The sequence below is a fragment of the Chaetodon auriga genome, chromosome 10 (assembly GCF_051107435.1).
Source record: "Chaetodon auriga isolate fChaAug3 chromosome 10, fChaAug3.hap1, whole genome shotgun sequence".
Taxonomy (NCBI): domain Eukaryota; kingdom Metazoa; phylum Chordata; class Actinopteri; order Chaetodontiformes; family Chaetodontidae; genus Chaetodon; species Chaetodon auriga.
Genome location: NC_135083.1, coordinates 19,261,798 through 19,383,693, shown reverse-complemented (window position 1 = coordinate 19,383,693; position 121,896 = coordinate 19,261,798). Strand labels below are relative to the sequence as shown.

The following is a 121,896-nucleotide window of genomic DNA, read 5'->3' as shown; positions in this document are numbered from 1 at the left end:
GAGAAAAGGTCCTGGTTCTTTAGATGGTGAGCCCTCAGTCTTCTGAGAGTAAATAACAATATCTACTGAAACTGTAAGGACTGAGTCCTTTAACAACATCCTGCATTATTACCTTATCTTGAGAAACTGTCTCCACGAATGGTCCTGAGTTATACTGTCTATGGTTGAAAACACGTTAAACCTGTATTATTTCACTTTACATTACGCTCACAGAGTTCATATTCACATTTAAATATGATTATTTGATGACATGTATTGCTAACTTTTATCCTCTCTCCTACCTCAACACTTTCTGAACCCAAACTTGTCTTCAGTTTCTGCTTCCTCATCCCACTCAAATCCTATCGAGGACTCCAAAAGGACCTGACTCGGCACCTCTACCTTTGAAAGCTCTGTCTTCATTTTTCCACATTAGGCCTGACCCTGCTACCCCATTCCTCTCAGCCACCAGGGAAACCGCTCAATTGGAGCATATAATGATATCACTAAGAACCTCTTACAATGTCAAACGTAAAGCTGCCTAAGGTGCACTCATTGCTCATGTTTGCTACAGATATGCAGCAGTGCCTCCAAGGCTTTCATGGACGTTAAAGAGGAAACGTTATTCACAACCCTTTGCTAAAGGATGCTAGTCCTCCTCTTTCCCTCCGGGCTGCTTCCTCCTGACATCTCCCTCTCTTCTCTGTTTCCGCACCCCCTGCCAATCACCACAGGTAGATCAAAACTGACCACCTGTCTGAGCCAATCAAACAACAGAGCAGCACTCCACTTAACTTCTAAGTTATGGCCTTAACACTACAGTATTCCATATTTTTTATTCTCTTAATTTTGTCACCGGGGCTACAAATTACTCCTGAATTAATGTGCATGTTGCATTACTGGTGGTATCTGAGATCATCATTTATATGTAGCATCGCTGTCCAGTGAGAACCATTTATCTCTATAGTCGACGATTCATGAGCTCAGAAACACAGCTCTGTTTTTAGTTTTGTCACAACACATTTTCCTGCTAATCCAAGAAGGTTTTAAAATAGTTGATTTATCTTAAGGAGGACAATTTTCTCAATCCATGACAGAACACTTAATCCTTCAGTTCACATACAAAATCAAGCAATTAGGGGAAACATGGTTTTCACTGGACAAGAAGGACAGTAACTAGCAATTGAGGCTGTGGGATAAATGTAGTGGAGTAAAATGTACAGTATTTGCCTCTGAGATGTAGTGGAGTAGAAGTATGAAGTTGCATAAAATGGAAACGCTCAAGTAAAGTACAAGTACCTCAAATTTGTACATTAGTGCAGGATTAGAGTAAATTTAAATAATTTCTAAAAAGTAAATAACTTGGTTACATGTCACTCTTGAGAATCTGTCTATTATGTGCGGTTGAAACCATTGTGTCCGAACTGAACTATCTGAAGTATATATACATATGTACAGAAATAAAATAGAGTAAAATTAAGTATCAGTTACAGTACATCTCGGCTTGGACAGTACTTTATTGATTATTTCGCTGTAACATATTGCACAATAACATCTGCATTTAGTGCAGCATTTTCACATATTGAGACTACAACAGTTCAAATTAGTGAGTTGTGATTTGCTGTTTTAAGTCTCGCCAGCCACCAGATGTCACTGCGTTTCAAGCTGAACTGAAACATAATGTGGCCTGATCATGTAAAATGCTATGCTCCTTGGTCTTTAAGTCTCTGAACATTGTTCTCTTCCTGTTCAGCCTCACCCCCTTACAATCATTGTCCAATCACAGTAAAGCAACTGTCACAAGGCACCTGATGTGTATGGGCTGTAGTAAGAGAGATGCTCAGCACCTGGTGTCAGTTTTTTACTTTTTTTAACTTTTTTTTTTACAAACAAGAAATTCCCTGGCTGTCCGAGTACATATATATAGTTGCAAAAAGGACCACGATGGTGAGAGGATGAGGATTGTGAGTTTGTTTTACCTAACACACATATTTTGTCTGTGTTGCAGTATTTATTGAATGCCAGCAACAGTAGTTTAACTTAGTTTATGCATTAGATGGAAGGTCAAATTGTATGTTATAAGGGGAAGTCTATGGAATGGTTGATTGTTAGCTTCCAGTGTAAGCACCTGTGGCAGAGTATTGGTTCCTTTTTCATGTATGCTTTTCTATCTTAAACATCTGAACATCTTATGTTAGAAAGAATCAAGCATCAAAAGCACAATGCATCTTTATTTCCACGTCTTCTACATGTTTCATCAACTGTGGGTGGATTTGCCATCTCCATCTCCCTTGATTCCCTATACTCACTGACCCCTCTTTATTGAATCTATCAATACAGCCTTTACGTCTCCCATGTGATGGTTTAATTATCTGAGAGATAAGGAGCAGGGACATGCAGTGGAGCTGGGAAAGGTCACATAGGACTGGAAGCAAATGCCTTCTTGCTGTTGCTATTGGATGTGTTTTCCTTATAGCTGCAGAAATCCATGATTACTTGATCTGCCTTCTGCTATTAGGTCTGGTGTTTGTGCTTTTATTTGAGGTAATAGTGCCTTGATAAGGTTCAAGCGGTATTCTGTGAAAGGAAAGTCACTCCCTTCCATGAATGTATGTTGTGTGCAGTTTGTCTCAAGTAAAGAGCTTGAGTTCCTCTCTTGGCTTTCAGTTTTAATTACTGGAGCCTCATTGACTGCATCCTGTGTTTGTACCTGTGTTCCTGTGTGTGTGTGTGTGTGTGTGTGTGTGTGTGTGTGTGTGTGTTTGGATGTATGATGTAAACAGAAAGGACCAAACCGTAACTTCCAATCACTTTCAGCCCCCATAGCTGCAATTCACAGTGAAAGACTGCAGGTTCCGTATGTGAGGAGTAAATAGAGCATTTGTGGGAGGCCGTTCAGCCGGGGATTCATGCACATTTGGTGCTTTAGTGAGTATTTACAGCAGCAGGGTGGTCTCTGTGAGACTGATTCAAAATGTGTTTATCATCTCAGTGTTTATCATAATGAACATCACCCAGTGATGTGACCCCATCAGCTCAATGTGTTTTTAAAAGTGTTTACTCTGTCACTTTCAAGTAAAAGTCAGGATCCATACAGAGTTTTTTAAAAGGCAAAAGCTTTTTTAAAGCATTAGCATCAAAATATACTTTAAAAAAAAAACAAACAAAAATAAAAGTTCTTATTTTGCAGAATGGCATGTTTCAGAATAATGTGTGTTATATTATTTGATTGTAATTATTGATGCATCACTTGTGAATTTCATCTTGGGAATCAATAAAGTTTTATTTTAATGTATAATATAACATCACACTTTATTTATTGATTACATATTGTATTATCAGACTGAATCTGCAAAGTACACCACTGATCAAGGCTGACTGGAAACAGCAGCAGGGTTTTAAGTTTCTAAATTTAGAATAAACCTTAAATCATATATAAGTCTTATATATGATTTACGATACATTTAAAGGTTTATTCTAGTCCTATGTCTGTTAGTTTTGTGTAATATTTCATTCAATACTTAAGCATTATTTTAGGTTTGTAAGACAGATAAAAAGTCTCTAGCCATGCTGGCAGAGACGTGAGGATGAATTGATCATTACACACAAAAGGTATTTGAAAGATGGAGAGAAAACATTGACATTCTGGGATACCACTGAGTACAAAAACATAAAAATTGTTGAAGTTTGGCCTGCAGGTAGCGCCAGAGGTAAGGCAATGTTACAACAACCAAAACAGACTATCCTCTTTATCCTCAAGCTCATGTCTTGAGAGACCGCTCCCAGTATTCACCTGGCTAGTCTCAGTTTGCCAGAATTTCAAATGGACATTACAATTTGCATTTTAATGGAGCGGGATGTTTACGTTTGTCCTGCTAGTCCAGAGTCTCTCCAACACTCAGACCCCTGCAATGCCTCCCTGTGGCAACACATGGTAACTGGGTAGCTGGTCTCATTACTCACAGCTTCACTGTGATTAATCAGTGATTCGGGACAGGTCCTGACCTGGAGCAGAAGGAACTGGCCGTTCTTAGTCTGCAGGATTAGGTTCACTGCTGCAACCTCCGCATAAGAAGCAAAAAAAAAAAAGAAAGACCCAGACTCAATGTTCCTGCAGAACATCCAGGGGTTTCTTAACAAGAAAAAGAGTGCCGTCTCCAGACCAGATCAGCAGGCTGGCTGACCACAGGACAAGCTGCAGAGTAGTGGTCGTTTGTGTAAGTCCACTAAATGAGCAAATTATTAAGATTCCAAAAATACAACATTGACAGAAGCTGATGATATTTCTTATAGCCATTTCTTAAAGTTTTCTGCACAAAAAGAGATACTTGTTGGATAAATTAGAGATGATTTAGTCAGCAGGCCAACACTTAATTGTCCATCGGTAATAATAACTCTTGTGTTCATATTATATTCCATCTGACATAATACATACCTGTGTCTTTGGCAGGCCCCCGAAAGAGGAGGTCAACCAAGCCACACATTGCAGCAGTCCACTGAGCTCACTAACTAAACAGTGAATCAAAAATGTCGAACAGCTAAAGTGCTTCTAAAACCATTTTGCCACCAGGAGCCTTCAGCAAGCAGGTACGCTGAGTCATATGGATCATGCTATAGAACCCAGAATAGTTCTTTTCTCTCTCTCTCTCTCTCTCTCTCTCTCTCTCTCTCTCTCTCTCTCTCTCTCACACACACACACACACACACACACACACACACACACACACACACACACACACACAAATCTATGAAGGAATCAATCAAGGGCAGAGGTGGAAGTACAAAAGTATTAGCAGCAAAATAAACTTGAAGAAGCAAAAGGAAAAGTACTTAGAACTAGTACTTTCACAATGTGTTCATGCTGATGTATTAATGTGTTCATCACTGTTGAAATTTGTGTCTCATTTATAGTATTACATAATAATTTAGTTGCTGATGACATTTTGTCTTATCAAACTTAATTGTCAAAGTAAGTAGTGACTAATGTTATCAGAGATTTTAAGTGGAGTAAAAAGCACTCCACTTTTGAATTGTAACAAGTAGAAGAAAAGAAGAAATGGAAATACTGAAATAAGTACAAGTATCTCAAAACTGTGTTTAAGTACAGTGCAGTGAATGTATCTATTTACTTTCCACCACTGAATACAGAATACCACCAGGCTTATTCTTTAATGAAATGGACATGAAAAGTCAGAGGCCTGATGTATCTTTTTAGCGACTGGATTTAAACATATCTGACAAAGGATCCAATATTAGATTTAGGAAATATTCATTACAGCAACTGAAACCTTTCAGAAATGAAAGAAAAAGGTTCATGATGGCTAACTCTCACTTTCAGTCTTTTTGACTTGCTCCTCTCTTCTTACACTCCACCAACAGTAGATGGACAGATACAGTCTTAAGTGGCTGCTTTGTTATAAGACCTCCTCAAACCTCCTCTGATACTGACCTATTTTAGGTCTAGGCTGCACACACACACACACACACACACACACACACACACACACACACACACACAGATCTATATCTTTAACCTCAGTGTCTCCTGAGGCTGATTCTACAGTTAACATGACATCCTGTGCTACCAGACTTCGGTTAAATCCATTCATTACCTCACTATCGGCTTTAATCTTTAAGCAGGCTTTGGTTTCAAGGCAGAAGTCTAGAAAAGATAAAAACAAGAGTTCCGACAAAGTTAGAGTTATTTTTGCGTAATGTTCTTAAGTATTTCCACCTCCTGTAATCCTTCTTCCTGAGCTCGTTGACTTAACAGGAATCAAACGGTCCTGGAGTTAAATCTAGACCTTAGTTTGACTCCTGCAGTGGGATTTGAGCTCAGTTAAATTGCCTACTGGAAAAAAATCCATGGAAAGAACTGAAGCTGTGAGTTGAAGAACAAATAAATCTATACTTGTTGAAATATTCATGTCCCTGATTGACTTTTTAGTTTGATGAGTAGGCACTAGAAGTGCAGTTTAAAATTGGAAATTGATTTGTTGAGCTTCATCTAACAACCTTCACATGCAAGTACTCAATGTGCAAAATAGATAAATAAATTCTGATGCATTTTGGGCATTTGGACAACCTTAATAATAATAATAATAATAATAATAATAATAATAATAATAATAATAATAATAATAATAATAACTAGTTGAGCATATTTAGTAACCATTGTCATTCCTTCTCTGATGTGTTAGTTCAGTCAAAACAGGAAGTGGTTCCTTTGTTTTCAAATGTTGCCATGATGAGGTCACTTCCTGTCTGTCCATCAGGGCTGCCGGCCTCCTCCTCAAGCTTGTTTTCGTTCCTGTAAGTAAAACAAGTTGAGATAGAAGGAGAAACAACAAAGAGAAAGTGGCAAAGAAGGCATGAGGTTGAAGCAGTAAAAAGTGGAGGCAGTAGACCAAAGATGACAATCGATCAAAGTATCAGAAAAAAAAAATCTGTTCCAAAAGACATTTACAAATAACATTTCCTCATTGTGTGGAGATGCTATTTCAGTTGTTAGTTCTGTGTTGTGGCGTGTTTTGACAATGTTATGGCTGGATGTGTGGGTCTTCAGGGCCCCTGTGGCGCCTTCCACATGGCAGTGGGGAGCAGAGATGATGATGGAGGTGAACTGCATCCTTCAGAATGCTGCTGGCTCTGTGGAGGCAGCGTGATCTGAAGACGTCTTCCAGTGAGGGCAGTTATTTTCTGAGCTGTGTTTATCACTCTCTGGGAAGCTTTTCTGTCTGTTGCTGAACAGTCAGCATATCAAACTATAGTACAGTATGTCAGTATGCTCTATACTGCAGTGGTGGAAGGTGGAAGCAGCTTGAGCCCTTACAAAGTAGAGCTGCTGTTGAGCCTCACTTCACAGTGTCTCCTAAAGTCTATAATGAGTTCCTCGATTTCTTTAATGTTCAGTCACTGATTGTTTTCTGTACACCATCTTGCCAGTTGGCAGACTTGGTCTTTGCAGGCTGTCTGAGCCTTAATGATTGTATTTTAGGGGTGTGTGGGCATGCAGATGTATGTGTAGATGGAGAATAAAGTGGACTCAGCACGTAGCCTTGTGGTGCACCGCTGCTGAGGTCAAGCTTGGAGAGAGGTGGGTACAGAATCTGATGGTTGGACAGTCCTTGATTTACATGCACAGTGACTTACTGAGGCTCAAGCCAAGTAGTTTGGTGACCGACCTGCTGGGGACAATACTGTTGAATGCAGACTGTAGTCAATGAAAAGCATCCTCACATATGCCCCGGTGTGGAGAGCTGTGTTAATGGTGTCCTCGGTGGATTTATTTGCTCTCTAGGCATGCTGGTGCAGGTCCAGGGTCGGGGGAGAGGAAGGATTTGATGTGTTTTAAAACCATTTGAAGAAAGATTAAGACAACAAATTAAGAATTGCAAGTGAAGGAAGGAACAGGAACAGCTTGAATGAAGAGAAACACCAGACTTAAAGAGAAATCCAGATGTTGTAAGAAGGAAGTGGAACCTAAAGGGATTTGATGTGCGTCTCTCGGGTGTCCCATTCTACCCAAAGCCCCCAGACTACCAGTCCCACATATACAGTATGACACCCTAAGGGACTGCAATGACTTTCTTCAAACCCACTTAAGTACTGGGTCAAATAAAAGTGCAGCCTTCTCATTCATCACAATGACACTATGCTGTAAAGAAGGGGTTAAAAATGCAGGGTTGTTCAACAAAGAAACCCGATCCAGACTCCAGCTCTTGTTGCAGTACAGTCCAACAATAATCACATGTGTAAGTACACATTCCATGTGTTCGCATGTGAGGTGTTGCCTCATCCTATTTCGAATGTTTCCACCCTTGTAATTGGTGGGACCTTTAGTTGTAGAAGGAGTTGTAGAATCCACTCTCATGGTGCAACATATTGATGTCCCATGGTTTCTGGTGTTACTTAACTCGGCTTCCTGTTTCGTATTTCATCTTCTTATTCAGGTACCTGTAGTAACACACCCACACCACTGAAGCTTGTTCGCTTCATGCAGTACTATACTGAATCTAGCCCAGCTGATGAGGTAGTCCGGTGAGGGCTTTTACCCAAAGCTCCACACGCTACATGTTTTTATTATGGATGACAAAGCATACCCAGTGGTGAGGTGCAGCAATTCTCTCTGTCATGTTTTTCCAAGCTAGGACACAAAAGGCTGCACACAGACAGCGAAACAGTGAGGTTTACAATGAACAATGTCTTTAGTCCACACTTCTTTCTCCAAAGCAAGATGGACAACAGAACCAGAGGCAGGCAGGCAGGTAAGGAGCGGGAAAGACAAGAGACTGGAGACGACTGTCACTACTGCTCACAGCAGATGATTTGATAAACACTGGGTGCAGATCCGGGGCTTAAATAGTGGAGAGCAGGTGGATAATTGGCTGATGCGTCTCAGGTGTGCTCAGGTGATGAGGAAATGTGGACAGGTGGAGCCAATCCTGTCAGAGTGACCTGCATGACACACCCACACACAGACAGGGAGAGACAGACAACATGCACAGGGGATAAAGAGACAGAAACACAAGAAAAAGGGGAGCAGCTGATCATAACACGCTCACATTGACACAGTGGAGATAGTTTGTGTGAAACATTGACCAGCGTTAACTATGTCTTTGAAAGTGCTCTCACATGAGTGCGAACGTGGCTGGAGAGCTTTCTGTTACTATTGTGCAGGGAGGAGCTCTTTCTTCTCTCCTTCCACTCTTTTCTTTTGTCCACCTCCCCTCCTGAAGCTGCCAGCAGGTCGAGAAACCATCTTCTCTCACTTTCCTGTGTGTTTGTTGTACAAGCAGCCACAGCCCGAGGCTTTACACATTCCACTGGATGCTTTCACTGAGAGTTGGAGGACCTGAAGTTCCTTTGATTTGTCTCTATTCCTTCCCTCAGGCTGTTTTCTTCGTCTTGTGAATCTTGTTTTTCGTTTTCATTTTCTCTGGCCTTTCTCTCCTTCTTGACCCATTAAAATGTCACTTTTTTCCTTCCTACCTATGCAAACTCGCAAAACATACCAGATTTGCTGCCACTTAGAGCCATATGGGGATTCAAGACAAACAAAAGGATGAAATGAATATAGCTTTACAGAAAATGATAATCAAATAGTGAATTTGTTTAGTCTGCAGTTTTGGCTGCTTTACAGGGAACAGGGAGTTAACTGCTGCCTAATTACTTTCTCTGTATTATTCGAGCTTTCATATTGTGTGTATTCTCCAAATGCCGTCTCAACAAAACACCATCTGCCCATTCCCCATAATGGGTAAGTACTTGTCTTAAGCTCTGCTGTATTCCTAGAGATAATAAGCACTTTCACAGCCGATGCATGTTAATAACAGAAATTTATTCCCATCTGTGGGACTGCATTTATGGCATTTCTGGGCATTAAAGGCCAGGGCAGTAATTCAAGAAGACTGCAGTGAAGTCCCAAATCAACTAAAAAGTATGGTATTGTTTGAAAAACGGCCTTTAACAATGCAGTGTAGCTCATGGGCTGAACTAAATGTACACAGAGGAACTCTAATTTTAAACATTTTTATCACTGAATTGAAACAAATTGTTTCTATTCTTAGAGTCTTATAATCATACTGAAGGTGTTTCCTATGCCCATAAAATTCCCCATTTCCCCACTGAATGCTTTGAAGCCAGCAGCTTGCAGTTTTTGTAGACTCCTACCTAAAACATGCAAAACTACTGCTAAGGCACAAATATCTAAGATAATTTGTTGCAAGAAAGCACTTAGAAAATACTATTACCACAAGCAATCAAGACAAAGACGAATGGAGCCAGACAAAAGAATAGAAACTCAAAGTCACTGGATAAGTGGTCCTGAGTAAAATGGAGACTCACCGGAGAAATTATTAAAATTCATATGCTTTTAATGATTTTTTTTATATTTTACTGAGGATGCAAGATCATGTTTTCACCTTCATGCCAGCACACATTTACCATAACACATTTACAAGTCCCAAAACAAATTTACATTTCAGAAAACAAAATAACAAGACATGAAACACTTTTACAAGCGCTGAGACAACTTTACAAATAAAATCTACTGGCAATTTGTTTCGGACTTGTAAATGTGTTATGATAATGTCATTTTGTTTTCTGATATGTAAAAATGTTTTCCAAAATGTATTTTGCCTCACATTTTGTAATGTTGGTTTGCATCTCCCGGCCACCGTAGGCATCCCATCTCTTTGACATCAGCAACTAATGCGTATTATCCAAAGACAGGAGGGGAAAGTAAAAAAAGGGAAGTGGAGGACGACAATGAACATTTCACCTGAGTTCAATATGCACAAAAAGACGAGAAAACAAACCATGCTTAGGTCCAACAAACATTTATTTGTGAATTCTATGACAAACAGGAGGCAGTTATAATATCTCGTTTTACAAGCTACATTGGTCGAAAAAAACAAAAACAAAAACAAAACCCAACCCTTTAAAAATCCATTTGGATCAAATTTTCTCATTGTACTCACTTAATGTTTGCTGCCTTGTTTTGTTTTCGTCAGCTTCGAAATGCGCCTATGTACAGAAGAAATGCTCAAGTGCGGTCTAAAAAGGGAGAGAGCTACATACTTCCACAGCGACCTGGTTCATATCGGCTGTAGACATTCAGCTTTTCTCAAAGAAATAAAAGGACAGAGAGAGTACAAACCTTTCCTTTCTCTTCAAGTTGCAACACAAGGGGACAAATTTCCTGACTGTGTACTATGTTATTTGTCTTTCATTGCATTTTCCTTTTATTCAAGAATCAAGCGTTATTAAAAAAGACAGGAGTAGGTTATATAAAGCGAATATACAGGCAGTCTCTAGTTAATAGTTTAGCTAACATTATGAACATCTTAGAATTCATGTACATATTGCCAGATTGTGATAATCATATGAATGGCAGGGAAACACGTTAAAAAGGCTGGAAAGATTCATGTTACTTTACGAAGAGATTTACAGACACACAGGGAGTAATGAGGCTCATGGTTTGTGCCATGCAACTTGTAAGAACTCATCAGTCATTGGCTGGTGATGCAGTGTGACCTGTAAAACTGTCTGTCATTGGCTGCAATGACGAGTACATATAACCTGAGGGGGAGGAGCAGATGTAACACCTGACGGGCAGGTGGAAAGGCTGGAGAGGCAGAGACAGAACTGACAAATGACATCGGAGTCGTAGAGAGTGATTTGAGTCTGCTCAGTGCGCCATTTCAGAGTAAATGCACAAAAAAAAAAAAAAAAAATGAAGAAGCTGTGCGATGTATTTCCAGCTATGATCACATCTGATGTTTGTTACAGGAAAAATCATCATTAAATAACAAATTACATTTTAAACTAATACAAACCAATTATTTTATGTGTTCAAATCAGCTAAAACATGAAACAATACTCCCTATTTTAACGTTTAACAACAGAAAACATAAAAAAAAAACCCCAACACAACCTTTGTCCAAATTTTCAACTGTTTGGAGGTCTGGTCACACCAAATGAAGCAAAACTAATGTCTAAGGCATACTGTACTCTTGAAACGTTGACACCGTGATCCCTTATTGGTCTATAACATGTACTGTCCGTCAAGATTGTACGTAAGAATGTACGAGGGCCACTACCGAAGATTAACGTAAACACTTATCAGTCCACACCTACCGCAAGACGACAAATTAAGACATCTAATCTTAATGGATTTTGGCATCATCATGCAGTTTGTACTTCGTCGGAGCCAAATGTTTGCAGAAAAACTACATTTTTAATTAAACCAAGACATCTTTGCACAGGAAAGGCACAAAGTGACCTTCTCATTGACAGCAAGACTAAATGACAGTAGGTCGAAGGCCCTGGTATACAGGATCAAGAATATTCAGAAGACTGATGCACAGTTATGTTCAGGATCCATTAGTCTTTTGTTCTGTTATTCAATGACGTGTCTCAGTCTAAAAAGAGTAAGAGGTAGAACAGAATCTGGCAAACTTTCTTGCAATCATGAATTTTTGTTTGGCGCGTGCTGTTGAGTTGGACCTTTGAAAAGACATTAAAGTCACAAAAAATATCAGCGCCTAAATGACATTTGTAGTGAATTTTGAATGATGAACTGATGCCAAAATCTCTTCTTCTTCTTCAAGTCTATAGTGTTGAAAGGAGATCTGTTTCAGGTTTGTGCTTTTATTTTGTAAGTGACGCATTTTTAATTGTTCCGTTGCAGTTTCACGGTACGTTTGGATTTCAACTGCGAAGTTTAATGGCTGATTATGACTGATGCTGTAGATTTACAGTGTATTCCAAAAGCAGATATGATGCCAAACCTGGTATTAGGGTGTGATAAAGTTTCCTTTGTAGTTTAAGAATATTCATCCTGGCGCGTGGTGGAAGAGACTGTGGGACGACTGAGTCATTGTTCGACTGTGGTTACTGCAGACAGGACTTCTGGCAACCTGCCTTACACTGTACACTGTCTACCCACAGGCTCTTCTTACAGTATATAGAGATTTCTGGCAAAGACTCGGCAGCCATAATGGAGACCCCCAGCTTATGGTCCACAGTGAACGGAAAACTGAAGTTAGTTGCTTTTTATTTCTCTCGTAATGTGATGCTACTAATGTGCCTGAACTATTTTGAGCATACATAATAACATGTTGGCTATGTCGTCAGCTGTCTTAACATGCAGTACGGACTATAATTTGTGCACTAACATAAGGAGCTACCATTAGTGGCTAGTATTGTTATAAGTGGGAAGCGTATCATTACCAATCTGGATTCTTTTAACCTCGTGGTTGGAAGAAACATGGGCGCTTGTATTTAAGTGTTTGGCTAATTGTACAAGTTTGAGCGACTTTAATGACTTGGTATGATGAATTCAAACGTCATGTTTTCTAAAGTTTGCACTTTTAGACTGTGAGTGGAGCAGCTTCGATCTTTTTTCTGAGCGTAGGTATAAAATGTGCCAGACCTCCTGAGGAATACTCCACTGAAAAACCTTTGTTTTAAAACGTCAACTGTAAAACTAACCCCGCTAGCATCAAACAGAAGCCATACATTTAGCCATTTTGGCAAATATAGAATTGATGGAAACATACAGCAAAGTGGTGGATTATGCTGCAGGAGTGGAGAAGTTTCTATTGCATTGAAAGACCTGGGTCATTGTTGAATCCACTGAAATGGCTATAAATCTAAGCAGACAACATCTGCGAAGAAGCGAGCTATGAACTTCTGGGAGCCACTTCTGTGGGTGGTCAGTGTAGAGTGAAGTCAAGTAGGGAAAAATGAGTTCTGACATACAGGTCAGTGTAGCTGCTTTGCTCAGTGAACGTGTTATCTTGTTGTTAGCTCAGTTTAACTGAGCTGAAGCTCAAACTGAAGAGACTAAAGACAGGTTACTGTGTCTTGGCGTCCTTCCTGATCTGCAGCAGTACAGTACCAACAGCACTACAATCATCTGTTTTCAGCATTCCCCCATTTTCTCTTGTTGCTGTTACGTATATTACCTTTTTTAGCATCAGGCCAATTGTCTGACTATCCCAGTGGTTTCCAATTGTGTTACGTTACTACAAAGCTTTTAAAAGATGGAAATATGTTGGAACGTAGAGAGGAATGGATATCTACTCAACCTTACTAGCTGTGCTTTTTGGGATACTTGGAAAGATTTCAAGGGGGTTATAAGATCTCTGTGGTCTTAAACCAATCAGACTAGCTTGGCTAAAACTACCTGTTGCATAATTGTGGTCAACAAATAAGATGGCCTCTTCCTGTGGCAATCAGGCCAGTAGCTTTTGAAGTGGGGACTGGTTCCAGACGGTTGGTTTTCTACCAGCAGTGAGGGCCGGAGTGGAGACAGACAGCAGCATTCAGACTGTGGGTTTTCCTCACTGTGTTATTTAAATACATACACTGTTACTGTAATGCCCTATTTTAAACTGCTGACTCATTAAATGGTGTGCAGAGACGGAGACATGCTGAACTGTTCATAAAGAAACAGTGAGGAGACACATTTAAATAGACAGATGGGTAGAGGCCTTGTTAAAGGAGGCCAACCCACAGCAGACTTCACACTAAGTAGCACCATGATAACTAAATAGAAAGAATAGAAACAACAGGCTAATATATCAGCACAAACATCCATATAAAATAAATCAAACAAAAATAATTTACTTTCCAGAAATATAATAACCCTTAGTATAAAAAAAGTGAACATATGGTGTACTATATTATATCCTGCTATACCTGTAAACCATTTGTCCTTCCTCCACTGTGGTACAGTACTTCAGTGTAGCTTTAGCACAGCCTAATCACAATTATATGCATATAAACAATGTTACCCATTTAAAAAAAAAAGGCCTGCTAGGTTTTTGTTTGTGTGTTTTTGTATGAGCCCAGTTTTGGTGTGAGCTGACGAATAGGAAATCTGACAGGCACTTTGAATATCTGTTGATTGATTCCAAAGACAACAACATGGCAAACAAAGGGAGAGGAGAAAGAAATGGAATAAAACCTCTTCCAAATATGATTGTTTCCAGTTTACTGTATTTTTTATGTTTCCAATTCACCAGTAGGACTGTAACATTTGTCACTCCTTTACTGCTTTCCCAGGTGTGCAGACATCCTACTTAAAGACATTTTATATCGTTGGAAGTGACTGCCACGGAGGTAAAAATGGATATACATTTTAAATTTAGGAAAACAACTTTGCTTGACTAAAGTTTGAAAATATCTAATTCAGTAAAAGAAACCCATCATGAATGTATTTCTTAAAAAGTAAAAACTGTCAGTGCTTGACCTACTGTGGCTGCAGATGGACAGTCACAGCGCTTAGCTTGATGCTTCATGATGCTACATTTTTCAAAATGCGTACAGGGTTCATACAGTAGCTACGACGTCGTTGTAGTACTATAACACAAGGACAGTCGTCTGCAAGAGAAGGGCGGAGAGAAAGGAGCAAGTACAAGGTGAGTGTTTTCAAACTATCCTCTTCACACACTTGCTGTACACATCGGGGAAAGACTAAAAAAAGGAATGCATTGGCTGAATTCTCCTTGGACACGGTTTAGAGTTAGCAAGCGTTTCCAGTAAATGGTAGATGAGCATCTTGTGTTTGGAGACACATCATATCTGATGCGTGAAGCGGATAGGGATGCACTGATAAAGCTGATGAGCATCATTTCTATTATTAAAACATTTCTTAATTTCAAGCCTGATTCCAAAAAGTTGGGCGCTGTGTGAAACATCAATAAACCAGAATGTGGCAAACCTTTCTGATATATATTCTGTGGAAAACAGCAATATATTTAATGTTTGACCTCACTGACTTCATTGTTTTTGGGAAATATCTGCTTATTCTGAATGTTATACAATGACATGTTTCTAACAAGTTGGGACAGGAGCAACTAAAGACTGGGGAGGATGTGGAATGCTCCAAAAACACCAGTTTGGATCACTCCACAGCAAGGATGGAGCGAGGTTCACCACTTTGTGAACACATGATTGTAGAAAGGATATTACTACATGGGCTCAGGAACACTTTGTTAAACTGTAGTTGGTTAACACGGTTTGTTTCCACGTGATCACATTCTTTTTTTATTTACTTTTTACAGGAGTCCCAACTTGTCGGTGAATTGTCAAGCGACACAAAAATTCAAACTATCTTGATTTTCAGTACTTTTTTGAAAGAACGGAGCCATGGTTGAAGCACTGTGAAAACCTGTTAAAACAAGTGGAAAACATGATATCAGTGCATCTCTATCCAATGCCAAGTGAAATCTGCAGATGGGCCTTTGGGTCAGTCAGAAATGGTCCCCAGTTTACTGTAACCAACGTCAGCGTTCCAGGACAGTGTGCTAGAGGACTGTACACCACATATCTTCATCAGATCTTCAATGGTCATCAAAGGTTTAAGGATGAATCTTAAAGTCACTGAAGAAATAACTCAACAGGCACTTTCTGCCTGCTGTGACAAGTTTGAACCAAAACTGTAATTTTCCAATGAGACTCTGGAGTTTAATGCCTTTTGAAGTAGGTTTTTTTTTTTTTTAGATGTACAAGGTTTAAGTCATGGCTACAATGCCATAAACCGTCTCCTGATCTGTGGCCGTGGTGCTTCTGGGAACACAGTTACATTGAAGATCGAAGAGCTTTTTGTTGTTTAGTTTTGCTACTAAACAATTATGGTAGAAAGTCCACTCAAGTCAGTTTTGTGGTCTCATTTATGGAGCCCACAAGTTCAAACATCCATCAATGGAGTCCGAGTCTGGTCATGCTGGGATAGGTAGTCCAGTAGTCGTCCAATTCTTCCTTTTGTGATCAACTGTAATAGACACGGACAACTGGTCTGCAACTGAAGCAGAGGCATCATCAAGATGTTGTGACTTCAGATCCGTGTTGGCGACACTTGCTGTTATAGTGCTCATCCATCAAAAAGGCATAATTGAATTTCTCAGCACTGCATGTGCGCGTATGACAAGGTTCAGAGAGAAATCAACCCGGCGATCCACCAGATTACTCCTCCAAGATGGTCTCTGAGCTGCTAACACAATGCAGAAGATCCTTCCAGCAGTGACAGATGTCTCCTCTCCAGTTTTATACTGTCCTCCTAAAGCAACACATGCACTTTCAATGCATATTCAAACTGGGACTACATCCTTTCTTTCTCTTGTTTATCTGCAAATCCAACAAGGCTGCTGGTCCAACAGCAGGGTGACAAGATGATGTCATCAAGGTGGATTTTACAGTCTGAAACTGACCATTTGTAGTACCTGTTATTCTAAAAATTTGGAGTGGGGGAGAGTTTGGTAGGTCCGGTCCTGACATCATAGTTTTACTTGTTAATTTCTCTTCAGTTCGTAGTCGTTCTTGTTTAGTTTCATGTGTAAAATCATGTGTGTGTTTATATTTTATGTTCTGCTGGTAGTTTTGTGACAGTGGGATCTCCTGCTTGGTTGGAGTTTCAGTCCTCCCTGTCCTTGGCATCAGAATGGTACAGTCCAAGACAAGTGTAATATTACCTGGGTTCTGTGTGAGTGTGTTTATGAATGAGTGCATGTGGCAGTGGGTTTGTGGGGCAGTCTGTGCAGTGTGCTAGCAGTGTGTATGTGTGTATGTGTGTGTGTGTGTGTGTGTGTGTGTGTTATGTTTGGCAGTGTGCCTGTGTGGCAGGTTGTAGATGTGTGTGTGTGTACATATGGTGATGTGAGAGATGTGAGGACATGTGTTTTCATGGCAGTGGTGTACAGTGTTTGTGAAGAATCAGTATTGCTTTGTGTGTGTGTGTGTGTGTGTGTGTGTGTGTGTGTGTGTGTGTTGGATGTGGCAGTAAAGGTGTCGTCACTCGTTGCAGGTGTCCACCTTCTCCTCAGCTGCCGCCGGAGACTCCTGTGGGCGGTGCTTACACTGGCCGAGCGAATGGCGAGTTGATGTTCTTGATGGTCGGGCGAAGCAGGAAGTCTGGGCAGCACAGTCACAGGGTGCATCCTGGGAAAGGGAAAGAGCTCTGAGCATGAATGTGTTTTCATATTATACATGATGTTTTTCCAATAGAGCTTTAAAAATCAGACTAAAGGACTGTACCCGTGCAAGATTTAGCCTCTTAACTACAAATTATGTTTTTGTGGACCATTTTCGAATGATTTTTCCTTTCCTCCCAGGCAGCCATTGTTTCGCACTCATTTCTGAGCGATCAGAACATTTTAACAGATGTGTGAAACTAGCTTCAGGCGTGGACATGTACAATGACTGTTGACCCTTTTATGAATAAGAAATGGAAGTGATGACTGATCTGACAAAGCTGAACACAGTCTGGGTCAGCTGGTGTTGACAGTTACACACAGTTACACATTCGATGTCCAGCTTTGAATTGTGAAATCCATTACAGCGAACATCAAGTTTTCATAAATCTCTTAACATCTAACTATTGTTACATGTAAGCAAGCTTTAAGAGTCTCAATTGATTTTCATTATCGTGCAGAAATGAATGGAAACTAATGACTAATGAATTGGAATGGTAGGAAATCCATTAAAAATCTTTAATACTCAATAGTCATCATTTCATTTTTAAACCCCAGATCAACTGTTTGCAAATGTTGAGCTGTGATGTTACTGTTCATCATTATTTTACTGATAAATACAATTTCATGCACATGGGTTAAAATAAGCAGAACCACTCATCCAGTCCTTTTTAAGTTGAAAATAAAAATGCATTTGCAATGGCCGCACCTCCGTCCCAGATCCTGCAGCTCCGGCGTTGCTCATCGTTTCCTTCCCTCCTCCCATGATACTGACCATCTCCTCCCCGGCTGTCTGTCTCATAAACCTTTTATTGACAATCCTGGTCACGTTGTCGTTGCTTCCACCCAACCCAGCCCCTGCTGACACGCACTCTGGCTTGGGCTCATCCATACCACTCAAACCCCCCAAGACACCCAGACCTCCGAGGGAGTCTCGTTGCACTCTGTCCCCAGGCAGGGTGACTCCTCCCTGGGCACGGCTGCTGCAGACGTTCCTGAAGAACTCCTGGACCAGGCCTCCATACCGCTGAGAGCCGGAGTCAGATCCACAGACTGCCACCCCGGAGGGTTTCCCTGCGGCAGGAGGCTGTCGTGCTGGACTGGCACCCTGGCTGGCTCCTAATGGCAAACAGGAATCCAAAATGGGTACTATAATGATTTCCAGACAGATAATTAACTGCTTGAACCCCGGAGGCTTGAACTGTGACGTCAATGATATCAAACCTTTTATTAAGAGGAATGGACACTTTGGGTGTCAAAATAAGATCGGGCATTGTTCACTTATGGTAGAAGCTTGCGTTCTTCCTCTATCGTCGAGTGTAGATGAAGAAAATGAACATCTGCGACTCCAAAACAGGACAGAGGAGATTTGCCTTTTCAAACTTCAGGTTTTACTGTAAAGTCCAATTCAAATCACATCCAGTTCTACTCTGTCAACATGTTTCTATTATGGAAAGGAAGAATAAAAGGTCTTTGGGAAAATATATTTGATTGATAGCGGTTGGTAGGGCTGAGCCCTGGCACAAGCAGGGGAATGAGAGACAAACTAAACAAATCTGTGCTGTAGTTCACAAACCATGAGCAGACATTATGTCATTAGCAGTGGTATTGAAGAGTAAGAACCACAGCAGCATCTAAACAGAACAGAGGGACTTCTGCAGCTAAGTTTCTATGCTGTTTGGTGGCTCGTTCAACAAGCTAGGGTGCAGGGCAAGATGTGTGTTCACGTTTGTTAAAGAGTCTGCGGCCCTTCTGTTTCAATAAGCCCTCCGTCAGACAGTGTCTTACCTCCGTCACCCCTCCAGAGCGACTCTGTGCTTCCGGAGTGCTCCACCACACTGAAGAGGCTGGAGAGGCCATCGGTGAGGCCGCTCAGGACGGGGCTGTCCCTGGTGGTGGTGGAGCGGGCCCAGGCTGAGCCCCCTCCTCCTCCTCCACCCAGAGATCTTTGCTGAAGGCTCCACAGGCTCCGGTCCCTGGAGGAGGAACTCCCATCCAGTCTGGACGTGGAGCCTAAAAAACACAATCATTGGATGTCATGTTCTCTTACAAAGAAGATCAATGAAACATCAAAGGAGCCGTGACCTCGATCACAAACTGGCTTAAAAATCTTGTGACTAAAACCAGCCGGACGTTGGAATACTTGGAAAACAACATCTAATTACCCGCAGACACTCTGCGTTGCAGTTTGGGAGATCCATACTTGGGTGAGCAGCATGGTCTCTCAATTCGGCTGTGAACTTTATCCAGCGAGGTGGATATCTGCCGGGTTCGGGCCGATGCCAGTGAGGAGGTGGTTGTGGACGAGGGGCGAGGAGACCAGGCTTTGGAGTGTAACCCCGCCCCCCTGCTGCTGTGAAGGCTGTCTGTTTGAAGCCCAATGCTGACGTACTGTAAGGTGGTCTGCGTGGACCTGGTGGACATGCCGATCACCTGGGTGGAGAAATGGAAGTGATGGAGAATGTTTAGTGTATTTTGAGAAGGAGAAAATGCAGCGAGGAGTAACTTTAACAGCAACTGAATAGAGACAACTCTGATTAAGAAGCGTTCCCTTAAACCTACACTAGGCAACCTCATGTGTTAGCATACTAAAGACCAATAGTTGGACTATAAAATCAGTTTTTCAACAGTTTTTCAGCTTTTCATTTCTAAAAAGACACTACCTGACTCCCAGGATCCTTGGTGGATTTCCTCTCCAGAGAGGAAGAGCGTATGGCCTGGCGGACACAGTTGGTCATCTCCTTCATGTCATCACTTAAGTTGGCTGAAATCTCCCCGATCTCGAGGCCGTGGAAGGCTGACGAGGGCGTCATCCCATCAACCAAACTGCTAGTCGAGCCACCAACACCATTGTTGACAATACTAGGGATTGAGCCGGTGATGCAGCCACTTCTGCTCTCCAGGAGCTCCCTGTGCTGCTTAGACAGTGAGCTCAGCCACTGCTCGTACGAGGATGAAAAAGAGGATGGAGGCTGCTGAACCTCCAGGCTTTCCACCGCATCCACAACTACATCCGAGCCACTCAGTCCCAGGGCAGAGCTCCCGTTCTGGGCCTGCTGCGGCTCTCTGGCCTCCTGGTTCCTTCTTTGGTGCTCCATGCGTCGTACAACAGGAGGGCTATAGTAGATCCGGATGCCGGTGCGGTCTGGGGCAGTGTAGCTCCTCTGAACAGAGTCCAGATCCAGCTCTGATGCAACTAAGCTGCTGCATGAACCACTAGGGCCATCCCAGGTTTTACAAGTGTCCCCCACCTCTGGGGTCTGAGAGGAGAGACAATGGGGACAAGAGAGACCAGTATGAAGTGATTATAAGTGTACTTTTTACCATGGCAGAGGTAAGAGGACCAGAAATTCTAATGATTGATGAATAGAATAATCTTAACATAAAGAAATAAATCCAGCTGGTGTCTTACTTGTCTTCCGAAAGATACGTCAAGATATAAAAGTAAAGACATCACAATAAAGTGCACATTTCAAAACAGAAAATCTATAAAATCCCATCTAATTCACCTCATTGGTCAGGTAGGTCCAGTTCTTCCTATTAAGGTCACCCAGCCCCGGGCGAATCAAAAGAGGCGGGACTGCAAACTGAATCTTCTCCTCCTGATTGGCTGTTCCGTTGACCTCTGGGCCGTCCAGCTCTGATGTGGATTTGGTTCTGTTCATTGAGAGATGGGCGAGGAGTTGATGAAAAACTCCACTCAGAGTTAGTTAAGAAAATATCTGATTTCTCCATGGGTTAAGGATTCGTTTCAAACTAGGTACTGTGAGATAAAGTTTTTAATTATTACCTTGGTGATACTGTCCCATTAGCAACAACTGTGTCTGCAGAGGATTCGCCACCTAATGACTTTGGCTGTAAGGACAAAGAAAACCCTGACTGTCAGTGAAAAAGAAATAACCGAGTCTACATCTTTACATCTTATTAGCATTTAAATGACCTGCATCATCTGAGCAAATTGCTGCTGCAGAATTCTACATTTCTACACTTTCCCCACACCTGGAAGGTGTCCACTGTGGACACATTCCTTTCATTGCCATCCACTTCCTCTTAAGCTGTTTTCACAGGAGGAAGTGGAGACTGACTAGTATCCATCTGTGGCAGACAGCATGCAAACACACACACACACACACACACACACACACACACACACACACACACACACACACACACAGATGGTGATGCTGAGTCAGTGCGTTTCACACTCTGAAGCCATTTCCCCTCAGAGGAAAGAGATGGAATGAGAGAAAGGGAGAAGGGAAAATGACATTTGCAGATAATGTGCTCAGTTGTGCAGACACACTGATGGACTTTTACCTGCAGCTCTCTGAACTGCAGACCAGGCTGCCTGCATGTGTACAGCATACCGACTGAGAACGACACACGAGCTGACTACACACACAGGTACGTATAGCTGCGTGGTTCAGCTAACATGAAAAAGTAGAAATTATGATTTGATTTAAAACTATATGCACATACTGAGTGAACAGCACGTGAAGGAGTTTGCATGTGAGCAGAAATATCGAAACAGTTAAAAGCAGAATTGTTTTCAGGGGGAAAAGGGATAGATGAGTGATTGAGAGGGAAAGGTAACAACAATGGAACAAATGGTTGGTCCAGCTTCTGCCAATTCAAACTGAATTATATAAGAATTACTGAAAAGATATTCACCTGTAAATAGCGTTAAATAACATACAGTTAAAATCAGTTTAAATGAACACATTGGTGCATTAGTGGCAGTGCCAATGAAGGGGATCTTGAGTTCATCTCACAGCTCTGATGAAGAAAAATGGTCAGACTGAATTATACAAACTACAGCAAATTGGTTTAACTTAATCTGCTCTATATTTTTGGGAATCTATTTTACCCTGGAAATCTTCCCCAGTCTGATCTGGAGAGCAGATTGGCCAGATTTCTTAAAAACAAAACTACAGTCTGCACTGGAAGATAAACATTCACTATAATCAACAAAACCATGACAGAAAACACTCCTGTGTTCCACTGAGTACATTCTTTCGCTCTAAACTAGCATTTTCCAAAAACAACCAATTTCAACTGGAAATACATACACATATGAGATAAATAAAATTGATGCATTAGTAAACACAAGAGTTGTATCTCTAATTAGCTCGAGCTCAGTCCAACTGACACAAAAATGTACTCTTCCTGGCCTGATGGGGGCACTATAGTCAACAGTCAGAAGTCTTTGAAAGGCCCAGCAGTGTAATACAAGTAGAGTAGATAAGATTTGTGGGTGACAGAGCATGACACAGACACAATCAGAGAGACTGAGACAGGGTGAATTAAAGTATGACAAGCTCTGGTCTCCTGCCAAGTTTCCAATGCAGGACACGGCCACCTAATGGAAGGAGCAAGATGGATCACACTCCAGACAGACATGAGGAAGGAAGAAGAGGGAGATGGACAAGACGGGGAAAGAAAGGAATGACTGGAAAGGAAAGAGGGCGAGAAAGGGAGGACAAAGACGCCCTGAGACTGAAAGCCTCAAAGGAAGGGGGCACAGGAGACAGATGAGAGATGCTGGAGGAGGACTGACCCACTGACTGTGTGTCTGGCTCTTTATTTCTGTGAGTGTTTGTGGGATAAAAACACTCACGAATGACCGCTGAGAACAATGATGCAATTCCCCCTTCATCCCTCCCTGACATGTTACAGCAGCTTGGCAGATTCTGTGCTGGTGTGTAATCAGCAGATCGGACTGACCGTGTTTTTCCTGGTGAGCTCAACTTAGCATTCAACTGCAGCTCGACCTCAGCAAGGCAATAACACCACAGAGGTTCTCCTTACTCACTTTATGGCATTAGCAGCTGTGTGCTTACTGTAAGCAGCAACTAGTATCCTGAGAGGAAAATACCATCCTAAAGACCGGGGCTGGTAGCAGTCTTTATTCTTTCTTCTTTTACAATTCTTTTAAAAGTCACTGTCTGGCTTTTTGACTGTGTTCACACCAAAAATAACACTGCACAATGTGTAGTGTTGGTGTCTTACTGCAGGCACTGGTGAGAAAATGAATTATGATCCAGGATGTCAAGGTAGAGTAACAGATCAACAGCTTTGAAGGCCAACAAACTGCACAGGGGTAACATTGATCTGAAGCGTTTGTGTAAAAAAAACAACAAACTGTAGAAACTCAACGGGCTGTATTGAGTAATTGGAAAAACGGAGGCTGAGCATTCAGTTGGAGGAGGTTCAGATGAAAAAGGTCTACGAAAAATGTGTTTCAATTCGACAGAGTTAAGGCCCTTTGAGGCAGAAAGGGATAATAACAGCACCACTGCGCTCTGAAACCCAGTATTACAATGGTCCGCAACGTGTCACGACAGCTTGTCTGTCGAGCACAGCGTGAGCACTGTGACGGGTCATCAGGACTCTGATGGTTTGCACTGAATTGTGTTGATCAGGTAACAGACCAGAGGGAGGAAACGGAGAGTAGAACTGCATCCTTGTTACAAATGAAGCTACCTGGAATATGCTTTTGCTCATATTGGAATGTGCTTAGTTGGATGATGCCGCATGACAAAAAAAAAAAAAAAACTTCAGCAACTTATTTTCAATGGTCTCACTGAAATGAATGAGGCTGGGTCTTTTGGTGTAATGCTAACGTCAGTCTGATCATAGCCTTACTGAGATAACCAGGCCCCGCAAGCCTGAAATTTAAAAATTAAATTTGAGAGAAACCTGGGAAATCAGATAAGACTGAATGCACAGGGAGAAGACGACCAGGAAACACACATCTGATCGAATGCCTTGATACACTTCAGATGTTCCTCTTATCTTGAACATACAGCCACATGGCCTCATATTCCATCAGCCCAAGCCCTTATCTCTTCTTCATCTTTGACATTTCTTTCTCTCTCTCACACACACACGCACGCACGCACGCACACACGCACGCACGCACACACACACACACACACACACACACACACACACACACACACACACTGAATCAGCCTGTCATACCTTCCCCTGTTGTGCAGTGGCCTCTCTCAGTCTCTGCTCCCACTGAGCTCTCTCCTGGCTGAACCTCTCCAGCAGCTCCAGCTTCTCTCTGCCCCAGTTCCTCTCTCCAATCTGAAGCTGATTGGTCCACAGGTAGGTCACAGTGGAGAGACAAGAAGACAAGGCAAACATCAGAGGAGGAGGAGGAGGAGGAGGAGGAGGAAACAAGATGGACGTAGAGTGCACATCACCAGAATATGACTAGAAAGCTTTAAGAACTGGAAATTGACAGCAGCCACCTGAAGATCTCGATCAAACTGTCTAAACTTGCCATTTTCAAATTTTGAGTGTTTCTACAGATTGTGTTACCTTCCAACCAGCTTTGTCCATGCTCACATTTACACACATGTACCTGTTTAGTCAGGTCCATCACTGCTGCATAGGACTCGGCCAGGAGGTGCTGATGTTCTTCGCGCTCCTTCTTCAGCGCCACCTTCAGGTCTGGAGGTTCCAGTGCATCAGTGGCAGACAGAGCTGCTGCTGCTGCTTTGCCTGTTTTGGTCTCAAGCTGGAGAAAGGAAAATGGTACAGGGTTGGTCAGGAAGAAAACAGACAAATGTTGATACTATAAATTTTGCAGTAACATACGGTTGAATTATTTTGCCTCTAAAGACAGCAGAAGTCAGTCTCACCATCCAGTTCTTTGTAATCCTCTTACATTAAAATCAGTGATAGAAGGCAAATTCATATCTTTAGTTTCAGTACATACTAGCATCAATTTCCTCTTTTGGACAATAAAGTATAATTTGAAAATGCACACAAGTGTTGAATTAAAAGTCCTGCTGATAAAGCAGCCTGTCTCTACTGCACTAAAATACTGATGTGGGAATGTATAAGCAGCATTTTAGTGTTGAACCAGATGGTACGAAACGACACTACCCTACATACTGTTGACTCATTCACTCTATAGATACGTATTAACCATTTTTATAAGATCATCATATGTTTTGCATGTAGAATCTTTATCTGCAAACTGAGGCAGAACAAAGTGCTTCCACAGAGGACGGATATAATCACACAGTAAAAAGAAAAACACGATAAATCACATATTAAATCACATAATATCTAGAATGATGCAAGTCAGTTAAAAGCCAGTTGTAAAGGCATCAGATTATGATGCTGGTGTACATAGATGAATAATTCCCTCCTGACTAACGTAGTACAACATGGAAAAAAGATCCTCAAAATACAGCTGAGACACACACACACACACACACACACACACACACACACACACACACAGAAACACAGTCACTCAAATAATTACAAGAGTTTTCCTGAATACAGCTATGACTCATGTGACCACACAGAAATGTGTAATGGGAAGCCCCACTGTCTCCAAGTGTTTCATCCTCACAGGAGGGGGCCGTTTCATAAATGATCTCATGGACGATTTCGGGAGTCTGTGCACAGATGAGATCCTTCTGATGGCTGACTGCTGCTCGCTGAATGATGCCCACGTTGTGGCGAGGGCATGATAAGGTGTGGACGGAGCGAGGGAAGAGACCACAGTCTGAAGTTTCATCTCTCTTTTCCTGTCCTCTCGTGCCATCTTCCCTCTCCCTCTCCGCTTTTTCACCCTCTCTCCATCCCTCTCACCCTTCTCCCTCTCTCTTCAGCATTCTCACCCTCTATTCCAGGCTCTCTCACCCCTTTTTTCACCCTCCATAAATCTGTCACAGAGCCTGTAGGTGGGATCGCTTTAAATTTTTATGAGTAGCTCTGCTTTCCCTTTTCCTCTGTCTGAGCCTCATAGTTCACATACCCGACAGTACCGGGCCTATCAATTTGACAAACAGGCACACGCACGCGCACACGCACGCGCACGCGCACGCGCACACACACATACACGTACACACACACACGTACACACACACGTACACACACACACACACGTACACACACACACACACACACACACACACACACACGTACACACACACACACACACACACACACACACACACACACACACACACCCCAGACACATCAATCGTCTCTCTGCCTCTCTCAGTCTGGCTGAGTGTGGCACTGGCATCCGTATATGGTGCTAATGGAACTGTCTGGCAGCCAATCACAGCGTAGCAAACACACCCTTTGCCCAGCTTTCGTCTCCTATGGCAACAGAGTGTTTCTCGTTAATGATGAACGCTGCTTAACGAGCGCCACGTCTTAACGAGGTTTACTGCTGAGGCGTTAAGAGGGAGGCGATTTTACTGGATGACTGGCGTTTAGTGGTGGATGAGAGACGTGCGATCGTAACTCGACTCTCACCATTTAGCAAGTTCAATTACTTGTATTTATTCGAGTAAAACCCTGAATATAAAATTTAGATTTATTCATCAAGTTTTACTGAAATAATCCCAGCAGAGGACTCCAGTTCCTGGTTAATGACAAATCTTTCTTACTATAAAAAACCCCTAAAACTCACTGATGACTTATTTGCCTTCACATTTGTCACATTCATCAATTGACTTTCTAACTTCTTTTTCTTGCTCGAGTATCGACACAGAAGTGGTTTCCAGAGACATGGAAGAAAGTATTTGTGGAAACGCAGAGCGGAGAGCTACTAACAACACCGAGGCCACAAACAACAATTATACCCACAGAGGTTTTTAAGCGGCGAGTGGGAGGTCAAGAGGAATGAGTTATCATCACTATCATTATATCCACTGTTATTATTATTATACCAATTAGAGAGCGTATGAAATTACTATTCAAGCTCCATGTTTCAGCCAATGGGATCGTCCTGTAGAACATTTTTTCCTTTATACTGAAGGAGGACTAAAGCTTGGTGTTATTTGTGCTGACATATAGCCACATTAATAACAACCATATAAATAAGTTATAAATAAGAGATTTTTCTGTTAATCATTCTCAACAAACTCTAACTACAAATTCTGGGATGAATCATTTATATACACACACTGTACAGTAGTGTACTGTAAAGATCTGCTATCGAAATGTATGTGTAATTGTTGTAATGTATGTGTTTGGTGTAACAGCAACCCACTGTGTGCTACGTGCTTTTCAGGCAGCATATTATTTGCCTGCAGCAGATTTTTACCATAAGACAACAACAAAGTTAATGTTAGCTGTTGATGTTATCAGTACTGCGCAGCAGCCTTCAGCTGTTTCCAGGGCAAACAGCAACCACAGCACTCGAGAGATGTGTGTCAGGTTTCTAAATACAAACACAGCCTAGATATTATATAATGCATACAGATGATACAGATGTTAAATTTAGCAATGCAGTCTAGCCGACTGCATTGCATGCTGTTTATTCAAAACTGAGGCTTTGAAGTTGCAGCTCAGCCTATATTGAGGCACTATATGTTTAAGAAGGTGTGACACATAACACTTAAAGTACGGTAAAGTAAGGTTTGAACTGTATCTTGAGAGTTAGGTAAGAAGACCGATACAGCTCTCGTGTCTGCTAAATATGAAGCTGAATCCAAGAGTTTCAGCTTAGCTTAGCTTAGCATAATGACTGGAAGCATGAGATGAGATACAATATGTGAATTAGTGAGCTTTAGAGGTCTGGTAGACAGACTTGTTTTTTATCTTTGGACAGAGCCAGATGAGCTGATTCCCCCTGCTTCTTGTCTTCATGCTAATCAAGGCTAAACTGTCTCCTGGCTCAAACTTCATGAACCAAGTAGGTTAAATCTAAATTTAACCAGACATTAACGTAGAGGCAGCAGTAAACAGTCCTGAGTCATTTCTGGAGAGTCACGTTTTGGAAGAATAAAACAACCTAGTTTGTGGTTTACTCATCGAATAATGAGTCGCATCTGCATTTGAGCTGGACACTGACGTCTCAGTTGTCTGAAAAGGGAAAAAAAAAAATCTTTGTCTCCCTCCCTGCTCCTTTATCTTCATCCTCCCTTCATGAGGGAAGTGGACTCAACAGATGTGATGAATGAGCGATCAGAGCTTCCAGCTGCTCACTCTGTGTCATCACGGAGACGGCAGGTGTTTCGAACATGTCCTACACGCAGGACGGATGAGGCGCAGAAAAAAAAAGGGGCATGTGTTGTACTGTGTGCTTTCAGCGCTCTGGATATCGTTTCTACTCCGCTGACGATGTTTGTTTATCAGGCCGAACGGCGGAGATAATTTCCTGTCAAGCAGTTTGACAGGTAGGACAGTGTTTGAAATTGAGTTGACTCGTTCGACAAAGCAACAGCTGGAGGAGCCGCTGCGCCCTGCCAGGACGCCTTGGAACCGATGTCTACACACACACGCAAACACACACACTCACACACCACCGGGGCAAATTGATGGCATACTTTACAGTGTGCGTTGTTGGCAGGGAAGAGATTGGTTCCAGATGTGGCATCTAGGCCGGGGTAACACGCACACACACAGAATACTGGCCTTAAAGTGTTGCACAGATGTGTGTGTTTGTAATAACTTGCGTCACAGTCAAGTATGATAAAATCTGAAACTAATATCTGTGTGTGCATCGACATCCACCATGATCACCCAGAACAAAAGGCACAGCTGGGGGGGATTGGATCTTAAATTAAACCACATAGGTTTGTCCATGAATTTAGACTAATAAAAGGTGCTGCAACGTCACATTTAGGAGAAGAGGAGCGTGTTATCTCTTTGTAACACTGCTCTCACCGGCTGCCAGAAGACAAATGATCTTGCGCCGCAGCACAATGGCTGAATCTGTCCGATCATGACGATGATTAATGACCACGTCAGTGTGTGCATGTTTCTGTATATATTTTTGTGTTTTGGTTGCTTCACAGCGAGGGCTTCTGCTACTTCACAAAGGGCCGTTTTTGGCTTAGAATTCAGAGTTATGATTAGGATTTGAATAAGCATAGCAGATCGCAACGGGCTAAAGCCCCGACTCCACTGAAAATCTTTCCCTTTAACATTAATTGTTTAGTTTCTATCTTTTCTCCTCTCTTTCCATTTAGCATTTGCTTACTTATTTCCTGTCTAGTTGTCTCTGGTGAACCTGATATTTGTCCCCTTTTTTGACTGACTGTTGCAGCCTGTGAGTATAATGGAAATTTGATGCATACTGTATCTATTTGCTTGACAACAACCACAGTACTTAGGTAAATGGAAAACATGTTGTTGCTAACTGACCCCCTCCAGCCTGTGTTGATCTTGTTAGTGCTGTTCAGGACAAAGTTAGACCTGCAGGTACGGACTTGGCCCCAAACTCTACAGTAAGTTCACATTTCATCTATCTATAATGACAGACGTTAGAATAATACACACTTAAGGACCAGAGTTAACAACATTGAAAAGGCTTAGTAATTGCCGAACTTTACCAGGCCTCTCCTTCTTCTCTCTGTCTCCATCTCATGTCTCTCTGTCTCAATTACCAGGCGGTAACACACAGGCTGTCTATCTCAGGGGCTGTTAATTAAAACTTACACAATTACCACCTCTGCTGCTGTTGTGAGACAGAGAGAGAGACAATGAGGGAGGAGCGGAGGAGAAAACATTAAAACCATGACTCACAGTCTGCAGACAAGACAGGCAGAGGGAGAGGGGCTGAAAGGCTTGGATGGACAAATAAGGCAGCTGACAGATCGAGAAGCAGAACGTGACCTTCAAGGATGTCATTGGTTCTAAAAAAAAACACTTGAATACTGGCCGCTTCAGAGCAGAAACACCACAAATGGTCTTTTCATGCGTCCGCTGCCCGTCAGGTGCACGACAACTGTCCGCTTACATGGAAGCAAGAAGCACAGGCAAGCAAACGTCACGTGGATTCACAGGATTCGTAGTAGTAGTTTACTTTGCCATGTCAGACTATGTGGTTGTAACGTCAGCAAACTTTTCTGTTGTCGATGGATGACATGCTCTGCTGCTGTTTTCCTGAGGAGGCCATCTCCCAACAGCAATCTTTTTTTTTTGTTCTCAGCTCATTAGCTCAATTTTTTCAGCTCGAGCATCTGATGGCTTTTAAATGTCGACATCTGTCTCCCGATTCTGTCACCTGGCCCGGTTGACGTGAGCAAACAACTCATCCGACTGTGCTTTAAACACTGCTGCATCCTGACTGGTGCACAAAGGTACGCTCCACAGTCCTGCTCACTTCAAACCAGCCATAGGAGCAGCTGCAGCTCAAACGTGGAGGCCCATTACTCATATTAGCATGTCTGAATTTACAGTGCTTCTTCTTCTTACCTGTGTGATGAGGCTCTTTAGTTCAGTCCTCTCCACTTCCCATGATGCCTTGGCCTTGGCGAACTGCTGGGTGAGTTCCTGGGAGCCTTGCCTCTCCTGTCGCAGCTCTCCGCTCAGATCCTGAAGCGCCACCTTCAGGTCTGCCAAGGTGCTGCTCACAGCGCTCGACTGCAGGGACAGACAGGTAATGCCTGTCAGAGTGTGTGTGACTTTTCTTGTGTGTTCCAGTGTGTGTGTGTGTGTGTGTGTGTGTGTGTGTCCACATGCCTTGATGGTTGGGCTGAGTGGCTGTTCATCTGCAGCAGCCCTCTTGTCACTCTGGTGGGCGGGGCTGGTCAGGTTCTCCTCCTCCAGCAGCAGGTACAGGTCCTTCAGGCTGTTCATCTAAAAAACAATCAGAGCGGGATCAACTGTCAATCATTTATGCTGGCCTCTAATATTATGTAACACACTGTCATTTTATGATTTTCTTTCATTTTACATATCAGTCAACAACAAAATGTCCATCCAGCTACAACATTTAAACTCTACAACAATGTAACATTTCAGATTTTATGTTAAATTAATGGAATTAAAAACCTCAGATCAACATTTTTGGGGACAAACTGAATCATCCTTTGGGACTATGAAAGTATTACATAAACCAAAAACAGAGAACTGATTTTATCTTGGCCAAAATGAGACGTGTCAACGGTACGGACAATCAAGAAAGGAGGAACACAGCTGAGGGACATTTTCCTTTCTACCCTCTCATACCTCCAAGATGTCTTTCCACTCTGTGTCCTTCTTGCAGCCCAGCCTCCACTGTTTGAGGAAGCAGCGCAGTTTGAGGCTGAGCAGCAACAAGGCCTGTTTGAGGTGCTGAGACTCCTGGACCAGCAGAGTCCTCTCCTGGCTCCACAGCCTCTGCTGAAGCCGAGCCTGCAGGCCCAAGCTCTGCAGCTGGAAGTCCCGACGGAGCAGAGCCTTCTGGTGCTCCTCCTGCAGCTGAGAGAGAGGGACAGCTTGAGGCAGGACAGTCAGGGAGCACTGAGGCCCAAACTGTTTGCTTCCTGAATGTATGTTTGCTTATTAGTGTGTGTGCTTTCAAGGAAAGTTTCCATGTGTTCATAATTTGAGACCCAAGTCACCAAAAGCTCATTCACTTCCTAAAATGTTGTGCGCAGACAGATCATGGATACATCTAAACGTTTAGCTGCCAGACACCTGATGTGCCTTTTTCAGATTTTCTTAAAACCTTTTACAATAAAAAGGTTCTGCAAAATAAAAACCTGGAGATCCAATCAGAAAATGCCTTTGCCGACATAATGCAGGTGTTTTAACCAAAACAGGATATTTGTGGACTTCTAAAACCAGATTTAGGATTTAAAACACTTTATTTAACAGCATCCAAAGACATTTGTAGACTTTAAACAAAGTGAAATCAGAATAAACAAAAATCAAATAATCCATATAGAGCTTGCCAACAAAATTAGTGGGTTCGTCTGTACATTTGTGTATAAAGTGGAGTTCCAGTGTGTCTGTGGGAGTGTGGGGGTGTTTCGCTTACAAGGCTAGTTTATTAGTGTTTGTGTCTTTGACAGTATTCAGTGCTGCAAACGGACCTGGTTGAGTATGAGAGAGGTTTCTCTCTGAGCTTGCCTCTCCTTCTCCAGCATCTCCTCCTGAGGTCTGAGAGCTGACGTCTCTGCTTCAGACAGCTGAGCCTGGAGGTCAGTGGACTGGATGGGCTGGAGGAGAGAAGGAGGGAGATGAGGAAAAAATAAGATATGGGTGAGAGAAAGAAAGATGGAAAAAAGCCGTGGGAAGGGAAATAATGATACACAGGAAACAAGAAGGGGAACGAGGAGAGAGGAAAAGAAAAACGAATAAGAAAACGAGTGGAAGCAGGAACGAGAGGAAGAGTGGGGAGAGAAGACAGAGTTAGAAGGGGATTAAAAAGGGAGAAAGAGCCGAGCGTGAGAAGCACTTAACATGGCACTTTTGTGCTACAACACACTTTAAATCACACCTCAGCTGCGGCACGCCACTGTATGTCCACACACACAAGCATCATCCCGAGCACCCTCCCCATGCCTCATTTGGCTGCTGAGTGAGTGCGATCCATCGACCCACCGATGTACCATTAATGTCCTCTTTCACCCTCCACTGGGCTCTGCCTCTGTCCTCCATCACCCTCCACCCAGAACGCCGCTCATAGCCCCTCTGTCAAAAACCACTCTGACCTCAGCTGCAAAACGACTTACCGGTCTGAAAAAGTGGGAGCTGCTCGTGCAAAATGAGCGACGGCATTAGAAACTGAAGCAACATAAGAGCGAATAGGAGAGCAAACACTTAAACAATACAGAATAAGAATGACTTCATGAACTTTTATTCTCTTGAAGATACTTCACTTACACTTCAGCAGGCCTCAGCTTTGCTCATACTTGGAGGAGAAGACTGATTCCACTCTCATGTCTGTGCATTAACTATGGAGCTTAAGCCAGGAGTTGATTAACTTAGCTTAGCACAAAGACAGCCAGCTAACATGGCTCTTTCCAAAGCTCAAATTTATTCCCAACAGCACTAATTAACACCTACCTCGTTTAATTGGAAGATAAACCAAAGCGGACGGCCGTATATTTGTGCTTTTATTATTTCTTGGCGCCCGGCAGCCGAGCTCAGTGACTGTCTGGGGTCTCTGCTGGTTTGTCCATGGGGACAAGATTCCAAAACGTCTCAGTGCCCGGAGAGACAGAGTTACAGCATTCCCAATAAAAACACAACTTTCGATGTGAACATCTGGGCAGCCACCTGAAGTCTTGCCATCACAGTGAAGCCGCCATGTTTGGTGCCTGTGAGACCAAAATCAAGACCTGTGCTCGATGACTGTATTTAACAACCAGCACTCCAGCCAGAGAGGCTGCACAGAGGTGCTGGGTGGGAGAGACTGCTCAGACTCTGCCACTGAATGCTGCAGGGTACGAGTTACAGCATTACACTGAGTGTATTTAAACACTGGGTGTGTGCGCTGCTCTGTTCATCACCGCTACAAACAGTCTCTTGAATATCTGACTCTCTCTTGTTATCTTCCTCCCTCCCTCTCATTCAACCTCTCGAGCTCAGATAAAGATGCAGACACACACACACAGCCCTGGTTACCATGGAGACACACCAGCAAAAAGGTCAACCAAACAAAGGTCCTTTCTTCCTGTCAGTCCCACATCTGACGATGAAGTCACTGTTTGTGTTTGTTTACAACACTGTGTTGCTAGCATGAGTTGCCGCCACTATACCACATCGGTTCCTTCAAGCTAGAATACGTGTGAGTTTCTATGTGTGTGTGTGTGTGTGTATGTGTGTGTGTGTGTGTGTGTGTGTGTGTGTGTGTAAATGTGTGTGTAAATGTGTGTTTAAATGAGCCTTAAATTAACCTTTAATTAACCTTTGCCAAACAACCTTGTCAACCTTTTGCCAATTGGATCTCATATCAATGCCAAAAGGTTGTGTTGATTTATTAAGCAGCTGCTTGTTGGTTTGTCATTATGAGTATTTCTGTGTGTGTTTTATTAGCGTAGAGAGGATTTAAGGGAATTTTTGGAAATACGCTTATTCCCTTTCTTGCTGAGAGTTAGATGAAAATGTCGATGCCACTATCACGTCTGCCTTTTAGATATGAAGCTACAGACAACAGCCGGTTAGCTTAGCTTAGCATTAAGACTGAAAGCAGAGGGAAAAAGCTAGCCTGGCTCTTTCAGGGAAAAACCAGCTTACCAACACATGCAAGGCTCACTAATTAATAAGTTACATCTCAGATGTGTATCTCAGATGCGTACACAGGAATGTAAAAATTACAGGAAGTTACAAAAAATCTCCTCTGCTGGCTGTAGCTTCATACTTTTATAATAATGGACGGGCTGATGAAGCGGCAGACTCAGACTAGACCTTTAGTTTTTGACCTTGAAGGCTGAACCCCTAGTGTTTATTTGTCTGTGCGTACAACAGAGAAAGAGATATTGGACATTGAAACTCTGGCTCCAGGCTGAAGTCAGGTTTTTGTTGAAAACATTTGCTAGCTGTCAGCCCTGAGACAGACTAGGCCTGAAATTTCAGGGCCCTGCAGCGCTCTGATGTGTATGTTTATGCCTGTCATGACATGAATGATTGTGATTTTGAGCGACTCACCAAAGCATCGTCTGCCTCCTTCTCTTCCTGTTCCAGTGGGCTGTTTTCCTGCTTTTGAATCTCATTGATGTCTGATTGGCTGTTCTCCTCTGTTTGACCCATTACCTCCGGTTCTGGTTGGTCCCTATAATCAGGCTGCTGCATGCATGCATGGGCAAGTTAATGAAGAAAAAAAAAACAACCAAACAAACGAACAACAAAATCATAAAGGAGAGAAGGAGGGGCAGGGGAGGAGGAGAAGTCGTGGATTAAAAACAAAAAGGAGGGGAGTGATAGAAATGAAAGGAAAATGAGACAAACAAACACAAGAATAAGAATAAAAAACAATACAAAACGGTGTCCATCCATATGACAACATTGAGAATGATGAGAAACAAATACAGAACAGAACGAGTTGAGTATGGATCTCACAAGACGAAGAAAAGGATGTAGAGGAAAAAGAGCTTGGTCAGAGAGGAGAAGGAGAGAGTGGAGAAAAGAAAGAAAAGGAGGATGGAGGGGAGAATGAATGGCTGAGGGGGGAGGAGAGAAAAAGGAAACAGAGGAGGACATAGAGGAGGAGGAAGAAAGGAGAGACGAGGGAGAAACAGCAATGGGGAATAACGGAGGGAAGGGAGAGGGAAAGAGGGGAGAAAAAAGACGAATGGGAGAGTAAGAGAAGGAGGAAGGCGGTTAGAATGAAAGGTCAGAGCGAAGGGGCGACGGAGCAACAAGGTGAAGGAGAAGGAAGAGTGGGAGCGAGGGAGGCCAGCAAGGAGGAGTGAGAGGACAGCAGGGAGGCAGTTAGGATGTAGAGGAGACGTGAGGAGTAGGATAAAGGAGGTTTAAAAGGAGGGAAAGGGGGACATCGAAGTGAAGTGCAGAAACCGACGGTTATGGTGCCCGTGCAGGAGGAAAGAGGGAAGGAGGGAAGGAGGAAGGGACGAAGGGAAGGAGAGAGACAGGGAAAGGGAGGAGAGATCGCAGGGGTGTTGGGACTCAGAACTGGCCTCTAATGGAGTCTAAACATTATAATGTATGCTATTAAAACTTTGTATCATGTCATCACGCCTCCTCCAAACAGGCAATTTAGGTTAGATTATAATAGAAAACACACATTTTACAGCAAACAGGTCTCTCTTGCTGTCAAGGCAATATGCCAAATATCCACCTAAACCAGTAAATTTAGTCTCCTATTGAGTCTCAACAGCCTTTCTAAACTGAAAAAACAAAGTAGCCAGTGTGGTGACAGAATTTGCTTCCCACACAACTTCATTTAATCCTGAAAATGTGCGGCTTATTCATGTTTTTAAAACATGTTCCTGACAGTCAAAGGCGAGGGAAAAATGCCTCGGTCTCTCTCTGCTTTTTCTAACTGTGTGGATCTTAAGCTGAATTTTACATGGAGCACAACATGACTGAACAACAGTAGACCCTCAGACTGGAATAATAAATGACAAATCACTGACAATCAACTGCAGCCCACAAATTTCCCAGGGGAGCATTTCACACTGAAAATGTGATTCATGAAGTATGATTGGAAATCTATTTAGACTGAGCTCACTGTCTCATCTGCTGCTTCGAGGACTCTGTGTGGACATCTCCTTCAATCAGGATCCAAACTGGACTTCTGCACCATTTATTAGGCATTTTTACAGCAGTTTTTCAGTCTTGTGTTTCTATTGATATTACTCATAAATAACAGAGACTGTGGTGTCAAGAAGGACTTAACAGAAGCTAAAACAGATCAACACCAAATGAGGGACTTTTACTTTTTGATTTTTTTCAAGTTTTTATATGAAACAGGTATGAGCCACAGTGCTCATACAAACTAGACGTAAACTCACACTGTACACTGAATCAGTTTTATGAAGTGCTGATGAATAGATATATATTTAAATAGAAATAAATGGTGCTTTATGTGATCTTAATAACCTCACTATGTCCATGCAACAAACAGGCTCCATTTGAGGCCTAAAGCAGCATCTAAACATAAGGTTAGGAGGCAGTTTAACAGCATGCAGAGGACATGGGTGGCATCACGTGGAAAGGTTTACACTGACAGCTCAAATCTGAATTCATCTGATGCAGCAAAAGCAGTTTTTTTTTTTTCACAATTTGACGTGGCCGAAGAGCTATCAGTTCATTTCAGTGTTTGAAGCCTGTCAGGTTCACTTAGAGTAAGAAAACAGGACAGACCTCTAGCTCTTGGGCGTTAGTGGTAAAAAGCAGTTTTTTTTTTCTTCAGCACAAAAACCATTTCATATTTAATCTGCTAATTTCTTGCTTGCTTTTATTGTCTGTCTCTGGTGACACATCAGATTTGAGCATGTTGTGTAAAATCATTCTCCACTGTGAGGAGAAACCAAAGCAGCATGTTTGGATGGGATTGGGAGTGTTATTCAGCCAAACTAATGGTTAGGCACTGGACCAAACACAAAACTGAAGTACAGAAAAACAAACTCGTGAAAACAGGAAATAAAAATCCAACAAAAGTAGAAGCTTGAAATAAAAAAGACAATAAATAAAAGAGACAGAGTGACGAGGAGTGAAAAGGAGGAGTGTGTTTCTTGTCTTTTACCTTCTCCTCTGTCGTGTTTAGTCCATCCTGGCCATCTCCAGAGCAGGGGAGGGAGGCGCAGGGGGAGGCCAGAGGAGACTCTCCTTCCACCTCAGGGTCCCTCCTGCCTGCTGGGGGTTTACCCAGGCTGTCTACCCGCTCCACAAAGGCCTGTAGCTGGGTGTGTAGGGCCTGGAGCCTGCTGGTCAGAGCACCAACCAGAGGCCGGTCGGCCAGGTCGGACAGCTCTGAGATCTGAGGAACAAAGAAATGATCGCACAGCGAGTTATTGTCAGATATGTGAGGGAGCTGTGGGGCTGATACTGCAGAATGAACAATCAGTGCAGGAAAAAGTGCAAAGCAGAAGATACTCATGTAGTTTCTCCTCTTTCATTCGACTCAAAGAAATAAAGAGATCCATTGTTGCCTTTTAAATGCAGTCAAACTCTGGTTTATAGTGACTAAACCAAGACGTGGACTGACAGGAAACTCTCGTCCTGAAACATCACAAAATCAGTTTATTTCTGGTGACGAACGCTAAGTTACACTGCACTTGAAAAAGCTTCATTTATTTTATTTAACTTATTTATTTTCTCTTAACTGTACTGAAACTATCTGTTATTAATGACAACATGCAGACAGAATCAAATCAAGGACAATGTCTGTCCTGTAGAGCAGCTCTGAAATCATTAGTTGATAAATAGATTAACTGATCAACAGAGAACTGACAACCATGTTGATAATGGCTTCATTGTTGAAGGATTGAAAGTGATTATCAAGCAAGAAGGCAAATATTCTCTGGTTCCAGCTTCTCAAATATGACGATTTGCTGCTTCTCTTTATTCAATGTCATTGCTTACACAGAACAAGCAACCAGGAGACGTCGTGATGTGCATTTTTCATTATTTCATGACATTTAATCGACACAGCAATGACTCTGTGAAACAAAGCAAGTAAACACTAAATGCCGTTTTAAATGTAAACATTGCAATGTTTTGTTAAAGCACTGTACAAAATATCTTTAGGGCTTCAGTAGATTTCATGAGAAAAGGATTAACGGGGCCACACGGTTGATGTCCAGCTTTGATTGGTCAGTGTGTTCGGAGGGACTGTACCTGGCTGTGAGGCTGAGGCTTCTCCAGGTCACACGGCTCTGCTGCCTCGTTGCTGCAGACCTTGTGATAGATGGATGGGGAGGAGAGGCAGTTAGACTCCGGGGAGGTCAGGAGCTGTATCGCCGTGGAAACCAAGCGAGCCTGGTCCCTCATGGCCAGCAAGGCATCATGGTCCTTCTGCCCCAGGCACCCAGGGAGAAGGGCTGCTGCGTCAGCGTTGTCCTCAATCTTCTTTTTCCGTTCTTTGATCTCCAGGGCGTCGTTCTCACCCCCTACTGGCTCTTTGCGGTGGGGCGGGCTGATGGAAACGCAGAAAGGAGGTGAGGAGAGAAGAGTGAGGACGGGGACACCGTGGTCCCTCGGATTGTTACCGTGCTAACACCATAAACTAGCTTGATGGACACGATAAGCATTATACCTGCTAAACATCAGCATTTTAGCTTTGTCGTTTTGTGTCTGTTATCATGCTGATATTAGCATTTAGCTCACAGCACTGCTGTGCATTAGTGCAGCATCACTTCTCAGTCTTGTTACGAGATTGGAGAACAATGACAGCTGGCTTTCTAACACACTTTTCAGTGGAGCTTGCAAAGAAAGCAGGCTGGCTACATGAGACAGGGGAGGACTCATTACCTCATGTCCAATAACAGTTGCTAGCAAGTGTTGAATGCATCTTTAAGTGGACCCGTGATGAAACATGAAATACAGAATCAGTTGAAGCAAAAACATAGAAAACAGATTTCTACCCAAATTAAAAATCAGCAACTTTGCCTTCACTGCCCTCAAATAGGAAAGGGTGGGGTCTGTTTGTTTTGTTTATTCATTGAGTTTTCAACAAAATTGTTGAGCTGAGCTACAAAAAATACCTTCACTGAGGCAATCCCAGTGGAGAGCCACACTGTGGAACCACAGATTCAAGACAATGGAAAACTACCTGGTGGGAAGGCACTCAGCAGAGTCTCCAGCCTCAGCGTCAGTCTCAAGGGCTAGTCGTAGCGAGGAGGAAGAGGAGGAGGAGGAAGGTGCATGGTAGGAAGCCAGATCACAGCGCTGCAGGTTGGACAGAAGCACTCGATTCTCATACTGCAGCTTCTTCACCTTCCCGCTCAGTTCTCCGATCTGAAGCCTCGCCAACCTGAGCTCCTCCTCCTGGGCCGGGGCATCTGTGCTGATAAGCACCGCCCCTTCCTGTATGGAGTGCACCGGGCTGTCGTTGAGCAGCCCGTCCGTCAACGACGTTAAGGAGTTGGATGACAGCGTGGACGCTGGCGGCGGGAGTTCAGATTTATAGCGGTTGATCTCATTCATCAAGAGTTTGTTCTGTTCCTCCATCTCGATGAGAGACCTCCTCAGCAGCTCCGCCTCCTCCTCCACAAACTGGAGGTGTCTCTGGAGCTCCATGACGTTTTCAGAGGAAGGCCCTCCCCCGAGCACCATGGCTCCACCTCCTAGGCCAAGACCTGCCCCCAGACCACCACCGACACCAGTCAGCTCTTGAGGACCATCTAGAGACATGATACAATGAGAAGTCAAGCAACAAAAACCGCATTTTACGCTTATATCTAAATCTCACTGTGCTGTAGAGGATGTCCAATTAGCTAATTCTACCTGTTGATTTAAGATTACCTCCACCGCCAGAGGAGCTCCTGTCTCTGACTAACTGATTATAGAAATGTATCCATGACAGACGAGATGAGCTTCAGATCTACCTTGTGGTCCCTTCATGTCATCCATCTCAGCTCGGAGCCCCCTGTTCTCCACCTCCAGCTCCACGATGCGTCGACTCAGCAGGTTGGCCTCCTCCTCCACCAGCTTCAGGTGGACTCTGATCTCCGCCTCACGGGTATGGGGGGAGTCAGCAACCTGGAAGGGGAGTCAGAGAGAAAGAGATAAGGAGAAGACAACCAGTATTACCAGTCCTGGATAATTAAATGCTCATTAATAATGCAAATGACTACAAGTTCAATATTTCAAGGACTGACAATATTGTAGTAAAATCATTGTCTGTGTTCTGTTTGTTGAGGTGTTTGATGATTGTTTAGTTTTCAGCATAAAATGGCTTAAAAGTCAGTTTGATTTAATGAGCTCTGTGTGAGTGTTTTGGCTCTTTCTAACACAATGCACCTCTGTAGAGTTTTCCCAGGCCTGTTTGGCACAGGGGGGATAAGAACCATTTGGGTTTTATGTGGGTACAAAGGGTGGGGATACTTCACAAACCACGTCCACCCTAACAGCCAAGTGGCACCGTTTTGCAGCTCTCAGGCAAACACTGAGAGGTGCAGAGCTAAATGCTGAGAAACTCAGGTTTCTGATTTTCACTTCTGTGGGCTGCATCACAGTTCTCAATGTGAAATGAAAATCCTCACCCTTCTCCCACCTCCTCCATTGTACGGTGGTTTTTGATTCTACATACAGTGATCTCTACCAGGCCAGCTCCTGTTTCACAGCCTTATTCACTAACCACTAGTTTGTCTGCTCTGCTCTGCTGCTGTACAAAATGGCTCTAAAGCTAACATCTTAGGTCTTTCTGTCCTCCTTCATCCTCACCTCCTCCACGGTGAGTGAGGCGTTGACGTCTCCGTACAGCGACCTGTACTTGGCCAGCTCCTCCTTCATGGCCTCGCTGTCCTTCACCAACTTGGTGAGCTTCTTGCACATCAGGGCTGATTCCTCTTTGGCAAAGTGGAGCTGACACTTCAGGTCTGAACTGTCCTCCTGCAGTGACGGGACAGAGAGAGAAGAGAGCGCTGAGGTGACGCTGATACGAGAAACTGCTGGATCACACAGAGGATGACCTGCACTCAGATCTGTCATCAGTGCTATTGACCTTTCAGGCCTGCACCTAGATTAAATGATCAGTCAGTTACATCAAACTGATTCATCTTTGCAGGTAATTCACCAAATAAAAAAGCCAAACATTTGTGGATTTAAGCTTCCGTCAGTTCCATTATTTGTAATGAATTCTTTCAGGTTTTTAATCTCTAACTAATCTAAAATCAAACAAACAAAAGATAATGAATGATGAAAAAATATCTGCCACGATTCAGAGACACACACGACGTATCCCTCAACTTGAACAGTAGCTATAATGTGTCAAATTTGATCTGTTGTCCAACGGTTAAGACATGAGGACACTTCAATCAGTGTAACCTGGGACAGAGGTTACATAGAGATGGACAGAGAACCTGACAGCAAAGGAAACACACACACAGACACACACAGAGTAAGAGCTGCAGACAGTGCAGACACACAAACACACACACAGTCAGATCATTTCATCCAGTCTGACAGCTGGACACCATTAAAGGTCATACATGATCATCTTTTCTTTGGATTGTGTTCTGATGGTCCGTAAATTCGAGTGTGTTTCAAACCACAGTGATGCTTTGACATCATCCCTGGCAGCTATAGGACACACTAAGCCGCGTATTTCTGTCAGCCGAACACAAGCCACAGCTCATTACAGCGCTGCAACTCAACCGGGATGAACTGGCTTTTCATTCTATTCAAAATCGCCTTGAACTTAAGAAATAATGACAAAGAGCTATTTAACTAACTTGTGGCTTTCTGCTACCAAATGGTGAGGTCAGAGTCATGCTGCGTTTGTTCCTCGTGAGGCTTTTACAAAAGAAACACACACACACACACACACACACACACACACACACACACACAGAAACTCCAGAAAACACACTCATTAGTGGTTTAACGCAGCCGTCATTCTGAATCTGAAATGAATATTTACTAACTCGCTGACACACAAAATACACAGCAAATTATCATCACACTGTGTAAGGTAGTGGAAGCACGATCACTTACTGCTGTGCTTAAAAGCAGCAATCAGCAATATTTGCACTTAAAGTTGGACTATGTGTACTATTATGGCCACAAGTAAGATTTAATGGATAACAGCAGACAGCAGACAACAATCATTAAGGAGGTGACTCAGTTATGTTAGTTACACAATATAAAGTTTGAGTTGGCTAACATTAAAAACCTTAAAATCACCAACTCTGTGGCCATGGAGCATTTTTACATCTTTTAACAAACTGTTTTGGTTTTACAGAACATTTAATGGTTAAGGCTTACTGCTCTGATAATAGATTTTCCAGCAGCAGGCGGCTGGTTTCAGCAGAAAAAGCTAACGTTAACGGCTAGCTGGTGAACATGGTGCAGCGTTTGGAGTGGATGGAGGTCAAAACAGAGCTAAAGCAAGTGTGAATATTGGTCTTCCACTGGTCCGATGACCAGAAACACAACTCTAAATAAATGCTAATGTCTGCTGGATGTGCAGGTAGGCAAGAGTTGATGTTTTGCAAAAGCACTTTAGAAGGTGATAATATGTCAGGGCTGCGTTTGTCAGCTTTTTGTGGTGTTTTTCTGCCCCCTAGTGGCCAAAAACAGTTGCTTTAAACTTTAAACTATTCAAAACACCTCAAATGGGGATGCTTTCCTTTTTTTTTTTTTTTTACAACAAAACTATATATACTTCAACAATAATACCTTAATTCCAGTTTTTGTTGTTTGTGTTTGTTGTTGAGAAAACTTATTCATTATTTCTTTCTCTCATCCCAGACTCAGCTGAAACTACTGCTGACCTGAGGTGACCCTGTGCACCCATTCCTCAGAAGCAGCTCTGTGGCTGTATTTGTTTTACAGCCTGTGGAGCATTTCCAACCACATTAAGCGAGGTGAGAGCCAGTGAATTTACAGCCATTTATGGTATGTGCCTTGGAGAGGAAGCCTGGGAAGCCCGGCAGGCGGAGAGAGACGGGGGTGAGAGGATCACCTTCACCGCAAACACCTTCTGTGGTGTTGGTCCTGTGGTTTTTTTTGATCTGAATCTCTGTGTACTCCTGTTGTGTAAAAGCTGAGCTCATACACTTTCTAAGTCCTGCAGTGCTTTCTCACAGAGGGGAAAAGTTCTTTCTGCAGTGTTTGAGCTATTTTAGTGATGTGGAAAAAGAAGAGACTCTGGAAGAGTAAAGTTCAGGAAAAAAAAGTAGTTCACTTTGTGTCTTTGGAAGAAGAGAGGCAGAGATTTAAAGCGCCTGATCTGTGCTCCAAACATAAACAAAAACTGGGTATGCTCGGATGACACTTGGTACAAAAACCTGCAGGACAAGATGGAGAGCAGAAAACACACAGAGCTGACGAAGAGGAGAGAGGGAATGCAGGAACTGCTGATCTATCTGTTAGATAGAGTGTGATCCCCAGAGGAAATAGGTCACAGAGAGACACGCAGACAGCACAATCATGAGCTGCGAGGCAGGAACACACTGAAGGGATCAAACATGCAAGATGTCTGACATGACTGCTGTGGTCCCAGACAACCTGAAGCTTGAGCTCAATTTGTGGTTGAAGTGGGAAATTAAAAGCAAAACAGTGCAGCTACTTTAATTGAAGTGTCTCTCCAGAAGCAGCTCGTTGGCTATAGTGTTAATAGACATGTCAGTAACGTTTACATTGTCTGCCTGGCCCAAGTGTATGACTGCTGAACTCCAATGAAAACCAATAGATTTTTATGTCACTCGCTGTTTAGATTTCATTCTCATTCTGCAGTTTTTGGTTACACGATCTTCAAGATCTTTATCACCAGTTTTCCATTTGTTCTTAACTGAACTGAACATTTTAGAGCTGTAGCTGACTGTGATAAAAACACTCTTTCACTTTGTCCCGCCTGCACAAGTACACTTACTTGCGTGTTTGGATGCTGGTATAGGAAATAAACTGTCCATGCAGGAATTGATTGGTGGATTGATTATAATTTAGAACCAGTGCTGCTCTGTTTTGACCTTCCCAATGTGGAAACATGTGGGAGGAAATAACAGCCAGCTCCTGTGGTCTAATGTCAGTCCATGCCATTACATTTCCGGAGAGATGACGGCTGCCTCGGGTGATGCTGACACCATAAAAAATTTCGCTGAAAACATGATGACATCTATTATCTATATTTCAAATTTTCAGCTGTCACCCTCAACTGCATGCCTGGATGTGACTGCCAGGAAGTGGACGTCCAAACATCCCAGACAGGACTGCTGCAGGGTGCGCACGATTCAAATCCCATTTATTTTACAGATGGGGTTACTGCTTGCAAGGCCTTGTAAAATCTGTAGCTTTATTTGATCTGATAATAAAGAATATGTTGAAAAATTAATATATTACACAGTATATAAAGCGGAATTGGACACTTTGATAATGAGGATAAACAAATAAATGTTAACAATTCAGCAGAAATAATAGTAAAAAACAATGCAGTGAGTTTATTGGCGATTGATTGAGTCTATCCAGCGCACAGTAAACCTCGGTGTTGGTTGGACTGATGTCATCTTTTCTCATATTTCTATCCCTCACGACCTTCACCAGCCTTCGCTCTCTTCGTGTCCTCGTCTTGCCTCCCTCATGTGCTGCAGATGTTTCAACACACTCAGCTGTTTGTGACTGATGACTTCGCTCCACATCTCTTTGTCTGTGTGTGTGTGTGTGTTGGATAAATCTTTCCAGGTTTGTCGAAAAGGTTTCATTAGTTTGTTTCTTTTACTGATTTTTTTGACCGTCTGGGGGAAAACACAGCAGCGTGCTTGTGTATGTGTGTGTGCGTGTGTGTGTGTGTTACCTGTGGACCGAGCTTCTTGTCAGGTTTGTTGTTGGGTCGTGCTCCTCTTTTCTTCTGGGAGTTCTGCAACAGACACACACAGAGTCTCATTAGTAAGGCTCCTCATCGACTGTGGGATGTTTCATTAAGATGAAGAATGAACCTATCAAGTGAGTCACGAGGCGACGACCTGTACTGGAAAAGAAAGGGTGCTTTAAAGTTGTGTAATCACAATAAACACTTTCCCTCTATGCAGACATTTGTGACTAAAATAGAATTTTAAACCCCAAATGTGTCTAGTAAGCTTTAAAAACTCCAGTAGTTCAGAGTGTCACCACCATATCATTTTATCTTTACCTCATCTCTGAACAGAGCCATCATCTCAACCACGCCTGCTGCACAGACAATAATACGTTTGGGTGCCTGTTCAGAACTTTGACCATCCATTTGGCAAGCTGCTCATCACTTTGATGCACTTCCAGAACTGTATGATTAAAGCAACGTTGTCATTATTCAGACCGTAAGGCGACACTAAGCACCTGCAGGTCTTCCAGGAGGCATGGCAGTCTTGATAGTTCACACCGGTTTATTTACCGATATGACTTTCTATTGTACCTCTTTCAAGGAGTAGCTTGACATTTTGGCAAATCCGCATATTCACTTTCTGATAAGAGTGTGGAATTAAAGGTGTGAGCTGGAGGAACCACTGTAAGAACAGAGAGACATGGAGAGCGACAACAGCGGAGCTATACGATCCAGCGACATGGACCAAACACTGGGTGGCTTTGCTAATACCTACTCGGCTCACACACACACACACACACACTCATGCACACAGTGTTCATCCAAGTGTCTGCCCAGTGCATTACAATCAAATAAATCATCATCCCTCCTCGTCTTCAGAGCCAAAACCAATCAAACACACACACACACACACACACACACACACACACACACACACACACACGCACACACACAAAGTCAGGACAGACGCTGCACTGCAAGTAGCTCAGCTCATCTGGCTCAGTCCGTTTCCATGGAAACAAGCTACTGTCTCTGCAATGAACCACCGACAACAAAAGAAAGAAATGGCGGGATGGAAGGAAGGAAAAGGTGAACAGAAATATGTCAGCTGCTGAAACGCGGTGACCTTCCAGCGCACAGGGATTTCCTCTCCTGTCCAGGTGGAGTTACTGTGCAGCATCAACGGGAAGGATGTTTGCTTATTTGTCTGATTTATTTTCTTTCCACGAGTCTGCCAGTCTTCTCCCTGCCTCACCTCTCCTCTTTCCATCCCTTCATCCCCTCGTCCCTCCCTTTCTTCCTCCCCTCCCTCTCACCCCTTCATCACTCTTTGGGCTATTTCCCAACCTTTTCATTTTTCACCTCCCGCTGTCCTTCCCTCCCTCCTCTCTCCCCCCTCTCTCCATAAATCCCTCCCTCAGTCTCACAACCCACTTTAAGATCAGTTTATGGCAATGCAAACAGTCTATTAATGGCTCTAAACTCGACTGATCAATCAGCCTGTCTGATAATGGAACCATTGATTCGGGCCGGAGGCTGGACTGATGTCGGGACTGTCGGATCAGGCTTTTAGCTCAGCGTTCAGTCGCAGAGGGGGGCTTCAGTGGAAAAACGTGGAAATTAATTTATGCTGGTCTCTTGAGAGAGAGCTCATGGCACTGAAAATCACACCTTGTTTCATTTGCATGAGCGACTCCTGAACTACCAGAGGGAGGAAAAGTTGCCAAAAGATTGTTTGAGTTTGCAACACAAAAGCCTTTGAGGGATAAAAATAGACTTTTTCAGCCTATAGAGATGGTGACTTTGGGACGGTAGGTGACGCAAGAAAGCCTTCAAAGGGACTCAAATGTTCTTATTAATCTGGGACAGTTATCAAGGTCTTGGTCCCCATTACATAAAGTATGGAAGGACATTTGCATTTGTATGTTCTTTTGCAGATTAGCTGAAAATTCAGGTCATATTTGCTCTGAAGTTGGATGGAAACTTGACTCCTGGTATGACTTACTGCGACATCTGAATGGAACGGAGCCAACATTCATGTTTTTAGTAACACCTGAGCTTTTTCTATATTGAGCAGTCAACATGTCTGCTGTGAAAAAAAGCCTTTTTTATTTTTATTTTTTACTTGGTTGCCTAAATTTACCTGAACTGGCAGATATTCGCCTGGACTGTCAATCAGCTGTCTGAACCTTCACTGACGGTGACATTACATACTGTAAAATACCAAATATCAGCACAAACTGGTAACTAGACACCCAAACAGCCCGAACCACTGAATGCTGAGTCAGGTTGTCAAACTGTTGCCTAAGCTGATAATCATCAGCCTGAAATGTGTCTGAGTTGCCTCTAATTACAAGTTGCACCAGCAGGTAATCACAACTGCCTGAACTGTCAGTTTAACAACTAAAAAAAAAATCATTTTTGGTTAAAATTCTAAGCCAAAGTTTCATTTGATGAATACTGCACAAAGAGTGTATATATTTTTACAGATCAAGTGTTGGATCATCTTTTCTTCCTCCAGATGACAGAACACACATTTCCACATGTGGGTCACTTCTATTTCTAGAACACTACTTTATTGTTGTTTGTTGTCTGTAACTCTAACACCTAATTCTCACTTGCACATAAGTATGCTTGGACATTATTTATTATGTAAAGCACACGTGCCCACACACACACACACACACACACACACACACACACACACACACACACACACACACACACAGTGACCAGGGCCTGGATCTCATGTTTCTGAGCCCGCAGGTCTACAGTTACACTGCAGATAACAGGTTGAGTCCCATGTTATCTGATGACATATTTAACAGCTTCTGGCTGTGTCCTCTGCTTCTCCAGCAGCAGCAGCAGCAGCAGCAGCAAAGGTTTTGTCAGGTAACACTTCATTATACACCGGGGAAAAGCTGATGGAAGGGGAGATGGACGGGCTCGAGAAAGCAGTGGAAAAAGGTAGAGAGAAGTAGCATAAATGCACGGAAAGCCCTCCTTTGGCAGTCTGAACTGGAGGATGGAGGAGAAAACCCGATCAGGACGCAGAGTGAAAGAGGAAGAGATGGTCAATGACAGAAAGACAGAAAACAACAGCGATGGCAGAGAGAGAGAAAAAAAGGGAGAGTCAAAGAGAGAGATATTGTCATTCCTCCGTCATGGATGAGGAGGCACAGCAGCGAGAACTCTCCTCCTTCCGATCCAATCTGATCTGCAGCTCAACCAGCCGTGACACTCGGGCTGCAGAGCAGGGCGGGCTCAAACACTCCGTGAGACCTCATGAAACACCCTGAGGAAAGTAAGGAGAGTCTGCAGGAGGGGGGTAAAAAACACTGACACTGCGGCCAGAGGAGGAAAACGTTCGAAACATGATGAAACTAAAGAAAGCTATGCTGAAACTCTGCACATGGAAATAATGTGACCTCTGGAAGGCTACAGGGAGCAAATGAGGACGAAAAAAGCAATGTTGAAACTCAGAATAAAGACACGCCAGCAGTCATGAGGGTCACTCAGACGGCTGAAAACAGACAGAGGGATGAAACAGCCTCCTGCCTCCTCAGCATGCAGCAACACACAGACAAAACTATTCAACACCGCTGGACTGAGACGCTACCGCTGCTGCTGACACACCAGAGCAGCAGAAGTTTTTACAGTGTGCTGATCTGCTTTCCCAAACGGAAATGGTTTTAACAGCCTAGTCAGGTTATGACCCACCACACAGGCTAACTGACAGGAGATGAGGCTGCTCTCTGGGGATGGAGGCAGTGAGAGAGGATGCTGCACTGAAATCAGATTTGCGCTGCGTCTACAGACTCACCTGAAGCAAGCAGGCGTGAAACCCTGAGAGCGACGCAGCAGAGAGTATGTGTCAGACACACAGAGTCTTTTATATTTACCTTCACGAGCTGACGACCTTCGGTGGATCATTTATTGCTCTTATTATCTGTTTTAATTGTCTTGCGACTCAGTGATTTCCTTTTCGTGATTTAGCTGATTACCTGCCTAACAGGTATTAATTAGTTTGGACACTTCATAATTCACATCTGCCGTTCACCAAAGGCTGTTAATGGAATAGCGCGACATTTTCAGAAATATGTTTATTCACTTTTCTTTCCAAGAATACGAGATGAGATAATCGAGGCTGCGGTTGTGTCTGTGAGTTGGGAGGCTAGCTTAGCATAAAGACTGGCAGCAGAAGGAAACAGCTGCTTTGCACATCCAGTGATTGTTCAAGACAAAATGATGTTTCTTGGTCATGAGTGAACTACATTTTGTGCTATGCATTTAAAATGAGAACCCTACAATTTTCTAAAGAAAGAAAAAAATCACTTCTCTTAGACACTGAAATGCGACAGCTCATATGATCCTCTGAGGGCGGGAATGAGATCAGATCAGACTGCGAGAATACTGAGTGAAGGTGTGTGTTTCTGAGTGTGCTCATAAAGAGGGTGGGTTTGTGGAAAGAAATGTGATTTATTTGAAGTGCATGCAGCAACTGGCACACACGCTTTCGCAGGCGAGGGGGCCAGTCTCAGCCTGAAAGAACAGGACACTCCCGTCTCTACATCAACACCACACACACTGGAACAAAGAGTCTACGCAATGCAACGCACAATGGGTTGCATAACAGCAGAGATGGGCACAAAACAATCGAGAAGTATCTCATTTCAAATACTTCAAATGTACCAAAATCAAAGACAAAATACTGGTGCTGAATGAGACAATGTATGCAATTAAAAAAACGAGTCATTTAGAACTAAAAAAATACATCCTATACACAGTGGTATTATGACATTTTAGGTATTTAGTATCCTCAACATGGATCTCATCTTCACCACCAAACATGGAAAAGATGCGCTCTGCTAATTTCCCTCATCATAGATCTGAAGTAGCCAATCAGGATGTCTTGGGGGTGGGAGGCTGTGAATTAAGGGGTGCATGCTGGGTGTTTTTTTTTCTGTCAGTTGAAGTTACCACTGACTGACTGACTGAGTGAACAGCCAATAGAAATGCTACTGGGGGAAGTGAACAGTTCTTTTGGATGGCAATAAGACTCTCTACAAGCAACCGGTCCTCTCCCACAGAGTCCACCATGCTGCACTGCCATGTTTCTACAGAAGCCCAGAATGGACAAACCAAACACTGGTTCACTTTTTCAGAATTTTTGCAGCCACTGTAGGTTCTCCTACACGCTTGGAAAGCGAGGATGAGGTGAGGGATATTCAGTCGGTTGCAAATCTGCAACCTCACAGCTAGACGCCACTAAATCCAGCACACTGGTCCTTTAAGATAAACACTGATCAGGCTGATCAGGACATATTAAATGATGTATTTTAAGTATTTCAAATACACAAATTCAAATTCTTCAAATATTTTGTTACAAATTACATCTTGTTTTTCTGCCCAGTGCTTTACAAATGAGAAAACACTCAAAAATAATTAGATGCATATTTTAAAGTCATACAAGATACAGATGGATGCAAAGAGAGAGAGAGAGAGAGAGAGAGAGAGAGAGAGAGAGACGATATCATTCTTCTGCTAAAATCAGGCTATTTACCAAGTAAAAACAATCCAATCACGTTCACATAACGAAACAAATGGATGCTCGTAATACTGCAAGCAGATTCTAACGTCACATTTCTCGTCGTCACACTTGACAATGACTTTTTATAGAATTCCTAGCATGCAAATGCAGCATTAAGCAGCTCTCTCCGGTTGTCTGCAGCACAGGAAAACAGCTCAGAGCACAACGGAGCAGAGCAGATAAGACGAAAGCAACACCCAAATCCCCAGTCTGCTCCGCTCATTACTACACACTCACGCTGTTTCCACACTCTGCAATGTCTATCACACTTTAACACACTTTTTGTGAAAACATTATAACACCCTGCTTGCACTGAATTAGGAAATAAACAGCCCATTCACTGTCAGGGCTTCAAGCATAAAGCCCCTTTGTCTGCTGCGATGTTGTCGATAAAACCTGAATTGAGGATCAGAAATGAGATAAATCGGACTCTTTGCCCTCCAGTTGTTCATTACATACTGTACCAGTGGCGTGCAGTCTTCAGTCCATTTACTACAAATCAAGCTTTACATTACAACTTCGCCCTCATGCAAAGAATGCTGCTGTGCTTAACGTATTTGTCCGGATTTTCTTCCTGTTTCACGCAGCCATTTCACAGTTACACAGTTGAGTCATCCATCACAGCGAACATCGGGTCTGCGTTCGTATGTGTAACACTGATCAAAATGTTAATGTTCATGGATTACACAACTCAAGCCAGTTCATCGGGTCTGCTGATTGATTTTCAGATTAGAAACAGAGACATTAATGAGAAGAGATGGCTGCTGACACGGAAGAAAAAAATCCATCAAAACGTGCAAATGACTTGCATTTGAGAAGGGTCCACAAGAATGAAACTCATTTCCCAAGATTCTTTGGAGTCAGTTCATGTTAAAGCCACCATCATCAGGTAACACATGTGAGAGCGAGTGAAGTGAGACCACAAGCAGAAAACATCAAACACGTCCCCAGCGAGGAACCGCTTGTTTACTCCTCGTTTTTACCTTTGCAATAGAAGCACTGAAATATTCATCTGTGAGTGAAGCACAACGGGAGCACAAGTAGAGAGGAGTCACAAAGTCAACTCAGCAATGTTCACAAGAAAGTACGAGCTAACATTAGCAATCATAAGCTAGTGGTCATAAAAGACCCTGTAAGTCTGTGGCTGTAAAACCCCTGAGAGAACCGGACTGAGCAATGATCTGCTTTACTGCTCATGGATTTACTTTTCATTTGAAAGAGGAGGACTGTGTTACTTCTTCTTTTAAACATGCTGTATGTGTATATAAGACAACAGTGGTCCACCGGGAAACTGTTTAGGTCTCAAATGAGCTCTGAGGCGCAGTACAGAATCAGACTGAAGGACAGCAAAACAGATGATCATGTCTTCCCAAACCATTCATCCTTCAGGGGAACAGTGTACTTCTACTCCCGGTGTCTCACCCTGTCAGCTGATGTTCACACTCTCACACAGAAAAACATAAAACATCAAAAAAGCATAAAGAGGGAGACAGGAAACGGATGGACGACCTTCCCAAGACCATCAAACCGCTCGTCTCATTTACACCAGAAAGACGGATGAACTCCGAAGGTCCAAATCAAGGCCACCAAGCTGTCCATTAAAAATCATTTCGCTGCTTTATCTCACAATAACACCTTATTAAGAAAATGGGTCAAGGCAAAAAAAAAAAAAAAAAAATCATGAAAGGAACATCTGGAACACTGAAGCTTTTTAATTCTTCAGTTTAGCCATCAGCTGACGTCAGCCCGGACAGCTTTCTAGTCAAGTGTCAAACAAAGCCCTCTTTGACTCCTCATTAGTTAGTGTATCTCCTCTCTGCGTGCACACAGCATCTCCCCGCTCACATGACTGCAGGGATGCCCGGCGGGAAAAAAGTAGCATCACAGAGAGGAAGGGATAAAAACGAGTGACTTCATCATGCAAAGACACTTTTCACCCCCTCAGTGACGACGAGCCAGGCACTGGAACAATGAAAACTTTATCACACCGTGACGCTCACAAGTGAAACCCATCGTCTCAGTATCGATCAGGTTCAGACGAGATCAATACTGTCTTATACCCAGTTCGAATATTTCCAGTGTAATTTCAGATTCGTGCTTAGAGGCTTCAGACTTTTGTCAGTTTGGATTCTCGTGCTGCATAATGATACTCCATGGGACAAGATTAAACATTAATGGGTCTCTTTGGATAATCAACCAAATGACAAATACACTGTAAAAAGAGACGTAAGAGTCAATACGCTTTCTCATATTTTAAGCACGTGATTTGTAGCAATTGGCTTGAGCAGCTTGACCATAGCTGAATACACACACCTTTTCATCACCTCTCCTCAGATATAATTCCCTGTCAAAAAGTGGTGCTAATCAGCCGCCGGCTAAACATAAATTTGCCACTGCTTGATTTAAATGATCCGGCGGTGAATTCGTCGTCATCTCTTGAGGCTTAACTGATGCTCTCCCAGCAGGGACACGTTACAGTCCTGCAGGTTCACAAACATCCTCTGAGCCTCTTTGAATGTTCTGTTGTTGTATTTTCAGCTGTGCAGACGAACGCTGACGTGTTGTAGCACAACAGTGATTCGGCTCACATCCGCTTGTGTGTATCAGCGCAGCTAAAGCCAAGACAGTGAATGGTCAATTAGCATCACATTAGCATAGCATTAGCAGAGCGACAAAGCACTGCAAGACTGATAGGGGATGGATGTGACACTGCTTCTGCAGAAAAGCAACACACACAAGTGCCTCAACCGTCTGCCTCTCATCCTGTCGCCCTGCTTTGACTCGTCTTTCCCTCCTTCCACTCTCTCTCTCTCCTCATTTTTCCTTCTCTTTCTCTCCTCCAGTAAGAAATCATGACAACAGGCTGTATTTGAGACTGACAAAACCAGTCTCCTCCTCCTCTGTTTACTTTGGCTTGTCACGCACAAACACACACACTTGGCAAAATGTAAACACAGCATCAAGGAAGGGAAGGATGGAGAAAAGATGGAGAGGAGAGGAGGAGAGGAGGAGAGGAGAAGAGGAGGAGGAGAGGACAGGAGGAGGGGAGGGGAGGGAGGGGCAGAGGAAGGAGCATTTGCAGTTCTTTGTTACCAGAACCACCTCTCACTTCCAGCCACTTCCATTAGAGAAAAGCATGTGTGTGTGTGTGTGTCTGCCAATGTGTGTACGTCTCCAGACACTCTGCTTATTAAGGCAGTGTGTTAGTAGGTGACCTTGCGCAAATGAACACCCCTTCAAGTACGACCTGAATGCTTCATATTGATTTGAATTATTCATGTGTGTATGGCGTGTTTATTGTGTTGATATGTGTGTTTAGCTGTGCCCATGTTGTTGTTGTTTGTGGAAGTGAGACATGGGTGTGTGTGTGTGTGTGTGTGTGTGTGTAGTGTATGTGTGTGCCTGCGTGCATGCGTGTGTGTGCCCAGTGGTGTTGGAAGCTGAACAGAGCAAGAACAGACTGAGAGGAGGACGTGCAACGTGTGTGTGTGTGTGTGTGTGTGTGTGTGCAGATGTCAAACCTCAACGCCAAATGCCTTGTTCACCTCCCCTCTCCCCAAATCATCCCCACACGCTCCTCAGGGTCCTATTGCCCCTGAACGTTCATTAAAGGGCTAATTTATTTCTCATTACATGTACAAACCATCTAATCGCTGTTTGGTTTGCAGGATTCTGCAGAGCATTAATAATTAACAATCAAAGATACAATAGTAATTAGATATTTTCCATCGATCTGATTACTGGACAGATAGTTTCAGCTGCACGGTCGAGCTTTGGTTGAGTTCTGCTGCTTCAACTTCTCATTTGTTTCAGTTCCTGGTGCAGCAGTCGAAACAGGCTTCACAGGCTCGATGTAGCTACGCTCCTCTGCAGACCAGATGACGAATTTCAGAATTTTCTTCCATGTCGTTATGATCACAGCTTCACATAAATGTCATTATATCTTATTGTTTTGCATTTTAAGTTCCCTCAAAATGACCCTATGACAAGCATTCGGGTACCTGACAGAGACAGGCATCAGTGTCGTGCAGTAATTTAAGGACAGTGCGTATACATGAGGTGAGGAGCAGCTCCAGCACGCAGCATCCATTTACATCCCCCCGCCTCCCGACACAACGTCTCGACAGGCACAGGCCGTGATGCGTTGCCGTAGCAACGGCTTTCGCAGGCTGTCGCCAAGGCACCCTGTTGGCATCGCATTACGGAAAGGAAAAGAGGAAGAGGAGGAAGGAAGGGAGGAGACATAAATGAGGGGGGAGGATGAATGATAAGAGGGTCAGAGGTGGAGAGGAAGAGGTAGTAAGAAAAAAGGGGGAAGGAGGAGAGGAAGGATGGATGGAGTGAGAAAGAAAAAAGAAAAATACAGGAAGCACAGACCCTTAAAACACTGGTGACACAAGGCAGCCTCAAATCTTCAAAACCAAACACAAATCATGATGAATAATTACAGCTCGTTTTCAAACGCTCTTCGTTAATGAGCCCAGCGAACGGACACACGCTGCCTCGAAGAAGAATCCAGCCGACTCAATTTACCTGAATATCATCAACAGCAAGCTGGTTCTGCGCACGTTTCAATACCATGAGTAGAAAAACTGAGACTTAATGATGGTGGCCCGGAGGAAAACTGGGAAATCGTTGCAACAAAACACAAATCCTCACAACTTTTACACGTTTAATAACGGGACGACGATGCCTGGCATTTCTCTCTAAACTGTAGCTCTGCCACGGCCATAAAGGCATGAGGGAAATAATGTGGAATGATGAGAATCTTAAATCAGGCTGTAACATAGTTTCCTGCAGTGCTTCGTCTTCTCTCATTCAGTTCCCTTGTCTCGCTTCCTTTGTGCAGAGGACAACGTCCCTCTGCAATCCTGATACAAAGCAATGTGAATCGGCCATAAACATGATGTATTGTTTAATATCTGCATATTTTGTAAACATGGGAGAAGCTCATCTCCCCACTCGAGCTCCACATTATTATCTTTGCAAAGATGAGCAGAGAAGAAAGACCGCAAAGATGAATCACGCGTTTGTGAGGCTCATCGTGTTTAAAACTCTCCAGTTACTGAGAAATACTGATAACAAAAGCCCCTTTTTTCTGGAAATACGTCCAATTACCACAAACTTAAAAATCAACTGGCTGAACAAACTTCTTGAGCTGAGGCTGTATCTATAAAAGGTATCTTTAGTGCTGTGGCCTGGTATCAAGGCATCACCAGCTGGATGCTGAGGTGTTACTCTGTGGTTGTTCAGGTGTTTGGTTCCACTGCTCGAGTGTTGCTTTTTGGTTTCTGGGTCACTCTCAGGCGGTGATGCTGTAATGTGTGTAATAGGCGAATGCAGTGAGAGTTTCGTGGCTGGCAGAAGAGACGATGCTTACATACATGTGAGGAAAGATGATTAAAGGGTCTGTGAGTGTCGAGGTTATTGTAACTAAAACCAACCTGAAAACTAAACCAAGGTGTGGGAAAACATTTCAAGTACCTGAAACGATCTACAGGAAATGTCTTTCGTTCTTGTCAATAAAAATTCAGTGTATTTATATCTACAGTATGTAATGATTTATTACATTTTGTTTCTTCCACACAGCACACAGCTCATGAACTGAACACTGGTATCAGATCAGTACTCGGTATTGGCAGATGTCCAAATTCAGGTACTGGAGTCAGAATGGAACTGAAATGAGCAAACCCACTGAATTGAGAGCAGGAATATAAAAACAAAAATAAAAACTATTATAAGTCTGATGAGTGAAGGTGATGAATGTTTGAGTATCAGTGAATTAAAAGGTGGACATATGGAGCAAAGAAAGGCGACAGGAGGTTTGTTATTCTTCACCCCTCACCCTCTCCACCATCCACTGACTGAGCCTCGATAAAACTGCCCCGACGCTGAATGTAAACTTCCCCTCAGAGCGAGTCCACACCATCACACCCACTGATTTCACCATCGATCTCGCCGACAGGCTAATGGCACAGAGGACCCTGCTGGATCCAACAACTGAGATCTGTTACCTGTTATCTGCTGCTCATAAACGATTAAAGCTGCGGTCAGTGAGTTTAGCTGAGACTCTGCCTTAAAACCACTTTATTCCTTCCTCCATGCTTCAACAGAGAGGAGAGAAACAGCAACTCGCTTTCAACTTTCATGCCGCGTGTTACGTCTGATAATCATCAAAATTTCACTAAACATTATTTCCCTCGACCATTTCTGAATCAGATTCCTTTGGTGACGTCTCTGAATTTAACCTTTTTCTATTTTGCTGCAAATCCTTTCAGATCAGAGACTTTCCAAAGACGTACGTCTGTTTTTCTGGACAAACGGCAGGAAGTGTAATTAGCGCTTTTGGATTAGCATTAAAGAAGTGCCACTAGGGCCCGATTTTGTTCAGATGATCTTTCATGCTGTGTGTACAGCTTTCAGTATGTTTCCCTCGAAAAGTTTGGTTTTCTTGCCACTGGTCATGTTAATAATTTAATATGAACCAGCATCAGCAACAATGTGTAACTGTTGTGATCTGCTGTAAGTAAATGAAGGCACACAGCTTTCCATCATTTGTCTGAAATTGCCCACAATCACAACGCGTCAGTTTGTCATATTGCCTGGTTAAACACGGGTTAAACTTCACCCCCCCCCCCCCCCCCCCCCCCCCCACCCTCCCTCTTTTCTCACTTGCAGGCACCTGCGCTGCCAGCAACTGTTACCGCAGCGTCACAGAGAGAAACCATATGTGAACGAGAACACAGAGACGCACACAACACAAGCTTCTCCATCAACACAGAGAGCGTCCATCTGGTGTGTGTGTGACAGAGGGTGGCCCAGCACACCACAACACAGCACCCCGTTACATCCTATAAATAGAGAGCATCATCTGCAGTAACAAGTCCCTGCTCTCCCGCAGACGCGCTCTTTGTCTCACTGTACACTTTATATGTTCGACAAGAGGAGGTTTCTAATGAGGTGAAAACTGAGATTGACCTTTGCTTCATATTCGCCAAGATTAGAGGAGGTCAGAAGATCAGAGAGAGCGGGAAGTCAGTGAAGTCAAAAGCGTGAGTTTGAGAAGAGGATCAGCATCTTTGGGATTCTGTTGAAGCAAGGGCTGTTTTTGTCGTGCACTTGATTGACAACGCAGTACAAAATGATACGAAGTGACTCTGGACTCACGGCTGGTCGACCAGAGTCTGCACTGAAAAGGCTGTTTTTCCTTCCCACAGATCAAAATCTAATTTGGCATTAGTGTTCCTTATTTTCTATTTATTAGAGCATTAGAGGAGCTGTCAGGATTTTATGGAGATGATAGTTTCATAATCTTGTGTCAACAGATTAAAAAAAAAGCAACATTTTAAACAAAAACCCGAAAAATGCTAATTAAATTGCAAAGGGAGGACACCAACCGTAACTGAACCCAGGTGGACTTCTTAATTTGTATGCACAAAAACCTCTTGACTTCTCCACTCAAATGCTCACAAAGTGCATGCACACTTTATACACACACACACACACACACACACACACACACACACAGACACACACACACACACACACACACACGAATGCATGCACACACACGTCCATGTGACCGCCACATGGCCTGCTGCCTCTTGATAAACATGGTTCTCATCTTTAATTAGTGCAGATGTCTTGTCACATGTGGTTTCACACCTGACACACACCACACACACACAGACACACACAGCCAGCAGTGATAGCTGGTAGCATATCAGAGTGTGTGTGTGTGTGTGTGTGTGAGAGAGAGAGAGAGAGAAGTGGAGCGTGTATGACAGGTTGTCCAGTCGTTTAAGAGTCGGTTAAGAGTCATGTGAAATATTAAAGAGAGAGTAGGTGAACTATATTCGATTAAAGTATCTTCAAAATCTGAAAAATAACACTCAGTCTATGGGGGCTACTCGACAGCGGAGCCTTCACATGATATGTCTGCTGCCACAGCGAGGAGGAAACCACTGTGTGTGTTTCATTAAAGCAGACTGAGTGGTATTGCAGCCTTTGTGCTTTGAAATAATCACAGGCTGTCTGAGCTCCCTGACAGCAGAACAAAGGCCGTCTCTGATGGACATGTCAGCACTCTGGTGACCTTTAGGTGTGTCTGACGGTTCAAACACACGGACAAAGATCAAACACACAGGGATAAAGGTGGTATGGATGGGTTAATCATCCCGGCAATCTGTCTGACACATTAAAATGATTAGACGGCTGAGGTTTTTAGGGCTTTTTCATTGGACCAGAGCACTGGTATCATCATCATGCCTGCATGCTAAATGCGCAACGATTTTATTTTGATTTATTGAATAATGTTAATATTCAAGCATAAAACTAAACTTCATTATTAAGTCTACAGTATAATAACAATAATAAAAAAAACTCAGATTTTGTAAACCTACTCAGGTTTTGCTATTTTGAGCCACATTCAACCTAATATTCTGTCTCCTTTAGGTCCTGTTTCTCTGATGGGAATAACACACAGCCCATGCTGTCAAGTTGCTGTAGGTAATAAAAGAAAGGTGCACTGTGGAGGATTCAGATGGATCTATTGACAGAAACGGAATATAATATTCACAAGCATCAGAGTATAATCACCTGAAAATAACAATCGTTCTGTTTGGTCACCTCAGAATGAACTCTTTGTATCTACAGAGGGAGCAGGTCCTCTTACATGATGTACGCCATGTTGCACCGCCATGCTGCAACCTCACCGCCAGACGCCACAAAGTCCTCCACACTGGACCTTTAATTAACATCGTTTAAACTAAGAAAATGTCAACCTTGTTAAGGAGGTTTGTCTGTTTTATGTTTTGTGGGGAATGGAAGTCTTTTCCAGTGTTCTGTAAAGTGGTGAAGTTAATTCCTTTTGAGGGTGTTGGAGGCAGCGAAAGGCCGCTGGAGAAAAACAACATGTTTTTCCTCCTTAGCAAAGACAAAAGAGGCGGAAGAACAGGCAACAACCTCGTTACAGAGCCGTTTACGGGAAATTACAGTTATCATTTTGAGAAACAGAGATAGAGGCGACCAATCACCGTCTGTTACATTAGTTACAGCAGAGGAGCATAATTAGTTTGTGTGGGGCTTCCCAATGTGGAAAACTGCTGTCACATGTCAGGGTTCACACGTTGAACATATTTCTTTACCACGTTTGCACCTGATGTGTGACAACATACATTAGAGGTATTTTTCCAGCGTGTCAAACATTCATGACATCATGACTTTACACATACTCAACTACTAAACCAGCTGAACTTATCTTCCCTGAAGTGCCAGAGATTTCCCAGGTTTGTTGACAGTCATTAAACACATCATCCCGCTCTCAACCGATCTTCATTCCCTCCAGTTCAGCTCCCATCCTTCCCTCCATCAGAGTCCTGTAATCCTGGACATGAGCCCCTCTGACAGGAAATCAAACAGGATATGACACGCTGATTGGAGCCTTAACCCAGCTCTCTGAGGACCAAGACAAGTTGTGACCTCGTCTTGTCCCCAATAATAAGTCCTCTTATGTGAAAACCGCTGTCTTCTGTACGTTCTACACGTGTGCAGCACTCTGTAATGTGAACACGCTGCATGTGAAACATTGACTAAATTCATTTTAAAGCCGATGACTTTGATTCAGTTTCCTCTTCATTCACTTATTCATTTCTCATTTCTAACACCGTATTTGTTTCTGTTTCTTTCTTTTTTGTTCTTTTACTTTTCTTTCCATCATTCCCTCTTTTGACCCCTCCTTCCCCCTTCCTACCATGTGCTTCTCCATAATTGGCTGCTGAAGATTTGGGGATCATCCTCCTTTTCTTTCCCCTGTCAACATTTAAGCAGTCTATGACACACACACACACACACACACACACACACACACACACACACACACACACAGGATTCACGCTAATCTTCTTGTCATTTCTTTCTCCTTTTTTTTTCTTCTCATTCTGCTCGCTGACTGAACTCATCTTCTCCTCGACCTCAGAGACACACACCATCACAGACAGAGAGCCTTAACTAGCCCGGTGTGAATTAGTGATGATGCTTGACGTGGCGTTGATAATTACATTAGGAGCAGGAGTGGAAACTGAGGAAAACAAATGCTCTCCACATGGCACAGTTTGGCCCGGTTTGACCCAGTTACAAGCTGCTGAGGCCTGATTATTGTGGCTAAAGTGACTCACACATGCTAATGCAGGCGCGGAGCCACTCACAAATGAACACAGGCATGAATGTGTTCATATATTAGCTTTGAGTTAAAGGATGAGCTTAATGTGCTTTTAACAGGCCAGTTTATCGATCTGCTGCCTGGCTGCAGTTATTAGGACGGAGGGGGAGACGCTGGGAACAGACAACATCCCCGATCACAGATAAACAACTCTAATGAACAAGAAGATGGTGTGCTGCTGTTGTGTTTTTATTGTGTGGCTGTTTCTGTCTGCAAAGCAGATTTCCCTCATGGGATAATAAAGTCAAGAGCTGCGTAAATTGCAGGCAGAGAGAGGACACGCGAAAGGAGAGGAAGGAAGGAAAGTGAAAGGAAAGTGGGGGAGTACCAGATCAAATTATGACCAAGCTGAAAAGCAAAAGCAAAACAAATTTAGTTTCACTTGGAGTAACAAAAGAGAGGCCTGAGACTCCTGAGAGGTGGGAAGTTTATGATTTTTGATTAAAACAGAGGCATTATGGTTGAATTTAGAAAAAATAGACTTCCTTAAAGCAGCATTAACTGATTTTTTTTGGATGTTGAAGTTGCTAAAACACCACGTGGAGCTGAGGGGAACTGCAGAGGCGACAAACTGAAGGCTGGACACGATGAGCCAATTTCAACTGCTCTCATCAGATCTACTGTTAATAAAATAATCATCGGCGCACTGTTAATGATAAATCAAAAAGTGTTTTATACTCAAACACTGAAGCTACATCAGCGCCACGTGGGAATCCTTCCAGACCTATAAATCACCCTCATCTCTAATTTGTTCAGTAATTCAAGCAGGTCTGGTGTGCCGAGCCAACCACAGCTTGGAGACATTCACCTTGCTGTGTGGCCAGAAAAAGAGCAAATAACAAATAAAACTGCCTGAAAAAAAGGGCCTGATGCAGTTGTACATGCTGTTGTACATAAATGGAAGTAACAACTCTTAAATCAACATATTTCTGAACAGTACAGTTCTAACTTTGGCCAACAATTATTTCCAGAAAGGAGCTGAGTGAGCACCAGTGATTCTCTCCGCACCAGAACTTGTTGTATTTAAAGGGCAGAGTGTCCCTCTCTGTCTCTGCTGCAATAAATTACTCGATGAAGCCTGTAGCACAGATTGGGCCCGGAAAAGCAACTCTCTCTCTCTCTCTCTCACACACACACACACACACATACACACACACACACAGAGCAGATCACACTGTTCTGCTCCGCTGCTCTGATCAAATCAGTGCTAAGACAACCAGGAGGCAGCCATTAATTTTTGACCCCAGTTTGACAGAATGACATGGACTCTGAGAAGAGCCGAGGGAATCACCACAGCGCTCAGAGGACCTGAAGATAACTCAGGGAAGCAAATTACCAGCTTTACAGGCAGCCAGCTATCATTCTGACATCCTATTCTGTTCAATGAGACTCAAATGGCTTAAATAGGAGAGTATTTGAAAGGTGAATTTTGGGATTTGCCAGCAAATGTCAACAGTTTCTTTCCTGCTCTAATGATACTTGAACCACATGATAAACATGATCATTTCCAGTCTTCTATTTCTTCTACACAAAGCTCCTCCTCAGTGTGCCCGTGGCAGACAGCTGTCAGAGGTACTGATCATTTCAGGGGATTTATTCTGCAGAAATACCACATTTTGGTGGAGTATTAAAACAATGAGGCCCATGAGACCGTGGTTTACAGTGATTTCAGAACGGCTCAGGAGCGTCGTTAGGCACGTCGTGGAGCAGTCACGTCACAATAGCTCGCTGAGGACTTTGCTTTTTTTTTCTATGCTGTGCTGTTTACTCCCCACGGCATTTCATTCCCGGGGTTGTACATCACTTAATTCAATAACGAGCTCTATTTAAAGACGGGAAGAAAGCTCTCCAAGCAAACAAGCTTGATAATGACTTGCTAACTGACAGTTAGCTCATTAGCTTGGTCTGCAGCAGGACAATAAGCTCAGGTGATTTATGAAGAAGACATATTTGCCTGCAAACCATCTCTCTTTTGTGAAGGAGCTTATCCTCTCATAGAGGGTGTTAGATAAAAGTGGAAGGTGTAACGCAGCTGACGTCCTACGACAGCCTCCTCTATTTTGGACTCTTTGGCTCGCAGTTCCCTCAAAGGTCAGCATGGCCAAGACTGGAGGGATGTCAAAACCAGCCACAAATGTCTTTTAAGAGATAAACAAATAAAATAATGTCCGATACCATGTTGCTGAATTAATCAATCAAAGCACAGAGTTTCCAGTTGGTGATTATGGACCCTCTTTGCTCATGTTTTCATGTCAAGTAACTAATGGATACAACAGTTGTTGACGTTTTCTCAGTGTTGAACGAGAGAGCTGCAGCCGGCAGCCACGAAACGAGCTGCAATGTCTGTTTTTGAATCTGACGAGCTCAGATTGTTATAATAAGTGTCTGACAATATTGTGGAAATGATGTATCATATATTTAGTTTAGTAAATTTAGTAAGACCTGTTCTGTTTGACGAGAAACAGCACTGACATCACTCTGGCCCAAGCCACCAGACTCCATTCCCAAAAACAGCAATTTTATCATTGTAAAACACACTTCACTCAAACTCAACAGAAAGAAAATATAACTCACCAAAACCCTCTTGGTTCATCTTTTCACTGTTCCAACAATCACCACCAACTCTGGTGTGGTGGAAATAAACCCTTAATTCACCGAATCAAAACAGAGGAGCAGTGAAAGGAAACAGGGTGTCGAGCCAAAATATGTTGACATGTTGGGAATTATTTATATGGGAAACTCTGGTTGTGGACTTTTGTCCATCACAGTGCATTCAGTACAGGCCCTCTCAGGAAAGTGCAAATTCACAGGTCAAAGTTCACCGAGGTTAAATTTGACACAGAAAAATTCACCTGAATGTAATTAAACCTTTCATTTAATTTGATGCCGATTATACAAAGAAACAACCTTTAACGCAAAATGCGAATCAATCTTGGTTGAAGTTCAAAGCTGTTCAGAGATTTTCGACGACATTATTTCCCCATTTTGTCCTCCATTTCCACAACCATCATTAAAAATGTGTCCAAGTTTCTTATTAGAATCTCGTGCTCTCTGACACACATTTGTCTCTGCTTTGTCGCACAGCTTCAAATCCCCATAGAAACAGTAGTTAAGCTACAACAGCGGGTGTTTAATCGCAGTGTTTTTTTCTCATTATGATCACATATGGTTGAAGTCCAGGCTCGCACTGCTGCCGTGGGCGATGTTTGTGCTAATTATGAGAAATCCTATTTAAGGGAACACGCAGAGGCTATTTTGGAAGTAGGACGTCAGGACATTCATAATCAGTCTGAGATAATTAATAAGTGAGTGATTCATCAGTTTGCCGACATGTTTTGGGTGCGTTTTAGTCGCAGCATGCCTCCTCAGACTCTACTCTCGTATAATAACCGCCTTTGAGACAGTGCTTCAGTGCAGCATGCACAGGTTAATGATCTGTAACACAGTGGATGCTGACCATTTAACCAGTGAAGGTCTGGCTGTGTGCACTGCAGTAATGTTATCATTCCCACCATTATCTGTCCTAAAGGCTAACCCTGGCAACAGTGCACCAAGGGTACAGAACACTGAGTGAGAGCAGCTGAATCCAGGTGTCCACGAATGGGGGACGCGCTGCAATTGCAAAGGACGAACCTTCAGCAAACTGACCTTGACGACAGGACGCACTCAAAGGATTTTATTTCACCTTTAAAGCTGCAGCACATCCTTGAAACTGGTTGTGTAACATCACACAGAAATCCTGTTAAAACACTTTTCCATCCGTATTTCGTTGCTGTTTGTCGTCTGGCTTTGATTTTCTTAAAACACACAGTAGCCTGCAATACAATGCTTCTTGACAGGAGCACCATGTGTCACTCAAAGTTGGGACACTTTGTTGTGGACAGGGTTGCAACGGTATGTGTTATTACACAATTATTACTATTTCTAAACACTGTCATATATTGTTTTAATAACACTAATAAAACAGAATTCCATTTTTATATTCACACTAACATGGTTGAATTCAGTATCGTAGATATGTACTCCGCATGATAACTGTCAATATTTTGCCCATGACTCGAACTGAATCAACAACAGCAAAACTCACCGAGTTCAAAGAAATCATCTCACACAGTATTGAAGTGTTGAACAGCCGGCGCGTGCCCTCTAATGTACATTCACTTTGAAACCAAACCACCACCCGTTCATACATTATTAACTACTCTGAATTGGACAACGAGTCCTTAAATTATAAAACATGACACAGTCTCTTTACCTGTTCATCAGCTTAAACCCACAGTGTGGCTGTGGTCTCCTCATGAAACAGGGATCTCTATAATGGTCTGCTGGTGTCCTCTACTATCACACAAAAGGACAAAGATAAATCTCTCTCACTGTAGGATTACAGGGCCATCCACTCCACTGAGCATGTCCACCTCCCACTCCTCTCACACCCCTCTCTTCTCTCTTATATTCCATCTTACATATTTCCATCCCATTACGTAGTTCTACCTTTCATCCTCTCCTCCACCCTCCAGCTTCACCTCTTTGTCTTTCCATACTCATCCTGCCCTCATCCCACCTCTCTCTGTGCTCGTTTTCTTCTGCCGGCTCCGACTCCATGTTTTTCACTTCTCCTTCGCTCCCCGTCTCTCTTGCAATCCACTGATTTTCACCTGTCGCATCTTATTTTCTCCCCACATCATCATCCCGCCCCGCCCCGCCCCACCCAGCCTCTCATTGCGTTTCACTTCAGTTCAAATATTGGCTCGAGAATAAAGAAATCAATGCAGTGAAAGTAATAGCGTTCTTCATTCGATTTAACATTACAGATTTAATGGGAGGGAACAAAGGTGCTGCCTGTAGCATCACTGCTGTAGCACTACTATTGCACTATTATGTGACAGGACAGTAAGACAACTTGTGGGAAGCAGGTTTCCCAGCAAATCAAGCCTGGTGACTCAAGAAACGATATATAATGTATAAAACAGTCAAACAGTTTGGTTAAAAATGGTGTCAGTAGTCAATAATGAGTGAAACAGTGTCTGTTGTGATGCTTGTTATGGAGCTCTGGTTGGACCGAGGCCTCCTCAAATTCACATGAATTCTGTTTAACTTGACCTGCTGCATGTAATGAGCCTTATTTTAACTGTAGTTCATGGGTATCACACGGCAGTGCGTAAAGAGAACCCAACATCCTTCACACCTTGGTGAAAACCCACAGAAATCTTGAAGCACCTGATAATGACTTCAAACTTGATGCACGTTTTGCTGGATTAGCACATTTAACAGAGAGCAGGCTGACAAGGCTGATGTCCTTCATGTAAACTGCGATTCAACTGCTTCATGTGCTGTGATTGTGGGGAAAATGTTTGACAAATAAAATAAAAACACAAAATCAGAACCAGCCCAAACCAGTCGGGTTGAAATTAATTTAATTTAGGCTGAGAATTAAAGTTCAGTGTACCACATCCACATCTGGGCACAGAAGGTTTTGTTCACAAATCCTGGATTGTTTTTGTTCTGGTGTGAAACGTCCAGGTCCATCTGCACTGTAAATACTGCTCATTCATGTCCACTGGAACGCATGACCAAGTCAAGACAATGCTGCAGTCTGTTCCTGTGTGTGCTGTGGATTGGGATTATCAAATCTTACTGAATCCTGGCCCTGTCTCACAGTCACAGTCAGGTCATGCAGTGAAGCACAGTTATTTTCTTATCTTCTCTCTCCTCTTTACCTCTTATTTCTCCTCCTCTCTCTCCTCTCCTCCTCCAATTGTTAACACAGGGACCCTTGAAGGCACTTTTCTCTTCAGGCACAATCAGTCCTGCCACAACCACCACCAGGGCCATCACATAATAATCCCTCTATTTCTGTCCATCCCAAACCAGTAAGTCAGTGTGTGATTACATTACAGCCTCTCTTTTCTGCTCAGTGGAGCTCCAGATACCCACAGCTCCATTCTGCTCCATTAACCAGCCCGTGATTGTTTTTGCACTGGATGACTGGTTAAGGTTCACTGCCGTGCTACAAGTGACTCATCACAACCTCTGACAGAGGCAGCAGCACCAGAACAGTAACGCTGGTTCTCTGGTGTTATGAAATTAATGAAATGTTAAGTAATCAGATGATGATACTTCCTGTTAAGTTATTAGTCTTGTTTGGGATCTTCCTCTCCTGTTGTCTGCATGATCGTTTCCTCAACTCTTGCCATGTGTCGGTTGAGTGACTGGCAAGACTACACGTATGACCCTGACGAATCACAGCATGTCTTATTTCACAATGACGCTCAAGTTCAGACATCATCGGGATGGCGGGTGAAGCAACTGTCAATCAGAAGCATTGTGTGTGATGGCGTTGGTCTTGTCTAGCCAAAAAAAAAAAAGAAAAACATGGACAGCATGGAGACAGTAAGAGCAGCAAAGTTTTCTTCTGTTTTGTTGTCCCACCAACCTTAGCACCCCTCCCTGTTTATTATCTGACTGCGCTCCAGGGAGGCTCAGGAACGTGCCTTGACAGATGTCACACTAGACGTGTCACCACAACAAAATTATTGTAATAATGTCTCAAAATCAGCTTGGGTTCGTGTAGTCTGATCCCAGCATTAAAGGTTAAAGACACACTGAGCACACAGTGGAAGCTGCCCCTGGAGGCGACGTGTGAAACCAGCATTTCATCCTGCGGGAGTCAGATGATTGACAGGAAGCAGAGTGGAATGTAAGACAGCGCTACTATAAAAACCCTCCAGATAAAAGAGAAAAATTCATAACAGGAATCTATTTGAGGCCACATATGTGTCTTGATGGACTGTCAGGGGTAATTTTCTGGTCTGTGGAGACCATTTGTAATAACGAAAAGATTCTTTAATCTGTTTGGAGAGAAATGCCAATGTTACACAAGCTGACACAGTAATAAGCTCTGCTCCGGAGCGGTATTCGATTTAAAATGGATGTAAACGAACGGTGTGTGTAATATGGATGAAATATACTTGGACATACAGGATAAGCATTAAGGAAAATTTGAGATTTATCTCCTGTTAATGAGACAGTAAGATGTCTTTGCATACATTAGAGCAAAATCCTGAAGGCGTCAGTGGAAAATCCAGCAAATGTGAGATAAGATGTTGCAGAATTTCTTTGACTTTAAATCCCTTTCTTATCATTTCTCAAAAGAGCGTCAGCATTTCTATCAGATCATATATCAAACCACCAAACTACTGCTGCCACAATCACTCTGAAGCCAACAAAAGGAGTTTCAGATGGTGATAAATGTCTCTTGATTTAATCAGTATCGATCCAAGTCCTGCTCAGATTTAAACTCACTTTTCCAACCTAACCTGACACGCTGGGCGCCGCCTCACGAGGGCTGACACAACAAAAATGTTCATGCTCACGTGGATGTCAGCTCTCCCTCCTGATCCGAGCAGAAAAGACTGTCGCAACCTCTCAGTGTCTTTTACATAACGTGGCCATCAGTGCGATCAAAGGAGCACAGAGCCGGAGGAGATGAAGTGCTTTGGTTCCTGTCCATCCATCCCAGTTACACAATTCACTGGTCGGGAAAAGGACAGATTAGATACACAGATCGGACTGATGGCATACAGTAGATAAACTGTAGGTGGGAACAAAGGCTGCTTCCTCTCACACTATATGAGCTTATGGTTGTTTCAGCTTAACCTGTTTGTATGAGCACTTAACTCCCTGTGATCAAGTGTCTCTGTTGTTCTGACTGAGCCACGTAATGCAGTATTATAGCTGAAGTTACCAGCACAGGTCTGTATATGATGGAGCCAGAACACTGATGATTATTATGATTCCATAACTAGAAGAAAAGATTGCCAAAACACTGCATTTACATACATTTTCATCGAATCATCATCTATCTGTGTCAAAAATCTTCCAAGTTGAAAAGATCATTGTCATGTTTTTTTATTGGTATCTAAATGGAAATGTTAGCACGTTGTTGTCGACTAGGTTGTTCTGCGCTGGTTATGACATTTATGTGGGTTGACCAAGAACTAAGTTGCATATGTAACTGAGCTATTCACACCGGAAGTACGATTATGCCAATTATGCAATGTGAGGAGCTCAACTTCATCACTGTATAACTCTTACCTTCACATATACATATATGACTCTCAAACAAATAAACCAGCTCCAGTTTATCATAAAAACCTGATTGTTAAATTTCATGTAGTGGACCAGCTGCCGCTAACAGAGGCTATAAATCATTTAATGAAAGTTTTCCATCAATTTAAAAGTCAAATCATCATTTTATAAGGCAGAAAAAAGTCTGAGTTCAGAGCAGAATCTCTCTCCTCGGTTACAGTCCATCAGCTCACAGCACAGCGCTCCCCGCCAGGCTACAGCGGCTGTGGTAACCATAGCAACACACCACACCGGCAGTGCAGCCATAGTAACAGCGGCGCAGCCAGACGAGCATCAGCGGGAGGTGCCAGCTACTCATTTTCCACGTCTCCACTTCCACATCACAACAACGCCGGCAGCACGGTGATGATGTCACGTAGCCTCAGTGTGGGAGCGGGAAGAGAAGCAGGAGGAGGAGGAGGAGGAGGAGGAGGAGTACACTGTGAGCCGATCTACAGTACGTTTGTTTTAAATGACCTGCTGCTGCAGCCAATGTTTATCTCCTCGCTGTGCAGCCGAATGCTGCCGCTGCAGAGCGACATCAGTACGCAGCCGGCTCACATCCATCATCCGTCAGTGATAAACCTCCACATCCATCATCCATCGTTAGCATATAAAGCGCTGCCGTTAAACACTAACAGGGTCAGCCGAGTCTTCTCATGGTGAAGCTGCTCCTGCTGGAGGAAAAATCTGAGCTCGTTTTTCAGGACATTTTTTTCTGTAAAGCCAAAACCCCTTCGAGTTATGACCTCCTCCCCATGAGCGATAACTTGTTAGCGTGTGACTGGGCTAAAGTCACCATCGTTCAGACAGAGGACCCTCCAACACCTGCTTCCCCCCAGGGAAGCGCTGGTGGACTCCTGCTGCTCCTGTGGATGTTTATGTGGATCTGTTTCCTCAGCTTCTCCGACGACATGCTGAACACTCCATTTAAATAAGAGGTGCAGGTGGGAGATGACGCTGTGATTGGTTTCATTCGTGTTAAGGCCAAAATACACCAATGTTTTATTAAGAGACTTAATCCAAACCCCTTTGCTCTTGACTTTGCACCCAGACTGAATGTGTTTAACTAGCAAAGGAGGAGCTGCACTAAATGCACTTTAGACCAGGCACGATAGGTCATTTAAACAGAGCCGTTCAACTCAGCAGCCGGTGAGTTGAGCCTGTGCAGAATATTTGGCCTGCAGCTATAATCGTCTCCCAGCAATCGACAGCACAAATCTAGTTTATATTTCATATCTTTTGCAGTTTAGACTTTCTCCAGTGGTTTCTGAAGGATTCAGAAGTTGCAGTATTTCCCTCATTTGAACTTAAAACATGAAAATCTTCTCAATTGGCTTTTCAATGTTTTGAAAAGCCACTGTGATATTGGACTGGACAGAGAGGAAACATTGGGATTCTGTGCGCCGCTCGTGTACACAGCTTAATACCTGACACCTGTAATGTAGTTGGAGCTGGCAGTACTGTGAGGGAATATCAATGAACGACCACATCGAGGCTTCTTCATCTATCACCTGCACAGCATGAAATCCTCTGCATCATAAATCACTGCAATTTCTGTCTTTTGTCTCATCTAATTACAAAGACAAGGTCAATGCAGTGTTTTAACGAGGAAATAAAAGCCAGACCACCAAAAGCACGACCTGCTAAACATGGAGGATTTCAGCTCACATACAAGTCTGATACGAAAGATTTTAACTCGAACTGGGAATTTGATTGATTTTAATATCTAAATACGGCTCCAGGAGTGTGACATTATCAAAAGCTATGAAAAAAAGGCACCAGAACCACAGAAAGAACGGATCTAAAGTCTGTGGCCGATGATGTTCAGGGTTTGTCCCCACGGCTCCATACCAGAGGGGCTCATTGGAAAGTGTGGCCATTCACTTAGCAAAGTGTGAAGCCATTAAATCCAAAGGCACTCAATCCTTTTAAAAAATTTAAATGCCTATATTGATTTGGCTCCGGGAGAGCCCGGCTGCCTCCGGCCTCCTCGGTTTATCTGCTCGACTGTGAGAAACCAGCAGTGAAACCACAGACAGGCTGAAGCTGCTGCACCGTCTGCTGAGCAGATTAACAATTATCCAGGGAGGTTTCATTCACGTGACACTGGGAAAATTCAGAAATGTCACAGAGAAATGGGGCCGATGTTTGTACTCAAATCCATTACAGTAGGAAGGAATTGAAACGAACATGCAATCGGAATAATGATCTGAATACGTAGGGTGCAGCAGCATGTGTGTGACACTGATCTCAGTAAAAGTGGATTAAAGCAGTCATATTTCCAGTAAACTCAGGTTTCTATCAGTCTTACATATGTTTAGTATCCAATCCTGAGTGATCACAAAGTGAACCTTTACATTGAGTTCCTTGGTCACAGAGATCACTGCCGTTAAGATGTCTTGTTATTTAACCACACTGCCTGCGTGGCCACTCAAGTCCAGACTGAAATAACATCTATGGGATGGAATGGAATGAAAATGAATCCTCATGACTTTGATGCTCAACAGACCTTCATCTCTCCACCGTGAGCTCAAAATGCTTTGGTTTATACCCAAATATCTGCAAAAACAATGACATTCTCCTCAGTTTCTGCCACACTTGACGTTGTTAGCATGTTAGCATGATAAGTTAATATGGAGAAGATGACAAACCTGAATGTGCTTTTCCATATAAACCTAAAAAATGTGGCTTTACCTGTAACTGTTAAGTTTGAACAGAATCAATGCAGAACTTTTAACAAAAACACCTTTGTTGAAAGAAAAATGAACCCAGTGATGTTCACAGATTCCTGCTGGTGCTGTCGTGTCACTGTGACTGTTCCCAGACCGCAGAGCTGCTACAGGAGACGTCTGAATGGTCTGCCAGCAGATTACCACTGACATCAGGATGTATAAGTCATCCTTAATTCATGAGCTGAGAGCTGCTCAGCATCACAGCAACACACACACACACACACACACACACACATACTAAATTATACTTTCATATAAATTTAGAAAAAAGCTTTTAAATACACATACACATGACCACATACACAACGGAAAGTAAAGCACATAATGCAGCTCCAAGGGAGCAAAATTGGATCGATATGGTCCATATATAAGACAATCAATAGATCATCACACTAACACTTTCAGCACACATACTCACATACAATAGAACACAGTATGTGTATGTACCCTGTGTGTGTGTGTGTGTGTGTGTGTGTGTGTGTGTGTGTGTGTGTGTGTGTGAGTGAGTGAGTGAGTGTGTGTGTGTGTCTATTTGGTACTGGTGCTGGTGTACTGGAAAAACAGAGTGGGGGCATTTTTGGGACTTTTCGGCCAGTCCTTGTAACTTCATAGGGCTGTTTGAAGATTATAACTTGTTTCTAAGGGTCAGGCTGGATTTAAATTTATATAATCTAATAATATAATTATTATTGTATTACCAGGTTAGGATCAGGGTGAGGGCTGGGGTCAGGCATATAAGGTTAGGGTGAGGAGCTAGAGAGGGCATTATGCCAATGAGGGTCCTCACAAGTATAGAAGCACAAGTATGTGTGTGCGTGTGTGTGTTTTATCTCCAGACACAATGGTTCCCAGCAGAGACCACGCTGAAACCTTTTTAGCAAACCCCAATTTGTCCCTACAGGTGAGATAATCTGCACTTCAGCCAGCTTTTAACAGCTGAAGAGCTTTTAATGGGTGAGAGAGAGAGAGAGAGAGAGAGAGAGAGAGAGAGAGAGAGAGAGAGAGAGCATCCCTCCTCCCCTCCGTCATTCATCTGCTCTTGTGTACAGTATCGTCATCGACCAATCGACTCTCAGGGATCTGTCACCTGCTGAGCTCCTTTCTTTCTTTCCTGCTCTTTGTCTAACCCGTCCGTCCGTCCACTCCACTGAGCCTGTCCTGCGGGGACGCACAGACGCCTGAAGCTTCCGATCCATCACTGAGTGTATCTACTCTCCATCTAACCTCCATCCATCTCCCCCTTAAATCCATCCTTTACAAACTGTTGCCCATTTACGCTGAGTAAATGTCGATGCAGATACAAAGGTCAGGGAAACGCCGCGCCGCTTCTCACACTCAAGCAGGAGTTTGGTCAAGTTGCCATGGTAATGCCATTTCTGCTTAATAAGAAGATAAAGTGTTTTTTCATTTCATAGTGTGGTTATTAAAAATGAGACCGAACTTGGGCTGCATAACACAAATACTGAGTCAGCTTATCCGCATTGGCCAAGCACAAGCACAGCACATAGCCCTCATAAGACTCTGCTGTATATATCCAAATGTGACAATGACCAGCCTATTCAAATGCAGACTTATTCTACACTTCTCTATAAACTTTAGTGATAATTGAAAAGAGCAGATTTGCACCTTTTGATATTTACAGACGTGTTGCCACTCATGGAAAAAGCGTCACAGTGTGCACAAAGGGAAGCTTTCGCTGTTCCGCCTGCTGCTGAGAAAATGTAGGAACCATTATGTTTGACATTTTCCAACATTTAAGTCACTCAAGTCTGTGCTTCCGTCTCTGAGCGACTGCATAGAAGTGAGCATCAAGTATCAAGTCAAAGCTTTTCTGCAGGTGGGGTGGGGGCGGGGATTGAGCAGGTCTGTGTTTCATGCAACCATTTCAAAACAAGTCGAAATTGAAAAATGCGTGGAGTTCAAACCTCCGAGCAGTGCTCCTCTCAGCCCCTAACAAGGTGACATTTCAAAGGATGAGGTTTGCGCCTGTTAGGAGTCATTATCTGTAATGCATTAGCGCTCAGATAAAGTGTCCTGCAGTCAAAGGTGAGCATTTATCTCATATTTTACAACGGCTTTCAATGGCACTCAGCCAGTCGGAACTACAGGTCAGGAAACAGCGTTTTACAAGCACATCCTGTTCTTATTACTGACTTCTTACATATTTAAATTGAATCGTTACATTCATCCCGACTATCTGTTCTGGCAACAATTCAATCAAGTCACTTATTGATCAAAAATGTCAAACATCGTCAGGGTCGAGCCTCACAGAAGCGGGCGCTTGCTTATTTTCTCAGTCTGATCTGAATACCTTTGGGTTTTGTTCTCTTGGTCGGACAAAACGAACAGACGGCAGCTCAGGCGTTACGTCTAAATGAAGCCAGTTTAAGAGTCAGTGTACAAAAGAAAAAATGCTGTTTGTGTTTTTCTCCAGCTGGATCTCCTCCCTGCAGGGTTTCTATCACTAAATGCTGTCTACCCCCCCCCCCCCCCCCCCCCCCCCCCAATCCTCTCTTCTTCCCCTCCTCTGGTGTTTTTACAGTGTTATTACTCCCCAGTCACCTCCCAGTGTCTCCATCGGTGGCTCGAACAGTTCAGGGCCCTTCAGTACGTGGGACATCTCAGACACACTTGTGTTCCAGCTACTGAGGCATGAAATTACCTCTGCAACCCCTCCGGGCTCCTAAAAGATGCTCGACTGTTGAAAAATTTAGCACAAGTATTGGCAGTAAGGAGCGGGAACATGAGTCGGAGGCAAACACAACGCTAATCATCTGTGCATAAAAGCATCGTCGTATTGAAGGAATGTTATGTTAGCTCTGTTCCTCCTCCGGGCTTGTAACAGATCGTCGAAAAATTAATCACCAATATATGTGATGGGGGGAAATAATATGAGAAGTCGCGATGTTAAAGTGTGTATAAATCTCTCATGTGAACAAATACAAGCACACAACTCTGTCTCTTTCACTCTGTGTGTGTGTGTGTCCTCTGTGCGTCCCACTGGTACCAGTGAAGCTCTAGTCGACCCAGAAACGCTTCCAGCTAGATTCCCTTTGTGTCTTCATTCCCAGTCCTCATGCCCTTTTCTTTCTGCTGTTTCTCTCCTTTCACTCTTGACATTCTCTTACTTCTCTTTATTTGTTCACACGCTGTCTCTTAAAACCTCTCATCATCTCATTTTCTTTCCCTCCATCTTACTCTTTTTTTTTTTAATATATCACTTTCTCATTCCCATTTCCATACAGCAGCCTGTCTGTCACTCTCACTCTAGATCTACAGTATTCCCTCTCTTCCTCATTTTCTCTTCTGTCACTCATCTTATTCTTCCCTGTATCTATTGTTTTCTCTCTCCATATCACTTCCCTTTACTCTCAATCTCTCTCTTATTCCCTCTCCACTCTTACCAAGCTCATCCTCTCGGGTACTATTTCTTCTTTCATCATTTCTCCCTTTTTCAGCCTCCTGTCCATCTCCCATCTTTTTCTTCTGACAACATGGAGTCTTGCTTGTTTTCCCTCTTTATTTCTCTCCACATCTCTCTCAATCTCTTTATGTGCAATAATAACTCCATTAAACCCTGCAGTTTTCTGGTTATTGCAGCAGTAATGAAACCTCTCTCACTCTCAGGAAGATTGTCATCATCTGTCATTTTCTCTTTTCCTCCTGACTCTTCTTCCTCTCAAACCCCAAAACAGAAAGGACTTTTCTTCATCCGACTGTCTTCCTCTCTACCGCAGACATCACCCTGTCTCCGGTGTGCAGCCGGGGTATTCTGTGGCTGATTTTCCCCTCTGTTCTTCTAAGACCATCTTCACTCTAATCAATCACTCTGACCCAGATAAAGCTAAGTTTAAACCCCGGCTGCTTTGATGCTCTGACCCATTTAACAGCACTTGTGTCCCTCCAGACAACACACTGCTTTCATTGTGTCCCACTGGCCTAAGATGGCCCACGGGGAAATAACACGGGTGTCATGCCCTGAACGCTGAGGAAAAGCAGATATGGAGGGGAAGAAAGGGGCTGAATGATTGATACCGTGTGGCCGAATCACATCACTAAAAACACTATTTTACTTCCACAATGTTGGACACTTAAGGGATGCTGTAACATGTTCACAAAACCTTAAATTCAAGATCCATGAGAGACTGTAAATGGTATTTTTTTCCCACTATTTTCTAAAATTTGACTACATGACTAATCAGTTGATTTACAGATTAACCGATGACCGATGCAGTAACCTTCCACCATTTAGATTTTGAACAGTTTTCACGATATATGGCATGAGTAGCTAAGACGTGCAGCGATTTATGCTAAGCTTGTAAATAAGAATAAGGAAGTGACAACCAAGCAAAAACAGCCCCAGTCTCAACGGGTTAATTGAGGCCCTAAATATAAACACCCTGGTTTTACCCTCAAATTGTCACGCTAACTTTACAGCTAACCTGACCTTCCATTAACCCTGAATCTATCTACTGCTCTCGCTCTCTCTCCTCGGCTCTGCTGTTGCCGGAGGACGTCACGCTGGCATGTATGTAACATACACCCGTGCTCCGAGCGCTGCAGGAATAAAGATAGGTAAAAGCTCAACGTCGCCGTGGCCATTAGTGCACGCTGCAGGGTAGCCTGCATGTGAGTGAACGCCCTGTCTTCGCTTTCAGAAGGTCCTAACACACACGCACACACACACCACACACTCACAAATGCACACTGCAAGTCTCCAGCTACCCTTGCCCCACATCCCTCAGCTCGCTGCAAACAATAGGCAGTACTTCCTGAAAGTCAGAAATAACAGGGAACAGTTTCCTTCAGCAGTAACTGGGGAATACGAGAGAGAGAGAGAACACGTAAAAGTCCACAAACCCTCAACAGAGAGAAAAGACACTGTGTCCAAATCACTGCCTCTTTTTCTCACCTCTATTCCCTTCATACTCAATACTCTCTATAGTGAGCTGTACATTGAAAATTGGGACACTTATGAATCATCAATTTCCTTGAATTTTTGCATCAATCTGTGGGATTTTTAGCCAAAAAGCAGTTTACACGCTATTGATGCTGCTTTTTTTTTTACTGGTCATTGCAGGAATTTTCAAGGGCACTTTAAAGAACATAGATGTCAAACGGAGAATTCGAGGAGCATTTCCACCCACATCATTCAAAACCTGAGGAGTTTCAAACTGTGGCAGCAGTGGATGGAAACACAAATTCATTTTATACATTTTGGGGAATTTTAGTTTATTTATTATGTCAGTTTGCACTACATTTGGATGGATAACTGGAAGCTTCTGACATGCAACTAAAACAGTGGCACCTAAACATGTAGCAAACAGGAAGTGATGTCAGACCATGCATGTATTAGAAGTTTTACTGTGTATCAATAACTATTGGATGAATCAGATATGGGAATTTAAGACATACTTTTTTCTTTGCAAAGCGACGGCATGTATATTAAGTGTAGCCCATCCAACTTTCATGTTGAGTTTGCATCCCATCACAGACCTGCAGGCGCATTCTTGTATATATTCTTTTATATACATATGTGCCAAAGCAGACAGAGTGACCTTATCATCCTTAATGGACTTACTCTAAATCACCATGCTCTCTCTCACACACACACACACACACACACACACACAAAAACACAGAGAGAGAGAGAGAGAGAGAGAAGGGGAGAAAGAGACCTCTTGAATGACCTTCAGGGGAAACATGAGAATTAAACACAGAGGAGGAGAAGAAAGGGAGAATATATGTCTAAAGGTGAGAGAAATGAAGAAAAAAAATCGGAGAACGAACGACAAGAAAACACACAAGAAAAGCAGAGACGAACCCGTGAGTGACATGCTGCATTTTTCCCTTTACCCTCCAGCCGCTGAGGATTTTCTTCCAATTAAGGCTGTTATCTCGTCGGCTGCCAGCCCTCCTACCAGAAGCCCACATGGTACAGTCCTCCTCTCCACTATCTCCCTCTTTTCTTTCTCTCCATCAGTCATATACTGTATAATTTCCCTCTTTCTCATCCCACCGTCTTCCCCCTTTGTTCTCCTTTGCTTAATGTTTTATCTTTCCCCCTGTTTCTTTCTCTCTGGAATACTTCAAGTTCAACCAGCCATCCTGCTTTGCATCCCTCCTGTTCACATCCCTCCATCTGTCTACCTCTCCTTTTCATCTCTGTTATTCCTTTGTGTTAAGTCACCTTGAGGCAGTGTGGCCACAGCTGGAATAAAAGCTTTTTGGTCAACTTCTTCTGCAGTCTATGAACAAAGGACCGCCAGGTTTCGAGCTGCTAAAACTGTGCCTACATACAATGGATGTTCAGCTCACCACAGTGTGAGCATGTAAAAAGGAAGGGGTAATACTTTAATAATGGTAATGTGAGGAGGACTGAGGGTTAATGTAGGGTAACATCTAATGTTAGCTGGTTAATAAAAATATAAAATAGTGATGTTTAATTGTGTAGCTTACAGGCTCAAACCAGAAGGGAGGCATGCCGTACTGCACAAGACCTCCTGATCAACATTAGGAAGCATAGAATGAATCAAAACTTGAGGACGGGAAGCTGGAGCTGCTGAAAATGAGCAGAGACTTATCTGCTGACATCTTCAGATCTCAATAACATCACACATTTATGTCTAAATAAGCAACAGTCAAAGGCTGAGTCTGGAAAAAGCAGCCTTAAATATCATTTATTAAGAGATTAACAGTTAGCAACATTCAGCAAATCTGCTGCATCTGGACGTTATGTGTTTGATCTGATTTGATTGGTTGTGCTGGTTTTGTATACACGCAAAAATCTCAGAAAAGGGCCTTAAGTTAAGATAAATTAAGATAAGCTCACTTAAACTAATGCACGTTTGTATGTATGTTTGCTTGCAATATGTAGAATTACATGATTTTCATTAGGTGTAGAACATAAACATTCAGCAAAATGAGCAGGTTATGGTTTTATCTGTGGACATGCAGACATACAGAACACAGGGAGTGAGTGGTGGGCACTGGAGCACTCTGAATGTAATTCCATCCCTCTATCCATCCTCACAAGGTCGAAAAGCGTCATTCATTCAGTTTATGATCACTTCGGGAGCGCACACGTCACCTGACCCTCTGAACCATTCCCCTGTCTATCCATCACATATTCATTCATAAGGCAAAGCTGCATGTACAACAGCACACAGTCACACCTGGGTGAAAGAGACACACACAAATATTTGGTGACACATAAATTGCAGCTGGTATTGTTTATTCATTTACTTAGATGAAACGCACAGCCACAGCCGAGAGAGAGCAAAAACAATAACTGCAGTGAGACAATACAGATTCTGAAGCCAGTTTACTCTTTTGGCTGCTGAAAAAATATGCAAACAAAGGCAAAGGAGGAGAGGAAAGGAAAGGAGGTGCTGTGTTTTGTTTGCAAATGTTTCTCTTTTTTCATAACAGGCTACTGAAATCCATCCATCCCTTCTTCAGCCAGTCTTTCCCTGATGACAGAGCACCTGGAAAAGATGCAACCTGTCCACCCTGCCCTCATAAACCCAGAGAGGGATCTTTCCTCTCCCTCCTTCCTAACCTACATCCCTCTGCGACTCCAGCCCACTCCCCCCTCCCTCCATCGAATCTGACCTTGCCTTCCTCAAAGGTCACACAGCTGGAATGGATCGATAGCTTTGTACAGGGAAGATTGCAGCAGTCAAGAAGAAAGAGATGAGAGGATGGGCGAAAGACAAAAATGGAGAGGTATGAGTGAGAGAGGGAGGCACTGTCTGGTATGGAGGAGGGAGAGGCCGATGAGAGGGGGAGGACAGCAGGAGGAGGAGATTTTGAAAGAGAGGAGGGGGACGGGATTAAGAAATCCCTGCATCAGCATTCCTCTGGGTCTGCATGGGAGGGAGGAAGAATGGAAGGTGAGCGAGGGAGGGATGGAGGAGGAGGAGTTGGTCTGTGAGGGAGAGATGGGAGAAAAGGAGAACAGGACAGAGAAAATTAAGAAGAGAGGGGACATCTCCATTCTCCTTGTTCCACTTAATTGAGTTGATTGTTTCTTTACCCGAAGGGTGGTAAACAAAGGAGATGAGTGTGTGCGTGCGCGCGTGTGTGTGTGCGTGTGTGTGTTGGTCTAACAGTGTGCTAAATATAAGCTACAGATACTCCAGCAGACAACGTGTTAAGACAGCAGTTGAATGTATTAGCACGTAGCTTCACAGATAGCTAAAGTGGAACCAAAATATTCTCTGTGTGTTCAAACCTGAGAGAACAATGTTACTGTAGATGAACCAGCTAGCTGACGGTGTGTCTGGATAGAGGGCGTTTCAGCCACGTTTTTTAAAGAAGAAATGCGCTAATTTTTCGAAATAGTTCAGGAATTTCAGGACATATTTATTATAATATAATTTAATATCCATTTTTTTTAGGTTTGTAATATTTAGTTCGCATTAAAATACTATAGCAAAGTAAAATGTAACTAATGCTAGCACACTGACACAAAGACTAGTCCACAGAAGTAGCTAACACAGTGCTAATAATGTGCTAACACGCCGCCTGCAACGACTACCGTTTACAGCTGTAGCTGTTAGAGCATCAGCGACACCTGAGGTGACTGTGATAATGTAAAGGCTCGACAGTAGCTTATAAATATGATGATTTATTTGAGAGCTTACACTTTGTGTTTTATCATAGCAATTCACAACATACACATTGTTAGCACTACGCTAACATGTGGAAATAGCAAGCAATATGTTTACAATTAGCTCTGGAGAGAAAGGGTTACACTTCAAATGGAGCTGCTTTTGTTCGCGGTATTTTTAATTGACAATATTGGTTTGTTTTTCTGTTTTTGTGCATAAAGCATTAACACTGTTAGGTATGCAGAATCTAATCCCTTTCCAGTTTGCAGTAAAATATCGATGGCCTGCAGCAGCACAATAAAGGTCTAGCCAGTCTCTCTGCATAGCTCTGCTTTGTAAAGAATATCAATATCAGTACAGACTGGAGCCTGCAGCCGCCACCAGGACACAATCAATAATTCACAAACCTCCTTTACACCTGTGAATCACCAAAGCCTTCATTGTCTGTGTGTTCTTCTGTATCTATGGTTAAATGCCTTTTCGTCCTGCTTGTTTAACCTTTTCACACATATTTCTTTAGCTTGTGTACATCGCTTTGTAGCCTGATGTCTCACCGAAGTCAGTTTCTTATCCCTCTTTCATTTTTTCCGTTTCGGGGCCGTAGTTGACACAGATGAGTGAGACATTCCTCTGTGGATGAGCACACACACAAACATAGTTCCCTGAATCATATCAGCTATGTGAAGAATTCCCTTCACTGAAGGGTTAGCATAACTCAGCATCACAGATCCAAACACAGCTTATGAAACCATATTATTCAGGCAAGCACACAAGTAGAGAGGCCCTCAGTATGACAGTCATCTGTTCAAAAGGCTGATACGCCAGGTGGAAAATAACTAAATACATCAACTTGTGCTGCTCACATAAGCTACTACCACTTTTTTTCCACTTTTGTACATTTGTGTGGGAGATTCAACACTTTTTACTTCAATACATCTGATGTCTTGAATGACTATTTTGGAGAAAAGAGTTGCAAAATGGGAATCATGGCATTCAGAGGTCTAAAAATTGTCTTGTTCATTTTCTGCAGAGACAATATAAAGTGTTGGAGCAATTCAGGGCTTGGGCTGACATTGAATCATCAGTACAAACGATGAGCAGCTGTGTTCAAAAATATACTTCTTTGATTTAAGAGTTAAAAAAGCCCATCTACAGAAAAACCCAAGGAGAGACATCAACTACAACTCCCAAGGAGTATTTTGTTAAGGAACATCAAAGCGCCAAGCTTTTCAAATTCTGCTGCATTCCCTGCTAACAGCAAGCAAAGGCTAGCAATTACTCTTTGTAGAAAGCCGACATTCAGCGCTTCAAATCCTAACAGCAACACCAACGTGTTCTGAAATCACTGCAGCCCTGATTTTCGCCTCTGAATGACTGATGATCATGGTGGTATTTAGGGCCGTACACCATACCAAAGTGATGGGGAAAGTCTGATTCCTCACATACATAATCAACACAGATTGGCACTATAGTATTGTTAAATTATCCAAGAGACTGCAGTGTTTCTATGTTGAGAAACACTGAGGATTTCAAGTGGGTATACTTCTGCTAGAAGACCCACATCATTATGGATGTATCACCAATCTGCCTCACACTCGCTTTTACAATCATTGCTGAATAGGAAAGGCAGCAAAGTAGCTTTCTAGTTTTCACCTCTGCACTCAGTGAGCCCAGGCAAATACACTGCATATCCACTGCCGTCAAGTCAACACCGGGAAACACTGAGCGTCCCTCCCAGCCATCTTTCCAGCCATCCGCAAACAGCAAACTGGCAACTATATCGAGAGAACACACAGTCCAGCCAGACCGGAGCAGACGGACCCAGATCCCCTGCCAGTGACCCAGCCATCCATCCAACCCTGACCCACATCAGAGGCCTGGTCCTTGGCCAAGGCCATGACCACCAGCCCATCAGACACTGAAGAAAAGAGACACTGAGCACAAGCAAGACAGACAGAACAAAACGGGTGGAAAGATGGGGCCTCATTTCATGCTTTTCGCTCAGACTAGACTGTTCAGAATAAGGCCTTTGGGAGACAGTGGAGAGGTCAATCTTGCTTAACTCAGAGCGAATCTGGGTCCAACATCAATTTATTTGTGTTTTTTTCCCTTTCAAAGAAGTGCAACGCCAAATCTGTTTTGTTTATTTTCACTTCAGCTGGCCCTGACATCAAATCTGATTCTTCCTTTTCATTGCAGCTCTTTATTGGTTACACTTGGTATAACAAATAAGTCCCTGGAGTGGCAGCAGCGTGGCAGGAGTGAAGTCAACACTAGAAGAGAACAGAGATCGGCTCTCCTGAGGCTCCAAGGCAAACGGAGCACAGTAAACATTGTTTTCTTCAAAGCGCAGAAAGGACGACAGGCTAAATAAGGATCAGCACGGGCCTCCATGTTAAGCTAAAATTTCCAGTTTGTTCCAAACACAAATGGACGCTTCAGTCTGAACTTAGACCATAGCAATCTTCTTCAACATAACATTTACTGAACAATGCAGTGGTACAGCTATATGATGTTTACTACAGCTTAGCTCATCAAGCACAAAGACAACTCAAAATACTCAAAAACTGGAAACTGTACCAGTTCTGTTCAGCCATTTCAGTGACAACAATTCAAATATCTATTAACAGCCATGCTGCCAGACAGCGTCCATCCCAACCACTGAGCCATCAAGCCCCACTGAGCCCAGTATGGCCCCTGCTGGCTTTGTTCCATACAACACAGTTATGATATTATTATCCTACCTTGTCAATCTCCTGCTGCAGGACCTGTTTGGCAACCTCCAGATCCTGGAGGCGGACCCTCAGCTCCTCGTTCTCCTGCTCCAGACGACTCCTCTTCTTTTCCACGCTGTCCAGCTGGCTGTGGAGACGGATGGACACGTCCTTTGCCACCTGAACAGGGAGGGTTGGAGGAAGAAGAGTTTAGGTCAGCGCCTCTTACAGTCAATTCCCCACCATGGAAAGCACTGATTGCTCGGTGGTCTTAGAGCTGTGCATTGTTTAAATGTATTCATACTTTCCAGAACATCAGGCATTGATGTGTACCACACCAATGTTGCAACAGGACACAAAAACAATCATTTTTCAGTGTCTCATTTAGCTAGATACCACATTTTTCTCCAAGAGCATATCATTAAATAAGCCAACTTTGTCCATTTTATCACTTTCAAATGTCTTAAAATAACATAATCTCTTTATGTTAATCTGACTGCAATTGAATGTGTCTGTCTCATGTCTAAATAAGCATCTGAGTCTCTATGACGTAAAAGTCATGATGGTAATCTTACTTGATTGGACCTCGCAACATTCCTGTATCATTCTCATGGCACAAGGCTGAACTGAATGCAGTCAGATTGATTTGAAGGCAGCACCAGGTAAAACATGTACAGAGAGGAACATTAAAAGCACATCTTTCTTTCCGCCTTCTAAGATCATTGTAAGAGCTCCACGAGCTCAATCATCATCTCTTGAGCACAAAATCAGTTCAATAAACTCGGAAACACAGTGAAACAGTAGAAGAGATTGATCATCTCATATCAGATCAGTATATAAAGATTATTCTCCCCTTGTGGTGTGACCGAGGAAAAAGGTTAAAAACCCTCCTACGGTAACAATCCGACCAACAGTCTCTCTATGGATTTCCAAATGCTCAATTGCGCCAAATGCATGAATAGATGAATATCTAGCAAAACACTTAACAAACAGCATGTGAGCAAACAGGAATTAAAAGAGAGTTCCAGTCTGGTTCATGAGTATATTTCCTATTCCAAGCAATGTGTGCGCATTCCCCCAAAGTACAGAAGGTGGAGATGTGAGTAACTTGCAGTAACCAGATTTCAGTACAATGACCTTTAAACTGTCATCAGGGGATATTGCTCAGGAGATTACTTTTTATGTTACTAATCTCTGCCCAGGTAAAAGACAGAGAGCCCTGGCTCGATTTGATTTCATTTCCAAGTGTCTCATGTGTTCTAGGAATGCTGCCAGTGCAAACAGGACCAGTTCAATGCCGGTTACTTCAGCTGAGTCTACAAAATGTGTCCTCTTTATCAGCAGGAACCTTTGCTTTTAATCTAATAAAGCCCCCAAAATAATTAATACCACTCTGGCAGAAACTGATCTTTTATACATAACGTGATCTTATGAAAGTCTGACTGTTTTCCCCCTCGGGGGATTTATTCATTAAAAGTTTCTAATGTCAAAGAGTCAAAGTAGGACAAAGTCAGCGACCTGATGTCTGATACGAACCCAGCACGACACAAAACGCAACAGTCAAAAACTCCCATCTGATTACTGCATTATAGGTTTAGTGACATTTATACGGTTACATGTTATAATATTGAAGATTAGAATGATTTTATTATGAGTTAAGTACAACTAACGTGAGCAAAGCAGTGATGAGAGTCTTTGTTCACAGACATGTGTTTATTGGTTTGAATTTTCAGTCCATTATTGATGAAACTGAATTAAAGATTAAGTGTTGTGGGTGTGTTGGGGGTCACGGACAGAGTTGAGGGCTTTACTGTTATACTGTTATTATACTGGTACATGAAATGAGGTGTGTTACATTTAGTGTTCTGCATGCAGCTTTAATGTCCTGATGACAAAAGAGGAAACAAAATACACACGAGAGCCAAAATTAAGCCACAGCCTTCATTTCTGTAACCTCGGTTCTTTGTTAGTAGTTGACATTTTAATAGGCTTTTTGTTCTAGAGATAAGGTCTAAAGTCTTTTTAGGGAAGCAATAAAAGCAGCATAGAGCCCCATATTCAGAGCCATAATCACGGCCATTTCTGACTCATGCTGCAACAAGCAATCTTACATTGGGATCCGGTGCTGCTGGCTTTTTATGCAGACTTTAAAGCAGTATAATCTTTTTTTCATGACAACAAACTATTTCATTATTAGTGTGCATTGCAAATACAGTTAAACACCATACGATTTAAATTTGGGCCGAGAGACTTGAAGTACTCTTGAATAAGCTGCACAATTTTGGCATTTTTGCTTGAAAATTTCTAAATATTCCAGTACATGGCCCCTCTTAAACAGTGAGTTGTCACTTTGTTTTTTTGTACAGGTTTTACAAGCGAGCTATAAATAGGCCCTATGAAATCCTTTTTCATTTCTTTTTTCCTTTAATTTGATGAATTAGTCACTCCTCTTTCTTCTTTGGTTTGTCATTTGTTCTCGTTTGTCTCCTCCTCTCTGCATTGTGGAAATCCATGTATGACGGGTCAATTAGTGTCCTTTAGTGCTGCTGGTATGTATTTTTTGTTACCTTTGCAAGCTAGCTGTTTCCCTACTTTATGCAAAGCTAAGCTAACCAGGTGCTCACGGTAGCTAAGTATTTATGGACAGATGTGAGAGTAGTATAAGTCTTCTAACTCGACAAGAAAGGGAATACATTTATTTTCAAACGATTCCTTTGCTCCACAAATTGTTTCGTCTCCAAACAATTCAAGGCATAAGACACTGATTTGTGTGATTTGTGAAAAAACTGCAGTCACATCCCCATCATAGCTGATTGTTTGGTAAAAATCGAAAAAAGTCCTTAACTAGACAGACGTTCATCCATTGTATCACGCTCAATCAGTGCTGTTTGATTGCTCAAACCGATGGGTAAAAGAGTGCAGATAGAAGAGCTCAGCCGGTTTAATAATTATCCATTTTAACTTGAAAATGATTGCTTTGGCTCCACTGAATCTAAATATGAGGGCTTTTATCTTAAAGGCTGTATTAGATTTGATGAAATGAAACTTTAATGATTCCCATCAGGAGCTGAGTAAATGGATATATCCCATTTTAGAGGAAAATGCTGTGTTCAATCAATCACTCAGCAGCTCATAAATGTAGTTGGACCCCATTAACCCAAATACTGACTTCATCTAGTGGAAGATGGTCTTTCGTGTCTGATGATTTAAGAGGTTTGTGATCGCAGTTTTTACTTTTATGTTAACAATTAATGCGTGTAGGCCGAATTCATCTATTATTCACAATCATTTTACTCAATAAAAACAATGTTTTTTGTGAGGTGATGTGGTCGCACCTGCAAAAACATGCAAGAATCTCAAATATACACAACGTGGTAACAACGCAAAGCCATATCATCCTACTGTAATACTTGCTGCAGTACTGGTCAGCACAAACGGCTGCTTTCATTTGATTATATGGAAACAAGGTGAAGGGTTGGTCCAGTCATGGCTCAGCAAAACCTGGCAGTTACATGACTTGGCCATTTCTGAGCCTGACTTTAACTCCATGGTACAGCAACCTAACACACATGGAGAGTGTCAACTTTTTCAAAAGAGTTTTAAAACCATATTCCTCAACTTCATCATTCATTTCACAGATACAAAAAACAACATACAGAATCTGGTTTTGTTCCACTTGTGCATTCTGTTAAACCGTTCCTTTTAATACATGTTACACAGAAGCTTTTATTTGTGTGAAGGGAAGTCTGAATAATAGCTGCAGCTCTGCAGTGAACACTGTGTGAGAGAGATGATTTATGTAATTGTGCATCAGCATAATTAATACTTCCACAGTTTGTAATTACATGTGAGTGGCTGTCTACATGTGCACCTTGTTCAGTGTTGTGTGTGTGTTGTGTCTGTTTGTATCCACATGGCTCACACTGTGTCTCACTGCACATCTGCAAAATCTCTCTGAACACAATTTATAATGTGTGTATTTACTGTGTTTGTATGAATGTGTGTGTGTGTGTGTGTGTGTGTGTGTGTGTGTGTCTCTTTGAACCCGTGCCAGTGTGCAGTTGAGTCCCACAATGCCCCTCTGTGCTGCCCACTCTCACTCTACCCAATGGCTCCCTGAGCCCCACCACGCTCCAATTCATGTTTTAATGTGTGTGTGCGTGTGTGTGGACAGACGTTTCTTCTTCTCTCTATACACCTCCTGCATTTCTCTCTGTCGTTTCAATAGTTCCTCATAGTTCCCCTTGTACTCTGGAAATTTCTGTTACAAAGCTCCAACAGCGCCATTTTCTTTCTCGCACCATTTTTAAGCCCTCTTTTCATCTGATTCTCAATTTTACTCGATTGTCGCCCATTTCTGATCAATTTGTGCCTTAAAATGTATGTAGGTCCAGTTCATAAAAGCCTTTCCATTTGCTGGTCAAAACCTTCCTGAAGCTAACACTATAGTAAACAATACAAACATTGACAGTGCAGTATTATTGCGTACAGCATTGCAGGACAAAAGTGTCCATCAACCCTACACTCAGAAAATGACCATCTTAACAACTCCAAGCAATTTTTTATTTTACATAAGTTGCTTCGCTTTTGTGTTTGTGCACCATCCATATGCAACAGCAATGTAAATTCAAGTTTCTTCTGAGGGTTCAGATATATTTAGATGGGCTTGTGTCACAAAGTGTGAGCTGTCACAAACTTTCCACATAAGTTGGTCGTTCAACTGAAGGTTTCTCGTGGACGTAGAAGACTCACCGGAAGACGTCAATACTCAAAATACACAATTAGCTTGTAGCATGCAAGTCATTAGCCTGGACCCAGACCTCTGTGCTCACAGATTTATTACTTACTAAGTTATGCCAGAAGGCAAATTCAACCAGAAACAATTGACCAGTCAGAGGTTAACAGGCAGTGTTAAGAATCATCTCTTCATTATCTTCCCTCATAGCTACTGAGCTACCAAGCAACATGTTTACATTAGAGCAGAAAAGACTTTGAGCAATGGTAGCAATTATTCCTCTTCTGTCAGGAGCAAAGGACGAAATGGTTTGACCATTTTTAAAGAACCACAAAATCCACAGAGAGAGGAGGTCAGGTTGTTTTTGGATCAATAAGAGACTGAGACTCTGACGTGGGAACGACCTGTTGTACAACGCAGCGGTGTCAGGTGAGAAAATGATCAGCGGTTCGGAACTGTTTTGGAGGGTAATTACCGCAATGTAGCTTGTCACGCAATTTAGAGGAACTGTTACAGGTTTTTTTAAATCCACTCATAAAAATGGCTTTAACCAGCATGATTTTTGAGCCTGAATAACGTGATAAAATTGCTCCTTTTGATTCCGCAGCTTCCATAGAAACAGCAGGACAGACATGTCAATTTTGGACAGCACTGACTGAGCCAGCAGACTCTCTGCACACATTAAAGACACAAAAAGAAATGTTAATATACCGTAGATCTTCATGAATGTTCTGTTTTCACTGGACTTAATGGCTGAGAGTGCGATAACAGAATGACGTGAATCTGAATAGATCCTTTTAATAGTTAAGTAGAGCTGTTTGCGATGGTACCGTGTGGTGCTGCATAGCTCCCCGACCTTAAATGGGACACAAAGCTAAAGGAAGATGTTGTCACAGTCTCACAATGTCTGATTTTCAGGCAATCTGTGGGAGGTGTGGTGCAGAAACATCGAGTACAAATATGGAGATGAAATATGAAGATACTTGGATGTCACCACTTTAACCAAATGGAGATCTTCTGTAGATCAATTTTCTCCCTCTGTCTCTGAAGCTGATCAATAGTACGCTTCAACATCAAAACAAGGAGGTGTTCTTAATGTGTGTTGGCTGAAATCCCCCGGAGCTTCATGTTTGGGATTGAATAGGACAGAAAAGGTGATTGATTAACACAATGTGCTCAATTTTGATTGATGCATCAATATTCAAAAAAATGAACAGCTTCAAAACATGGGATGTTTTCTCCACTGCAGGTTTATGGGTCTTCATCTCTCTCCTCCTCCCCCTCTGTGTTTTCCTCCTCTTTGTCCTCTCCTCAATTCTATAATGTTCTCCTCTTCAACGCCCCTTTGTCAGCCTTTAACTCCTTCTAAATGCTGTATTGTTCTTCTATGTTAAAGGAAAACGTGAAGGAATTTAATGCCATTGAAGCTGCGGTTTTACCCGGTAACAGAGCTATAGGGTGTAATTAGCATTCAGTCAGGGTGCTGCAGAGCTGGGTGAGAAGGGACATGTGTGGATGTGTGTGTGTGCGCATGTGTGTATGTCTTAAAGAGTGTGTATGGGTGTGTGTGTGTGACAAAGAGCATATGGAATGAGAAGAGTAAAATCAAATCAAACCTCCAGAAGCAGAGAGAGCAAGGATTTCTTCACTGTTCCTTTACTCACACACACAACAAAACACGCAATACACACACACACGCATGCACGAGCACACACACACACAAGCCACAGGGCAAACAGTAATATCATTCAGCAAGTGGCAGTTAGTCATCACTTGGATATCTTTCATGTACACTGTGCGTGGACGTGTGTTTGATTCTGTTCAACAACCAGATTCTTGTTCTTCCTGTTATCCAGTTTGCACTTTGACTGCACAAACACATACACTCACACACACACACACACTCACACACACACGTACACACACACACACGCACGCACACACACACGCACACACACTTTGCTAGCTGCATTTAAAACCTCTGATAAAATCTAGAGGGAGGGAAGTCATTGGATTGGAGAGATGACCGTTATGGAAGCACAACAGCTCTGTGTGTGCGTCTGTGCGTGTGCGTGTGTGTGTGTGTGTGTGTGTGAGCACTTGTATTTGTCTTTGTCAGGATGAGTTTTGATGTTAAAAAAGAGGCCACCACTTCCTCAAAGACTGTTTTAGGATTAAATTTCGATGTAGGTTTGAGTTAACGTTAGGATAAAGGTTGGTGTTAGACGTGGACATATCAGTGGTGGCAAAGGGCTGGAAAAGTTATGTCAATGGAGGTCCTTACAAGAAGATAGATATGCAAATGAATATGCATTTGCCGTAACCACTCACAGTCTGAAAATATTTGACAGTGGCAGTGTTGGTGTTGTTTAGCTTAGCTTAGCTTAGCTTAGCACAAACTCTGAGAGCAGAGAGAAACCACGAGCCAAGCACATTCTTAATGTTTTCGTGGTTTGATTCCTGGCAAACAAGAAATAACGTGTACTGAAGACCAATGTGGAGATCTTGTGAGGTGTGTTTTTCCTCTTGGACAGAGACTAGCAGTTTCTCCCTGCTTGTGCTAAGCTATGCTAAACTCACCTTCAACCAATGTCTCGATTGGACGTGCAGATGTGAAACGGATTTCTTTATCCATCACCTGGCGGGCTAAATGTCAGAGCAATCCTTTAAAGTAAGGTCCACTTCATTTCTTCCCACAAAGAGTTTTTCTCTAGTTTCAACCTGTTCTGTTCAGGAGCAGTGGGAGGCAACAGCACATCACCTGGGGACTCCTGCAGTCTTGCCCTAGAGCAGTGACAGAAGTACTCTGACCACCTACTGAAACATTCATGTCTTTAGTGTGGGAGGATACATGAAAACTCTAGAAAGACTTCAGTCAGCCCTGATGGGGTTTCAATCAGGACCTTCTATAAACAGAGTCACTCTGCTTAAAATTTATTTATGACACCGCATTGGCTTTGACCGCTTGAAAACACGAGCTCAGCAGTCCAGTCCTTTGTTGTTTTAAAATGTCATTTGTGGCTGAAAGGAGCTCGAGTCAGTTTGCCGTGGTCATATTTTTTTCTAATTTACCAAGAACCACAATTTTACTTATGGATGCTGTTTCACTTTGCTTCTTTTATCTATATGTGAGTATTTTAGCTTCCTGCTGTGGTTTCTGTTGTCAAGTAAAATGAGAACATAACCGTTTCTACTGATGTAAAATCTGAGGGAAGCACTCCGTCAAGCTGTATTTTTATTTACCTCAGCACTCTACAGTGGCTTCGTCCTGCATGATGTTTATCAAATCACAGGCTGCGGCTTCATGTTGGAGAGACGTAAAAGCATCTGAGGTCTTAAAGTCAACCTTGGAGGTGATTATATTGTTTTTTAATGAGGTATGCTCCCTGTAGAATTATCGACTGCCTACTGTTTTGCTGAACCGCTCAGTTTATCGCAGAGTACTGCAGAATCAGCTTGTCGCTGCACAGACAGATGAGGAGTGATTCTGAAAAACTATCTTTCACAATCATATCAACGGTTCTTAAAGGGCTGATGAACCAGATTAGACTGCTGCACTGTCTCCATCTGATTTCACAACAATTCAGACATGTATCACTGCACTCATCATATTTCACAAGAAAAAGAACCTGTGACTTGAGTCAAGTGGTGATGACGAAAAATACTCAATTACAAGTAAAAGTCCTGCAAACATCTCATCACTGTAATGGAGTAAATCATCATCACTACTTCCCACCTTTGCTCCTGTAACATCCCCCATCTGAAGTCATGGAAAACATCAGCTTCTCATTACAGCGTGCTTGGCAGAGAGTGGCGGTTAACTAAAGAGAAACCCTGACAGATGTCAGGTAACTTTATTCTGCTTGTAAAACGATGACTGACAGCTTGGAAGACAAACACCTGTGGTTCTCTACCTGTCATCTCCCTCAATGTTCATCTACTGTGTGGATTTCCTGCAAAAGCCTCATATTGCATCAGTGAGTGGGGTGAGTGCTGTCATTGTTTCATATCAAGAACCAACAGCTTATCATGATGTGTCCGACATGTACGAGCGTCCACGGTACAGGCAGGTATGGACTAAAATTACTAATGCAGCTGCTCTCTTGTACACAATTTATGATTACTGCTTTTAAAATTCAAAGATTGTCAGTTCTTTGCATATTTCATTAAGAATTACGGGATTTTGCAGGACGCTGTGAGTCACTGTGAAGTAGCCCTGGTGTGTTTCATGTTGATGCTGTTGACCTTTTTGACGTTCGTCCAACCATCCGGCCTCTCAGCACACATTAAGAGGATGTTACATCACAAGTAATCTGCTGCGTGTCTATATATAAAACCATTATGTGTGAAAGGGAGAGAGAGCCACTGGCGTGACAGCTGTTCCAGTACAGACTGCGTCTCTCTTCATCTATCTTTGGATAAAGAAAGCAGAGAGAGAGCGAGGGAGGGACTGAGGGACGTGACAGAGGATGACGGAATGTGATGAATTCCCACAATGCTTGGCGTGTCATTTGGCAGTTGGAAGTGTGATCTCACCTTCAGTATAAGCAAACATCGTCCCATCCACGCATCTGTTCACGCATACATACAGGCATCTATCCAGCGGTGCAGATAGAGTACTTGATATCAGAGTAGTAGTAGTAGTATTTAGTAGTACTCGATAAGGCAGCAACTAATGATTATCTTCATTACTGATTCATGTCTAAATAATCTTTTCAATGAATTGCTCTGAAGATAAAATGTTTTCTGTGGATAAGAGCAATTGATTAATCTGAAAAGAATTTCAGCACAATTGGTTGTTCTCTAAATTCCAGCCCCGAGCAGCTATTGTCCAAGCACAGCTGAGCAACCATAACTCAGCACAGCAGGTTTGGCAAGCTTTGGATTTCAGTGTGAACTGTCCTCTAATAAGAGCAACACTCTATATCTCAAGAGCTTAGTGGGTGGTAAGGATGTTGCAATCAAGTTTGTTTTGGCCCCAATCCTTTTAACAGTCCTTTAACAGCGGGTATCTTCAATATCGATTCTGATCCATTCTTTGTGTTTGCCTAAAAGTTGATTAAATATGTATCGGACACATTGAAATAATAGCCCTGCATTGATCAAAATACCGGAGGCCTAGTTCCTGCCTGCCAGCAATGTTTCTCGTTTTAACCTGTGGGAGTGAAGGTCAGCATCCTCAGAGCTGAGCAAACCCATGTGTCAGACCAGAGTCCACCTCAGCTACTACCAAACCATTTTTCACATTCACACACTGGAATTTTCACTCTCACATGGACTGAAATGCTGCAGTGCTAGAGGAGGACTGTGACCAACACGAGCAGGCTGAGGTGAAAAACATTCACTAAAACACTTTTGGATTTTGATCTGCCTTATTTGAGACGAGACCAGTCCATTAAAATATTACCGGATTGGCCCAGATACCAATACTTAAGATCAGCTCGGGATGTCGGCAGTGGGTGGTGTCGAAACCAAAAAGGTGTAAGGAATGGATTAAATGGTATGTTTGTCTATACTGATCTAAGCCACGTGTGCCTGGTTAATTCTGCGTTGCTACTGTGAGTAGTAACTCTTTACCAAGAGTAAAAGGCTAGCTACTTTATTCTGTGGGGTTACAGGTTTCACCTGTTCAGGAGCAGAGGATCCACCAGTAGATCAGAGTTTACAGTAACAACAGCAGCTTTGTTCTTTGGTTTGGGGAATCATCCAAGGGTTGTGTTAGCACAAATAACATTTCAGGTAGATTTTATTTCTAATACTGTACTGTAGCTAAGTCTGGAGCTAACTGGGTATCGTGAATGGTAACTCACAAGTTACTCACAAGCAGTGGAAACACGTGGAGCAGAAGAAATAATACTCAGTTGTTCCTATAGTGTGTGAATGACACATGGTGCAAGTGGGGGTTGGGGTGTGTGTGTGTGGTCATGAATTACTCATGTTGTGGGGACATACATCTGTTTACACAGTCACATTGTGGGGACTCGCCTTCCTTATGGAGACAAAGGGCAAATCTCCACAATGTAAATTATTCAACTTTAGGGTGAAGACTGGAGTTAAGGTTAGGGTAAGGTTGGCTTTAGGCAAGTTGTGGTTATGGTTAGTAGGGTAAGTCTCCAGGAAACTGATGTAAGTCTGTGTAATGTCCCCAAAAATTATGGAAATATAACTGTGTGTGTGTGTGTCACAGAGAGAGAGAGAGAGAGAGAGAGAGAGAGAGACAAGAGGAACACTTCACTTGAGCTCATGAGTCCATTCTCTCTCTCTCTCTCTCTCTCTCTCTCTCTCTCTCTCTCTCTCTCTCTCTCTCTCACAGACGGACACACACACACACACACACACACAAAGACACAAAGACACACACACACATACATACATACATAACACAGCATATGGAGATGAGGCTGGGAGCTGGCCTTGCTCAGATAAATGGACCGGATACTGCTGCTGCTTCCCAGCTCTAATCTAATGACTGTGTGTGTGTCTGCTGCTGTGTTTCTATCTTTGTGAGGACCAGTTTGAGTCCTCTAGAGACATTTCTTGAGAAGTGAGGACATTTTGTCTGACCCTCACTCGTTCAAAATGCCTTTGCTTTTTCTGATTGTTACGACTTGGGGTTTTATGTGAGGTTGTGAAGATCAGGGGAGATCAGCTAGAGGCTAGTGAATGTATTATCTCAATGAGGGTCCTCACAGTGACGGCAGAATACATGTATGTGTGAGGGAGTAAGAAGGGGAACATGACTCTAAAGCATGTGATGAAATCCATATTATCATCTACAGGAAGCACATTAACACACTCTGCAGCAGCAACAGATGATGTATCTACGGTATCAAACTTCATAGAAAGTAGTAAAGACAGAACAGAAGACAATATAAAGAGACATGTTTGAGTTTGGTCTTAAAAACAATGGATGACGTCATGTCAAATCATTTGAATCATTGTCCCAATAATATTTACATTATCAATGGCACAGCTTCTACTCTGCTGCCACATGTAGCACAAATATCATACATAGCAGCATAAAGCAGCCCTGGTTTACAGCCACTGCTGCAGCGGCCTGAGGTCTCTCCTTATTTGGGCAACCAGCAACTAGCTATGCTAAACACATCCCAGCCGCTCTTTATACTTTCTATATCTGTCATATAACACCTGATAAGTTAAAAAAAAAGTAAATATTGGAGTATGCTTTAAAAGGATCTGTTCACTCAAATCCCTGTTTTCTCACCTGTAAGACATGCTTGAGATCATAAGCAGCAGACAGTTTATATAGTCGTCCCTTAAAGGCAAACGCAGAAAACTGATTCTCTCTGGAAATATGGTAACAACTGCAGTGTTGACATCATGAGAATGCTAACAACTATTTCCTCTGTGTGTGTGTGTGTGTGTGTGTGTGTGTGTGTGTGTGTGTGTGTGTGTGTGTTTGTGTGTGTCCAGATGTCTGTGGCCTGTGGGAATGAGAGCAGTGTGCGAGTGGGACAGGAAATGATGTCAGATATTCTCATGGAGACTCTGACAGCCATACCCCCGCCACACACACACACACACACACACACACAAGATATCTAAAGCAGCACAAGTCAAAGCATGTGATGTTTACGTGACAGACACATTCACACTATTCCTCCACTTCCTCCACTGTCTTTATCACCCTCACCAGCCCCAATAATCTCCCTGCAGGAGCTCTAAAGAGCCACGTGAATAGAAAGACTGTCAAAGCTTGAGTGAGGGAAAACAGGGTGTGAGGACGTTCGTGTGTGTGTGTTCCACTTTAAGTCTGTGTGTGCATTTGCATGTGAGCGACTGATCAAATCAGGGCCTTAAAGCATCACCAGCTGTTAAGCCAATTTCTTTTGTAAAGCAGCTCAGCGCAGAGCAGCTCAAGTCATGGTCAAGTTGTTCCGTGAGGTCCAACGCTCACATTTAACAGTGAGGAAAAATCTCTGACACATGAATTTCTGCTCTTCTTTGTGTCATGGGCCCGAGTCAACGTGTTGCACAAGAATTTAGCACCACAACAAACAGTGTGTTGATGTGATGTGTTGACTAAGAAATTTCCCCAAAACCATGAATCCACAGCTGCTACATTTAGCATTTACACTAATTGAGACAGCTCAGCGGTTTATAACCATTGTCTTTTTTTTTTTTTGTTACTGTTGCTTATTTGTCAGAGGAGCTGAAGCTGAATGAGTCACTGAAGCAGGGGTGAGTGTCTGTTTTCATAAGGCTAATGATAAAGCTACCAGAATAAACAGAGGAGTGACTGTGAGAGACTGGCAAAAGAGAGGCTTAGCATGGGCTTAATGCACCCACACACACACACACACACACACACACACACACACACACACACACAGCATGGTGTAACTTGACCTGCCGCTTGAGTCTTTGGCCCTGGCGGCAAGAGAGGACACAATCAGCCATGTGTTGTGAGACAGCTCAGGTTTGTCTCTCTGCAGTGTGGGTGTTTTTCTGTATCCTGTGTTTATGATGGCTCTCCGCTAACGCAGCCAACAGATGTAGACCTCACTCGCTCTTCAGCTTTTTCTTTCCATTTTCTCCATCACGTCTGACTTCACTCTCCCACTCCTTGTCCCAGTGCTACTATTGGCTACGTAACACTGAAATTAAAGTCAGACTCTCATTCAAATCAATGACTCCTTGAGCACATGAATATTTTGTTTCCCCTCCTTTCTTTTTGTTTCTGTTACTTTTGCATTTCTCTCTCTTTTTTCTGTGTTCCTCCCCGCCTCATCCTCTCACTACGATTGGTTGATTTGAATTTTCAAACAATGACCAGTCCCCCTTTTTTTTTCCTTTCAGACTCAACACACACACACACACACACACACACACACACACACACACACACACACACACGCACACAGGAGACACAGGATGTACGCTCATCCTTTTCCCTCCTTCCCTCTTCCAAAACAACCAGATGGTGAGACAGGAGCTGAGAGACAGACAGCAGCAGCCGGCGGAAAGCCCTCAGAGAGTGACATCACAGTCTCACTCTCACACTCTCTCACACACACTCTCTCTCTCTCCCTCTCTCTCTCTCTCAGCTTATAAAGGCCTCATTGTGTCCTCTATCACATGGAAAATGTTGGAGGAACGCTGTGAATTTGGTGTTGTGCATCCATAGTCCAGGGTCAGCATGACAAATAACACACACACACACACACACACACACACACACACACACAGGCTTTACCCTCAGTGTGTTTGTGTATAACCGGCCTTTATCAGGGATTCCTCAAGCAACTGGGATGACTGGTGTGTTTGCATACTGTGGAGGACTCTTATGAAAGAGAGTGCTGTCTATATATATGTACATTTACTCTATCTGTGTGTGTGAAATTGGAACGACTGGTCCTTTTGTGTGCGTGTTAACCTAATGTCCTAATGTGGCGTTCAGTGTGACGATTAGCCCATACGCATAATTTTTAACAAGGGAAATTCCTCAGACAAATTAGAGGAAGCCTGACCTCAGTACGATCTCATGACTTCAACAGTGCGGAGGAAATAGGTCATAAGAGGAGTCTAAAAAACACTTTAACTTAAGTCATGTTCAGATCAGATGTATCAGATTTTTGGTGTGAGTGATTAATGTATAAATGTAGAGTTGAGAATGTGCTTCTCAAGATTAAGAGCAGATATCTATACTTAAACATTTCCACACAAACTCATTTAGGTTTCTGGAGGACAGAGGCTTTTAGCAGAAGCTGAATTAATGTGAGGGCATGTCCATCCTTTTTCTGTCCCGACTACAGTATCATGTACTGTATCTATTGCATGAACACAGCTAATCTAAGTGACACACCTTCAGAACCTCCTCATATTCACACAGAGCTCCATTTAGTCTTGCTCAGGCACGTGAACACTTACTTTGACATCTTGCTCCAAGGTTCGTATCAGTTCTCCATCCACCTGCCCTGTTTGGGCCACACGGAGAGAGCGCCGCTCTGCCTTCCTCAGCCGGTACTGCAGGATGCGGCAGGTCTTATTCGCCTAAAAAGACAGAAGCAGTGTGAGTAGGTGACGGTATGTGTCATCTGTCTAAGTCATCTTTGTTACTTCACTTCACTTTATTATGTCGTCAGTGAAAATTCACCTTGCAGCAACTTTCAAAATACAAGAGAAGACATGCAGTACACACACATAATACAGTGGAAAGGCATCTGCTGCTTTCTACTGTAAACTGAAACTCTGCCTTTAATGAGTCATTTTGAATGTGCATGATGCACCTAGCTTCCCGTAACATCTCTAGCTCAAGCATGACATTCAGATGATTGATAACAGAATTCAGTGAGCGTTGCTTTCACTGACGCAGTCTGTCCGCCCACAGTCGTACCTGCTCCAGCTGTTGCCGCAGTTCCTGCAGCTGGTAGACGTCGTCCTCCATGTACATGTCCCTCATCTCCAGCATCTCAGACCTCAGCTCCTCCATCTCATCCTGAAGACAGTGAAGAAGGGAGAGTCATTTTCATGTGAAACATTATGAGCCAAGTACAGGAGACTTCTAAACGAGCATCTCTCTCTGTAACCCAAAGTGCCGACTGCATTATGTGCACATAAATGGGTCATAAAGCTAAACCTTTAAGCTATAATCAGAGCCACTGTAGCTTTTAGCATCTTTGTCATAAACGCAACCCTTATCATCGTCAAAAAAATCATCTTCCATTAACCATGCTACAATCATAATCTATCCCATTAATCACTGCTCGCCACCATTGGCCACATCTTCATCTTCATCATCCTAATTAGCAGGATGACCATTACGACAATTAGTGTCCTCTTAAAATGAACTGCTATGTAATATTCTCTCAAGTCAGAAGAAAGGGGTCATCAGAAATGGAGATCTACATGTTGTAAGTAGCAGGATGGTGCACTGAGTAATGTAATGTGATACTGTATTGATTCTCCTTCCTTTCTGTCCGACCCAGGCGAGGTCAAAAGGTCGGGATCAGGTTATTAGATTAGCTCACAGGAGACTCTTAACAGTCCCAGCAGGGAAATTGACAGCAAAGGAAATTCCTACACTCTAAAAACATGAAGTAAAAATATCTGAACAGATGTTCTCAAAGTGTGGAACAGCATTACAATATCACTCAAAAATAAACTAGTTCATATGCTCATTTTACAATAGTTGTTATCTATCTCTTATAGATTTATTACTCATTTCAGCCTGACAGCATGGGTTGCATCATCTCTCTGAATCATATTTAAGGTGCAGCTCTCTGTACGTGTGTGTGTGAGAGAGAGACTTAGCCTACTTTCAAGGACACATTTCAGGTGAAAGATGAGTTAACTGGGGACAGCTTGTCCAGCTGGGGACAAAAGCTGGGTCCCCAGTTGGGAAAAGGCTGATTTTTGGGTGAGGTTGGTAAAACAAACATCTACTAGAAGACGTCTGGGGTGGCTGTGGGCAAGCGGGGTGCTCCACAACAGTGTGTCCAAGGGTGTGTAATGTGTGTGTTGGCAAACATCTGTGTGTGTGAAGTCCCCTGCATGTGTGTCGGGCTTTGAAGATAATTTGGTTTAGTGGCCAAACTGTAATATTACAACATCACATGATGCACACAAGCCCAAAAACCACTTTTGCCATAGGCAGTGTGACAGTAGGCGCTTTAATAAACTGGATACATTTTTTGAGTGTCACAACCCCCAACAAAGTGGCTCATTTCTCTATCAGAGCTTGAATATTTGGAAAGTCCAGAAGAGCCAGTTGATTAAATGGTTTTATCCCCATCCAAGTTAGCGCAGGGCTAAAAGAAGCTAGCCAGCTCTGCTAGCTCTCGTGCAGCATGCACTCATCCAGGCAGTTTCTTTACATTGGGAAGTGCCTTTCTTAGCTTCATGCACCTCAGCAACGCTCATAAGAATGAACAATGCTCCGCCTCTAACACTGCACCCAGTTCTTATTATGCATCCATGGTGCGTGTGTGCATGTCTATCATGTGTAAGCAAAATAAGCAAAAGGAATATGAGCAGCTGTAGTAGTAGTAGTGCTGTCATAATTTACTACAGTGGAGAATGTGGGTCAGGCTCTGCAGTTCTCTGAGTGTAGCAACAATGAGCTCTGGGGATGCGTGTGCGTGTGAGTGTGTGTGTGTGTGTGTACGTGTGCATGTAAAAAGACAGCGAGAAAGAGAGTCAGTGGGTATAGTGTCTACACTGCTGCTACCTACAGTATAAACAATTTGTGTGAGAGCATGTATTCAGCATGCGGCAAAACGTGTGTGAGTTTGTGTGTGTGTGTATAATCTTGTGAGAGATTTGTTGAATTGGGCCAAAATAGACTGTATCTCCACAACACTGACCACTGTGCTGCACAGCTGCTATACAGAGGAGAGAGGGGGATGGAAGGAAATGAAATAAATAAAACGAAATAAGGAAAGAGGAAGAAAGAGAAGGAAGGAGAAAAGGGGGGGGAAGAGGGAAGAAGAAAGAAAGAAAGGATATGATATGCAAAAAAAGAAAAAACAAAAAGAAGGAAAGGAAAGAGAGAAAGAAAAGGACAGAAAGTAAATGGAAGCAAAGGAAAGAGAAAAGAAAAAAGAGGGCTGGAAAAAACAGAGCATGAAACAAATGTAGACAGGGAGGGAGATAAAACATGGCAGCGGTGGGTGAGAATGTGAGGACATGAAACAAGGGAATCACAAGTTAATGTGGCAAGAGACCGAGAGTGAGAGAGGTGGTCCACTGACCTGCTTTCCACAGCTAACTAAAGAAGAAGACGCTTTCTGTCATGCGAGCAACCAGCCAGTCAGGAGATTGAATCAACCAATCAGATATCAGATTTTAATGAGAGAGACCTTTCAATGTTAGAAATTGGAGCTCACGCACATCTGTGATAACAGACCTCACTACTGAAGGCCTGGCTGAAATGTATCTATGATACTGTTTCCTTCCATCATGTTTCTACAGCTATAAACCCAATTCATAGACTCTCGTTGCTGTAATACATGCACAGACACGACCGTGGTCTTCATTGTTGCATAAAGACATCAAATACAGCAGCAGTGGTTGTTGGACAGTAGAAGTATTACTCTGCATTACAGTATGTCGCTGAGCTGTGCAGCTTTTGATCCAGAACTTGATGAATCTGACTCAAAAATGACTTAGAAGACCTGATGATGTCAGAGAAGAAGGCCGATACACGGTCACATCTGTATGACAAATACAAGCTATAGGCAGCAGCCAGTTAGCTTAGCTTAGCTTAGCTTAGCACAAAGGCTAAAACTGGGGAAACAGCTAGTCCAGCTCTGTCCAAAGGTAACAAAATCTGCTGACCAATGGTATCGATCTTCAGCAGCTCAGGAAAAAAGAATTCAATTCTATGTGATTATACAGCTTTTAATAGAAGTTTATCAAATGTACATACTTAGTAGTCCCATGACCTCAAGACTGACAGACTGTTAGCTTAAATCATAGTCACAGGACAGACATTTCTAACAGTTAAGCCCTGAAAGTGCTATCTTTGTGGCTGTCAGGCTCAACTGTAAACATGAGGCCAGAAATAAGGACCTACATGTTGTTTATCATGTCTAAGTGCAGCCTGTGGACCTGAATGATAATTGAATCCATTGTTGAGGTTCCTGCTGAGTGAAAGCTGCTTGAACAAGGTGTGTGGGTGGTGGCATTAGACAGACAATCAATCGTGTTGTGAGCACGTCACCTTACGATAATCACAGTATGCTGCGGCTGTGAGAAAGTAAGAAGATAAGGAGGTACAAACATCGTACACACTGAAATCTATCAGAATTAGAGAGATTCCAACAGCTGCTAGCTGTCTTGATCAGCTATTACCGAAAGGGAAACAGGAGCTGTACCAACAAAGAGTCAGCGTGTCAATATGCACTCCATGAAGATATAGACGAAGAGGCTAAGTAGGCACCGAGGGAGAAAAAGGTTGAACGTTAGGGGCAGGAATCAAGAGAGAGAATTAGAGAGTGTGCTTTAGAATCTGAATCTAGCAAAAATTAGACGCTGAGCGGGAGATCGAGGAGGAGCCTGACACTTCAGAGTGCTGTTTTGATCTTCAGATTAGTAACCAGGTGTTCCTCACAGCTGCCACAACAGACACAACCAGACTCACTTCACTGCCAGGCCTCCCATGAGGCTCTGGGGTGGTCCAAAAGGGTAGCTCTGTTACATGCTGTCCTATATAATCAAGCAGCAGCTCTGGACCCCAACAGAGACACACAAACATGCACACATGCATCAATTGCAGATATGCACCTGCTATAAAGATATAAGTCTAGACCTCATCTCATCGATGTGGCTGTCCATCAGTAAAGTAAATGGTGAGAAAGCAGGCTTTTGAATCCTATCAGCAGGCATCGTTGAAGCCATCTTTGAGGTAAAGATCCGCCAAGAACCACGACATCACAGAGGATGGGATGATTCTTCTGTTTAGGCATGTGCTGTGGATCAATCACCCTCCCCAATCAATCTTTGACAATTATTGGCTTGTCTGATAACTGCCAGTTAGTGCTCAGGGACATGCTAATGTAACCGATCCGTCCCCTAATCAATCACTCTCAAGGCAGGATGGGTCCACGTATATTACATTTCACTGCCTGCACACGAGTGAGAGCTGAGAGATTCCCTCAGCATCAGATGACACACACAATCCCACTGTGAGTGTAAGGATGCACTGAGGGTCTGGTTATTGTTTTCAGTGCTCATGTGTGTCACTTTGACAGAAACAATAGGATTTCGGTGCTGATGTAGCCGACGGGTAAATTTTCCGAACACCTGATTTTGACCATTTCGTGTCCCCTGCACACAAATGTACAAGAATTTGGAATTCAGAGTCCGTGTTTCCTTGAGTGTTTTACTCATGCTGAGATGGCATCTGTGCAATGACAGGATACTCAAACTCCTTGTCAAAGCAATGCTAATAAAATATCACGGTAAATCAAAAGGTCACACATATGAATAATAGAATTTTGTGTGATGTGTCTGCTCGGTAGGCCCACACCATGTTTGTATGCGTATTTGCGAGATCAATATCTTAGGACAATAGCCATGTTGACCTCTTTCAAGGACTGATGGACTGAGACTGATGTGGACTGATCCTCACTTGATGCCCTGCTGGTGTTGGCGCATGGCTCTATTGGGAAAACAACCCTTGACAGGAAGCTAACTGCTGATGAGCTTGACAACACAGGCTGGCAAACTATGTTGAAGAGCCACCACCTGTCCAAAATAATACACCCACGCTATACCCAGCTCTTTGCAGGATGTCACTTTTAACATGACATCCAAGGGCTACAGGGCTGCTTGTTTTGCTCATGTGCTCCTGATGGTGCACACTCTTTTATTCCTAACATCATCATCCTTGTAGTGAGTGGCCTTGGACGGCATCCAAGAGCATTTCTACAGGCAGGGAAGCAAGTCAGAGTGAACTGGCAAACAAAGCCAACAGACTTTGTAAAAGAAAACCACCTTGATTCTGACAGAGAGATGATTTGTGTCTTGGTCTAAAAGCAAAATGAAAGGTAATGGAGTTAATTATGAAATGTATTTTGTTCATGTTATCTGTCATTAAAAACCTCCCCCATGGGATCTCTGAGGCAGAATTGGTAACACAGTTTGGGAAGCACTATTATTCCACATTTAAATGCACACATTGATAGCTGACTGTTGGACTTACTTTGAGGTAGTCATTCTCGGATCTCAGCTCCTCTATTTCCCGGACAAACTCCTCATGCATGCCGTCCATAAACTCCTCTGTGAGGTCTGAGAAAGCCAGGGATGTGCTGGCGGGCACCCTGCTGTCAAACGAGGTAACTGAGTGCTCCTCGCCGGGGGATATGCTCCCTTCCCCGGTCTCCACGCCCAGGGAGAGCCGGTCCTTGTAGTCCTTCTCCGCAGAGGAGCAGGTGGTCTTGGCGGCGGCTTGTTGGCTAGCTCTGTCCGCCAACGTGCCATCCCTGTGCGGCTTGTCTCCGTCCGGCCCACCGCCCCGGCTGCTCCTCGATTCGGCGTCGCTGCTCACGGCGTCCGTAGAGAGCTTGTTTTCTTCAGAGGCGCAGTCGGATAGCTCGGAGCTGCTGTCGGTCGGGGAGAGTTTCCCGGTGGTGCAGCCGGAGTCCTTGGATAAATCGTCGGATCCGATGCTGGCGTCCGACACCTTCCTCCGCCCTCCGGTGCTTTTGGCCGCCTTGGCCGTCGAGGTCTTGGACAATGTGGCGGAGGAGAAGGAGGATTTGCCCGCCGGTTTGCCACTACCGCTCTTCTCCGCTTTACCGTCCTTCCCAGCAAGACTTCCAACCGGGCTGCGCCTGGAAATGCGGCTACCCAGGTGGATGGCTCCCGGCTTGACGCTCAGGGTCGGCGTGCCAATCCCTCCGCGGATCTTCGTGAGCGACCACCCGGGTACATCCTTCGGTCTGGCCGGGGACGGAGCCCGGTTTATCTTCTTCTTCTCGCCCGGAGGCTGAGCGGCCAGCGTCGCCGAGAGCTCCGCGGTTTCGGCCCGGGCGTTTGGCTGCTGCTGACCGGGCACCGCGTGCTGCGTCTGCCCGCTGTCCGAGCCCTCTGTCCCGCCTCCGCTTTCCATCTTCTGCCGGAGATGGAGTCTCCGTTCCTTGGGCGAGGCGAAGAAGAGGTGAGTCGGGGAGTTATGGACATCAACCTCCTTTGTTTTTGTCATTCATTCCGTTTAGACCAAAACAAGAAAAACAGAAATGAAACCTCCTCTTTGGGGAAACAGGAGGCACAAGTTGGAGTGTGAACAGAGAACTGCAGAGCGACACAAAAGGAGGGATCCTCACTCCTGCCACAATGAGAGCTCCTGTGCTGCAACGAGAAGCAGGAAGCACAGCCCAAAAGAGAAACTGAATATAATCCCGTTTTCCACTGTGTGCACGCTAAACGAGCGTGTGATTCCCTATGTTCTGATAGATTGATCCTCCGCTCCTCTCTTCAGGATGTCTGTCCGGGTGGCGTTGACTAGCCGGGTCCTGCTCAGAGGAGTTGCGGCTGAGAAACAGGGAGGCAGTGTGGTGGATGTGGTCCACCCTCTGTCCCTCTCTCTCCGCCCAGATAACGGGATGTAGCCCTGGAGGACACACAGAGAGAGAGAGAGAGAGAGAGAGAGAGAGAGAGAGAGAGAGAGAGAGAGAGAGAGAGAGAGCATCATTTCTGCAGCTCTCTGTCGCCTCCACTGCAGGATATGAGAGCAGGCAGAAGACTACAGAGAGGATGCTCTGAGAGATGCGTGCGTTAGTCGAAAGCCAAAGCCTTCATTTAATTAGAAAAATGGATAAGAACAATTGTGTTTAAAATACATCTGACTTAAAGATATTTATGTGCATATCAGTTTTATGTCACTCCCCCTAAAATGACGCTATCCCTCCTCTTAACAGTGCTGCTGTCTGCACAGTCAGCATTTATTATTTGTGTTATTTGTAAAGGATAGATATTTAAGTTTTGTACATATCATAGCGCAGCTTTTGTAACCTGAACTCATTTGCAGCCTGTGTCCCTAGAAGGGCGTTTCTAACTTGTTTTTCCTCTTTGAAAGGTTTTGTTGCGACTCATTCTTGCACAGAATGAAATCCAATAAAGCTCAATTCAATACAACTTGCCAACCGGATCAACAGATATGCACACACAGTGGACAGGGAAAGAGAGAAAACGCTGCTGACAGCAAAGCTGACAAAACAATCCAAGGCTGCACACCTAAAAACTATATGTGGAATTGGTAATCAATAGATAAAGACAAATAGTAATGGGAAAAAAAACACATGCACAGGGATGAGATAATCCATCACTGTAGACATGAACCCTCAGTTTGGGTCTGGCTCATGAGTAAATTATAATAATCCTGGATTTTATATCTATTGAATACATTATTTATTATTGATTTGGGGATATTTGATGATATTTTCAATCAAATGTCCAGCTTAAACTTTGATCCGCGGTCACCTTAATGGGGTGCCTGTATGCACTGCAGTACATCTGTACATAGACATAAACACAGCCGCTCCCATGATTGATTCACCTCCTTCTCCACAGGGGACTCCACGTGCACATGGTAACATGGTACAGTAAGTCTCAGGTTACCTGTCAGATATCATCGTGAAAGAGAAGAAAGCCCAGGACTCCTCAGTCACGTTTTCTGATGCAGTTACTAAAACACAGCCTGCTGCACTGTTACAGAGCTTAAATCAGACAGACATACCAAATATGTCTGTCTGAAATGTGTACAAAGAGGCGATATCAGTTTCTCATCATCACCATGCTGATGCCAATGGATGATTTCGGTGTTTTCATCACATCAAATTCCAAAGTCTGTCAATGTTCCTCTAATTGTTTCTATCTGTACTTTTACTTGACATGATTTTATTCTCATGCACTTCACCTTACATCTAATTAGTAGGTAAACCTTTGTGCAATTACAAGCATTGTCTGGAATGGACACAGCTGCAGCCAGTGGAATTTGCAGGTTAAGTAGCAATTAATATGCTTGAATTATCTTATTATATTAAACATATTTAGTAATGCAAGAGTAGACAGAAGCTGAGATTTTTTGTACTGCCATGTCGTGAACATAGATGTCAGAAATGACTGTAAGAGTGTGATTTAGTATGTAGACAGGAATGCGCCGCTGACAGGCTGCACTGAGCCCAACAACCTTCAAAATACAAGGCCGTATTATCATATAATTTGCATTTGTTTGATAAGACGGAGGGTCTGCAACCATGCTGGCTGCTCTGTGAGGCTGCACTTACACACAGTGGTGCTCTGAGCTGACAGTCCAGTATCAGGGCAGATTGTGAAATGTAATCGATTAGGTTTGTGTACATGGACACGAGTGTTCCACTTTTTTTGGTGAGACTCAGCACAACTTTCAAATGAACAAGAATGAGCGCGGTATAAAAGGTGAGAAAGTCTGCTGTTGAGGCAAAATGTTCCCATGTATGAAACAAATGGTCCATCATCGTTTCCTTACCACTCATTACCGCTTTGGAAACAGTGACATCATGATGATTTGTGTATCTGATCATACTGTTGTAAAATGTTATGCAACTACAATCCTTTATGCAGCGCGTTTCTCGGTACATACAGATATACAGAGGAAGTAGCAACCATGAGTAAAATGTGTTTCTGCTGTATTTTCCACAAATAACAGGGACAATATGCCATCTCCAGCTATTAACAGATGACTCGTTGCATTATTAAAGCTAAGAAGCAGAGTGGGACCTCCTCCTCTGCTCCCACCAACTCCATATCTCTAATAATAACCATATTCATGTTTCCCTCAATAGTCTGACTGCATATATACACACAATTACATCCCATGATTACTTTCAGTCTTAATGCAACTGCATCTCCGGTCAGGTTTACTCTCCGATTTTGATCTTTTGTCTCGGTTGTGGCTGTTTGTGAAACTGTGACAACATCAGATTAAAGTCCCATCACAAACCCAATGCAAGATGTCGATAGTCTTCGGTGGCAGAATCACACTGCGTGAATGATTCATGAGCAGAAACTTGAGACGTGCAAACACAGAATTAGAGCAGTTAGAATAGATGTTACCACTCAAGGATCAGTACTAGTGAGTGGCCATTTGTTATGAGCCGGTGTAGAGGGTCTTGTTTAATAGTGACCATGTATACATAAACACAAATAATGTAATTGTGATGTATAACAATAACCACAGTAACACCGGACTCATTCAGCCAAAACTGGTTAAGGTCCCATTATGTTCCTAAACCACGTTAAGCAGTCATGAATTGCTGCCAGCTTTCACTGTTCGTGTCAACTTGAGAAATGGTTCTGCATGTCGAGAGGAAATAAGTTAAAAAATCCATTGCGACCAACTTAAAACAAGCTGTATTTTAGCTCAGAGAAGCTATTAACTGACTGTAACTTAATAAGCTGGAGGACAGTCGAAATATGAGCACAGTCTTACTCCTGAACAACATATACTAATAATAGCCATTGTCGTTGAAATGTGGTGAGTTGTGGTACACTGTATGGGGTCAAAAAGTCACCTTTGGCTCAGCTGATCAAGGAGCAATTAATATACTGGCTATCTATCCTGAATCCAATCTTTGCTGGGGAAAGAAACAAAAAAATCTTTAAAGAAGAAATCTGTTTCTGTTTTTTTTTTTTTAATCACCAGATTTGCATTCCCTTCTCTTACTCCTGTGACATACACTGCTATGAGCAGCAGGGGTGAATTTGAAATCAAGCAGTCTTTAAATCATTCATGGTCAATGATCCTGCGGTGGCAGCCACAGAATTACATCTGATAGACTGTACATCTTCATGCACAACAGAAATGCTGAATGGCTGCCAGCAAAAGTTTCAGTGTCTGGAATCTCTTTCATGAGGAAGATCGTCTTGTTTGCAGAGGAAGTGATGCATTTTATATTTCTAAGATGCTTTGTGTAGTTAGCATATAAGCAGCTTGACTGAATGGAAACAGAATGGAACTGACAGAAGAGACAGAAAAAAAGAACAAAAATCAAAGTAAAAGATGTCACAGCGCCAGTCATGGTTTGATAGTTGAGAGAGACATCAAGTTGAAAAATCTGATTATTGTTATGCAACAAAAACATTCGTACACATGAAACTTCTATGATAATAGACATCTTCACAGCGGATATTTAGGCCTGTCAATTCAGGCAAATCACAGTGTTACTAATTACAATAAGCCAAGACAGTGAGCCAGCATGAACAATACCAAGACTCTGAAACTGAAGCAGCTAAATGGACGTCAGCCATCATTAATTCCATTATTTACGCCTGTGCTTTTTATACTGTGACATGTCAAAAAGTCTGTTTTGGCAAAATCTTTTATATTACCCAAACCAGAGTCCATTTTACACAAGAGGTCCATACTATGCTGACTGTTTTGTTGCCTTTCTGTGTACTGTAATGCTATACTCAGATTACACACTCATTAAGAATCCAATTCAATGAGGAAATTGCAATATGGAATAGCAGAACGGATCTTTGAATCATTAATGAACAGGCCATTCAATGCTGCATATAACAAGGTGGTGAAAGGCATTCATTGAATAATTAAGTGGAACCCCAAGTATCACAGGGCTAACTGCTGAACCCAAGTGGAGACACAGACACACAGAGACAGGTATGAGATTTGAGGTGTCTTAATTACAAAGAAATGGGTGGAGGTGGTTACTGCGGGTTGGCTGATGTACTATTGGCAGAGTTTCCCCATGGCCGCTAACTATGCTAACATTACCTGAGAGAATGTTAGTTTAGCAGTGAAATCAGATCTAGTTTGCTTTTTCAGTGTTTGTGCACATCTGAAGTTTATACAGTAACAATTCAGTGAGTACAGATGTTGAAATATACAGCATGGCTCTTAATGGAAAGCATTTATTGATTTCCTCCATATCTCCTACACATCAAACCGCAGCTAAATGCAACTGGCTTCAGGCCATTTTCTGGGGACTCTAGGCAATAATGAACCAAAGGATATGAGACATGATGAAATAAAGCAGGCACAACAACATATGAAACTACCTACTTCATCTCAAAATCCATTCTGCCTACTGCCTTCTGCTTACTGCACCTCTGCTCAGCAGCCAGCTTGTCTGGATCTAGAGGGGCTACGACACAATGCTTTAATCTGCTAAATATAGTTTCTGGATTATTCAGTCAAACATTTTTTTTCTCATGCATTCATCTAACTGCACTGAGCTGCATGTTTGTAACAAGAGACTCATCTTAATTTTGCTTAATTACTTGATGGCAGTCATTGAAACAGCCAGCCATCCGACCACTCGTCAACAATGTGAGTGTAAATGAGGTGATGAATACCATACTAGCACCATGACGCCTCACACTGTTGTTTCAGCCTCAGCGGAAGAGCATAGGGAGGAAACCCAGCCGACCAACCAGCAAATACTCCTTAACAATGAACATATTTCACTAATTGTCTGTGAAAAAAACACCCTGATGTGCCTTTGATTGCCATCCAATGTGGGTATTAGAGTGCATGATTTCCAGTCTGCTTTGCAGAGAGGAAAAAAAGACGGAAACTTGCTGTCCTTGCAGGTTACCATCAGTCCAGTAATTGGAAAGCAGTCGGTGTGTTGGTGGTTATGAAGCTGCATCAGCAGTGCTACAGCTGCCTGCTGACATGAGGAGACACGTACATTCCTTATATATCTGCTCTTCTTTGATTTACTTGTTATTATGTGTTGTTTTGCACAATATCCTCTGCTTGGGATTATTTTCTGAAGTTGTTATTTTAGTTAATAAAGGAGAATTCAGTTTTGGTTTTTTGATTGACGTGTCAGCCCAGTTTTGCAATTAACAGCCACTTAATGAAAATGATAAAAAATACAAGCAGTTCTCCCTTTTCAGAAACACACTCAGTCACATATAGCACCTAAATATCAATCTATGCCACATTCATTATTGCTGCATGTTTCTAATCACATTCAGGTTGTTTTCTCACTGTGTTATGGTGTCACCCGTGTTGTCTGCCTCAGCTGATTATTTTCAATCCTTCTCCGCCAGTCAGAGGAATTTTTGTCTCCTGCAAGTAACATGAGTCTCATGTGGCTCATTTTATCTGGAGTAACAAGTTCCTCCTCAGCTCCCACTCCCGCTGAGTGCAGTAGATGGCCAATATATAATGATATCAAATCAAAGACTTCCCACTGACACTGCTGGATCTCACCTGGGACTCTTCAAAAGTGTGCAGTGCATGGATGTGTGTGTGTGCGTCATCCCATACTATCACCATTGTTTCCTACTGTCGTCAATGCTAGTCAGGCTGGCTGTTTAACTTAGCATTTGGAGAAGCCAGCCAGTAGGCCCATAGCCTGAGGTGGGCATGGTGTCAATTTACTAAGATTCGTTGTTTGACTAGGACTGGTTCTTCAAGCAGTTAAAAAATTTTAATGAACTTCAACCGGATTATGTAAATGACAAATACATTTCCCCACTTGGAGAGAAACAGAGCCGGTAGCACTACACTTGTATGGTAACTCCCTGAGGCTATCAGTTAGCTAGACTTTCAATTTGCAAGGCTAACGGAACATTACTGCACACCTTTTCCCACATAGGTGTATTTGGCCTGTCAAGTAGCTATCTAGGCAAGCATAATTATCTGAATGTTACCTCAAACATTAGGCCGTTGATGTGCAGACTGCGATTTGGGAGCAACGTCTGTCTTCTACCTCCATCTAGTGGTGAGACGGGAGTCCTGCAGTAACAGACATAGTGTAGTGGAGGGGAACAACAACAACAACAACACACGAAGAAGAAGGGCCTGTTTGCTGGTGAGTGTGTATAATAGGGATCAAAGCATCTCTGCCTTTCTATTGGGAGGCAGCATGCAGGAAATAAACTATTCATATGATTGTTTTGGTGCAGAAATTGATGTTGAAATGCAGACAAACTTGCATGTTTAACCACCTACTTTTCCCCAGTGATGCATTCCATTTCCTTTGTGTCACCAGAGAAGGAGAGCATGTTTTTTTCTCTCAAGGAATTATCTTTTTTTAATCTTTCAAACACTGAATAATGAGAACAAGAGTCATGAACACGTCTCTTTTTCTCATTCACTAAGCAGCGCAGGTAGACAATGACTCCATTGACTCTGTTTAGCCTGTAGGAATATTTTTTCAAATGTACAGCAGAACTATCAGCACATTCCTTGTATGCTTGTTTGTGTATTATGTATGCTTGTTTGAGCATCTGTATGTACAGTACATGACTGTGTCTTTGTGTGTGTGTGTGTGTGTGTGTGTGTGTGTGTGTGTGTGTGTGTGTGTGGTTGTGTACACAGGACAGGACTCTGTGTCCCACTGTGAGCCTGAATAGAGACCATTTTCTCCTCTGCTCCACTGTTCTCTGCCCGTTCCCTCTTCTCCTACTTGCTCTCATCCTATTCTCTTTTCTTCTCATCACACCATCCTGGTTATGTAATGGTGGGAAAAGAAGCACAGTGCTTGTCTGTCTGATGCTGCCTAAAACAGCAAATCATTATTGAAGATTACACATGAGTGCACACCAAAAAGTGCAGAGTTCAATTTTAGCAGCAAGGAGGGGATTTTTTTTTTTTTTTCAACACTGTCTCCACTTTTAGTGCCAAGCCTTTTCTGCACTTCACTGAGATCAACTACATGCACACATATTCACAAAAAGGCAGAGGGTGCACTGGGGTTGCTGTGGACCATATGGCTAATATTTCGCCATGCTTGTGTTACTTTCTAAGCAGACAGCCACCTGTATCAAATATATCAATGTCTGACTACATTATTGATGAGAGAGATACTGGCTAAGCTGATGTCTCATAAGCAGGCCTTGAAATGAACACCAGCTATCCAAAGGCCAAATGTTACAACAAGAACTGTGAAGCTGAAGAAAATAACACTTTCTGGGCCAAAGTTAACAACTGTTACACATAGAAAAGCTCATGGGTGTTTTTTTTAAAAGAACTACCTACACAAATACTTGTGGTTCATGATCAATGTATAATATATAGTGATGCAAAATATTAAAAACTTAGTCATTTTTTAGCAATAAAAGATCACCAACATTTCACCTATGTAAGCTGCTGACATGGGACATCCACAAAGCCATCCAGGGCAGAGACTAAATTCCAATCATTCTCATCATGTTCAGTTTATCTACTTCAAGAGATACCGACGGGGCATCAGGGTGTGGTGTTTAATGGACACCTGTGTAACACAAGCCACCTGACTTTATACTGGCTTCACAAATGTCCAACGTCAGCAGTGAAACAAAACAGCTTCAAAATAATACTAAGATCAAATGATCATGACTGAGATATGTGATTGTATGTCATGTATCCAGGCTGAACTTCATATTTACTTCAGAAAAACTGATAAATTTGTATTTTTTATTTACTAATCAATAATAAAAAACTGTTGTGTAATTTCTCATAGTATAGATCAGATTGCAAAGATCCACAGCACAATAAAAAAAAAAAAAAAAAAACAAGATAAGCAGATCAACAACATGGGTAGTATTGGCATATTGTTTTTTACCAGCCACTGAACATGTAGTATTATTATTATGACGTTACAGCTGATTGGCTGCGAAGCATGCCTGTCATTCATCTAACCACGCCCCTAATGCTAGCGACTTCCGCTTCTGTGTCAACCTAAGGGAACACACTAAATTTCTGTTCATCTCCCTGAGCCTATCAAAACACTCACCCAGCGCAAATTACCGAGGTAAGACGACAGACATTTTACCACTCTGTCTATGGTCTCCTGTTGAGTTTTCAAGGCCACAATTTTTGCTTTGTCTTTTGTGTGCAAGGGAGGTTGCTAACTATGCTAGTTAGCCACCTTTTTTTTTTTTTTTTTATAGCCCGCCTGCTAACGTTAAGGCTAGCTGTCAAAAGCTCCCTGACGACCTGTCAGAGTTGCAGCTGTCAGTGCCGTGTGTGTGTGTGCGTGTGTGTCGATAAGGACAAGCAGTGCCCCATATCCTTGTTTAATTACGTTGTTTTGATTTAAAGTTGCTGACTGAGGTTAATCAAGTTTTCATTTGGCATGCTAGATCAGTTGCTAATGTTAGCAAGCAAACAGTTCACGGAAGCATCTGGGATGGGTTCTCCTTTACTTAAGTAGCGAGTTGGACGGTGACGTTAGCTAAGACTTCATTAACACCACACAGCTTGACTTATTCTTAAGTACTGTCAATCATCGAGCTCTTATATTAGTGATATATTAACGTTGGTGCTAGTAAGTGGTCTGATATGATGTTGGCAGATCCCGTTGTGTGAGATAGATTTTGAAGGAAGACCGGGGTCACGGGCAGCACTTATCACAGGCAAGGCGAAGTTTAGTCACCTCCTATCGCCTTTGACTGCCTCAGCCAACAGCGGGAATGTTCCCCTGCCTGTTTGGCTTCTCAGTGCCTCCATCACCATCTAGATCTGCCTCACAGGACAGACTAAACAAAGCTTTTTGTTTTAGCGTTGGTGTAGGGTAGGTCTACACTGTTTGTCTGCTCTCACTGATGGACACACACTATCCCTCTGAGGCAGACAGTGTGTTCCTGCATCCACTGACCTCTGATGGCGAAGAGGTCGGGAAAAGTGCTGACACCAAGACTGAGAGTCTGTTTAGATATTTTAGATAAATATTTTGACTACTGTTTGGGAACATTGCATGAAAAGAATGGACAAACATGCAGATACATTTTTGATACGTGTGTGAGATAGTGAGGTATTTGTCCACTTTATCCTGTTGACATTAACAGGACATTCAGTATTTATCTTTTGGAGATAAATCATGAACATTTGGTACCAGACTGACAGTAATACGTCAGATGCTTTGATTATGTGTAGCACCACAGTTTACTTCAGTTGAACTGCAGACTTCGTTCTTCATTCACATTTCTGAATTAAAACAGTTTCAGCTCTACCAAAACAAATTATGATCTAAGCAGGTGATTGACTGAAACATAATTATTGACAGTTTTGTATGTGATTGATTATTTGAATACAATACTTCCCTGCAATATTGTTATACGGGCTACTACAAGACAATGATCAGTGTGGAAGATTTAGGCAGATGTAGTGGCAGAATATGGGAGAAATGAAATATAATATTCAGAATTACGTTTTCAGTCGTGTATAATCACCTGAAAATAAGAATTGTGCTTTTGTTACCTTATAATGAGCCCTTTATATTTACAGAGAGAGCGGATCCTCTTCCCTTGGAATCCGCCATGTTGCACCGTGTTGCTACAGTAGCCAAGAGTGGCAAACCAAACACTGACTCTAGAGAGACCTTTCATGAGTGTCCACGTTTGGAAAGGGAGGGTTAGGGTTATTCTCTTGGTTGCAATCTGCAATCTCACCACAACATGTCACTAAATTTTACACACTGGTCCTTTTTTGGTAACTTTTGTAATTTAACTGTCATGAGATCTTGAGAAAATCTAAAAATATTGGTTAGTGAGGATCGTGATAGTATATGTGTAATTTCACTATTTTATATATATAATATCAAGCATCATTCCAATAACATTTAAATATCTAATGATGATTTTTAAGTTTATTTTGTCTATATAATCGCCTGCTGTATGAAACATTTAACAATATAAGCACTAACAGATTGCTTACTCACTTTTGCTCCTGCACAATTGATCTTTGTAACATTGGGCTTCATTTTCTTTTGTGTGTCTTAAATCTGCAGTGTGTTGTGTTGCCACATGAGGATAAGGCAAATGTTGAGCTAATTCTGTTCTGGGCAACCATCTAGGCAACAGAGAAACAATCTTGTATGTATAATTTATGATAGAGCAGAGGAACAGGTAGCCAATCAGGAGCCTGTCTGACGGACAGCCTTTGTATTGTTTTGCTCTGTTTTGATTGGTTCATGGTCATAAGGAGTGCATGCTGCAGGTACACCATTGGATCAGTGTGTTGTCATTATTGGCCAATATGGCTGATAATAAGTTCATTTACAAAACAGATAAAAGACATTATTAAAACGAATAAACCAACATCAGTTTAATGGTATAAGAACAGAAACCAAACAGAGATGACTGTTTTTGCTCATGAACCCTTATGGATATTGATCTGTTATTAATTTCCTGCTGGTATTTGTCAGATGCATATGGCAGATTTGTGCAATCAGAAAAAAAAAAAAAACAACACTGATTTTCTGCTGAATATCTGTTTTGCGTAACGTGCACAGGGTCATTTTGGACCCCACTTCAGATGCAGTCTTGCATGTGTTTTGCACATGAAACGAAAAAGGTTTGTCCAAATAGTTCTGTCATTTCTATCTGCAACCGTTTACACAGACTCCCAGCTAAAGATGGTTTTGTGTTTTTTAATTTTTTAAAAATACATTATAATTACACGCCAGGGGTATGATGAAGCAGCTTGATTTGCTTTTTCTTCTGTCATCTTTCCTGTTCTTGTTTACTGATAGTGAAGACAGTATCAACAAACACTACTCATTTAGCAAGCTGAAGATGGGCTTGGTAATGTCCTCCTTTTCAGTAACACTGGACAACAAAGTACTTAGTGATCTGGCAAAGTAGCATTTGTACACATCCAGACTAAAATAACGTGATTTCTTATTGTTGATCCCCCATGAAATGAGAGTGTATCTCGTATTCATAACCTCGACACAGAGGCAAACATCCAGCTAAACCAGATTTTCCCAGCTGAGCCAGTCACACACGAGCACTGCACAGTGTTTTATATGCGCTCAGTTAGGAGTGTCACAGTGTTTGCGTTTAAGGGTGGACATGTTTGGGAAGTTTCGAGGCAAGATGCTGAGCGGGCTTTCTATCTATAAGCCTGTGTGAAAGTAAGACTCATCCTAGCAGGTTTTACCTCTTAGCAGGTATCGCTGGACCGTGCTGACTCACACTAAACTGAATGGTGGTGTGTGTTTGTGTGTGAGAGATAGACTGTATGCTCAGCATCCCACTTGGAGTGAGACAGTGTTGTATTCCCAGAGGGTTTACACTGAGTTCTCTCAGGAGGAGCATGAAGAGGTCAGACTCATCACTTCAATCAACGGAACTCCGTCACCACTTCAGGATTACGTCCTCTGCATGACGGGTATTGAGCCTCGTTCTCAAATAACACTAATTGAAAATATTTGTTAAAAAATACTTGTCCATGACGAGCTTTACTTGTAAAACCTGGTCTTGAGCGATTGTTTTCACTTGTTGACGATGGACATCCAAGGTTGAATGGCTGATAATCTAAAGGTCTTTCTCTTTCTCTGTCACTGTTTTTGGCGGACAATTTTTTGAGAGATTGTGATAACAAAAATATTTGTCTGTCTTACTATTTCATCCCTTTGTATGTTGTTTTAGTGGGAAGAGAAACAAGTGATGCAAAGAAGTGAAAAGATAGGACGGAAAGAGACAAGGTCGTCCTCATAATTAACCAGTTAATCGTGGTGCATTTTCAGCCTTTGTTAAGGTGTCCAGTTCACAGTCCTCACTTGCAGCACAGCTGTACCAGTGTGTGATTTAAGCTGATTCGTTATAGTGCTGTTGTACCTTTTGGGTTTTATTTCCATTCTGCTGAGCACTTGTTAATGCAGCCAGCAGTGCAGTCTTCCCTCTGCAGACCAGGATAAATGTTGACGATGTTCGCACTTATTTTTTCCAAATCGGCCGTGGGTGGCTGTACTTCAACGAGGTTACTCTTGTGATTGAGGTCGAGTGAATTTGATTTCATACTCACGGTCTAATAAAAAGTTGTTTGTCGGCTGTTGACATTTCCACTCTCGCATGGTAAGGGTCTTGTGATATGTGCTTTCATTTCGCTTTCCTCAGGCACCACTGATGTGTCCTACTACAGATGACATACAGTGGATGATGTTATAAAGGAGCAGTTCATGAAAGATAAATAGAGATGGAGTTTACTTGAGGCTGTATGTTCCTGTGATACGGTATGAACAAGATCTTTGGTTTCCTGGTTTCCTCCTTTTTAAGTTTTTTTTTCTCTTCGCACAATGTCGACAGTTTTCTCTGTTGTCGCTATGAAAACAGGATGCCTGGGACAAAATTGAATTTGCAGCTTTAATTTGTCTACATGTGTTTATGAAGAACACACAAACTCAAATCACTCCCAATGATTCTGTCTTCCAAGGTCGACTCCTGTTACTCGTTTTCTTTTCTGCACAAATTAGTGCAGACAGCAGCCACAGCAGAATGCTGCTCTGTGTTGGGCTGCCTCTGACACAGTGCCCTGTCTGTGTTTCTGCTTCCCAGTGCTGCCTCTCAGGCTGCATTCGCATCCCACCTCCTTCACTGGGATTGGCAGATCAAAACCAGTCCCTTCATCCTAACTTTTATCTTCTAGCTATGACCTCCAAAGCACTTGCTTGGTGGATTTTAATCAAATGACACACAATGTCTGGAAAAACTGTGCTTTGGAAACAATGTTTAGTGGAAAACATGCTGGTTTACAACACAGTGCAGTTCTGCTTCGCTGTTCTCCTTATCTTCATAGTTTGTGCACTAAAATGTTGGTGAGATAGGAAACTAAGTGCAAGGATGTTGGTCAACAAATGACATCTTGGGATTTTCACAACTACATAGTGTTTTGCAGATGAATGGAAGCGATGAAGTTCATGTTGAAATTCAGTGTGTGTGATGCAAGTAAGTCATTTGACCCTTGAACGAAGCAGCCCCAGGATCTGAACTGAACTGAACTAAATCAGGATATAACAGCCCCTTTATCCCATGCTATTTGTGTTTTTCACTGCATAACGGTGACAAATTAAATTGTTTTTGCACGTCATCTTTTCTGGTACTTTTCTCCTTGTTTGTTGAGTCCAAATGAACATTGTACACTAGATGTTGCCATCTCAGGGATTGTCTTTGACTGGTCAGTGACGGTCAGTGCAACAGACCCTTCCTTGATGTTTCCTGGGGGTTTTAAAAAAGATTTAGGGGCTCCTAGATCATTTTCTGCAGTGGAAAAGGATGAATTATCCATCCTGAGAAGCCACTGGACTGGTCTGGTCAGGCAGGATTTTATTCACATGTAACACAAGCTAGTTACTGAACTGCTGAACTGAACTGAGTGTGTGTGTGACACTTTGTTTCACTGTCCGGAGAGGTGTGTCAACTACTGAGGTGAGTGTGTGTAAACAGAAAGAAAGGGGTGTGTGTGCTGTATTGTTGCTCAGTACTGGGCTCCGTCTTGCCTGGCAACAGCTCCCGTCTCTTAATTTCTTTGTCCTCGCCTCTCTCTCTCTCTGTCTGTGTCTGGTCTTCTCGCTTTGTCCCCTGCGGCTTTGGATGTTTTTGCCAGCCCTCGGAGGACAGCGCAGAGAGACGTTGCTAGGCTAGTATCTGTACACCAGTCTTATGAATGGAACAGCCATGTCGGTAGGTTTTCTTTATGGTTTCAAGTGATTGGTAATGAGTTTGTTTGCTGTTGGAAAGTTTGACTGTGGGATTGCTGTAGTAACAAGCTTTGGTATCACTTGTTTGTTTGGAGAGGGCACAATAAAAAGATGAGGCCCAAGGGATCAATAGAATTTGTTGGATTGGAGGTCCTGATACTAATTTAGAACATGTTTTTTATTTTTTATGACCAACAGTACTACATTAGATTGTGTAGACTTACTAGTTTAATGAGGTACGAGTATTGTTAATTTTGTTTTCCTAAATGAATGATCCTGTCATTTTGCAAAAACATCATGTGCTACCATTTCCACTCGTTAATGAGAATCCCACTGTGGACAGGTGTCTAGCTACTACAGCGAGCTACATTCTTCTATGTGAGAGTAGCAACTTCATTGTTGGCATCTTTTTTTCTTCTTGCCTGAGTTTTTTAACCACTGTTTTGGACGTTGAGGCATATCATTTTATTTGTACTTGATATTTCTGGTGGGAAAAAAAAGATGCGTTGAATAATATGCAGGAAATCCTAAAAGAATATCATGTTTGCTTTCACCTGACAGGTGTTTCCCTGTATTTGTGAGTCTCTAATGGAATACTTGAACCTTAGATTGAGGTTACTTGTGATAAGCTGTTGTCCAAGTATGTAGGATTGCATTTGCGGTTTAAGTACGCTGCCATGTCTGTCATGGTTATGTAACAGCTCTCGGTTGTGTCAGAGTGCGCGATATGATCTGAGAGCCTCTTGCAGCCAATCAGAGGGCTCATTGTCTCTCTGTGTCTATGTAAGTGTGTGAATTTGGGCATGGCTGTGGTACAGAAAAGTGAGTTGGTTCAAAACAAAAGATTACCAAAACCAATAGACATATAGATTGAAACTGTGATTTAGTGCAAAGCTGGTTTTAGTGTGTACAAATGAACATGAGTCTAATATTGGTCGATATTGAAAGAATTTAGTTTCACCTGGTGTAAGATGCATGAAGATTTGTTCTACAAGTCAAAAAAGAAAAAAATAATTTAACCTAATAAATCAAGATCATGCCATTCATGAGAGTAATTAGGATCAACATTTTAGCCAAGATTCACTTCCAGATATTGCATTGAATCTCAGTTCCTGTTTCTCTTCAAACATGCAAACCTAATTATTGACGTCTCCATGTCGAATGTGCTGCCTCAGCTTCAGAAACACTGAGGGAGCTTTAACATCTTTAGCATCGGGAAGGCCAAGCACAGCCTAAGGGTTGTGCAGCAGTTCAATCAGTGGTTGTCATACTTTTCCAGCACATGATCAAAGGAACGTTCTTATGATCCGGGTAGAGTCTGTTGTCCCCAACCTTAAAATGCTTTTAATGGGTTGTACACCACAAACAATCTAAAACAGGAGCCTGAGGTTTGCTGACTGCAGGGACTTTGGACATTGTTGCTTCCTGTTACCTAATACAAAAGAAGAAATGTGTGGTGACTTCTAGGCGAAGTTTTGGCTCATGGCTGAGAACAGCAAGTTGTAAAAGTAGGTTATAGTAGTATTAATTACAGACTGGGTGCTGAAGGATCCAAGCTTAGAGAATTGGTGAATTGTAGCCAGAAAATAGTGCTTTGAAACCAAGACAGGCTGCCATACTAGACGTCACAGAGTAAGTATCAAACCAATGATGCAGTCATTGATAAATTGATTGCAGCTTCAGTCACCATAACCCACAGCCCACTGTGTTGTTGCGCCACTCCCATCTTTTTACCCCCTCATTAGGGAGTTTGGCTTGCAGGATGTGCACCTGGGCAGATGTTCACCCTGTCTCTTTCAGATCTTAAAAAATGACAACGAAGGTTCAGTAAAGCATCATTATTCTTGGTATGAATGGATCCTACAGTTCAGCAGCAGGAATGTAGAGGTTATAAAGCGATGAGCAAAGCGGTGAGCCTGTAATAACTCATGCAAATCAGATTTTCAGCCAGGTTTGTTTTATCCACAGACAGTTAGGAAACGCTTGCTTCTTGTCACACGGTGCTGTTGCTTCATAGCAAGAGTGTTTCCGTGATGGCACGTTCAAGACTGAAACATGATTTTGTCTCACATTCAGAGACTACGAGTCAGCACATTATCACATTAAATTGCTCTGTTTAGGCTGACCTAAACGTTTACTTTACGCTAATATGATGCAACTGTTTGAAATGTCAAAACTATCAACAGAATATTAGAATCTCACTACTATGCCGAGGGGAAAAATACGAGGGAGTCCGTTTGGGTGGTGTTACTATTTGTTTTATTGACCTTGTTTTGTGTAGCCTAATTTCTTGTTATGTTTGGCCGAACATTGATTAGTCAAACACTGAACACACAGAAATGTGTGCAGTAAGCTTTATCACAGTTGAAGGCACAGAGCCTCACCCTTCAAAAGCAGCCAGTAGATTGGGAAAGCTGTCTTTGTGTCTTCAGACTGCTGAGACACATTTTTGGTGCTTGAAAAATTGAGTTGTCATTTCCTCCAAAATACACTGCTGAAGTTTTGGAAGTTTTTATGGGATTATGAATCCACAGGAAACATCAGGCACTATCGATTTAGTTGGAGCCAACCAACTACCAAAAAATAAAAATGCAAGATTGGACTTTGAATTAGAACAATCTAACATCAGCTCGTCACCCGTTCTATCTATCCCATTGACTGTGGACGCCAAGGCCAAAGTTCATTTGTGTGTTGCAGGCGTAACCTTTACCTCAGTAAAACCCTTCCACAGTGTGGAAAGAGGCAGAGTGAATGAAGGGAGAGAACGAGCGAGCACTGTCTTCACTCACATTCAGAAAGGAGTACCTGTTCAATACGATATGTCTCATCAGGGATTTACTTGCACTGCAGGTATGTAAAGATTTGATCATTCTGACAACCTTAGCATTGCAGTCTTGGAGAAATACAGAATGATAATCTACTATTTGTAGTCCAGCCTTTCATGTAAGAGTAAAGCCATTTTGAGTAGAAGAGCAAGTGCAGATGGCATTCAGCAACGTTGTCTAAATTAGGATCATTCCATCTATATTCAGAAACGACTGGAAGAGCTGAAAGCTACTAATGAATTGTGCCTTATAATGGCCACTGTAAACACACAGGGCAACATTTAATGATCAGTTGGGCCAGTGTTGGAAAGACCGAAGGAGTAAAAAGACAATGAAGGTGAGGACATAAGTAGGAAGATGGACTCATC

The 121,896-nt window shown here is 42.7% G+C and overlaps 2 protein-coding genes across 5 annotated transcripts in view; one reads left to right on the top strand and one right to left on the bottom strand.

Annotated features, from left to right (window-relative positions):
• Positions 1–15,991: 15,991 nt before the first annotated feature.
• Positions 15,992–104,907, bottom strand: mtcl2 (microtubule crosslinking factor 2). Of its 4 annotated transcripts, none has more exons than XM_076741308.1 (24): positions 103,487–104,907; positions 98,177–98,278; positions 97,711–97,833; positions 83,115–83,264; positions 45,082–45,144; positions 41,013–41,180; positions 40,175–40,328; positions 39,400–39,970; positions 38,466–38,763; positions 37,372–37,605; positions 34,812–34,949; positions 32,252–32,377; positions 31,404–31,634; positions 30,915–31,031; positions 30,648–30,815; positions 24,835–24,990; positions 24,444–24,560; positions 21,250–21,314; positions 20,969–21,116; positions 20,123–20,719; positions 19,625–19,892; positions 19,248–19,472; positions 18,169–18,578; positions 15,992–17,427 (listed from the first exon to the last, which is right to left on the bottom strand). In XM_076741308.1, the coding sequence occupies exons 1-24, from the start codon at positions 104,486–104,488 to the stop codon at positions 17,281–17,283; spliced, it is 5,778 nt and encodes a 1,925-aa protein (XP_076597423.1). In that variant the 5' UTR covers positions 104,489–104,907; the 3' UTR covers positions 15,992–17,280. The 4 variants fall into 4 exon arrangements, with proteins under 4 accessions (XP_076597423.1, XP_076597425.1, XP_076597424.1 ...); XM_076741310.1 differs by having other exon boundaries at positions 31,404–31,628; positions 103,487–104,901; XM_076741309.1 differs by having other exon boundaries at positions 34,812–34,946; positions 103,487–104,901.
• An 8,029-nt stretch (positions 104,908–112,936) lies between these two features.
• The window catches only part of LOC143327133 (oxysterol-binding protein-related protein 2-like), a 23,653-nt gene continuing 14,693 nt past the window's right edge, over positions 112,937–121,896 (top strand). The window contains exon 1 of the mRNA XM_076741329.1: positions 112,937–113,033. The gene's annotated coding sequence lies outside the window, so the exon portion shown is untranslated. The remainder of the gene's footprint in view (positions 113,034–121,896) is intronic.

What these genes read in the sequence shown, in the direction of transcription:
- mtcl2 (XM_076741308.1), bottom strand. Translation starts at nt 104,488, where the DNA reads ATGACAAAAACAAAGGAGGTTGATGTCCATAACTCCCCGACTCACCTC. An exon ending in GCTGAGTGCCTTCCCACCAG is followed by an intron (nt 38,764 to 39,399) that starts GTAGTTTTCCAT and finishes CGTTTCCATCAG; the next exon opens with CCCGCCCCACCGCAAAGAGC. An exon ending in CACTCAGCCCAACCATCAAG is followed by an intron (nt 30,816 to 30,914) that starts GCATGTGGACAC and finishes CTGTCCCTGCAG; the next exon opens with TCGAGCGCTGTGAGCAGCAC.